Source organism: Esox lucius, chromosome 10 (genome assembly GCF_011004845.1).
Source record: "Esox lucius isolate fEsoLuc1 chromosome 10, fEsoLuc1.pri, whole genome shotgun sequence".
In the NCBI taxonomy this organism is placed as follows: domain Eukaryota; kingdom Metazoa; phylum Chordata; class Actinopteri; order Esociformes; family Esocidae; genus Esox; species Esox lucius.
In genome coordinates this window covers 28,442,159-28,586,337 of record NC_047578.1, presented here as the reverse complement: position 1 = coordinate 28,586,337, position 144,179 = coordinate 28,442,159, and the positions used below count along the sequence as shown (strand labels likewise).

Below are 144,179 nucleotides of genomic sequence, written 5' to 3'. Positions count from 1 at the left end.
TTATCAACTATCCAGTTCAAAAGAATACATTTCCTTGCACAGAATGTTAGGAACTTACAGAGTGACTTTTTATTTTCGTCTAAAACCATGTCGTCGTATATTCCAAGCAGCATGTGTTTTGGACTGTAGCCAATATTAATAGATAATATAGCATTAAGTTCTTGTTCAACCATGACCCAAAACTTCTGAATCTCCCTGCAAGACCAGAAACAGTGAATAAGATCTCCTTCTTCTGTTTTACATTTCGGGCACATTGGCGAGCAGTCTTCTTTAAACTTGTGCCTCCGCGAAGGAGAAATATGAGCTCTGTGCAAGATTTTCAACTGCATTGCTTTTACCCTGTTACATATGCTTAAAGTCCCTGCATTCTTCCATGCCTCCTCCCATTGGTCGTCTGTGATTTGTACATCAAGTGTCCTTTCCCATGTCCTCCTCAATAAATCCGTATTTGAAGATCCACAGTCCTTGAGAACCTTATAAAAGGAACTTGTAGAACTGTTCATTTGTGAAAAAAGTTGCCTTGATTTGTGAGCAAAATAGTGTCCTTATTCACAAAGTCTCTCAACTGTAAATAACGAAAAAAATCCTGTCGTGGGATACTGTACTTGGTGGTTAATTGGTCAAATGACATTAAAGTGTCCCCCTCAAATAGATCCTGTAAAGTATTGAGACCTTTATGTGCCCAAACTTGAAAACGTTGGTCTACAGTCCCTGGCAAGAAGTCATAGTTATCACAAATAGGAGTTAAAGTTGAGGTAATTAAGGATCAACCCTCCAGAAGCTTGATAACTTTCCATGCCTTGACAGCATTAATTGTGATGGGGTTACTACAAGCAACTTTCAAGGACTTCAACTTTTTAAGAAAAAGCAAATTTACTAAAGGAAGTTTACTAAGTGAGCTTTCAATATCAAACCACACTGTACTAGACCCTCTATGTATCCAGTCAGAGATATAGCGCAAGTGAACACTTAGCTGATATCTCCGTATATCTGGAAGGTCAAGACCCCCTACCGAAGATGGAAGCATTAAAGTTGAAAGTTTTATACGTGCTTTTTTTTTTTGCCCATATAAAAGAACTAAACCAACCATTCAAATTCTTAACAATCTTATGGGCATAGTTTATTGGAATCATTTGGATGGGGTAAAGTAATCTTGGAAGAATATTCATCTTCAGGAGGGAGATCCGTCCCAACCAAGAAACAGGAAGGGCATTCCACCTTTCTAAATCTAACCGAATACGTTCAAAAAGTGGAGGAAAGTTTACTTTATACATCTGTTCAAAGGAGGGTATAACATTAATGCCCATCTAAACGGGAAGTATGATAATGTTTGGGGTATTAGTTTTAAGCTGCCTATAGGCATTGCCATTGACTTGTCATAGTTAATTTTATATCCTGAAAAAAGCAGAATTTGTCAATTGTATCTAAAAGAGCTGGAGTAGAGGTATCGGGATTCACCATGAATATCAAAATATCATCGGCATATAGGGCAATCTTGTGTTGATTATTTGCAATTGTTAAACCACGAATTTCATTATTTGTTCTTATTGCTTCTGCCAACGGTTCAATTATTAACGCAAATAAGAGAGGGGATAAGGGGCAGCCTTGTCTCGTTCCCCTTCCAACCCTGAATACAGAGGAGCGGCATCCATTAGTCAGCACCGCACTAAGAGGTTCATTATATAATAATTTGATCCACCTAATGAAGTGCTCACCGAGACCGAATTTACGCAATGTATGAAATAAGTAGGGCCATTCAATGCGATCGAAAGCCTTCTCCGCATCTAGCGAAATCACAAGACCATCTACTGACTGCTGCTTAGCAAACTGTATCACGTTCAACAGGCGGCGCATGTTATTGACAGAGTTGCGTCCAACAATAAAGCCTGTTTGGTCATCCTTTATTAGAGTGGGGAGAAGGCGTTCTAAACGGGTTGCTAATATTTTAGAAAGAATCTTTAGATCAACATTAAGTAATGAAATAGGTCGGTATGACGAACAGTCTTCCACTTGTTTACCTTTTTTCAAAATTAAAGATATATTCGCCTCTCTCATGGATCGTGGCAAATGGCCTTTCACAAACGATTCATTGAGCATGTTCAGTAAAGGGTCAACTAATAAATCTCTAAATTCTTTATAAAATTCAGTACTAAGCCCATCTGTGCCAGGTGCTTTACCAGGTTGCAAACTTTTTATGGCATCTAGAACTTCCTTTTTAGATATAGGAGTATTTAGGGAAGCGGCCTGATTTTCTGATAGACTGGGTAGATTGAGGGTGGAGAAGAAATGCTCTGTGGATTGTGTTAAATCCCCTTCTAATTCTGACCTATATAAATTCTCGAACCATTCTTTAAATGTATTATTAATAGATAAACTGTCAAAAAAACGTTTACCGCTACTATCCACAATGGACAGAATAGATTGAGAGTCAGATTTTTTCCTTGCTAAGAATGCTAAATATTTCCCCACCTTATCCCCATGCTCATATAGTTTCTGTTTGGCGAAGCGAATCTTCATTTCTGCTTGCTTTGTCAAAAGAGAATCTAAAGCAGATCTAAGTGCTGAAATTTCCTTCATTTTACCAGGGGTTGGTTTTTTAACATACAATCTCTCAGCAATCTTAAGCTTTGATTCTAGGATCTCTTTTTGTTGGACTTGTCTGCGTCTTTTACTTAGTGTATATGCTATTATAAGACCTCTAGAAAAAGCTTTGGCTGTTTCCCATAGCAAAGATGAATCTTCAGTTGAGGCAGAGTTAATGGTCATGAAAGAGTTAAACTCCTCTGTAAAATATGATATAAAATTATTATCAGATAAAATGAATGGTTGAAATCTCCAGATATTAGATGTAATATTTTGGTTCCCAAAGGAGTATTCAGCAAAAACTGCTGCATGGTCGGATATAGCTATATTACCTATATGGCAAGACATTATATGCTGTAGCATGTTTTTTGGAGAAAATAAATAATCTATCCTAGAATAACTGCTATGGACTTTAGAAAAGAAGGTATACTCCTGTTCTGCAGGGTGGCAGGCTCTCCAGATATCTACATAATCAAAATCTTCACAGAGAGCCCTAAAAGTTTTAGCCTGGGTTGATAATGATTTACCTGTTGGGAATTTATCTATAATGGGACATAAATGACAATTAAAATCTCCCCCAATAAACAGTGTTTTAACTCCCCACTCTGCTAATTTGGCAAACGCTGTAGTCAGAAAATCACTTGGATGGCCAGGGGGCCAATATATGTTCAAAAAAGCTATTTCTTCCCCATATAATACTCCCTTTACAATTAAATAGCGCCCTCTTGCGTCCTTGACAACATCCACTAATTGGAATGGCATACCTTTCTTAACTAAAATAACTACGCCTCTGCTCCTAGAAGTGAAAGATGAAAAAAAGACCTGGCCAAACCCCCTCTGTGATAGCTTAACATGTTCCTGATCATTTAAATGGGTTTCCTGCAATAAAGCGAATTGTACCCCCTCGTTTTTTAAAAAGGTTAAAACTTTCCTTCTCTTAATAGGCGTATGGATACCATTAACATTCCACGTACACACTTTAAGCTTCATCACTCCAATTGTATATCATACATAATGTAGACCAAATGTACAATTTGAATGGTGTAAGTGGCAGCCAAAAAAATTAAATAAAAAAAAATAATAATAAAAAAAAAAAAAAAAAATTACAAAGAAAACTTGAACAGGTAATATTGAACATTAACGAAATTACACACTTTACCTCCCGTTGCATAACGTGAGTCCCAGTGAAAGAGGTCTCCGAACGACAAAAGGAAACGAAAGATTGTCCACCACCAGAACGTCGAGCGGTAGTGCCTTGCACCATTAATGACCGTAGAACTTGATAAGCACTTCAATAAGCACACGTTTCAATGCCATAATCAAATGCTCAATGTCCAAACCCGCACCAGCGTATGATCACTTGAAGAGCGTACACAGCGCACACCAGGCAGTCAGGTATCACCGACAGGCTCCACTTCCAGCGAATCTAGGAACGCCTCCACTGCAGCCGGTTCTTGAAACACCTTCACCGAGCCACGGATGTTCACTTTGAGTAGAGCAGGGTAAATCTGCCTGTATTCCGCACCGAAGGATTTTAGCCGTTTCTTAACTTCGTCAAACATCCTGCGTTTGCGAAGGACAGATGCAGAAAAATCTTGAAAAAACATAATCGTGTTGTCTCCAAATTTCAAAGGGGAGCCTTTGATCCCCAGCTCCCGCGCGGCATTTAACACTCGCTGTTTGTCTTGGAAGTTGTGGAACCTCACCAAGATGGGTCGCGGTCTCTGCGTAGAAGAAGGTTTAGGAGCGAGTGATCGATGAGCTCTTTCTAGCTTTATACGACCCGCTTTCGAGGCAATACAGAGAGTCTTAGGGAGCCATGATTCAAAAAACTGTGTTGGGTTGTCACCCTCCACGCCCTCAGGTAATCCAACAATACGGATATTGTTCCTCCTTCCTCTGTTTTCAAGGTCGTCAGCCCGTTCGCCCATGTCATGTACGAGTTTCTCAAGGGACTGCAGTTTGGCCTTGATCGGAGTTACCTCGTCCTCCATTACAGAAATCCTCATCTCCGCTTCATTGATCCGCTTACTATGCTCGTCTAGTTCAGAACGATGCAGTTGTAACAGCTGTGATATCGGATAAATTTTTTCATCAATAAGCTTAGAGATATTAGCTGTAATCTCCGCAACCGCGTCAGAGAGCGGGGACCCGGACGAGCTCGCATTAGCAACGTCGGCTCGCTCGTCGGCCTCGTCAGAGCTGTTAACAATAGGCGTTTTCTTACGTGGCATGTTCTCTGTCTGCCTCAAAAAGTAGTTATTTATACTCATAATGGCAGGTACAAGACATGAGCGTGCTAAAATGACAATATTCGAGTTATAATGAAGGGAAACTTATCAAGGAGCACTACCGCTCAACTACACACAACCTCCCTTCAAGCCGCCATCTTGAAAACCCTCGGGTATTTTCCTGTTGAGCTTCCTCCTTCATCCCCTGCAGTCTCAGCCCCCATCTTCGTCGATAACTATTCGCCTCAAGCAGTTGAAGTTTGAGTTGTTTGTTTTCCTCTCTCAGGTCTAGGGTCTTCTTTTCCAGCGCAACAATTCTCCCGTTGTGTTTAGCAGTATCTTTAAGTAGTTTTTCAACAGTTTATTTCATGAAGGCCATGGCCTGATCAGTCTTTCTCACAGTTTCCTCCATAGAGGTAAACTTATTAAAGTCAGAGTCAGGAGATGTAATCTTTCCTTTTTTTGCAGCTGGGCTTTTAGCTGGAGTGCAGGATAGAGGAGTTGCTAAGGATTTCTCTAATTTGACGGACTCAGTAGAAACATTAGATAAATCTGTCAGCATCGCATCATTGGGACATGAAGCGAAGAGTTGGGATGGAGCAATATTTCCATTTTTCTCCATGCTCGTCTGAAAGTGATGTTTCGCTTTGCGTTTGCCCATATGACCGAATTTCAAGCAAAGTTAATGTTAATCCCTAATGTCATTAGTAAAATGAGAAGAGAAAAGTCGTTTTCCTCACTTATTGCATTTAAATCACGATGATGTCTGAGGATTAAGAGCGCAGCGTGTCTGCTTGGAATGGCGCCATCATGGCCTCACTCAGAAATATGCCTTTCCAGCTAGCAATGTGTCATATGACGTAGGCAGAGGCAAACAATAGGTTGTGCTCCCGCTCCGTTTCTCACTCTACAGTGGTGAGAGTGAGCGAGATATAGGGAGAGTTTTTGTCATAATGGTAAATGATTGTGTTTGTGCGTGTTGCACAAATTCCAGCCTGTCTGGAAATAGTGTACATCATTTTCCTTCTAGGAAAAGCAAGGTATTTCGTTTTTGGGTGCGTTTTGTGCAAGTGAAGAGAGCAGACTTCACTGCCGCATCGGTCACCACACACTCGGTCGTTTGTGGCGCCCATTTCAGATTTGTTGGAGTCTCGTATGGGATTTCGGAGTAAGGACCATGTGAGACTGATTACCGATGCTGTTCCCTCGGTGCACTCAATGGAATCAAGTCCACCACCATCAAAGCTTTCACCTGAACCTGGCGCGGGCAGGACTGGAGGACCAAGTGCTAGCACTTGCAGAAATTCCATGCACCGAAAAAGAGCTCTTAGCAGAGTAAGTCTTACTTTTAATTCTTTTAACTCTTAATTTGGCTGTTTTCGGAATGTTTTAGTCTAATCATTTCAGAATAAAGAAGTGTTTTGTGTGTGTATGTATTGGGCAATCCACCATCTAACTAGTAACATAGCTACATGTTAGCTTGGCTATTGCATTAGCAAACATTTGGTAGCTGTTGATTTGATGACAGGAGAAGCTAAAATTGTGTCTGAAACCATTCCCTCATCTGGATTAAAAATGCGCTGACTGCAAGTTCCTAAATGCGCTGACTGCCTTGACATCAATGTAGTTTGCACAAAGTTATAGCTATGAGCTGTTGGCAGGCAGCTAACCCAACACCCCCATTTACCCCGCATTTTATTAACCTAGCTATGATCTGTTGGCAGGCAGCTAGCCCAAGCACCCCGTTTCCCCTGCATGCTGTTGGCAGCTAGCTAGCTCAATACTCCAGTTTCCCCCGCATTTCAATTCAGACCATTCTCCCGCCCGATTTGGTACCTGTCAGGATTCCACCATCCGCCATGCCTCAATCACCCTCATCGGCAACACCACCCACTCGTTCCCCATCACCAGAATTCTAATCATCCCCACCTGGATCCCATCACCAGCTCACCCTTGATAAACCCCCCTCACCTTTCAGTCATCGTCTGGTCTCGTCTCTACATAGACTCTCATTCTCACCTCTTACCTTCCGAACGCTTACAGAGATTTCCCGTCCTGATATAGCCTGTTTCCGGATCTTCTTCCACCTAGTTACCGTGTGCTTCTGTTCACCATCCGCTTCCCTGGCAGGAGAGGCTTTGATCACCGACAAGCTAAGTCATTTACAACTGTCATCGTTCTGTCTGCTCACCATTATCTCTGGTTCCCGATCCATTCTGCAAATAAAAACATTTAACCTCATTTACCTGGCTGATTCCCGTTTTAAACGTGACAGTATCCCAGTAGGCTACTCTCTGGTAATTTAAAAAGTCAAAATTGATATATTAATCAATATACTGAAATCTCCTAGATTTGGCCACTAGAGGTTTTGACATGTCAGAGCTGCTTTGGTTTTATTTCAATTTTTTAAAATTATTATTACTGATTCAATTGGTAACAAAGCTTGTATCCTATTTTTGTGAGTGATTTTGAATCTCTGTTTTTCAGATTTTGGCAGAGAGTGCAACCAGTAATTAAGGGATAGATGCACCTAGCACTGTAGATTTTGAAGAGACAGAGGGCTTGTCTCTACAGGATCCTGGACCATTAGTGCTTCATCGTGGGTCACAGTGCAACATCAAATGTCTGCAACGCTCATCAGGTAGTGTAACTTGTATCTATCGTTAGCTGTATATGACACCTAAACATTTACAAATTACTTCTAATGGTAGGAAGAACACATTTCATACTGGACTGTATTAGGTTGTGCATGCGTTGTGACCACTGACTGTGATGTTGTGCAACTCTCAACATGAATCTATTTTCATCTTAGCACTTCAGGTAAAGGCTGAAATGGTTAGTGTGGGGACTCAACAAATATCAACTCCACTGCCCAGTTCTGTCCAATGTGAGGATGAATCATCCTCTGATGTCATGGACCATTCTGATCTGTCATGTATCCCAGATGAGGAGATGAGTAGTGAGTCATCTGATGAGAATTCAGAAGAGCCAATACAGGAATCTCTCAATGACTCCAAGTAAAACAATTAATACCTATATTTATTTTTATTGTGTCCACAAATTGTCAGCATTAATTAGCATTTTTCTTTTCTTTTTCCAGTGTGGCTGAAAATAATAATAATAATAATTATAAAATGCACTGTTTTTATACAGGATCAACCGCTGCGATAAAGTTGGAAAGTGTTGCTTCCAGAAAGGCCCTGCTGAAGGATATTCAACAGCTCTCACCGGAACGCCAAAAATTTTCCTTGGAGGCATTCCATTCTTTAATCCTGAATTCCATTCTTTTTAAACTTTGCGCCAAAGCACACCGACTTCTTTTTTCTTGGAATGTACAGCAGGTAAATGTTGATGAAGGTTAATGGATAAATATGGCTACAGCTAATGCAGTCTTACACAGCAGCCAAAACCTAATTGAAAAGGGGAAACATTTTTCATTACAACAGCATCACATAGCCTACTGTCCGTAGAAAAAATCCTGAAATCGAATCATCGCCTCTTGAAACATTTTTAACCTTACTAACCTTATGCTGGAATGTATTGTATTGCTGGTGTATCACACCACATTGGTTTAGTTGTCGTACCTAATACTCAAGTGTACCTTTTCCCTACAGACTTCTCTTAGCGGCCCTCCACTTCAATAACAATGGAGACAGAGATGTAGCCCGAACAAACAGTGGTGAGGCACGCTATGCAGTCTGTTACCCCCGGTTTCGTAAGGGTGGCTGGATCGTTCGACCCATAAAGGAGAAACCATCATATGGTGAGCAGTTTCATTCAGTTTCTAAAGATAATTTTGCAGGTGACTCAAAGAAGACAGCACCATCCTGTCCTCAGCTGCACCTGCCCCTCTTTCCACGCATCACAAGATCGCCAAGAATGAGGCAGTCGGCCACCATCTTGAACGTCATTCACGTTTTAAGTCCTAGACTGCCGGGGGACTTCCTTCCTGACCTGTGTTGGGTGTTACACGTAGTAACACCCAACAGTTGCTTCAATGCATTTAGGGGTGTGGTCCTGGTCAAGACAATCTCCTGAACTCCAAATTGAATGTCAGAATGGGAAAGAAAGGTGATTTAAGCAATGTTGAGCGTGGCATGGTTGTTGGTGCCTGACAGGCCGGTCTGAGTATTTCACAATCTGCTCAGTTACTGGGATTTTCATGCACAACCATTTCTAGGGTTTACAAAGAATGGTGTGAAAAGGAAAAAACATCCAGTATGCGGTAGTCCTGTGGGCGAAAATGCCTTGTTGATGCTAGAGGTCAGAGGAGAATGGGCCAACTGATTCAAGCTGATAGAAGAACAACTTTGACTGAAATAACCACTCATTACAACCGAGGTATGCAGCAAAGCATTTGTGAAGCCACAACACGCACAACCTTGAGGCGGATGGGCTACAACAGCAGAAGACCCCACCGGGTACCTCTCATCTCCACTACAAATAGGAAAAAAGAGGCTACAATTTGCACGAGCTCACCAAAATTGGACAGTTGAAGACTGGAAGAATGTTGCCTGTTCTGATGAGTCTCGATTTCTGTTGAGACATTCAAATGGTAGAGTCAGAATTTGGCGTAAACAGAATGAGAACATGGATCCACTGTGCAGGCTGGTGGTGGTGGTGTAATGGTGTGGGGGATGTTTTCTTGGCACACTTTAGGCCGCTTAGTGCCAATTGGGCATCGTTTAAATGCCACGGCCTACCTGAGCATTGTTTCTGACCATGTCCATCCCTTTATGACCACCATGTACCCATCCTCTGATGGCTACTTCCAGCAGGATAATGCACCATGTCACAAAGCTCGAATCATTTCAAATTGGTTTCTTGAACATGACAATGAGTTCACTGTACTGAAATGGCCCCCCACAGTCACCAGATCTCAACCCAATAGAGCATCTTTGGGATGTGGTGGAACGGGAGCTTCGTGCCCTGGATGTGCATCCCACAAATCTCCATCAACTGCAAGATGCTATCCTATCAATATGGGCCAACATTTCTAAAGAATGCTTTCAGCACCTTGTTGAGTCAATGCCATGTAGAATTAAGGCAGTTCTGAAGGCGAAAGGGGGTCAAACACAGTATTAGTATGGTGTTCCTAATAATCCTTTAGGTGAGTGTATTGTATTGTAAGTGGTAGAATGAAGAATCCACATGGTCTTTAACGTTAAGGAGACGCTGTGTCCCATGAGGGACAATTGAATCCAATATAGTTATAGCCTATGAAAGAGGAAAATACAGCTAAAGCAAGTTTACTCCCCACAACAAAATTTTATTATATTGTTGTTATATTGTTATATTTTAAATGCTGAATTGAGTTTGGTTAAATAATATAGTTTCTCTTGTTTGTATTTACCAACAATAACTGGGATAATAGTTTTAAAACCAACGCCTGATACTCGTTAATGGAGTTAAAATGGTAAATGGTAAATGAACAAATACGGTACTGATATAAGTGTTTAAGGCCTACATTGAGTGGCCTTTGGATTACTTATTGTACCTTGATTTTAGTGACATCATACATCTGTTTTCTGTCTACATCGCCATTCTTAAGATTTCCACCCTAATGTTGAGTTGCTGTGTAGATAAAGATAAGCACATTTTTACAAACCCCAACAGTATTAGATGGTTTGGACACTAAATCAAAATCTTCAGTTAACGAAAGATATCGGCTAAGCTGAGAAATCTAACATATCTGCTATAGGAAAATGTCAGATTTGTAATGTATGGGAATTTAAATTTCATATACTTTAAACAAAACATTTGGCCTTTTTAATGGCTCACCATATGTGGGTGAAGCTTTGGGGTTCAGTAAGGGGGCAGACCCACTGGGATGGCCTCTACCAACCTTTCCCATTAAATCAGAGTAGCCTATTACTAAGGGTTAAATTCTAATGTGTTCTCACCTGTCTCACCTCTGGTAATTTCCCCAACAAGCATATTCAGTTTTGGGATAATCAAACATTAAGTGAAAGCTAAATATATTTTTCTCTATATAGCTTAAATGTTGTAATGTATGGTTTTGAATCCAACTGAATGAGGGTAGAGACCTAAAGTCATCCCCCATTTTTGCTGATTGAACAATGATACAACAATGATAGAAAAACGTTGTGGTTTAGGGTTTGGCTGACCACCACTATTTGGAATAAAAAATCTATCTAAGTTTGTGAATTCCCTAAAATGTAGGAGGTTAATCAAGACACTTTTTGTATGCCATGAGGTAGTTTGGCCATAGGCCTGCTAAATTTGTGTGCTGTAGCTATGCTAATACAATCGCCCTGGTGGTTGCAACAGGTAAACCACTGCACATGGGCTGGAGTTTTTCACTCCTATAATATAGTTGCGCAGCGTATCCCCTAGGGGCCAAAACTTTTTTTGCAGGCATGTGCCATGAAACTACAGGATATTATAAATGCATGATAGCCAATTTCGCAGACCTGTGTGGAGGTACGGAGGTAAAGTCAAATTTGAGAGCTATTGTTAGAGAAATGTTAGAGAAATGTGTTAATAGGTTATATGCTTTATAATTTCTTAGCACAAGCAATGTTGCACATTGATGTCTTTTTTAATGTTTGTTTTTAACATTTCCACTTTGTTTTGATGAATATACAGTAGCCACCTCCTTCTTGAATGGATTCTATGTCTGCCCTACTACCAATTCTTTATTTTTCATGTTTGTACTGTAATGATGGCCAGTGCGGGTTCAGGATGGCGCCTCCTGTGGCCTTATTTGTCATTGTTCTGCTTTCACTCATGGTGTCCCTTTCCTTTGGCTTAATGAAGTGAAAGCAGGGGGGGATGTATGAAATGATAACTGATTATGATTGGACATTATGATTGGATTGAGTTGAGCTTAGAGCTCAAGGAAAATCAAATCGTACTTATGAGGAGTTAGATGAAATAACTCATTTCTTCTGTTTGCATAGTTATAACGGAGCACTGGCATCTGTTATGTCTTCCATTTACAGAATTTGTTTTTAATTGTTCAGTTTGGTAATTGTTTTGTTTGATGTAAGGTCTAAAATGTTAATGGCTGAATAGAATAGATCAAACCATTTGTGATTTGGCTAAGCAAAGTCAAATCTTATTCCACTGCTAGTTGCTATTGGGCATAAAAATAGCACAAGGAATCAAACATCAACCAAGTCAGTTCTAGATGGAAAAGGAAATTTGACATAGACTGTTATGGAAACTTGCCTTGATAGGGTGTAAGCTTCATTCTAATGATGGAACTTCTGAGATCCTCAAGTTTTCAGGACTGATTTATTGTCTTCATTGTTAGGAGTTGAACAATGTTAGGAGTCTTTATTGTTTGAAGTTATTCATTGTTAGGAGTTGAACCCAGTGGATGAAAGTCTGATGGACTGTTGAACCACACTAATACTTCCAACAGATTGGGACATCACAACCCCTTTTCTGATGATACATCACATTACTGACTGGACACAGACAACGGAGTGTGTGAGTACCAGCAACATGTTCAAGAAGGATTTCTACAATAACACTGGTCAAATCTGTTTAAAATCTTCCTGACCACTCATATGGCAGAACGATGCCATGTTCAGATCACTTGGCTTCACACTCCATTTCTAGATGAATCATCGACAGCAAGATGAGAGGAGAATCCACCTGAAGGACTCCGCATTACAGGTTAGAGTACCACGGGCCAGTTGACTAGAAAAGGGCACATTGTCCCAACACAGTGGAAGACACTGTTGTGGTGTTAATTTTGAATTAGTGAAGTTTTGAAACTCACTATTCCACTATATACCTACACTGACTTGTTAGGACAACCAGGCAATTTGCTGGTTCCACATCACACTGACAGCAATAACTGATATTGGAACTACATCACTGATACAAGACAAAGAAAACTGAAGACAATAACTACAGGACACTAGATTGGAAACTTACTTCATTCCTTACAATCTAAGATTTTCCAAAATGAACTGATATGGTGATTTCATATGTATGAAGGTTTGTTTCTCGCAAGACAGGTGGGATTGACAATCCCGATATTGGATTTTGACTAGTCTTATGTAAGATACTGTAGCATGGATCATGGTACGGACAAGGGGGGTTTTGATCGTTCAATGGACTTTGGAGGAAATGTTTAAGATGTTTCTGCTGAACACCGTTAACACAGATAGTAGCTTGTTGATGTCAATATGTTTCTCATGTGGAAGATGGAAAAATGTTCACAATTTATTATGAAAAGAGACTCAACAGTCTTTTGTGTAACAGTTGATCGTTTGTTGGGACAAACTTGTCTTACAAAGGGTCTTCCAATTAGCCTCTTTTGTACGTGGTATGTCAGTGCAGGTGTGGGTGTATATCAGGTCTGTGTGGATACTACAGATGGTGTTTCATTTGAGATTTAATAACATTGTATTGTATGGGCTGTCTTTAAAAAAGTTTTGCTATAGAGAAGTAGAACATATAACAATTTTAACAAAGGGAGAATCATTTTAATCTGTATCCTTTCTAATTAGTTTAAACCTATTTTCATAAACCAGAATGTAATCGTAGAAGCATTTTTATAAAGCAGATCAACAAATCAATGGAGAGAGGGATCTAGTATACTGCCACCACCTCCCCAACATGTAAAACAAATACACCTTAAATATTTTATTATTCTTTTAACATATTTGGGAAACACTTAAAATAACAGAAATTGGCCCAGTAAATGTATTTACGAAAATGTCATTAATACATCTAGAACTACTGATGAACAAGTGTTGTTTGTATATTTACTGTGTGAGGACAAGTTGGCTGCGTTTGTTTAGAACTTTTGAAAATGTTCCTATTGTTGACGGTAATTTTAGATTTCAGCAAAAAAAACTATTCCTGGGTTACACCTAAGGAACTCCACAGTCCTTGCCAGGAATAATCCACTAAAACCTGAGGCCTCTAAGGATATAACCTGAAATGAAGGGTATAATATGAAATAACTTAATTTGAATAAAGTTAAATGTATGTATAAATTTTTAAAGCGTGTGGAATATAAGGTGAAATACATAAAAGGTGCATTATTTACATCCAAAGCAAGCAGCAATAACTACTTCGCTAAGATAGAGTAGGTATAATGAAACAACAAAACTTTGCAGTGTGAAAGGACCAAAACAAACAAAGCTAGTGGATAACGGTGCGCATCACAAGCGTACGTAAATTAAGTGAAAGGGCAGCTTTTGTGACCGGACAATAAACATTCTATGGTTTGTTTTTGACCCTGTTTCACACTGGTTATTTTGTCACCATTTTTTTTAAGGGCTAGCCCTTAAAAGTCGGTGCTAACACTGCTTGAGAGCATGGCCAGCAAGCTTTCTCACTTTAAAATATGCAAGTGTGAACACTTGCTTAGCCCCGGTCTTAGGAGGCCCTTAGCCCAGGGCTTAGGATGCTCGTAGCCCTAGGCTAAGGTGTAAACACATCTGGTGTGGTTGGATGTATTGCACAATATCCATTGCAAATAAAAAACCATAACATCAATATAGGACTTTATATTAAATCACGTTCTCTACATTAGCTTATATATGCTCTAACAATTTCTTCTGTGATCCACCTTATAATATTCTTTAACCTATGTAAAGTTTTATTGAAATTGTAATTTTGTTTCATTTATAATTTCCCCCACATAGTTTTTCCTTTGAAAATGTAGCCTACACAACACAAATTACAGACACCACAGACCTTCATTTTGAAGGCAACATATGAAAATCAGAAGTCTTATTGTTGCTGACTAATCTCTAATGTAGACTGTTCCTGTTGCTACCGACATTAAATAAATAATAGGCCTGCAAGTATAGAGCGGTATAGTTGGTTTTAATGGTTTATTGCAATTCATTTAATGCCAACTCCTTTACATGAACGGTACACAATCGGTTGCATGGATATCTTGGAGGTAGTAACCCAGTGGACATTCGCTGGCGGGCCACCGGCATCTTGCTGCTGGCGGTCCGCCGTTGGCTATAATGTTGTACAGCCAGCTGGCCACCAGCTTTTGCCGCCTTTCTCCTGATCTCAATTTGCATAAGCTACTTTGCATCTCAGGCGGCTTTCTACCAGCAGCCCCACTGCGTTATGCTGGCGGCTATCCGCCGAAGAGGGGGCGTGCACTGTGGTCTGCTATATCTACTTGTGTCGCCAATTTCTTCCAGCAGAGACGCTATTGTACCCATTTTATTCTTGTACTGATTATTTGATTTATTTTAATATTGTTAAATCTTAGTGTACATAATTCTGGTCAACATTGGTAGTTTATAAATAAAATAGACTTTGACTATTGCACTATTGCTTGTGTAAAGGACCTTTGTTTTATTTTCCCGAACTAATGGCCATTTTCCACTGCATGGTACCGGCTCAACTACTCGTCTATAGCCTCGACTTCAATGCTTCATGGGGGACAGTTCTTTACTGTGTTTAAACACTGCCATGTCCGTAAATGGCGCTATTGCTAATTGCACATGTGTAAGGCAAGACAATCGCCATTTGGATCCCACGCTGTAGTACCGTGAAAACTAGAAGGAACATTAATTTTAGTGTTGTTAAGTTACTGAGTAAGAACGTAATGACTGTTTTGTATTAAACAATGACTGTTTGGAATATTCTATTAACATTCAAATTCTTTAGTCAAGTCACTGGTAGATGAACGCAAGTTCTAAACCATTGGTGGGAAAACAAGTTATAGAAACTAAGCTTTTTTGTTTCTTCGTTTATCCGCTAGTTTGGATGTTTTGTGCTTCTTCGCATATCAATGGTTGAACAGGTATTGTAACATCGTTAGCTAACTTGTCTAAATCTTGTTTCTTAGGGTATCAAGCAGTTAGAATGTTATAATATGTGCTTACTCCTTGTAATTCCTTGTATCAACTGATACGTAACGTTAGCTAAATCGTGTTTCTTTGTGTAACGTTATCCACATCATTTGGATAACGTTACTCTTGGCAGTAAATTTAGATAGACTAGCTAAACCTGGACTTGTTACAATTCTGTTACTGAGGTGTCTTTGTGTATCCATATTGTTCTTAGCTAGCCTGTGTGTGGGTCTTATGCTGCCGGTTTTTTAAACATATTTTCTAAATTGCTTTCGGGGGATGATGTTTTCTGTGGTTTTGTTCCCGGAGGAGGATGACTATGTGGTAGTAGTTCCATGAATGTGGCTCCAAACAGCATCACCAGCAGGAAGTCCTTCAGCTCCTACCACCCCAAGGACGCAAATCTACACCACCATCAAATCTACACCACCCGTATCCGCATGTCAGTGTAATTTGTAAGCCCATATAGCGTAATTGAATTCAAAAAGAAATCATCCCCTCTTGAAAGTCATAAGCCGCTGCACAACTTTTGTACATGGCAGCTGGGTGGTTCTCTGAATTGGGTGCCCTTTAAGTCCCCCAGACTTAGTTCTAAGATTTTCATTAAAGGAAACCACAAAATGCATTTTAAAGTCATCAATTAATAAAACCAGGTGTCTTTGCTTTATAATGTAAAATAAAATACTTTTTATTCTATTTTTAAAAAATGGGTTGTCTAATTAGTAGAAACATACACATTGGCGTGTCCTCAGATACTATCATTACACTTTCATTGAATATTAAACAAATAAAAATTGCTATTAATACCAATTTTTTGCTGCTAATATAATCATATGTTTTTCTACTTTAACTACAAATGTTGTTTTTTTTAAATACATGAATTATCTATGAAATTCCAATACTGATGCTAGTCCCCCAGTTTGTTTCAACCCCGTCACGCCCTTCCACTTAGCCCCATATACAAATAATGGATCAGTCCATGTGACTTCAACTTCGATGAAGTGACATTACACAAGTCTTTTGAAAAACATGCTGCAAAGAAAGGCAAGTGTCAGTATCTTTTCTTACCTCCCAGAGAGGAGGGAAAATATCTCAGGAGTGAGCGTGAGAGGTGGAAAAGGGACACTGAGGCAGGGAAAAAGAAAAACATCAGGGATCTGAGTGATAGAGCAAAACGTAATAAGCGCAAGAGTTGGAGAAATGCTAAAAAAAGACAGAAGTTAAGGGAAGCTTTGATGAATATCAACACCCCTCCACAAAGTCTTGACAATCAATATGCAGAACAACCCAGATCTGGCTCCTCAAGGTCGCTTGATAGAAGTTACTTCAGATATATTTGAAAGTATAACAAGCCATTTTATTAGGATGTGATTAAGTGTACATACAGTATACTGTATATGTATGTGTATAGGTGTTTGTCCATGTGAGATTCTTATAAATTGTTTGCAGTTTTGGTTGTTATTTATTGCCTGGTTTTGTTTTAGGCAACATTTGGAGGGCAAGAAATAATCCCAAAGAGCAAGACACAAACTGTACAAAGAAATAACACAACTCAAACATGAACTCAAAAAGGAGAGAAAACTTCCACACAATCCTCAGCAAGTTCAAGAAGCATTTCTTTAATATTAGGCAGCAGTATGCCCACTACCGTGAGCTGAGGAAGAGCATGGCCACTGATGAGTGCTTAATTTACATAGATTGTTCAAAAAACTTTACCTGCAAGTACAGTTCTGAGATCTAAGCAGTGCACTTTGGATCTTGTCATTAGCAGGCAACACTACATACAGGGGTTGTTTATGTAAGTGGTAGCCAATAACCGACCTGCTTCAGCACAATGGCCCTCATTTATCATTATTGCGTAGAAACGGGCGTATATGTTGGCGTAAGATTTTGCTTACACTCCTCTCATCGCCTGATTTATGAAACTGCGTACCTTTAAAATCCAGGTGTACGCAATACCTTCCCTTGATAAATGCCTCGGCTGAAAACGATCGTCACTATATATTCAAGTCTCCGCTTCCCCCACTCCCTCATTTTACGCCATGGACATACGGAAGACGGCAAAAAAGAGAAACTTCTCTGACGTGGAGATTGAGACGATCACCAGGGAGGTAGGAAGAAATAAAATTGTTTCATTTGGCAGTTTAAATAGCGGAATAAAAGATGATGATGTGATGTGGAGTACCATTCATTCACATGAATAACTGCATGACAATTTGTAATATTCGTCTTATTATTTTATGATATTTATCAATGACGTTTATTGTTATTTAGAAGAAGAATGTCGTTATTATTATTTATATTATTGTCTAAAAGAAGAAGAATGTCATTTTTATTATTTTGTCAGTCTGAATTATATTTTGGTAATTCAAAGCCTTTTATTACTGAACCCAGTCCATGCGCAACTGCCGGGCCTAATCCTGAAACGTCATGTAAAGCGCACAGGCTCGCATCTGAAGGAATACATATAAGTCAAATCCTTTGGTAAAGTCACACAAATGAAACCTTGAAGTCCATGTTGCACAAAAATAAACACTGAAGTTTGTGATTATGTTGTTGTTTTTTTTTACAGTAGGTCATAATATATCACATCTTTTAGTTTGTCAGTGCGTTAGGATTTTCTTTTCTGCGCTATTAAGGTTTCATTTCTATCCGCCATGTCCATGTGCAATATGTTGTTGTCATCCATCCACCAAAGATCACTCCAAATATAACTATTAATACTGTTTTATTTTCAGTTTACATCTCAATGCACTGGCATAACATCAGTGCACGAGGGAACAGCAGCAGGGGCTGAGTATACGGCTACACATTTTTTACTTGAGACAGGTCAAAATAAAAGTCCCGTCTCTTCACACATGCGCACAATTAACTCTTGCACAATTTTGGGTATACAACAGTCAGTATCATAATTAAACAACATAATATAACATAAATGATGAGAACATATAACTCAACATGCGCATTTCCGCACTAACTCAAAACGTGCGTACACCACCTACTGAGCTGGCGTAGGATTTGAGAGTGCTGTACGCCAACGTCCATATTGATAAATCTCAAAGTCGCCGTGGTTTTGGGTGTACGCCAGGTGTACGCTGGAAATTTGGTGTACGTACTTTTGATAAATGAGGGCCAATATGTCCATCAAAGCATAAAAGCCCAGCAGCTACAGTGGGGAGAATAAGTATTTGATACACTGCCGATTTTGCAGGTTTTCCCTCTTACAAGGCATGTAGAAGTCTGTAATTTTTATCATAGGTATTCTTCAACTGTGAGTTACAGAACAAAAATCCAGATAATCACATTGTATGATTTTTAAGTAATTAATTTGTATTTTATTGCTGTCATGTTTTTTGAGTTCAATGTTATGTAGCCTGCTGAATACTAGTTTTAATTCAAATGAGATTCCAGAAAGTTAGTTTTCTTCAAAGTAGCCTGTGGTCTACATTTTATAAGGTATTTTTTAACTGCCGACCATATGGACAGATCCATTCCATTGATATTTGTGATTAATTTATGCTTGATGTTTTTAATTTAATGTTAAGTAAGTTTTGATTGTTTCATGTTTTTTCATATGACAGTTGAAAAATCTGATTGTTGCCCTCTGTCAACTGTTAACAAAATTCTATTAACATTTTATTGCATGTTATATCATTAATTTCACAGGTAAATAAATCATACCATATTGAAAAATGTATTGTCAATGCAACCCTGTTATAATTTTTGACCCTGTCATGCTGAGTTCAACCCTGTTATTTGATCTGTTTTTATAAATATTTTAAAGATAAGAAGAAATATGAGGTTAATGTATGTTGAAGTGTGTGTACAATTTACAGGATGATCAGAAAAAAATATGAAAGCCTAATCAAATCCTTATGTTAATGAAGGCCGATGTCAGATAAAGTTCTCATGACCTGCTTTGGCCGTCAAATGGTGAGTAATTTAAAATAAAAATCATACTTAGAATAAGTGATTTTAAACAAGGGACATTCTTATTATTAAGGATCTACAAGAATTTTCTTCAATATTTGTTCAAATCATATTCACTCAGGGTACAAGTTGTCTGTGATGGGGGTTGAACTCAAAGCGACTTTCAGTGAGAAAGAAATGCCTATTAATGGCTTTCATGACTAAGGTGGGAAAATATATTTTCTCAAAGGTTTAACTAGTCCACTATCAGATGTAATGATCAGAAATACAATTATTTGAGGTATATAAAAAAAAAAGTATGACCCAAAAGGCCCGTCTCAGAGAATCACCCAGCTACATTTATCTACTAACATGCTGGTTAAAATAAACTATTAGCTAGTTACAGTCCTAACTTGCATATGAGTCAAGTACAATTCAGTAACCAAAACAAACGTCTTGAACAGGCATTTGATTTCCAAAGTGGGGCACTTTATCCTTACCACTAGTAACACTAGTACAGAAACTAGTACAGAAACATGAATACATGGCAAATTAAACCATCAAGGATGTACAATGACATTACAAGTACCAAAGAAATAAGAACGTACTCACAATAACAATGTTCTTTCAACGCTGTAAGCCAGGTGTACTTTTCGTAGTTGATCGATTGAAAGTGCCACACAAATCCTTTCCCTGAGACAGTTCATTCCTCGCAATTTCCATGTGTTCTCGAAAAAGGCTTGGTCAGTAAATCCGCCAACAAATCAATTTCTTCTCCTCCACTGTGCCTCAAAAAGACAACTGGGCTCAGGACAAATCTAAACAAAAAATCGAACGCAAAGCACTACATTTAACAATCTAAACCTCATTAAAGAAAGTTAAAATAAATCTTAGATGTTCCTACATGCTAACTACTTTTATATCAGTTAGGTAGCTGGCTCTCTGATTCCACCACCTATAAAATGCGCAGGCTATGGCGAACTCCAAGTCGGTTTGGTTAAAGAATATGACAATCAACAACCTCCTCCCCTTTTCCTTCAACAGAAGATGGGATTCACACGAAATTCTATAGGCCTCAGGATAGATTTTCACCCGGAGACAGCACATATGGAAAATCTAATTGGATAAAAGCTCTGATTTATCTGATCTGCACTGGAAACAGCACAACCGAGTGAGAGAAAAGCAATGAAACTACGTAAGTAAACTGATGGGAACGAACTTTGTAAAATACATATATTAATATATAAAATTATAAAAATTGAATTTTCTGATTCTGATATCATTAGACCAGGAAAAAAGGAGTCTGGTCAGCAGCAGTTTAGAAAAATATGTTATTGTATACGAAATAGTAACTTTTTTCAGGTTGTCAATGTTTTGTAATTATAGCCACATAAAATGTTAACTAGCGTGTCAATAATGACCATTTCTGATATTTCCGACATAATTGGGAATGAGGTTGTATTTTTATTTAACTATCATCTACTTTACTATATTGTTCAATTGCATTATATTTCGTTTTTATTGATGTTGCAAATGACAGACTAGGGCGTTTTACCTACGTTGCTTGCGGTCTGGTAAAGAAAAAATACTTATTGTTGAAGTCTAACACTTCCCCGAGTTGGTTTATTGGAAAGGAGAATAACACACCAGGAGTCAGGTCAATTACCTTACAGCATATTCCGTTTATTACAAAAGCTTTTGAATATGCTTTTGAATATGCAAGCATGTGGGCCATTGGTCCAATTTATGTTCTATACCTTATATGTGTAAATGCAGCACAAGCGTCATCTTTACACTTTGTGGTTTCTGTCTTGTCTATTCTTAATTCAGCCCTGTCCAGAATGTGTGTGCGTTATTAATCTGTTTCCTGTTCTTCTGACACCCAAGCTAAATTGTCTCTCTCTCTCCCCAGCAACAGCCTAAATAAGATTTCCTGTTCTTCTACTTGCAACTTTCAGTTTCAGCATATGCTACAGACATTTAATATGTTGCCTCAATGCTCAAAACAGTTTAACAACTTATACAATCAGTATATCCACATTATCAACTTAACATTACATGACGACTGGTCTGCTGCACATATGGTATTTCACGATTTAGAAACTTGTCGGCTAAAGATTGATAATCAAACAAAATCAGATACAGGCGACAAAATGAGTGACACAGAGACAGAAAGTTAATCAAGATTTGAACTTCCACAGAGACATTTGGTCCCAAAATTCAGTGGAATGAAAACAAAAACATCTGTGTACATAAACAGTAATTAGCCAAACAAGCTCAACATAACCATCATAGAGGTGTTTTTCACTAATTGTATTTGTCCATTACTAAATATGCAAGAATCGGAATTCATTATTTTTCACCATCTTTAGTGAAATCGTGAATAATCATGTACAGGTGCTGGTAATAAAATTAAAATATAATCAAAAAGTTGATTTATTTCAGTAATTCCATTCAAAAAGTGAAACTTGTATAATGTATACATTCATTCCACACAGACTGATATATTTCAAGTGTTTTTTGTTTTACATTTTTATGATTATAACTGACAACTAATGAAAACCCCAAATTCAGTATCTCAGAAAATTTGAATATTGTGAAAAGGTTCAATATCGAAGACAACTGGTGCCACATTCTAATCAGCTAATTAACCCAAAACACCTGCAAAGGCCTTTAAATGGTCTCTCAGTCTAGTTCTGTAGGCAACACAATCATGGGGAAGACTGCTGACTTGACAGCTGTCCAAAAGACGACCATTGACACCTTGCACAAGGACAAGACACAAAAGGTCATTGCTAAAGAGGCTGGCTGTTCACAGAGCTCTGTGTCCAAGCACATTAATACAGAGGCGAAGGGAAGGAAAAGATGTGGTAGAAAAAAGTGTACAAGCAATAGGGATAACTGCACCCTGGAGAGGATTGTGAAACAAAACCCATTCAAAAATGTGGAGGAGATTCACAAAGAGTGGTCTGCAGCTGGAGTCAGTGCTTCAAGAACCACCACGCACAGACGTATGCAAGACATGGGTTTCAGCTGTCGCATTCCTTGTGTCAAGCCACTCTTGAACAAGACAGCGTCAGAAGCGTCTCGCCTGGGCTAAAGACAAAAAGGACTGGACTGCTGCCGAGTTATGTTCTCTGATGAAAGTAAATTTTGCATTTCCTTTGGAAATCAAGGTCCCAGAGTCTGGAGGAAGAGAGGAGAGAGGCACAGAATCCACGTTGCTTGAAGTCCAGTGTAAAGTTTCCACAGTCAGTGATGGTTTGGGGTGCCATGTCATCTGCTGGTTTTGGTCCACTGTGTTTTCTGAGGTCCAAAGTCAATCTAGCCATCTACCAGGAAGTTTTAGAGCATTTCATGCTTCCTGCTGCTTACCAACTTTATGGAGATGCAGATTTCATTTTCCAACAGGACTTGGCACCTGCACACAGTGCCAAAGCTACCAGTACCTGGTTTAAGGACCATGGTATCCCTGTTCTTAATTGGCCAGCAAACTCGCCTGACCTTAACCCTATAGAAAATCTATGGGGTATTGTGAAGAGGAAGATGCGATACGCCACACCCAACAATACAGAAGAGCTGAAGGCCACTATCAGAGCAACCTGGGCTCTCATAACACCTGAGCAGTGCCACAGACTGATCGACTCCATGCCACACCGCAATGCTGCAGTAATTTAGGCAAAAGGAGCCCCAACTAAGTATTGAGTGCTGTACATGCTCATACTTTTCATGTTCATACTTTTCAGTTGGCCAACATTTCTAAAAATAATTTTTTTTGTGTTGGTCTTAAGTAATATTCAAATTTTCGGAGATACTGAATTTGGGATATTCATTCGTTTTTAGTTATAATCATCACACTGCAAAATCAGAATACTGCTCCATATCTAATAAGCAACATGGTGTTTATGGGCTGCTGTGGTGGCAACTTTTGTTGTCTTTTTTTCCGTATGGTCCTTGTCAACATACATACCATGTAGAATTATTATACCATTAAACTGCTGAAACCCTAATAATAATGAACAAGAACAAACACAATAGGGTTCCACCAATGAACTGCTGAAACCCTAATAATAACTAGACAAGTACATTTCATGAGGAAAATGTGGTGTGCTTGCTAGCTGTTTAAAACGTATTTATGGTTTGAAATAGTGTTTACCTATCGAAAGGTTTGGAGTCCGTATTTTTTAAGACTCAAGAGATATTGTGAGGGTAATTAGCATAAATTAGCATATATGACATAGTTAAAGCTAATAAAAGTGTTACCAATGACAGATCTCGTGTCTGTAGCTTGAATGGTTCAAAGTAGTTAATAAAAACAAATTACACTAATTAGCATATGTAAAATCGATTACCGTAATTGGTAATTTATGTTAACTATGCAAATAAGCATATGTTAAATCAATAAACATTTCCTAATTTGAAGTAGGAAAGGTCTAAACTGCTGTTAAAAAGTGAGTTTTGTGTCTGTAGCTCGAACGGTTCAAAAAACTAAATTAACGGTAATTACGCAAATTACCATATGTAAAATCAATGATCATTTCATAATTTGCAGTGGGGAAAGCAAATTGTGAAACAAAGTTGGCTTCATGTCTGTAGTTTAAAGGGTAAAAAAAATACAGTCTAATTGCTAATTCATGCTAATTATGCTAAATAGCATATGTAAAAATCGATAACCATTTCTTATTATGCAGTGGGGAATGCCAAAACTGGTATAAAAAAGTTGATTTCATGACTGGTGCTGAAACGTTTAAAAGATACAACCTAGTTGTTAATTTACACTCATTATGCAAATTTGCATATGTACAACTAAGTACCATTTCATAAATTGCAGTGGGTATAGCCTAAATGTGTGAAACAAAGTTGGTTTCATGTCTGTAGCACCAACGGTTCAAAAGATAGAGCCTAATAATTAATAATTCAGTTTATTTACCGTTTTATCGTTTTTCGAAAACGGAGTATAAGTACAGAGACCCACAGAGTAGTGTCATAACAATTCTTCTGAATATACGTTATTGCTTTCACCTATTTCTACTCCTCCTTGTCAGCCCCCCAAAACAAGTTGTCATACTAACCGGAAAACAAGATAGAACCCTTTATTGTCATTGCAACCTTAGTTCTAAGTCAGAGTTAACAGACCTCCTGATCTGAGCTACCCCTGGTCTCTGTTCTGCCCAAACGAGAAGATACAGAGGAGACACAGGCAACTTCACGTTGGAACCATCTGTACAGGGCCATGGATAAGATAGGTTTGAGGCCTGGTGCCTTGGTTGTGGCCATAATCACTTCTAAGAACAGAACATGCTGACCTAGGTATTCTTCGATCCATGCCAACAATGAACAGTCTAAAGCAAATTCAGGCCTAGTCTAAAACAGTCCTATTTATTACAGTTAATTTGCAGAATAATGGATAAATAATGATATGGTAATAAATGAATCCTTTACACTCAACCCTTATAATCTGAGGTAGGGGAGGGATTGATGACTGTCATACATTGAGTTACGTGTCAGAGTGGGGCGTGTCAATTGTCTTGTTTACATTCATTTTCATTTGAGGAAAAATAAGACCTCATTGGTCAGATACTCCTTTCTGTTATTTTGTCTTAGTCATTTGTAATACTAAGTGTATGGGGCTTTTCTTTTAATTAGGAATTGAATTGTACTTTTAATGTTTTATCAAACGTAATGATTTTGCTAAAATGTTTGATAGGGGGGAGTGTTTAAGTGTATGAATGTATGCTTGTGTATGTTTAGATGAGACATAGTCCCTTCCAGCGTGTCCTAGGTCTTCCCCAGGGTCTCCTCCCGGTGGGACGGGAGGAGACCCCTCCCGAAACAGATGCCCAAGCCACCTCAGCTGACCCCTCTCGATGTGGAGGAGCAGCGGCTCTACTCTGAGCTCCTCCCGGGTGACCGAGCTTCTCACCCTATCTCTAAGGGATCGCCCAGCCACCCTGCGGAGAAAGCTAATTTCAGCAGCCTGTATCCGGAATCTTGTCCTTTCGGTCATGACCCAAAGCTCATGACCATACGTGAGAGTAGGAACGTAGATTGACCTGTAAATCGAGAGCTTCGCCTTGCGGCTCAGATCTTTCTTCATCACAACAGACCGATACATTTCGGTCTGTCGTGACAACCGTAAGTCTCATTGAGATTTAGTGAGTTGGACAACCGTAAGTCTCTTTGAGATTTAGTGAGTTGAGCTTGAGTATGTAAGACTGAGTATCTAGTCTGTAACATCATGAACAATAGACTATCAAATGCTGCAATTAATAATTGAATTACCCTCTCCCTCGATGACCGTGTACACAATCATTATTTCAACCACTATACTAAACAGCTGATTTCTAACAAACAAAAGGGTTTACGAGCACTGCAGTGGAAATACATATTAACACTCCAATTTAATCTGTCCAAAGTGTTTGGATGCCGATAGAGAAAGAAGCAGGCTCCTACTGGCAATTGAATACACAGTAATATAAACAATAGGCTATTTAAGCTACTCTCGTCTTCATTGAAATTTCATTTGGATAATTACGCAGCCCATGTCCAATGTCATTGAACACTATTAAACATACAGAAATACATTAACTTTGCTGAGGTAGGGGGCGGGGGGGGATTGAATAGCCTTTACTACAATACACAAGATGCATGGTCGATAGAGGCTGGAATATAGACTACCTGAAGAGAAAGAACCCGCCAGGCATTGTGCGTCTAATTAAAGACAATCGAACAGACAATTCTTACATGACCTGACAAGATAGCAAACATAATGGCAGTTACATTTCATGTGCTCTTGTAGCCTTCATAAGACGTATTACAGCGACACATGATAAAAACATGATACGAATACAGCCATGCACTACATGAAAACCGCAGTGCTACGCCTGTTTTGCGTAGGTCTGTAAAGGAACTGTGTTATACTTTACAATGTTGTATTTGAATAAAGATTTTAATAATACTTTTCCGTTAAAATGTATTATCTATAACTTCTTACAATGCATTCAGCATGGTCCGCTGTTCCAAATGTTTGAAAAAAACTGAAAAGGAACTAGGCAAGCCTACTGTAGCTCAGCCAGCCCGCATTTAAAATAGATAATTGTTGTTACCCTCACTGGATTTGAAGCCAAGTCTCCCACATGTAAGGTTCTGTCTTTAACTACTACACCAGGATCCTATTCATTTGCGTGACTAGACACCATTAAGCATTTTGTTAAACTGACTAACGTTTCTTATTAAGTTTACCTTCACCATGAATAACATCTATGAACTATGTGGCTTTTGCCACTGGCTGTTTTAACAGCTCATTAGCCAGTAATAGGCTAAATAGTCGTAAGAATTTAGTAATTGCTAGCGAGACTGAAGATGTTAGGTCTGGGCACCCAGGGCTATAGCCCCGGATCTTTTATGAATAGCCCCGGATCTCAAACGGACCCAAAAAAATTAAAGTAAAAAAATAGCTACTGATCTATTAATCTATAATTCCGATCGTGCATTATGACAATATAGACTTGTAGGCCACTAGCGTGTACATGGACATTTTCCGCATGTACATTCAAAACCCTGTACTTTCTGTCCTGGGCAGAGTGGGGGGGGGGGGGGGGGGGGGGGGGCTAAGCCCCGAATGTATTGTGTTCCTAGCGACGCCTCTGGCGCTGACAAAACTATTTCATTTTATGGCACAAATCATTTGTTTTTCTATCATTCGTGAATGACATTGATACAATAACTATCAATACAGGTGACGATAACGTAGCTACTGAAGGTTGTAGCCAGCAAAGTTTTTGTCTATCCGGAACACATCCTAATGCATAATTTGTATTGACTGTGACAATATTCAAGCACGGAAACTACTCTTTAACAGTTCCGCTTCTCTAACTACTAAACTATTTAACAAGGGGTAGTCAGTCAGTCAGTCAGTCACTCATTAAGAGACATTCACTCTTCTTGGCCGCTTCCGCTTACACGGTCCCGCAAAAATGTAATAAGGCTATAAGCTACATTTAGTTTTTTTTAGGTTTATCAAGTTATAACAATTTACTATTTTTAAATAATTAGTTAATCTCAGAGATGCAGCACCAAAACATGTATTTTTCACCTTACGGTTTAGGGTGTTAAAGGATGTAAGGATGTTAAAAACAAAAAACAATTAAATGCTTTCGGGAGCTATTGCAAGGTAGTAAATTCGAGAATATTGAGAGATATACTAAGCTAAAGAAATAAGGACATACCATGGGAATTTCATGGAAAATTAAGAATGGAGGAACGTACTGTATAACCTTCCATGAATCTGACAGTTGCTAAACTAAACCTCAGAAAATCCCATGAATAGAATTTAGTTTCCCATCTCCCCATTTTGCTAACGTTAGCCAGCTCTGCTAGTTAGCTAGAGTATTTCATTCTGACATTGTTAGCTTGCAAACTATGCACAGCACAGCCATCATTTTATTCTTACCTGTGTTTGTAGGATTTCAGGTTTCTTACAATGTTAGACATTGTGGCTATTGCATCAGTAACTTAAGTTTGTGCATAATGCTGTCCTTTTCGTCCCAACGATATAGTCCTGGATTCCAAATGTAACGATTTTCAGTGCCAATCAAGATTCCATGATCCCTTGTTCTCAATTGTGTCTTGACAACCTAAAGTTGGCAGCTATACACTAGGACTACAGTTTGAGTGACATTGAGAAGTTTAAATTTAAGTTGAGTGTTGTTGCATTGTCCTCCCCATCCCCAACCATTGGATGCATGTTGGGAACATTGAACACTACGTAGGTTTGTGAGCGGCCCAAGCAGACTGAGGTGAGAGAGGTTGCTTGAGAAATCTAGGGAAATCTAAACCAGCATCAACTCATACAGCTCAAGTCCAAGTTAAGTCATAAGTCAAAGATGCTTAAGTCAAAGTCAAGTTGCAAGGGTTTTCCCTTTTTACCAAGACAAGTCTCAGGTAGCAAAATGTATGACTTGAATTGTGTTCGGGTCCAAATAATGTGTCTCAAGTCATCATCTCTGGTAGCATGCATAGCTTTCATGACTAAACCCTCTGAAGATAGAATCCCAGTCATTTGTTTGAGTGTAAATTAATATTTGTTGTCATAGACATTAGCAACACCTCCACGTTTGTGGGATGCACAGGTGATATGATAACTAGTGTAGCCAGGAGGACAGCCCTCGGCAGGCTTTTCACAAGATTTCACACAGGACAATAATTTCCAGTTTATTATCAGTGTTTAATTCATTCATTGCAATTGCTTTTGAAAACAGGAATTTAACATTTAATCCCATTTTGACAGCTTTAACCCTGCAGTCTGACCTGCACCTTATGTCATGATGAGGCCATGTTCCTAGATAAAAGAAGAGCACCACTCCAAAAGAAGGTTCCCCCATGATTACCGGTCGCATTCATTTTGTTCATGGTTCAAAAGTGGACAGAATCTAACACTGGTCTGCAACAATGTTTAGGCAGGTAGCACATGTCAAATTGATGTCTACATGAATTCCCAGACGCAGGGTTTACCAACAGAACATTGCCCAGAGCGTCACACTCCCTTCACCGACTTCTCATCTTCCCACCAGGTGCAGTCCCTTTGCAACCAGGTGCAGTCCCTTCCCCAGGTGTTGTGACACATTCCTTCCGTAATCATCATTAACATTTTCTGTGACATGTGCCACAATTGATAGTTTTCGGTTGATGTCATGGCATATGGGAATGCCCATATGCCGTGTACTAGTTATACTTCTCCTACTAAATGCCGGGGAGCTGCAGTTCCATTGGTTGCGCTAACTGCATATACATTGATCAGCCATAATATTATAACCACCTCCCTAATATTGTGTAGGTCCCCCCTTTGCCGCCAAAATAGCCCTGATCCATCAAGGCTGGACTCCATTAGACCTCTGAAGGTGTGCTGTGGTATCTGGCACCAATATGTTAGCAGCAGATCCTTTAAGTCCTGTAAGTTGCAAGGTGGGGCCACCATGGATCATACCTGTTTGTCCAGCACATCCCACAGATGCTCGATTGGATTGAGATCTGTGATATATGGAGGCCAAGTCAACACCTGGAACTCGTTGTTATGTTCCTCAAACGATTCCTGAACAATTTTTGCTTTGTGGCAGGGTGCATTATCCTGCTGAAAGAGGCCAATGTCATCAGGGAATACCATTGCCATGAAAGGGTGCACATGGTCTGCAATAATGCTCAGGTAGGTGGTACGTGTCAAAGTAACATCCACATGAATGGCAGGATCCAAGGTTTCCCAGCAGAACATTGCCCAAAGCATCACACTGCTTCTGCCGGCTTGCCTCCTTCCTAAAGTGCATTCTGGTGCCATGTGTTCTGGCCATCCATGTGATGTAAAAGAAAATGTGATTCATCAGACCAGGCCACCTTCTTCCATTGCTCCGTGTTCCAGTTCTGATGCTCACGTGCCCATTGTAGGTGCTTTCACCAGTGGACACGGGTCAGCATGGGCACCCTGACTCGTCTGCGGCTACACAGCCCCATATGCAACAAACTGCGATGCACTGTGTGCTCTGACACCTTTCTATCAGTAACAGCATTAACTTTTTCAGCAATTTGAGCTACAGTACTCGTCTGTTGGATCAGACCACATGGGCTAGCCTTTGCTCCCCACGTGCACAAGTGAGCCTTGATCACCAATGATCCTGTCACCAGTTCACCGCTTTTCCTTCCTTGGACCACTTTTTATTGGTACTGACCACTGCAGACCGGGAACACCCCACAAGGGTTGCAGTTTTGGAGATGCTCTGAACCAGTCGTCTAGCCATCCTTATGCTTGCCAATTTCTCCTGCTTCTAACACATCAACTTTAAGGATGGAATGTTCACTTGATGCCTAATATATACCACCCACTGACAAGTGCCATGATAGCTAGATTATCAGTGTTATTCACTTTACCTGTCAGTGGTCATAATGTTACGGCTGATCGGTGTATAATGTATTTGTTGTCATATCTACATGTATTCATTGTAAATGTGAATGACATGGTCTGTTTTCATCTGCACCGAGGCAACAAACTCCAATGGCCTAGCTAACGTTAGTGAGGCTAGCTAAACCTCTCTTGTTAAACATTAGCTAAATTAATAACTAAGTTAATACATGAGAAAATTGCACCAATCTAACCTCCACAGCAACCCAGGCTGTCAATGGTGGGTCACAGTAGGAATGGTTAACCTGACATTGGGAAAACGTGTTTATTATCACTGAGTTATTTGTCACAAGGTTCTGTGTTATACTGGCTGCACTACGCTACACTGACCACCCATAGGACCAATGGTAATTTATGTAAAGTAGCACTCAACTTTACTTTGACAATGAACAATTTCTCCTTCACCTCTCAAACAATTGCATTATTGACACACCCTGATTGAATGTACAGACAACTATTTGTACTTTTGTATGCTTTCATTTTGGCAGCAGTGTAAGGGGATGGATTCTCCACAAGGTATATTTACCCATCCCCAAAGTTCAGCTCCGGCAGGGATGTCACTGTTTTTAACGATGTAAATAAAGCAGTGGGTGCTGTATATGGGTCACAAGTGCCAAAAACTTGCAGTTTGTTTGTATACCTTTGTTTTTCATGTTTTGTGAGTTTACTGTAAACATTCATGGGCTGTAAAAGAAGAAAATTTGACCAGCTCGTGCACTAGCTCCATAGAATTACCTGTGTTAGCCCACTATGCTTTAACAATGTTTTGCCCGACTGGCTCCCAGAGCAATCACGTGAAATAACTTATGGGGGCTTATAATTAGAAGGTAGCTTATTCGAATTCTAACTGGGCCAATTATCGTTGTGTCCCTGGGCAAGGCACTGTACCAAACAATATGTTGCTCCAGGGAATATGTCCCTGTACTTACTCTAAGTCACTTAAAGGTGTCTGCTAAATGACTAAAATGTACAAAAAAATTAAACTGTCAGAATGATTAGTTTGATTGCCAGGCATAAGTAGCGCAGAGAGAAGAGTTTGGATTCTAAGGCCTCAGTGTACAAGTACGGTTGTATGTATGTGTGTGTGTCTGTGTTTGGATAGGGGGTGGGGGTGTCTAGGTCAGCTCCAGGTTGTGTCTCCCACTGGAGTTAGTCAGGGGAACAATGACTCCCGAAGACAAATCAGTAAAGGGAGCAGAATTTAGGCGGCTGCGGGTTTCCAGGTTGCGCTGTTCCAGAAAGAGGGCATCTTGCTTCTGGGACAGATCCTCCCCCATATGGGCCTGGTGTAACTGAAGGGCTTGGAGGGAGTACCTGGGGGAAGAGGTAGAAGGAGGGTAATGACCTTCAATAGGGAGAGTAGATATATACTGTAGGCAGAAATAAGTAGATATATACTTTTTACCAGAAATAAGTGAGACATTGATTCATAATTACAGACCGAGCTTGTGCAAGTTTCTGTTTCAGTGCCAGAATGGTGGCCTCTAACTGTTTGGCTTCTTCCACAAGGCCAAACTGAACCTGGTTAGAAAGCACAAGTTTCAAGGTTTATTTGTCAAATGCATCGAACAACACAGCGTCATCCTGCACAATGAAATTCTTGTGACATGGCACCCGACAACTACGTTGTGAGAGTTAAGAATAATATATAAGCAAAAATATAGCCAGACAAAAAATTTAATAAAGCAACTATATACATAACATTGTATACTAGCAGAAATTTAAAAAAAGAGTACTGTACATTAGCAGCAATCTGGGTAGTATTATTGAACATTATAGATATGGCAGTAATATAAGAAACAGTGTAAACTACCAGCAATGGTAGAATTATTTAATATTGTAGATACATATGAGTGTAATAAGCTTATGAATGGTGGCATGGCACCCTACAACTATGTAGTGTGAATTAAGAAGAAAATATATATGTACGCAGCAAAAATATGCTCATGGTCAGTGCAGGAGGTGAGGTTGCCCATTCTAACCACCTGGGGTCTGCCCGTCATGAAGTCAAGGAACTAATTGCAAAGGGAAGTGTCAAGTCCCGGGGTCCTGAGCTTAGGAACTATTGGTGTGCTCAATAGTGTTGAATGCAGAGCTGTAGGCTACGAACAACATCCTCATGTATGTGTTGCCTTTTTCCAGGTGGGAGAGGGCAGTGTGTGTCGTCAGGGCGCTGGCATCTTTCAGAGATCTTTTGGGGTGGTATGCAATTGAAAGGGGTCCAAGGTAACAGGAAGAGTGGAGCAGATGTGAGTTCAAACCAGCCACTCAAAGCTTTTCATGATGATGGATGTCAGTGCTACAGGGTCGTAGTTGTTCCGTACAGAGATGATGGTGGTCTGTTTGAAGCAGGATGGGAATACAGACAGAGACAGGGAGAGGTTGAATATGGAGATGAAAACTCCCACTAGTTGGTCAGTGCACCCTCTGAGATCACGGCCTGGAATGCCATTTGGCCCTGGTAACTTTCAAGGGTTCACTTTTTTAAAAACTTTCCTCACGTCAGCCGTGGTTAGGGACAGAGTGTAGTCGTCCTGGTCCTAAGCATGCCTAACTAAAGGAATTGTGTTGGTCACCTCAAACCAAGCATAGAAGGTGTTGAGCACGTCAGGGAGCAAGGCGGCGGGATAAACATTATTGCTATTTCTCCCATTGTATTCTGCGATATGTTGCAGTCCTCCCCACATGCATCTGGGTTCAAAACTGTAGTAGTTAGACTCCCAACTTATCCCTGTATTCTCTTTTCCCATCCCTGATAGCCTTACGCAGGTCATATCTGGATCTCCTCAAAGCCTCCAGGCTGTTATGTTAACTCTGAAATTCAATCCATCTCTGCATGGAAAAAAGGACTGAAGTACTGTACATCATGAATTTGCATAAGAACCTGGCACAGGCATTACCACAGCAAGGTGTTTTGATCAAGGGTTGCTGATGGCATGTAGTTCGCTGTAATACTCACTCTACAAAACTCCATATTTTCAGGAATAACAAACATTTCTGACATTATTATGTTTGAGGGAGTATCACCCACCACTTTATAGTCTCTTGTGCCCAAGTATGCCAATGCTGATTCAAACCGTAATATAGAACACAAAACCGATTGAGGAGATTATAGACAAACAACAAGTAAAATCTCAAAAGGGACCAGTACAGATACCTCATCCCTGCAGAGGTCCACTCCAGGCCTCTTGATCCTATTCTCCAGTCGGGTGTGGACAAGCTTTAGGGGAGCCATCTTAGCTTGCAAGTCATCCTCCAGACTCCGTATGTCATTCTCCATATTTAAGATTTCATCCTGAGTCTGAAAGACACAAGTAAGCAGCCAATCAAAAATAAATTACAATCTTTGGGGGCAATACACCATAACACTGTAACCTACTAGTTGTTTCAATGTCCTTCAAGACCCCAACCACTGAGCCAGTGCTGGAGCAGTCAACTGCGTCTAGCCTGATTGAATTCCGACCTGTCACTCTCACCCTCACGATCATGAAGTGCTTTGAAAACTAGTTCTGGCCTACCTTAAGTCCTGCCTCCCCCCCGGATCTCTACCGGTCTGCCTACTGGACGATCAGGTCTACAGAGACCATTTCTACAGTTTTACACTCTGCTCTGACCCACCTGGACAAAACCAACAGCTATGTGAGAATGCTTTTCATAGACTTTAGCTCAGCATTCAACATGGTCATCCCCTTTAGGCTGACAACAAATTCCATGACCTGGGGATCAGCCACTCTCTTTGCAACTGGACATTGGACTTCCTAATCAACAGAACCCAGTCTGTCAGGTTAGACAACTTCACATCCTCCACCCTGATCCTGAACACACAAGGCTGTGTTCTGAGCCCCCTACTGTACTACCTCTTCACCCACGACTGCGTTCCTGTAAACAGTTTACCATTGTCAAGTTTGCAGATGACACCATGGTGGTAGGCCTGATCAGTGACAATGACGAGTCAGCCTACAGAGAGGAGGTCAAGTGCCTGGGGACATGGTGCGCTGACAACAACCTGGCCCTCAACACAAAGAAGACCAAGGAGCTGATTTTGGATTATAAGAAGTCTAAAGGCTGCAATCACACCCCAGTTCTCACTAATGGCACTGAGGAGCAGCGTGTGTCCAGTGTCAAAGTCCTGGGTGTTCACATCTCTGAGGACCTCTCCTGGACCCTCAACACCTCAACCCTTGTCAAAAAGACAGCACTGCCTCTACTTTTTGAAGGCCCACCTGTTTTCCAAGATCCTCGTGAACTTCTACTGCTGCACATTTGAGAGCATTTTGACGAACTGTCCCACAGTGTGGTGCGGACCAGAAGTCCCTACAACGGGTGGTGAAAACCACCCAGCACATCACTGGTGCCCAGCTCCCAGCCATTGTAGACCTTTAGCACAAGCGGTGTCATCATTGATCCTTCGCATCCAGGATTCCAAACACCCAGGACTTCAAACCTATAAATTATTTTCCCTCCTACCATCAGGTAAGCGGTACCAGTCTCTTCATTCCCACACCAGCAGGCTTAGGAACTGCTTCTTCCCATCTACTGTAACCCTGCTGTGACCCATCACTAACTATACCCACTCACCCACCGCTTAATACTGCCTCTCAGGGACCTTGTTGCACTACTCCCTTGTACTACTTGTCTACCTCGGGAACTTCATTACTGCTATCCCTGCATTTCAGTTGCACATGCCACTTGCACCTTCAGAATTGCCATTTAGAATTGCCATTGTACTTGCTTTTTTTTCTCTCTTGGTTGTTACATGCACATGTCTACCTCGGGAACTCATTGCTGCTATCCCTGCATTTGAGTTACACAGACTACCTTTTACCTCCATCTTGCTACAGTCAGATTTGCCATTTGTACTTGCATTTGCCTCATCGCACAACTATTCATTCCCAGTTGCACATACATATATTCATTGGCTTTTTCTGCCATCCCCTATTTGCCTTCATTGCTCATTTAGAATTGCAATTTGCATAGTATTTGCCTTCACTGCACATTTATACATTCTACTTGTAACATACACTTTACTTAATACTTGTACATTTCCTGCACTCTTCTATTTGCACTTCTGGTTAGATGCTAACTGCATTTCATTGTACTGTACTCATACTGTTCAATGACAATATAGTTGAATCTAATTTAATCTAATCTAAATCTACTTCCTTCACAGAACAGTGCAAACTGGCTCTAACCATAATAAAAGGATGAGTGGGAGGCCCTGGCGCACAACTGTGCAACAGAACAAATACATTAGAGTGTCTAGTTTGAGAAACAGACGGCTCACTGGTTCTCAACTGGCAGCTTCATTAAATAGTACCAGCAAAACACTAATCACAACGTCAACGCTGAAGAGGCGACTCTAGGATGCTGGCCTTCTAGGTAGAGTTGCAAAGATAAAGCCATATCTCAGACTGGCCAATAAAAATAAAAGATTAAAATGGGCAAAAGAAAACAGACATTGGACAGAGGAAGACTGGAATAAAGTGTTATGGACAAATCTTATGGACAAATTCAAGTTTGAGGTGTTCACAAAGAACAGAGTGATTGATGCCATCTGTCAAGTATGGTGGAGGCAATGTGATGGTTGGGGGGTGCTTTGGTGGTGGTAAAGTGGGAGATTTGTACAAGACAAAAGGGATCTTGAAGATGGAAGGCTATCACTCCATTTTGCAACACCATACCTTACCCTCTGGACTGGACCTACAACAGGACAATGACCCAAAGCAAAGCTCCAAACTATGCAAGAACTATTTAGGGACAAAGCAGTCAGCTGGTACTCTGTCTGTAATGATGTAGCCAGCATAGTCACCGGATCTCAACCCTATTGAGCTGTTGTGGGAGTAGCTTGACCGTATGGTACATAAGACATGCCCATCAAGCCAATACAACTTGTGGGATGTGCTGCAGGAAGCATAGGGTGAAATCTCTTCAGATTACTTTAACAAACTGACAACTAGAATCCAGAGGTCTGCAAGGCTGTAATTGCTACAAAAATAGGATTCTTTGATGAAAGCAAATTCAGAAGGACACAGTGACTAAAGAGTACAATTCTGAAACAACTCACCCAAGAAAGTACAAGATTGGGTCAGACAAGTCCAAAACAACTGACTGCATTCTCACCGCAGAAGAGAAATTCAGAGTGCAGATATTGCTAGTAATGAAAGACAAGTTGACCGTTGCTGCAGAGATATGAGGCCTATATGGAGAAAGATATTGCTCTAAGATACTATTTGACTTTAACTGCCAAAAATGCAAGTGGTAAAAGGTTTTATTATAAGTTTAAAGCTTATTATATTTCTTATGCTTTACATAGACTTCACAAGAATCTGACATTTTAGATATACAGTACGGTTTTGCGTGGGTGAGATGTTCTCCAGCAATGAGTTGGTTGAATTCTTGTCTTACAATGAACTTAACAATGGCATTCACTGTCTTACCACGGACCTGACTTTAGTGTGTGCAGACATTTTTATAATAACAAAAAAAACATTTACTGGATCAAACACAATGCTGAAAGGCGTGATTTGATTGTATGTTTTCCAGTTGTGTAGGAGCCCATATGTCATACCTGAAAGGGAAGGCCGTGACAAAAAAGTCTAAACCAAAGCAATTTAGTCAGTATCAGTTGAACGGAACATTTATTAGTAATTTGCTTAACTGCATCAAGAATCTACTTTCAGGTTAGGCATACTATTGTTTACACAGAAGAAGAGGAGGAAGGTTGCTTAGACTCACGCTTTTCAGCTGCCAATTCATCTCATTGCATGCCTGCTCCAGTTGGTGAGTGCGTTTACGGATGGCAAACTCTGTGGCGATACGCTGAGCCTCCAGCTCATTCTGCAACTGAGTGATGTCAACACATAGACAGTTATGACATGCATCCTCAACTCATATACACAGTTATACACTCACCTATTAACAATATTTTTCACAGAACCATAATACAATGCATAATATAGAGCCCTGTGAAATCAGATCCCATTGTCCTCTGGTGTAAAATATTGCACCAGATAGCTTATAGAGTGATATATGGGACGCAACCAATGTGACGCTACAGTCCTCTCTCCCTCTCCCAGGTCTTCTGTCACACCTGTGCCCTGGTGACCCTCATGTCCTCCCTTAGTTGAAGTGATGCCTGAATGTCCTCCTGAGCTCGGGCCACATTGTTTTGGCTGAACTGCTCCCACTGCTGAGGGGTAGTGGAGCTGCAAATGCAAAGTTACAAATACAGTGGTTAAAGAACGTGATGAAAGAATGTGGTGCTCTTGATATTTTAAATAGTTCTATTCAAATTACTGCCTATTAAAATGTAGAATCGAACTGCTGTGATAGACAATCAAAACTATAGAGAAGATAACCAAATCTTGACAGATTTCACAAATTCAAAATGGACTGCTTGATAGTTCGGAGATAGTTTCCAATCATGAGCTGTAGTTTTGGAATAATAAATGCGTTGTTGTGTGTCATGTCTATTATAGCCTTGGTTTGTGAACTGCTGGGCCTATAGTATGCTGTTTAGAATATGCTACAAACACCACTGAAGGCATGTGCCAGATTAGAAAAGGCAAGAAATAAGGAAAATGTACTGATCAACTTACTTTAATGTTGAACAAATTCCTTGACTGCATGTGTGACGTTCTGTTTTGTTCTGTTTGATTTGTGCCTTATGTTTCTCAACGTAGCCTGTCCTGTTTTGTTCCAATAGCTTTCTCCTGTTTGTAATTTCCCTTGTTAGCTCCCTATTTAGTCTGCCCATTAGTGTTCAGCCCTTGTCGAGTTATTGTGTGTCTTGCCTGCTGTCATGGCTGGCCTGTGTTCCTGTCATTTTGTTGTTTTTTGCCTGTCCAGGTTTTGTTATTTAATCCATCATTGTCCTATAGCTCTGCGCGTGGCATCCCGTCCCAAAACCATTAAAGCATGCCTCAACTCCCATTATTAAGAGAATAATACCCTGTTGAAATGGGGTAAACATTAAACTGTGATGACGATTAAAAAATTGCAACGCACCTGTTTTGTTAGTACAAGTTCAGGTAGCCAAAACACTAATATTGCTTTTTGTAACACAACAAATACCTTCCACCATTGATTTCATAAAATAATTATGCAACAGCTACATAATAAACTCACCTCTTAGGATTTGCATCTACCTCAATGTACAATCCCTGTTTCCCAAAAACGTTTGACACTGTGTAAAATGCAAATTGGAACAGAATGTGGAGATCATTTAATCCCTATATTTAACTGAAAATAGTACAAAGACAATATATCAAATGTTGACTCTGAGAAATGTTATTGTTTTTGGAAAATATATGCCTATTTTGAATTTGATGCCAGCAATACATTTAAAAAAAGGGGCAGGGGCAGGGGCAGGTTTAACACTGTGCTGCATCACGTCTTCTTTTAACAATACTTTGTTAGTGTTTGGGAAATGAGGAGACCAGTTGCTGTAGCTCTGAAAGTGAAATGTTTCCCAGGTGACACTTTATTTTGAGAGTTTCAAAAGTGTGCCTTTAGATGCTCTACAGATTGTTTACTGAATGTCTGTAACATTTTAACTATGTACTAACCCTAACCCCTTACCTGTATCCTAACCCTAACCTTTATTCCATCACTAACCTAAACCCTTGCCCTAAACCTTATTTTAAACCTAACCTTAACCTCAGCAAGCAGTTGTTTATCAACTGATAGTTGATTGTCTGGATGGCAGCATATGTTGCTCCAAAATGTTTCTATATTGTGAAACATTAATGGTGCCGTCACAGACGCGCAAGTCACCCATGCCATGTGCACTAATGCACCCCCATACCATCACTGATGCTGGCTTTTGAACTGCGCGCTGATAACAAGCAAGATGGTTCTCTCCTCTTTAGCCCAGAGGACAAGGCGTCCATTATTCCCAAAATGAATTTCACATTTTGATTAGTCAGAACACAGGACAATTTTCCACTTTGCCTTAAATGAGTTTGGGCCCAGAGAAGGCGGCAGTGGTTCTGGATCTTGTTTATATATGGTTTCTTCTTTGCATGGCAGAGTTCTAACTTGCATTTGTGGATGCAGCGACAAACTGTGTTCACAGACTGTAGTTTTGTAGGTGTTTCTGAGCCCATGCAATGACTTCCACCATAGAATAATGTCTGATTTTAATGCAGTGGCGCCTGAGGGCCCAAAGATCAAGGCCATCCAGTATTGGTTTTTGGCCTTGTCCCTTGCATACAGAGATCCCCCCCCCCCCCAGATTCTCTGAATATTTTAATGATATAATGTACCAAAGATGATGAGATCCCCAAACTCTTTGCAAGTGATGTTGAAAAACGATTCTGAAAATGTTGCACTATTTGCCCGCGCAGTCTGTCACAGAGTGGTGAACACCTCCCCATCTTTACTTCCAAAAAACGAATCCTCTCTGGGATGCACTTTTTATACCTAATCTGTTACTGACCTGGTGCCAATTAACCTAATTAGTTGTGGGATGTTCCACCAGCTTTTTCTATTAGCATTACACAACTTTTACAGTCTTTTTTGCCACCTGTCACAGCTTTTGTTTAAATGTGTTGCTGGCATCAAATTCAAAATGGGCATATATTTTTAAAGAATCAATACAATTTCTCAGTTTCAACATTTGATGTTGTCTCTGTACTATTTTCTATTGAAAATAAGGTTTAAATGATTTGCACATCATTACATTCTGTTTTTATTTAAATTTTACACAGCGTCCCAACTTTTTGGAAATGGGGTTGTATGAAAAAGGAGACCTTATAAACATTATCAAATTATTTTAAGAAAGAACAACAATCCTGCAATTATTACTGTCATTCGATTTATTATGTACTAATATGTGACATCAATTTGTAGTTTAGGCTAGTAATTGTATTATTTATAACCTGGCACAGAATATTACCTCAGAAAAAAAATATGCGGAGGGCGAAGCCTTGTTGCCAAACCTAGATGCAGATGTCCTGCTCTGAATTACATGCAGTACAGTATTCATTTAGATTGATTTTCTAACCCTTAAACCAGCTCACCCTATAGGTATGCACAGGGGGTTGGGCTTCAAGGAGATGTCAGGTGATGTCACATTGAGTGACAAGCAGGACAGGTCAATGTCCTGGGCCTCAATCTTGTTCTGAAGATCTTGGGTCAGCTGTTGCCGTGCTTCCTGAAGAAGACTGTAAAGAATGGTCAATGATAAGTACTGAGAACAGCCAATGATATGCACTGCTACTCTTTTGTTCAAAGTGTGTCACCCTATTCTCTCTAAAGTTCACTAGGACCCCAATGGACTCTGGTTGTTAAACTTATGGGTCAGGACCCAAAGTGGTGGCAATTTATGAGAAAACATCTAAATGTATTAGATTATTTCTTATTATTTATGTTTCATTTGGGTCATTGGAGAACTAAATTTAAGTCAGGGAGACAACAGAGACTCTGTGTGTGTGTCTGGAATGCACTGATTGAGACATTTAGGTTTGCCATTAATAGTCTGGATGAAAAGGAGGCTTTCAGGAGTGGGGACAGAGACAGGTTCAGAGAGGCTAAATACAGCTTTGGTAAGGCTGTGAAGGAAGCCAAGTGCCTGTATGGAGAGAAATTAAAACAACAGTTTTCAGCCAACAACCCTGCTTCTGTTTGGAGAGGCCTCCAACAGATTACCAACTACAAGCCTAAATCCCCCCACTCCATCAAAGACCTCCAAGTGCGTTTTCCAAGTGCATTGATGATGTTGTCCTGAGGGTAAATGTTTCCCCAACCAAAAGCCCTGGGTTAATGGTAATGTCCGTACTATGCTAAGAGCAAGGCCCTTTGCCTACAGTTCCGGGGACCTGGAAGCTTGGAGGAGGTCCAGATGTGACCTACGGAAGACCATCAGAGATGCCAAAAGAGATTACAGGGATTAATTGCAGTCTAACTACCACAGCTCTGATCCGAGATGCATGTGGTGTGGACTGAAACACATTACAGACTATAAAGGGAGAAACAGCAATGCCTACTATGCACTGTTTGAGGCAACCAACAACATTCCTTCTGGAAGGCTTGCTGAGGTCCAGGATGCCTGCACTCTGTCCCTAGCCATGGCTGATGTGAGGATAGCTTTTAAAAGAGGGAACCCTCGGAAGTCACCAGGGCCAGATGGCATTCCAGGCCGTGTTCTCTGGGGTGCGCCAACCAGCTGACTCTGTCTGCAGTCACCACATGCTTCAAACAGACTATCATTGTCCCTGTACCGTAAAAACCTTCCATCACCTGCCTGAATGACTACCGCCCTGTAGCACTGACATCCATCATCATGAAGTGCTTCGAGCGGCTGGTCAGAACCCACATCTGTCCCACCCTTCCTGACACCTTGGACCCCTTTCAATTCGCATACCACCCCAATAAATCTACAGACAATGCCATTGCACTGATGACACTCTGATGCCCTCTCCCACCTGGAAAAAGGCAACACATAAGTAAGGATGCTGTTCGTGGACTACAGCTCAGCATTCAACACTACCGTGCCACAAAGCTTGTTCCTAAGCTTAGGACCCTGGGACTTAAGACCTCTCTTTGCAATTGGATTCTGGACTTCCTGACAAGCAGACCCCAGGTGGTGAGAATGGGCAACCTCACCTCCTCTGCACTGACACTGAGCACCAAAGCCCACCAGGGCTGCGTATTCAGTCGCCTTCTGTACTCCCTGTTCACGCATTACTGCGTGGCCACACACAGCTCCAACGTCATCCTTATGTTTACGCACAACACAACCATCCTGGGTCGCATCTCCAACAATGATGAGACCACTTACAGAGGGGAGGCAGAAAACCTGGCTACCTGGGGCCAAGACAACAACCTCTCTCTCAATGTCTGTAAAACTAAAGAGATGATTGTGGACTTCAGCAAACGGCAGATTGATGATGTTGAAGTGTAGAGAGTCCCTGACTTCAAGTTCCTCTGTGTGTTCAACAAAGATGACCTCACTGGATCCAGGCAAGCAGACTCTGCAGGGAAAACTGCCCAAAAGTAACTATAGTTCCTGAGGAGACTCAAGAAGTTTGGCATGCCTGCAAAAAAACTCACCAAATTCTACAGGTGCACCACTGAGAGCATCCTCTCAGGGTGCATTACTACCTGCTAAAGCAGCTGCTCTGCTGCTGATTGCAATGCCCTCCAGACGGTGGTAAAGTCTGCGGCGCGCATCATTGGCTGCCATCTCCCCTCTGTGCAAGGCATCTACCACCCATGATGCCTGAGGAAAGCGTTGAACATCAAAGAAAACAGCCACCCAGGCTATGGTTTGTTCACAATGCTGTCTTCTGGTAGACGCTACCGGAGCATCAGGGCACGCACTTCCAGACAATATTTTTTTTTTCTCAGGACATAAGGCTTCTCAACCAGCAACGCTGACCTAGGATCATATTGATCACATGAACACTCCAAATGCTCTGATGCTTTTCTATGTACATTCAATGTACATTACAATATTCTTATGTACCATTCATAGGCATATTACAACTATATTATATTTATAATATTCAATACTCCTAACCATATTGTTCATATTCTCCATTCCACACCCTTTAGAATTGCGGCTATTTTACATTGTTATGTGTATTTTTTCTATATTTTTGCGTGAACAGTTTCTTTCCTATAGCAGTAGGACTTATGAATATGCCCCCTGGAACCAAACGGACTATAGACCACTCCCAACATACACACACAACCCTCAACTGGACAAATCTATAACCCCTACCCACATATACACCCAAGCCTCAGCTGGACAAATCTTGCACCTTAATGCTTTCTCACCATAGCTGCTCGAAGGCCTTGTCGATGCGTTGCTGTAGCATCTGCTGCAATCCATCGATCAGTTTCACTTCCTTTTTTAGCTGAGCCTCTACTGGGTCGTTGACAAGCTCGTTGCCACAGCGACCTTCTCTCAGGGTCAGGCATTCCACTGCAACCTCGAGGGAAACCATGGTGGCTGCTAGGGCCCGTTCTGTCTCTTCTTTTCCCTTAGATACAGTTAAAAAAAAGAATATCACATGGGGTCTGTCTATTTGTTTTTTGTCAAAGGTAGTGTACTATGTAGGCCATAGGTTGTAATTTGGAAATCAGACCAGCTCGTTACAAAGCCAGAGCCTTTAGAATGCAGCATAATAGTGGTTTCCTCACTTTAATTATTTCAAAAGTGTACTGCTGCAGAGTAATACTAATGATCTGAAATGTAATTGCAAATTCACCCGAGTTAATGCATCCTTCTCTTTGTCCACCTCTTTTGCGCAGGATTCTAAAGTCTCTCTCCAGCGTGATATGTCCCAGATTCGGTCACTGAGCCTTCGAGAGCTGTTAATCTCATCCCAGCTGGTCTGAGATTGTGATGGAGAAAGAACAATTAGAGACTTAAGGCGACATGAAGACAGGGTCGCGACAGGAAGAAATACAGTAAAATAGATATTACATGTGTTCTGGACAAAAGTCCATCCAGTTTATGATATTAACCAAACACTAGGCTCTGTGCAGGTCCAGGATACAAAAATTAGTTAATTACATGGTCACATTTTTACCTTGCAGGTTGTCTCAATGCATAAACCCCTCCCATCTTGGCGTGTCTCATGTGAGATGTGTCGCCATTGTTCAGCTGTATCAGACATCTGCTTGTTTCTGGTGTCCCAGTCGGACACACTATACCTGAGCCCAGGTTTGCCACTGAGCGTGGCCATGGTCCTTGCTGTGTCTTACAGGACTGATGAAAATAGGTGAAAAACACACAGGTTTAATGAGACCAGAAATAAATTAAAGTGCACTATTTAGTTAAAACAAAAAAAACATTTTACAATAACCAACTCATTTTATAATTACAATACTAACATTTTTTTAACTTTTCTACCAGGCTTTGAAAATGTTCATACTGCTGCTGCCTGGTAGCGCTATCGGAGCATCAGGGCATGCAGTTCCAGACTCACAAACAGTTTTGCCGGCTCTTCAACCAGCAACACTGATCTATGATCATACTGATCACTCATGAACATTCCAGATGCTCTGATGTATTTTCAGGTACATTCAATGTACATTAGAATATTCCTTTGCATGTAATATTTTTCTATTGTTTAGATAAAAAGCAATTGCAAAGGTCTGACTTACTATTTAAAAAGTTAACAAAGAAGCAAAACTAAGAATGACAATTGAACAATAGATTTATATAGATTGAAATGACATCTGTTTAAAAGGTAACACATTGGAACTACATATTTAACACATTGGACAGCACATATTTATACCCGAACTGCAGAATCCAACATCATATGCCTATTTGTAACTGGTTGAGGCTCTGGGACCAATCTAAGAACATATCCTTGCCGATACCAGACCATATCATCTCTCATTGGCCAGAAAAAAACTGTTTTTGCCAACACAACTCATGGTTTTAACCAAAGCACAACTCTCAGAGCCAACATCTTGTATGATACCCGGGTAAGGATCCCCATCATATACAGTGAGGAGAACAAGTATTCGATACACTGCCGATTTTGCAGGTTTTCCTACTTACAAAGCATGTAGAGGTCTGTAATTTTTATCATAGGTACACTTCAACTGTGAGAGGCGGAATCTAACATGGTTAGTCTACATGTCTCACCTGCTGCTCTGCGAACTTCAGCTTACCAAGATAAGATGTCTACAGCCCTTGAAGAGTTTAGTCAAAGCTATAGCTATCTGTCTGTTGTAGGTAAATGCTGTACGTGAGCAGAGCCGAAACATACAATGGCCTTACTAAATTACTGGATTATACTTAGAATAACCAAATGATTTCATTGTACTATAGAATAACAACTTTCTAAATTTCTAGCACATTCCCTCCTTTTGAGACTAAGTCTCAACAAAAATGTATATTAAACAGTAAGACCAATGAAAAACAAAAGCAATAGAAAGTACATCATACATTCCAGCAATGGTACAGATTATTCTCAGAAAATGCAGTGGGGAGAACAAGTATTTGATACACTGCCGATTTTGCAGGTTTTCCTACTTACAAAGCATGTAGAGGTCTGTAACTGTACACTTCAACTGTGAGAGACGGAATAGAAAATCCAGAAAATCACATTGTATGATTTTTAAATAATTAATTAGCATTTTATGGATGACATAAGTATTTGATCACCTACCAACCAGTAAGAATTCCGGCTCTCACAGACCTGTTAGTTTTTCTTTATGAATCCCTCCTGTTCTCCACTCATTACCTGTATTAACTGCACCTGTTTGAACTTGTTACCTGTATAAAAGACAGCTGTCCACACACTCAATCAAACAAACTCCAACCTCTCCACAATGGCCACAACCAGAGAGCTGTGTAAGGACATCAGGGATAAAATTGTAGACCTGCACAAGGCTAGGATGGGATACAGGACAATAAGCAAGCAGCTTATGAGAAGGCAACAACTGTTGGTGCAATTATTAGAAAATGGAAGAAGTTCAAGATGAAGGTCAATCTCCCTCGGTCTGGGGCTCCATGCAAGATCTCACCTGGTGGAGCCTCAATGATCATGAGGAAGGTGAGGGATCAGTCCAGAACTACACAGCAGGACCTGGTCAATGCCCTGAAGAGAGCTGGGATCACAGTCTCAAAGAAAAACAACACACTACGCCGTCATGGATTGGAAACATCATTCTTTGGGGATGCTTTTCTGTAAAGGGGACAGGACGACTGCACCCTATTGAGGGGAGGATGGATGGGGCCATGTATCGCGAGATCTTGGCCAACAACCTCCTTCCCTCAGTGAGAGCACTGAAGATGGGTCGTGGCTGGGTCTTCCAGCATGACAACGACACAAAACACACAGCCAGGGCAACTAAGGAGTGGCTCCGTGAGAAGGATCTCAAGGTCCTGGAGTGGCCTAGCCAGTCTCCAGACCTGAACCCAATAGAAAATCTTTGGAGGGAGCTGAAAGTCTGTATTGCTCAGCGACAGCCCCGAAACCTGAAGGATCTGGAGAAGGTCTGTATGGAGGAGTGGGCCAAAATCCCTGCTGCAGTGTGTGCAAACCTGGTCAAGAACTACAGGAAATGTATGATCTCTGTAATTGCAAACAAAGGTTTCTGTACCAAATATTAAGTTCTGCTTTTCTGATGTATGAAATACTTATGTCATGCAAAAAAATATCTAATTAATTACTTGAAAATCATACAATATGATTTTCTGGATTTTTGTTTTAGATTCCGTCACTCACAGTTGAAGAGTACCTATGATAAAAATTACAGACTTCTACATGCTTTTTAAGTGGGAAAACCTGCAAAATCAACAGTGTATCATATACTTGTTCTCCCCACTATAATATCCTTGATTATTCAGATTTTATTAGTCAATTATTAGTCAATTAGCAGATGACACTAAGCTTTTCCTAAAAGACTCATCTCAGGTTTTAATAATAATAGATTTTATTTGGGGGACGCCTTTCAAGACACTCAAGGACATCTTACATGTGGAACGGGCCTAGAAACAGTGAAGTACCAGACAAAAACATAAGATTTAGTGCATTAAAACATTTAAAACTGATATCCGAGAACCATGTTAAAAGGAGAGAGAATATGGGAAGGGTGGGAAGAGGATGTGAAACCTGTGTCAAAAGGTATAGAAAAAGGAGATAGAAAAAGGATATATTAATGATTGTGTCAGGACTGAGGAAGAGTTAAGAGCTAGAGGTTATTTGCAACCTGAAAGAGGTGGGTTTTGAGAAGTTTTTTGAATGTGTTGACTGTGTCTGCATAGTGTATGTGTGGGGGGAGTGAGTTCCAGAGCCTGGGGGCCGAGCAGCTGAAGGCCCGGGCACCCATTGAGTAGAGACGGAATTCGGGGGTTACCAGGAGACCGGCAGAGGAGGAGCGGAGGGAGCGGGAGGGGACAGATTAGGAGAAGGTCCATGAGGTAGGAGGGAGCCAGGTTGTGGAGGGCTTTGTATGTCAGGAGGAGTGTTTTGAAGTTAATGCAGTGTTGGACAGGTAGCCAGTGTAGTTTAATGAGAATTGGTATGTACTCTATTGAGTTGGTGCCAGAAAGAATTCTGGCTGCTGAGTTCTGGACATACTTGGCTAATTCTGTAACCAAGAGTCAGAAAACTACATAATCTTTGAATTTCATTCTTATTATAGGGAAAACTTAGAAAAAGCTTCAGGGGCAGAACCTTGTTATCCAAAGCAGAGGGTATTTATAGACTTACTTATGCTGCCATTTCCCTACATGTAGACCAACGGATGACTTAATTTCCTAGATTTCAGCACCTTAAACAACACTTTTAAGGTAAATTGGATCAAGCACTATCTAAAAAACCCTGCCTCTATTTGGAACTGAATTGCCCAGCATGTCTTTCTTGAGTTCTTACTTTTATGCAACTATAGAATAGATACAATTCCTGCTGCCTTATCTTTCATAAACAGGTACTTCTTGCTTGGGCCTGTATATACAAGCATAATTTTTTGCCACATAAACATTTTATTTGGAATAATAAGGACATTTTCTATGAAAATACTAAAATACTATTTTCTTTGATAACTGGTCGCCCGGTATGGCGCAGCCGGGACCCCACCCTGGAGCCAGGCCCGGGGTTCGGGCTCGTATGCGAGCGCCTGGTGGCCAGGCCTTTCCCCATGGGGCCCGGCCGGGCTCAGCCCGAACGGCGACGTAGGGCCGCCTTCCCGTGGGCTCACCACCCACAGGAGGGACCATAAGGGGCCGGTGCGAAGAGGATCGGGCGGCAGTCGAAGGCAGGGGCCTAGACAACCCGATCTCTGGACACAGAAACTAGCTCTAGGGACGTGGAACGTCACCTCGCTGGCGGGGAAGGAGCCTGAGATCGTGCGTTAGGTTAAGTGGTTCCGATTAGAGGTAGTCGGGATCACCTCTACACATGGCTTGGGCTCTGGAACCACACTCCTTGAGAGAAGATGGACTCTTCACCACTCTGGAGTTGCCCATGGTAAGAGGTAGCGGGCTGGTGTGGGTTTGCTTATAGCTCCCCAGCTCTGCCGCCATGTGTTGGAGTTTACCCCGGTGAACGAGAGGGTTGTTTCCCTGCGCCTACGGGTCGGGGATAGGTCTCTCACTGTTGTTTGTGCCTACGGGCCGAACGGCAGTGCAGAGTACCCGACCTTCTTGGAGTCTCTGGGAGGGGTGCTGGAAAGTGCTCCGACTGGGGACTCTATCGTTCTACTGGGGGACTTCAACGCCCACGTGGGCAACGACAGTGACACCTGGAGGGGAAGTGATTGGGAGGAACGGCCCCCCTGATCTGAACCCGAGTGGTGTTCAGTTATTGGACTTCTGTGCTAGTCACAGTTTGTCCATAACGTACACCATGTTCAAGCATAAGGGTGTCCATCAGTGCACGCGGCACAAGGACACCCTAGGCCGCAGGTCGATGATCGACTTTGGTGTCGTCTCATCTGACCTGCGGCCGTATGTCTTGGACACTCGGGTGAAGAGAGGGGCGGAGCTGTCAACTGATCACCACCTGGTGGTGAGTTGGATCCGATGGCGGGGGAGGAAGCTGGACAGACTCGGCTGGCCCAAGCGTACTGTAAGGGTCTGCTGAGAATGTCTGGCCGAGTCTCCTGTCAGAGAGATCTTTAACTCCCACCTCCAGCAGAGCTTCAACTGGATCCCGAGGGAGGCTGGAGATATTGAGTCCGAGTGGACCATGTTCTCCACCGTCATTGTCGAAGCGGCCGCTCGGAGCTGTGGCCGTAAGTTCTCCGGTGACTGTCTAGGCGGCAATCCCCGAACCCGGTGGTGGACACCGGAAGTAAGGGATTCCGTCAAGCTGAAGAAGGAGTCCTATCAGGCCTGGTTGGCTTGTGGGACTCCTGAAGCAGCTAACGGGTACCAACAGGCCAAGCGGGCTGCAGCCCGGGTGGTTGTGGAGGCAAAAACTCGGGCCTGGGAGGAGTTCGGTGAGTCCATGGAGAAGGACTATCGGCTGGCCTCGAAGAGATTCTGGCAAACCGTCCGGTGCCTCAGGAGAGGGAAACAGTGCCCTACCAACGCTGTTTACAGTAGAGGTGGGCAGCTGTTGACCTCAACTGGGGATGTCGTCGGGTGGTGGAAGGAGTACTTCGAGGATCTCCTCAATCCCGCTGACATGTCTTCCATTGAGGAAGCAGAGGATGAGGGCTCAGAGGTGGACTCGTCCATCACCCGGGCTGAAGTCACAGAGGTGGTCAAGAAACTCCTCGGTGGCAAGGCACCGGGGGTGGATGAGATCCGCCCTGAGTACCTCAAGTCTTTGGATGTTGTGGGGCTGTCTTGGTTGACACACCTGTGCAACATCGCGTGGCGGTCGGGGACAGTGCCTCTGGGATGGCAGACCGGAGTGGTGGTGCCTCTTTTTGAGAAGGGGGACTGGAGGGTGTGTTCCAACTATAGGGGGATCACACTTCTCAGCCTCCCCGGGAAAGTCTATGCCAGGGTTCTGGAGAGGAGAATACGGCCAATAGTAGAACCTCGGATTCAGGAGGAACAGTGTGGTTTTCGTCCGGGCCGTGGAACACTGGACCAGCTCTATACCCTCTACGGGGTTTTGGAGGGTTCATGGGAGTTTGCCCAACCAATCCACATGTGTTTTGTGGATTTGGAGAAGGCATTCGACTGTGTCCCTCGCGGCATCCTGTGGAGAGTGCTTCGGGAATATGGGGTCCTGGGTCCTTTGCTAAGGGCTGTCAGGTCCCTGTACGACCGAAGCAGGAGCTTGGTCCGCATTGCCGGCAGTAAGTCAGACTTGTTCCCAGTGCATGTTGGACTCCGGCAGGGCTGCCCTTTGTCGCCGGTTCTGTTCATAATTTTTATGGACAGAATTTCTAGGCGCAGCCAGGGGCCGGAGGGTGTCAGGTTTTGGGACCACACAATTTCGTCTCTGCTCTTTGCGGATGATGTTGTCGTGTTGGCCCCTTCTAACCAGGACCTTCAGCATGCACTGGGACGGTTTGCAGCCGAGTGTGAAGCGGTGGGGATGAAAATCAGTACCTCCAAATCCGAGGCCATGGTCCTCAGTCGGAAAAGGGTGGCTTGCCCACTTCAGGTTGGTGGAGAGTGCCTGCCTCAAGTGGAGGAGTTTAAGTATCTAGGGGTCTTGTTCACGAGTGAGGGAAGGATGGAACGGGAGATTGACAGACGGATCGGTGCAGCTTCTGCAGTAATGCAGTCGATGTATCGGTCTGTCGTGGTGAAGAAAGAGCTGAGTCGCAAGGCAAAGCTCTCGATTTACCGGTCAATCTACGTTCCTACTCTCACCTATGGTCATGAGCTTTGGGTCATGACCGAAAGGACAAGATCCCGGATACAGGCGGCCGAAATGAGCTTTCTCCGCAGGGTGGCTGGGCGATCCCTTAGAGATAGGGTGAGAAGCTCGGTCACCCGGGAGGAGCTCAGAGTAGAGCCGCTGCTCCTCCACATCGAGAGGGGTCAGCTGAGGTGGCTTGGGCATCTGTTTCGGATGCCTCCGGAACGCCTTCCTGGGAACGCCTCGGTGTCCCACCGGCTGGCCTGGGAACGCCTCGGTGTCCCCCCGGAAGAGCTAGAGGAAGTGTCTGGGGAGAGGGAAGTCTGGGCATCCCTGCTTAGACTGCTGCGCCCGTGACCCGGCCCCGGATAAGCGGAAGATTATGGATGGATGGATGGAACTGGTCATAAGAATTTAGCAATTGCTAGCGAGTCTGCCAAAGCTATTTCATTTAATGGCATAAGAACGTATTTTTTTATTTCATGGCAAAACAACATACACTCACCTAAAGGATTATTAGGAACACCATACTAATACTGTGTTTGACCCCCTTTCGCTTTCAGAACTGCCTTAATTCTACATGGCATTGACTCAACAAGGTGCTGAAAGCATTCTTTAGAAATGTTGGCCCATATTGATAGGATAGCATCTTGCAGTTGATGGAGATTTGTGGGATGCACATCCAGGGCACGAAGCTCCCGTTCCACCATATCCCAACGATGCTCTATTAGGTTGAGATCTGGTGACTGTGGGGGCCATTTCAGTACAGTGAACTCATTGTCATGTTCAAGAAACCAATTTGAAATGATTCGAGCTTTGTGACATGGTGCATTATCCTGCTGGAAGTAGCCATCAGAGGATGGGTACATGGTGGTCATAAAGGGATGGACATGGTCAGAAACAATGCTCAGGTAGGCCGTGGCATTTAAACAATGCCCAATTGGCACTAAGGGGCCTAAAGTGTGCCAAGAAAACATCCCCCACACCATTACACCACCACCACCAGCCTGCACAGTGGTAACAAGGCATGATGGATCCATGTTCTCATTCTGTTTACGTCAAATTCTGACTCTACCATCTGAATGTCTCAACAGAAATCAAGACTCATCAGACCAGGCAACATTCTTCCAGTCTTCAACTGTCCAATTTTGGTGAGCTCGTGCAAATTGTAGCCTCTTTTTCCTATTTGTAGTGGAGATGAGTGGTACCCGGTGGGGTCTTCTGCTGTTGTAGCCCATCCGCCTCAAGGTTGTGGGTGTTGTGGCTTCACAAATGCTTTCCTGCATACCTCGGTTGTAACGAGTGGTTATTTCAGTCAAAGTTGCTGAATCAGTCGGCCCATTCTCCTCTGACCTCTAGCATCAACAAGGCATTTTCGCCCACAGGACTGCTGCATACTGGATGTTTTTCCCTTTTCACACCATTCTTTGTAAACCCTAGAAATGATTGTGCGGGAAAATACCAGTAACTGAGCAGATTGTGAAATACTCAGACCGGCCCGTCTGGCACCAACAACCATGCCACGCTCCAAATTGCTTAAATCACCTTTCTTTCCCATTCTGACATTCAGTTTGGAGTTCAGGAGATTGTCTTGACCAGGACCACACCCCTAAATGCATTGAGGCAACTGCCATGTGATTGGTTGATTAGATAATTGCATTAATGAGAAATTGAACAGGTGTTCCTAATAATCCTTTAGGTGAGTGTATTTTGGTAATGTATCTATAAAATGTGTTTCAACACCTAAATGTGATATAATCAATACGTCGAATGTATGTTTTATAATACATTACAATTGTAAAGAGAGCATTGTTGACGGTGAAATGCATTTGGACAAAACTGAAATATAATTTTAATTAAGTTAAATGTATTCGACATATATTCCTCATACATTCTACATACATTTTGCATTGCAAACATTTTTTTTTTCCATATGGATTCCGTCTGCCAAAGCGTGTGATTCAGTAATGTCATCTCACACGTGTCGTCTGGCCGCTTTGTAAAAAGCGCCGTAATTGTCTAGTTGTTCAGTTCATTACGTAATGCTGTACAGCGTCTTAAGCCGAGGATTGTGACCGCTTTGACAGTCCATATTCCAGAGTTTGTCTTCCCATGGGGAGAAGCGCGTGAGGCTGTCAAGAGCTCCTCTATAAAAAAAACCAACGGGTCAATATCATTATTAGCGATCGCAGAGAATTCCGCTACATTTTCATTTAGCATTTATATTATGTCATGAGCATCTGACCAATAATTCAAATTGCTTTCAATACGATCTGCAAAATCCAACATTAATGGCAGTTGTCCTGTTGACATTGTACCGCATTGTACTCATCTACACATCTATTATTGTAGCCTACTATTTTCGGTTGGCACGTTAAAGAGTGTCCCGCCTTCAGAGAATGACTGATAGTGCGGTAGAAAACGAAAATGCAGATGCAATCGCATTTTCATTTAGTTAGGAAAACTGCGTTAGAGCGTAGAAAATCAATAGCAAAGGATGACGCTGTTTCTCACTTTTCACATTTGAATTAACATTAGAATTTTGTTAACCACAAAGCGGGGCATGACTTAGAAAATGAAATGCCAAATGGCTTTTCATTAACATTTTATTATTGACAGCGAATGTGCATACCAATCCATGAAATTTCAAAAGTTAACTATATGCTTCCATAGTTTTTTTTTTATTATTATAATTTTGATGACTGAAACGGAAAATAAATAATACAAACATACTAGTAATAAAAGAATAAAAGAAAACAAAGACAAAAATATGTATATTAAATAAAATTGCCAGGGAAGCAAAATAGAGACACAGTAAGAAAGTACAGAATAAGACAAAGGAAAGCAAGGGGGCTTATACTTCCAGAAATATTTTGTATAAGGTGCACAATTTGAACATTTTAAGAGCTTTTTTGTTTTGGGATGAGGATATCAACTTAATATATGACTCAATTTCACTTTTAAGACCAGTTAAATTTGGTTGGGTGTTAGTGAATTTACATTTGTGGATATAAAAATTATTATGAGATTAATCAAGAAATATTTCTCTTCAAAATTAAATCCAAAAATCACATTCCTATACAAAACCAGAATAAACATTGTCTATTACAAACCTACTGAGATCTTTCCACAGTTTATTGGCACTGTAAGTGAAGCATAATGAATTATTCCATATAGACGAAAACTTTGCTGGCCAAAACCGTTAATATCTACATTATAGTAAGACTTGGTCAGAAACGTTAGTCAATTTAACACAATCCTCAATGGAGTCTAGCGACTGCTGAAAGGAGTAATGCAGTGGTGTAGTGGTTACAGACTTAAGTTCATATCTATTGAGAGCAACAACCCTAACCCATTTATAATTTTTTTCTGGTAGATTCCACGATCTAACGAAAGTTAGTTATCATCGCCTTTATTGATAGTTATTGTATAAATGTAATTCACAAATGAAAGAAAAAAGTACACTCACCTAAAGGATTATAAGGAACACCTGTTCAATTTCTCATTAATGCAATTATCTAATCAACCAATCACATGGCAGTTGCCTCAATGCATTTAGGAGTGTGGTCCTGGTCAAGACAATCTCCTGAACTCCAAACTGAATGTCAGAATGGGAAAGAAAGGTGATTTAAGCAATTTGGAGCGTGGCATGGTTGTTGGTGCCAGACGGGCCGGTCTGAGTATTTCACAATCTGCTCAGTTACTGGTATTTTCCCGCACAATCATTTCTAGGGTTTACAAAGAATGGTGTGAAAAGGGAAAAACATCCAGTATGTGGCAGTCCTGTGGGCGAAAATGCCTTGTTGATGCTAGAGGTCAGAGGAGAATGGGCCGACTGCTTCAAGCTGATAGAAGAGCAACCGAGGTATGCAGCAAAGCATTTGTGAAGCCACAACACCCACAACCTTGAGGCGGATGGGCTACAACAGCAGAAGACCCCACCGGGTACCACTCATCTCCACTACAAATAGGAAAAAGAGGCTACAATTTGCACGAGCTCACCAAAATTGGACAGTTGAAGACTGGAAGAATGTTGCCTGGTCTGATGAGTCTCGATTTCTGTTGAGACATTCAGATGGTAGAGTCAGAATTTGGGGTAAAAAGAATGAGAACATGGATCCATCATGCCTTGTTACCACTGTGCAGGCTGGTGGTGGTGGTGTAATGGTGTGGGGGATGTTTTCTTGGCACACTTTAGGCCCCTTAGTGCCAATTGGGCATTGTTTAAATGCCACGGCCTACCTGAGCATTGTTTCTGACCATGTCCATCCCTTTATGACCACCATGTACCCATCCTCTGATGGCTACTTCCAGCAGGATAATGCACCATGTCACAAAGCTCGAATCATTTCAAATTGGTTTCTTGAACATGACAATGAGTTCACTGTACTGAAATGGCCCCCACAGTCACCAGATCTCAACCTAATAGAGCATCGTTGGGATATGGTGGAACAGGAGCTTCGTGCCCTGGATGTGCATCCCACAAATCTCCATCAACTGCAAGATGCTATCCTGTCAATATGGGCCAACATTTCTAAAGAATGCTTTCAGCACCTTGTTGAATCAATGCCACGTAGAATTAAGGCAGTTCTGAAGGCGAAAGGGGGTCAAACACAGTATTAGTATGGTGTTCCTAATAATCCTTTAGGTGAGTGTACATTTAATCTTAGTCACAAATATAGTCTAACATACTGAGGTAAACATGGTATTACCACTACTTCCTCTGTTGTCTATCTAATCCTCTTTGGAGTAGTGGTTAGCACTCCTTCCTGTGAAATATGAGGTTGCTGGTTTGAAACACCACCTGGCCGGATGTCCCATATGTTTAGACATACATTAAATACGTTTTTTACAAATATATTTAAGCGTCAATTTAAAAAATTGACATATATTTACCGAATATATTCAGGGAATATATTTTCCAAATGTGTTCGGAAATATATTTTCCAAATTTATTCAAAAATATATTTAGAATACATTTATTTTTCAGAATGGGATGTCAGGTGGCGTTATCGAAGCACACGTGTAAATTGACCATGGTATTTATTAATATTCTCAGTGTTTCCCTACAAATTAGCTTGTTCATTTGAATCACAGACAACAGTGTATTTAATTTTGAGCTACTGACTGATGGTATACTATTACAGATTGTTATTGTATTAAATTGAAAAATATATTGTATGATTATTTGTTCTACAGAACTCAAAATGACTTAAATGATCTGATTAACCATAGATTTTTTTATCCATAATTACAGGTTCTATAGGGTTGAAACAATTATTCCATGTGGCAACACGGTTAAAGTATGAGCAAGCCAATTAATTCAGACTACCAATAACATAATGCTAGATGTACACTGCTGAAACGAGTGTCAACCGGAAACAGCAGACACTTAGACAGTCCGTCATATATGTTGTGCTCTTAACACTGATTAAATGTATCACCGTGATGGTACACGCACAATGTACATGCACAAAAAACTGCTATTAAATCATTATACATCAATATTTATTTCTCCTTTTTTTCATAAATCAGTTAAACACCTTCAAACTTACTCAAAACTATCAAACATTCAATCATTTTCAGGATTTTAACCATAAATCCCAGATTAATTATTTGAATTATTTCATTATTTATTACAAAAGAACCCCCCCCCCCCCCAAAAAATATTATTTTCCATTTAATACATAGTAGGGGGATAGGGCTGTGGTGGTGATTAGAGTCTTGGATATGTCAAAGATTAGCAACAAAATTGATTTGATTGCATTACTATTTTTTCACTCTGGACACCTACATATACTCACCTCCCTGGCCAAAAATGCCTCATTGACTTCCATTAAAATCTATGCCATTACAGTACAAAACCATGCATTCTGTTATGTCAGCATTTAATTTTGAAGAAAAGTACAACCTGCCTAATTTAGCCTAGTTTATACAATTCTTAAACTTCTCTCCACAGATTGCGTTGGAAAAGCTGTTCATGGAAAGGCTATGATATATGTAAACATTTTTGAAATTGGCTGCTTAAATATATTTGTAAAAAATGTATTTAATGCATGTCTAAACAAATCAAACAACCAGCCAGGTGGTGTTTTGAACCTGCAACCATATGTTTCACAGCCAGGCACACTAAGCATTACTCCAAACAGGTTTAGGTTACTAAGTGAGGCAAGTAGTGGTATTACAAAGTATGTTAGAGTATATTTGTATTTATATTTGATGAAATGTATTTTTGGACTGTAATGTACACATCTATAAAATGTTTTTCAACACCTAAATGTCATATAATCAATACGTCGGTAGTTACATTTCATCTTTTTACTTTCACAGGACCTGAAAAATTTGAATATGGGCTTCAAAATACATTTTGTAATGTATTTTCTATAATACATTGCAATTGTAATGAGAGCATTGTTGACGGTAAAATACATTTGGACAAAACTGAAATGTATTTATACATTTTCAAATACACTTCGGAATTAAAGCTGAAATTTATTTTGAATAAAGTTAAATGTATTTATACATTTTTAAATACATTTCAGAATAAAAGGTGAAATACATTTTGATACCTGAAATGTATTTTGTATAAAGATAAATGTATGTATACATTTTTAAATACATTTCAGAAAAGGTGAAATACATTTTGATACCAGAAATGTATTTTGAATTAAGTTAAATGTATTTGACATATATTCATCATACATTCTACATACATTTTGCATTGCAAAAATATATTTATTTTCCATATAGGCTTGCATGGTCTTTTGTTTAATTTTCTAGTAAATACATTTGATGTTGAACCTAGCTCTAATGATTATTATTATAAAATAACTACATTATTGCCCAAATTAGCCAATGTAAAAATAGATGTATACGTACCTAAATTTCTAGAATGTTGTGATATTCCTGAGTGAATGTGCACCCGGTTCTGAACTTATTTTTGTTGCATTAACTCTTGTAGACCGTTTCTAGGTAACAGACATTGCCAGTCAAACACTGGGACTAAATAATTAAAACACCATAGCAACGTTCAACACGCCATTTGTGCATTAGTGATGCACAATCTATTTGTTTAATATATTATTCTTGAGAATATAATTCATATTATAGGAAACCTTACAATTAATTCAACAACCAAAATTCACCATAAATAAACTGCATCAAATACGACATACACCGACCAGCCATAACATTATGACCACCTGCCTAATATTGTGTAGGTCCCCCTTTAGCTGCCAAAACAGTCCTGACCCATCTAGGCATGGACTCCACTAGACCTCTGAAGGTGTGCTGTGGGATCTGGCACTAAGACATTAGCAGCAGATAATTTAAGTCCTGAAGCACTGTGTGTTCTGACACCTTTCTATCAGTACCAACATCAACTTTTTCAGCAGTTGGAGCTACTGTAGTTAGTTTGTTGGATTGGACCAGACGAGCCAGCCTTCGCTCCCCACGTGCATCTATGAGCCTTGGTCGTCCATGACCCTTACGCCGATTCACTGCTTTTCCTTCCTTGGACCACTTTTGATAGGGACTGACCACTGCAGACCGGGAACACCCAGTTGTTTAGCCATCACAATTTGGCCCTTGTCAAAGTCGCTCAGATCCTTACTCTTGCCCATTTTTCCAGCTTCAAACATCAACTTTGAGGACAGAATGTTCACTTGCTGCCATAATATATCCCACCCACTGACAGGTTCCATGATAACAAGATTATCAGTGTTATTCACTTCACAAATAGTGTAATATATATTAAATGTGGTTTTCTTGAAGTCATGGAAAGAAATCGCAGATTATGTCATTAAAAAGATGGATAACTCAGTTTTCTTAACACACTAAGAAAAAAGATTTCTAATAACTTTGTTGATAGCAAGGAAGAAATTCAAAACCCAGATGCTAAGTAGAGTCCATAGAGATTATACAAATGCTTTGTTGACAAGACATGTGTTTTGACAATATTGTATGGTTTCAACATATAACTAAGGTTAGTTATATTATAATTAACTGAAGGTTAAGGTAGTTTCCAGCTCCTTTAGTTGAGGTGAAAACATGAAATACAGCTTCTTGTCCTTTCCTATTGACTGATGTCCTTTTTCGGTGCCTGAATAGTAGGAACAGTTTGAATGTCCAGTCACATTCTTATATTATGACACAACCATTCCTGAATTACCCTGAACTAGCCACCACAGAGAATAACTCTGAAGTCCCAAATGTTTGAAGCCATGTATAGCTAAGATATTGTATATGGGGTTAACTTTTCTGCACTCTTACAAAAAAGAATCAGTTCAGTATAACAATCGTGATGATCTTTTGTATGCTCTAACAGCAGAAACATTGGAGTGTACTCACTATATTAATGTTTTGATCTGCAAATGTTGCAAAACACTGCCATCGTTTTGGTAACGTTTCATTCTTCTTGCATTATTATATCTTAAAAAGAGAGGCACACATGGACATTTCAGTAGTTTAAAATAGCAGCTCCTAGATCCTACGCCACTGAACTAGGACATTAACATACATCCGTTCCCAATTTTACTAGACTGGAATGGTGTTGAGTGGCTCTAAACCAAGCCAATATTTTCCTCACACTACGGTAACACACTTTGATCGCTCATTTATTCAATTGTTGACTTTATATTAAACACTGCTCATTCATTCTCTCAATGAGTACACAAACACACATTTCATACATAGAGTATTTAATTAAAACAACAATTAAATATGAGAATGAAATATAAGGATTCAACTTAGGACTGGGATCAGATAAGTGTTAAGACAAAAGGTATTTTCTGTACATACAATTATACTTCTAAAAGTGTCACAACAATTTCATTATCAGGGAAAAAAAACAGAAAACTGTGCATTATACTTGTACCAAAGCAATTGATCATTTGTACCTTATTAAGTCTGATATACAGCAAACCACATTAGAGGCGCAGGGTTTGGAGGAACTGTCTGAGGAATCTTTTCCCAGGCAAGTGGGCACTCATGTGGCACAACTGGATAACTGCATTTTGTTTTAACTTCCAGATGCAACACGCTGAGGTATTTCCATAAAGATCTTGAGGAGAAACATATACATTCTGTATACGCCAGAGCAGTATTTTCTGAAAAAATAGGACACACATATGCATAGGCCTACAACAGTAGTTCTGTACCAAGTGACACCATAATACCAACAATTTGCACTATTTTTGAACAGAGCCCCACGAGCACTGTTCAAAGAGAGTGCGTCATATAGGGAATACAGTGCCATTTGAGACATATAATTAATTTGAGAACAATTAGCATCCAAAAGGTGGCAAATAGAATGCAAGGCGCTCACATGGGATGGTAATTAAAACGTGTACTTTGAAAGTTAATTCCCAAATAACACCCTATGTTATTCATAGTGCACCACTAGTCAAAAGTAGTGCCGTATAGGCAATAGTTTAATTTGGGAAATTACTCTGATGTAACCCAACATTCAGTTGCTCAGAGGATAAAAATCACTTTGTTTATTGCTGGCACATTGGGGAGAACACCCCTATTGCTTGACATCAATTAAAGGATATAACAAATGAAATCAAAGGCAAAAATCTCATACATTACACTTAACTGGTTTCCAACATAAGATGGTGGCAGTTTGAAATTTCCATTTCAGTGCCCAGTTAGTAAAAATACACATTTTGGTTGTTGAGCCATGTGACTGCATGACCACTTTACCATTTCCACAAGCCTTTTTGGTCCTGACACTTCAAAATGGATCACTTCTGCATTTTGATGTATTTCTTGGCATATCAGAGGTACAGACAAACATACACCCAAGGCACACACATACACACAAACGAGCATGTTTTACAGTATTGTCGACTGTCAACACACACTTCCATATTGAAATGGGCATATTGCCATCAATGTTTTGAAAGTAAGATATCTTCTTTGATTTATTCGTTTTCAGCACCATCATGAAAGGCACAGTCTAGAGACAATTCTGTCCATGGATGAACCTTCAACCCCACCCCACAACATTAAAAAACAATGATACGCACACACATTTTTTAAATCTCTATCCTTGTGGGGACATAAAAAATTATTCCCATTAAAAATTCTGTTCTCTGCTCAACATCTCGTAAACCCAAAAACTTAGCCATAGTACTAAACATAACCCAAATGTAAATGCTACCCAAATCCATTATAGGAACAGGCATAATGTTTTCTCAAGGTAAAATGTTCCTTGTTTCCTTGTTTGTTATCCCTGCGAGTATTTTTGGTCCCCACCAGGATAGTAAAATGTGCACAAACACAAACATACACACCAACTGTCTTGGATGAAGTTAACACTCAAAATTGAGGTCACATTCACTACATGTTCTACAAGACCAGTTTCTGTGAGTTTAATGGATGCTACTGAAAGGAAGCTAGGCCACTCTCCAAAGCATGTTAGTTTAATGAACAGAGAACAGGGTGACAGGGAATAGAGGGAGGTTTATCTAATCAGTTACTACACAACAACACAACATCTGCCAACGAAAAAAACAGCACTTCCCCACACAAAGGTAAATTCAATGCAACAGATCTCAGTAGCTTTTCTTTCACACAACATATAAACAATAGCATTATTACATGTATATTATTATTAGTATTACTATTGTATTCTTTATTTTACTATTAATAATTGTTTTACTGATTCATATAATTTAATGTTTCTTAGAATTTGTTAGCAAAAATAAGTGGTCTTTAATATTATTACATATACAAATATCTATGTTTCATAATTAGAAATGCTTTAAAATAACATTAAAGAAGGCATCTGATGTCCAGCTTTTATAGAGTTGAGGGCATCACTTAGAGGAACCTGGTTAAGTAACATATGGCACCCTATTCTCTACTTAGAGCACTACTTTTGTTAGTTCTGCACTATAAAGGGAAAGGGTACCATTTGCAACTCAGACACTGCATTAGGACCCCCACCAATCAGCTCCCAATACAGCTCCTGCTAGATCCAACCCCAGTCACTAGGCTCTGAAGGTTTATTCTGTTGCGACGCAAGTGTAGAGAGAATTCCTATTTGTACTACGACTGTAAGGACTTCAAATGTTGCTCAAAATAGTGAGGTGGCTACACATTAGCCCACAGTTGCAGTTGACTGGATCCTACCCACCTATATTTGCTCTTCAAGTAAAATCAAATGGCTGTGCCTGATGCCTTGAAGAAAAGTACAAACATTTGTTGGGAGTTAATTCATACCACCTCCAGGGTCTAGCTCTATAGATTTCCACCACTTTCTTAGTAGAACTATGGGTATGTCTCCTCGTATCATAGCACGGGGGATTCCTCTATGTTACACCAAATTAAGATTAAAATATTTGAATACAGCGCACGCACACATGCACACACACACTGCCGCTCAGCACCAGGCCACCTGTCTCACCTGAAACACAAGCATCTGTAAGTGCAGTAAATTGTTGTATACTTATAGTCTCTTTTTGCACATTGTATGAATATATATGAATGAAAACACGTGTTATAGCAGCTAGTTTGGTTCTGGTAACACGTGGCTATAGGACAAGCGTGGTATAGCACCGGCCACGCTGCAACCACTTCTTTTGCAATTGCAGTGTGAGCCAGGATCAGCTGTAGCTGGACGTGGCCAAACTGTGCATGCCCCGAACACTCCTCCTCACACAACGAGGCACGATGATTTGGTCAGAGTGGAACTAGACAAAAGTCGAAAACCGTCCCTGACACCCCGAGGATGCTGCACAGCAAGGCTATGGGATAGAAAATGCCCTTTGATACAATGTGACAAATCACCTTTTCATATCCCCAAATACGAAGGTTTAATTTTAACAGTGCAAAAATGAGTCCTATCTCCAGAGCATTAAAATGAATGAGACAGATTCAATAGCTAAACCTGTCCCCAACCTTCAATTGGTCAATATACGTTATTCGATGATGTAATAATTCACATTGAAAACTTAATCATGAAACTGAATTCATGCTGCCACACACACACACACACAGCTCTCAAATGCCAGACCATTTTGGTCAATATATCATGCTTACAGTAATGCCTGGATTACACTATTTCACTGTACTGTAACCTAACTAATGGACCTCAGAGGAGCTCCAACTAAAATAAATACATCCGTTGGCTTTCAAGTTCTTCTATTTCCCACCCAAAACAGGCACTTATTCATTCATTCATTATTCACCCCATTTAATAAACTCCTTTTTTGTAATAATATCAATTGCTCGAATTAACTCACAATGTAAGTTATTGCTGTGGAATCAATCCACTCCAGTTCACCAACATTCTGTATCTTTTGTCCCCTGTTCTATTCTGATCACAACTGCCCCAAATTGTTATATTAACCATAGAACCCATCTTTTGCTTTAGACACTTATTGCACTAAAAGATTCCATGACACTGTCAGTTCCTTACTTAAAAAAAGACAAAACAAACAAACAGTGATAACTGAAAACAGATTTTAAATAAGGCCGATCTCATAAAAAGCAACGTGTAGTAAAACTGAAAGCAAAAGGGAAATGCTACAGTGAACTCTGAAAGGTTCCAAGTAGGTTCATGAAGTAGCCAGTGTTGATATTCTAACAGCACTTCTCAGATAATCTTTAAAACAATGGCTGTTTGTGGCTGTATGTAAAAAAATTTTTTATCAATGCTGAGATTGATATATAGAGTGCAATGTTAAACTCTGGCGCAATGAATGCAAATAAGTCACCATTGGCTAAAGAAGAGAGCATATTAACTAGATGACCAACTTGTCGTAGGAAAACAGGTCACATCTGTGATAGACAAGCATTCTCAAATGATGGGCATCGCCATGGCGATCAGACGTCTACAGAACATGCAAAGACTCACAAGATAACGGCTACAGGTTGACTGAGACATGCAACGAGATCATCAGATCATCAATAGGTTGAAAAAACTAAAACGGTCCCCTCTGGACCAACAACGGCACTGTCAAACCACCCACCTGCCCACTAAAGCTTTCCTCAATCGATTCCTCGCTTCCATTTCCACGTGTTGCCACGTTGCAAGTAACACAAAGTGAAAGTTGAGATGCTGTCCAAAATAAACCTGTTCGACAAGGACGTGACCAGTGCAGCTTGTCAACCACGTTTCAGATCATTAACAACGAATAAAAAAAAAGAAACACTGCAGAGGAGAACGGGGCTGGAGACCATTGGCTGGTTTTGTATTGCATAACCTTGCTGTGCTGCCCTCTGGCTGTTTTTGTTGTTGTTTTTGAACTTAGCAGCTTGGCGTCCTCTTGGTGGGACCAGAGCTGTACCGGCCCAGGGTCAGATGTGAGACAGACCAGGCTGAACCCCACTAGGGGGTGATACGATGTTGGTGGTTGGTTGAGAGGGGTGTTCAAGCTGTTAGGCAAAGTACATGGTCCTCATTGTGTCATGGTGAATCTGAACAGCCTTGGCAAGGGCTGTGGGATCTCTGCCGTTGCTCTGCCCCGAGATGTGGCTACCCTCCGCACTGCGTGTGTTCAAGTAAAGGAAGTGAGGAAAGGGGATAGAAAAACAAGTGTGCCTTTAAATTCAGTGAACTTTAACATTCTTTCTGATCAATTATACATTATCTATGCGACCTGCTGTTTCTTAGTTGATAAAACAGCAAACAACATTGATTTCAGCCCTACAGAAAGTATATACCGAAATGGCTCCTTTTCACACCCTTACCTGTCATGTTCTTTGTCCACCAGATGGTAGCGGGCGCGAAAAGCCACCAAGTGGGCATAGTAGGCTGGTGCAGGGATGGAGACGGAGCGGGTGCAGCGGACGTAGGTGTGGCACAGCTGGTAGGTGAGAAGCTGGAACTCGTCGGCAGTGAAGCAGTTGTCGTCCCAAAGGACATGGTAGTGAGAAGGCCGGCTTGTACCCTGGAGAAAGAACCAGGTCAGTGACCCTAAAGGGAGAGTGCAGACCCCATGGAGAGAATGCCAGCATTGATGCAACACATAAAAAAAGTCCAACACAGTAAAAGCTCTATTTTGGTATGCAGAAAATACTACCTAAACCTTGCCAATGACACTGATTTTTTCCCACACAATTCTATGCATGTTTAACAAAACCTCAGTGAAAGCTTCAAGAAACCTGTATTCCCGCGTGGCTGCAGAGGTAAAAGTCAAACTCGTAGGGGTGGGTGATGTCTGTGTCCACGGTGGTGCCTGCAGGGATGTTACCACTACGTCCCACCTGCCGGAGGCACAACAGTAGCTCATTCAAAAACAGTTAGCTAACACTAGAACATAAAACCTAGCCCATGAAGAAGAGAGCCATAATAATGATACCTTTTTGTCACAAAGAGAACTAAAATATATTTCCATGATACTTACACGTTCGTTGCGGTCTGCACAGAAAAGGCGTGTGTGGTGCCTCTTCTGCACCACAATATAGGTGATGCCTGGCTGATACTCCTTCTCCAGCATGATACAGGCTTCCCTAATGGCTAACAGTTCATAGTACAGCACCTGTCGCACAGAGTCAACACTTAAACAAAGAGTGTTGAAAAGTTGGTTAATTGGGATAATTCAGGATATTGACAATGAAGCCCTTGATCTACTTTTCCATAATCTGTGAAAAATGGTGGACCACAATTCTCGGTAATGCTTCAAATTACAACCCATTACTTCCACGGTATTACCCATGTAACTACAAAGTAACAAAAATTTAAGTATGTGGTAAGAACGCAGGAACAGTTATGTACTTACTACGAATGAAGAACGCAACTACTACATAACTACTTAGGTATTACCCACGTACATGCACAGTTTGGCCGTAACGTGGGAACAGCGTGTAAGAATGTAGAATCAATTTAGTTATATGAATGAGGAAAGTTACTACTATATACCTAATTAGTAAATGGACAGGTGATTAAAAGATAAACACTGTCTCCATTTGAAAGAACATCCTTTTCATTCTTATTTGTACTTTCGAATTTATCATTTTAAAGTGACTTGTCATACATCGCCCACCACTTCTCCCCCAAAACACTCATATGCAGGTTTTTTCCCAATATGCGGCAATGTGCATATCCAAAGGTACTACGTTGCAAGTCTGCCTGGCTCCCATTTGGATAGTACCCGAACATACAACTCCATCAAAATATGTTGTCTCCTAATGTAGTTATAAATAAGATCCATTATCATTTGACGTAAATACACATTAAACCTAGGCTATTTCATAAAACCTGATAAACAGGAATCAAATATGTGGCAAATGATCCTTTTTACCAGTTAATAATCCATTACATTACTGTCAATTCATCCTCATGCTGTAGCATATTCTTTCCCAAACCTTGTGTACTTTTACATATACTTACCATGTACGTTCCTAGTAAGTCCATCATCTTAAACCTGTTCTTAAATGGAACCAACTCAACACTTACGGTGTAAGTACTAATAAAGATGGCTGCAGTTTGAAGTGGTGTCTGTACCCACGTAGTTACACTGAAGTTACACAGGAACAACTGTCCATTTTAGTCCATTTCAACCAGTTGTTACACGGAACCACCTCAACACTTATGGGGTAACTACAAGGAAAGTGGGCTGTATTGTGAACATTAGAGGTGCATACCGCCACCTACAGCATGTGTGCGGCACAACTTAGTGCAAAACTTCAAGTGTCTACTAAAGACCCTACTAAAGATCCCTACCGCATGGTCTATGATTCAGTGTAGTCTGGCCCAGGGGCATGAAGGTGACCAGAAGGTTTTGATACTGTCCACCCTTGCTGTCTTGCCAGGTGGGCTCTCATCGCCACTGGGATACCCTCCCCTCCAATGACAACCGGGGGCGGATTATGCAATTGGGCTGTACTCTGCTGGCAATACTCTGCCCTTATTCAGGGTGGCTGAGGTTGGTGGGTGTCCCTTTGGTTGATGCTTGGCAATGTGGTTGGATTGATTTCCTGCCTGTTGGGCCCTGTCTGGGGCCTCCCCCGGAGAGGGCCACAGTGTCACTGGACCCCCCGACTCAGCCCCAAGGTCTTACGCTGCTATATTATTGTCCCGGTCTTTGCCCATCTGGTCATGCTTCCGACCTGGACTAGGTTTAAATAGACTCTGGACACTGCCTACATGCATTTATTAATTATTAAAATGTTTACTCTAAATATGTTCACCCGGCACAGCCAGAAAATAATTGGTCACCCCTCTGAGCCTGGTTCCTCTTTAGGTTTCTTCCTAAATTTCAGCCTTTTTAGGGAGTTTTTCCTAGCCACTGAAATTCAACACTACTGTTGTTTGCTCCTTGGGGTTTAAGGCTGGGTGTTTTGTAAAAGCACTTTGTGACAACTGCTGATGTAAAAAGTGCTTTATAAATACATTTGCTGCAATAGAAAGAAAAGAAGAACTACATTGCATACTACACGCCAAACGGGGGTGCAAAGGTAGGTAGCACATTTTTTATACTGTAACTATAAACCCAAACTAAAACAAGCAATTCACGTTAAACCAAGCTTTCCAATTTGTTCATTCATCTTCATCAGCTAGCCACCCTTCTGTTTCAGCCGCTTGTACTCGCGATGACCCAGACTTCATGACCATAGGTGAGGGTAGGAACGAAAATTGACTGGTATATCGAGAGCTTTGCCTTCCGGCTCAGCTCTCTTTTTGTCACAACGGTGAGGCAAAGTGAATGCAATACCGCCCCTGCTGCTCCGATTCTTCGGCCATTGTCCCCTCACTCGCGAACAAGACCCCAAAATACTTGAACTCCTTTACTTGGGGTAATGCCTCATTCCCTACCCGTAGGAGGCACTCCATCGGTTTCCTGCTGACAACGATGGCCTCAGATTTAGAGGTGCAACTGCTTTGCACTTGGCTGCGAACAGGTCCAGTGAGTGCTGAAGGTCACAGACCGATGCTGCCATTATGACCACATCATCCGCAAAAAGCAGTGATGAGACCCACCGAACTGCAACCCCTCCCCACTCCGACTATGCTTCGATATCCTGTCCATGAACGTTACAAACAGGATTGGTGACAAATCGCAACCCTGGCGGAGGCCAACCCCCACCTAGAACCCAAACACAGCTCTCACTTTGGACGTACAGGGATTGTACAGCCCTCAGAAGGGACCTCCACAAAACACATGTAGACTCGATGGACATATTCCCAGGCCCCCTCCAGGATCCTTGCAAGAGTAAAGAGCTAGTCGGTTGTTCCGACCAGGACGGAATCCGAATTGTTCCTCTACAACCTCCTTTCCAGTACCTTTGAGTAGACTTTCCCAGGGAGGTAATTGTGGGAGGTGTAATTGGCACACACCCCCTAGTCTCCCGTTTTGAACAGGGGAACCACAACCCCGGTCCGCCACTTTGGCACTGTCCCTGACTCCCACGCAAAGTTGAAGAGGCGTGTCATCCAAGACATCCCCTCCACATCCAAAGCTTTCAACATTTCTGGACAGATCTCGTCAATCCCCGGAGCTTTGCCACTGGGGAGTTGTTTGACTACCTCAATTGACGATGCTTCCCCATCAGCCTCCAGCTCTACCTCCACTATAGAAGGCGTGTTAGTGGGATTTAGGAGTTCCTCAAAGTGTTCCTTCTATCGCCCAATTACCTCCTCAGCTGAGGTCAACAGTGTCCCATCTTTACTGTACACAGCTTGGATGGTTCCCCGTTTTCCCCTCCTGAGGTGGCGGACGGTTTTCCAGAAGCACCTTGGTGCCGACCGAAAGTCCTTCTCCATGGCTTACCCGAAGTCCTCCCACACCCGCTGTTTTGCCTCTTTCACAGCAGAGGTCGCAGCCCTTCGCGTTCGTCGGTACACTGCAACCGTCTCCGGAGTCCTCCGGGATAACATATCCCAGAAGGCCTCCTTCTTCAGTCGGACGGCTTCCCTGACCACCAGTGTCCACCAGGGTGTTCGAGGGTTACCGCCCCTTGATGCACCTAAGACCGTTAGACCACTGCTCCCCGCCGCAGCTTCGGCAATGGAGGCTTTGAACATTGACCACTCAGGTTCAATGCCCCCAATCTCCACAGGGATGCCAGAAAAGCTCAGCCGGAGGTGTGAGTTGAATATCTTTCAGACAGGGGCCTCCTCCAGACGTTCCCAGTTCACCCGCACTACCCGTTTGGGCTTTCCCGGTCTGTCCAGTCTCTTCCCCGACCCCCTGACCCAACTCACCACCAGATGGTGATCGGTTGACAGCTTTCCAATTTGTATTTGTTAGCAAGCTAATTAAGCTAGAAAGGACGCTAGTTAGAAGTTGAATTGCATTGCTGTGCAATCAATACAAGTTAATCAGCTTGCAACTTAAAGAGTGTAAGATAATTATGACTACAGAAATCAAAATTAAGAATAGGTATGTGCTTGACTCAGCAAAATGCACACGTTTTATGTTTGGTTAATTTGTTACAATCTGTTTTTTACTGTCTTATTACTGCTTTCTTACCACGTCGTAGTTATGTGGGTAATACTGTGTAAGAAACAAGCTGTAATTTGAAGTGTTACCCAATTTTTTTTGTGAAAAGTTCATCCAACAGAAATATTTATGAGGTTTGTTGGCAAAATCCTGAAGTATCCATTCACAGCTAAAGAGTCTGAGAAGAAAAAATGCCTTTCTACATATAGAGACTTGTTGTTTGTTTGTCAAATTTAAAATTAAAATACGTATAAGTATTTAAACTAAACCTGTCTGAACTGTCCCTCTGACACGCCATCCCTGTAGAAGATGATTCTGGTAGGTTTGTAACGGGTGGACTTGTAGAACTGGATGAGCAGCTCTCGCACCATGGAGGCCAGGTCCTGGATCACTTCCTGTCTGGGCCTCTGGACCCTTACAGTAGCACAGTACCTGCTGGGGTGGGCATCCATACTGCCCACCACCTAGAGAGAACCAGAGAGATGGGCAGGATTGTAAAGGGTGTAGGCTAACAAACATACCAAATGTATAAACAATGAATGTTGTGGAGGAAAGCAGCATTGGGAACTAGAATTACTGCAAGAGGCTTACCGCCGCAATGGATGGCTTCTTTCCATCACCGGCTGGAGGGTGAGTGACGTCAGCCCCCAGGAAGATAACAGGCTGTTGGAATACTGAGGGACTTTGAGGAGACACAGAAAAACAATCCTCAGACACTTAACCTGAAGTCCAAATTGGTTTGTTTGTCATATAATACAAACAGTATAGATGCTTTCCTACATAAGGTATACTGGTTCTTCTGTTACATACAGTATGGGCTTCTCTATAAAGGTGTCTTCTAGACAGGGTTTTGTGCCTGGAGCCATACACATCTGAAATATTTAATTTTTAGGTCCACAAATGGAAAGTAAATTTTTAAGAATTTTCCAAATATATCAAAGGCCACAAAGCCAATGGTACCAGTCACTAGTAGCACACAGGCACAAACACACACAATCTCCTATACCGTTGGTGTGGCACCAGGATATTGTTGATGCCCCCCAGCTTGACATTGATCTTGAGGCAGAGGTTGGAGAGGGTCTGGGGGGACGTCTTCACCACGTTCTTCACCTGGACACACTGAGTGGCCATGCCCAGGAGGGTGTCTCCTACCCGCTTTACCTCAGCTGTGTGGAAGACAGAGAAAAGTAGTTAAGACCTAGTGCCGTATTGTAGGTCACCGGTTGGGCTCAAAATAAAAATGATATAAATAGATAACCTTGGTCTTCTGAACATTAAGAAGTCAAGGGGCCCACATAAAGCTAAGAAGGCTATACACTGAGTAAAAATACTTGCAATAGCTTCCTATTGAGATTAATCCCATGAAAGTCATGTACAGTGGGGAGAACAAGCATTTGATACACTGCCGATTTAGCAGGTTTTCCCACTTACAAAGCATGTAGAACTCTGTATTTTTATCATAGGTACTCTTCAACTGTGAGTGACGGAATCAAAAAAAATGATCCAGAAAATCACATTGTATGATTTTTAAGTAATTAATTTGCATTTTATTGCATGACATAAGTATTTGATACATAAGAAAAGCAGAACTCAATATTTGGTACAGAAACTTTGTTTGCAATTACAGAGATCATACGTTTCCTATAGTTCTTGAACAGGTTTGCACACATTGCAGCAGGGATTTTGGCCCACTCCTCCATACAGACCTTCTTCAGATCCTTCAGGTTTTGGGGCTTTCGCTGGGCAATACGGACTTTCAGCTCCATCCAAAGATTTTCTATTGGGTTCAGGTCTGGAGACTGGCTAGGCCACTCCAGGACCTTGAGATGCTTCCTACGGAGCCACTCCTTAGTTGCTGTGTGTATCGTGTCGTTGTCATGCTAGAAGACCCAGCCACAACCCATCTTCAATGCTCTTACTGAGGGAAGGAGGTTGTTGGCCAAGATCTCGCGATACATGGCCCCATCCATCTTCCCCTCAATAGGGTGCAGTCGTCCTATCCCCTTTGCAGAAAAGCATCCCCAAAGAATGATGTTTCCACCTCCATGCTTCACGGTTGGGATGGTGTTCTTGGGGTTGTACTGATCCTTCTTCTTCCTCCAAACACGGCAAGTGGAGTTTAGACCAAAAAGCTCTATTTTTGTCTCATCAGACCACATGAACTTCTCCCATTCCTCCTCTGGATCATCCAGATGGTCATTGGCAAACTTTAGACGAGCCTAGACATGCGCTGGCTTGAGCAGGGGGACCTTGTGTGCGCTGCAGGATTTTAATCCACGTTGCCTTCTCACCAAGCTTCTTGCCTATTGTCCTGTAGCCCATCCCAGCCTTGTGCAGGTCTATAATTTTATCCCTGATGTCCTTACACAGCTCTCTGGTCGAGGCCATTGTGGAGAGGTTGGAGTCTGTTTGATTGAGTGTGTGGACAGGTGTCTTTTATACAGGTAACGAGTTGAAACAGGTGCAGTTAATACAGGTAATGAGTGGAGAACAGGAGGGATTCTTAAAGAAAAACTAACAGGTCTGTGAGAGACGGAATTCTTACTGGTTGGTAGGTGATCAAATACTTATGTCATGCAATAAAATGCAAACTAATTATTCAAAAATCATACAATGTGATTTTCTGGATTTTTGTTTTAGATTCCATCTCTCACAGTTGAAGTGTACCATTGATAAAAATACAGAGTTCTACATGCTTTGTAAGTAGGAAAACCTGCAAAATCGGCAGTGTATCAAATAATTGTTCTACCCACTACATACAGTTTCTTTAAAGCAAATGCTACAAAACTGAGAAGATTGCTATAAATACACTTCCAATTTTTTTATTTGTTTGAAAACCTCAAAAGACTTAAACCAAATAAAAAGTATGAAGAAAATATAATGGACCTATGTATATTTAGTGACAATACAGAATAGCATGGGTAAAGTAAGTAAAAGTAATCTGGATGACAATTGGAATAATTTGGCATAGAAACTATAGAAACTATGGTCTCACTTGTCTCTGGCATTCAGAAACTGGAATATAACAATTCTCGCATTTTATATTTACATGTTTCAATGCAAACATATTCAGAAGAATATGACTTTCCCTGGACTCAGATAACCATTTCACACCAAAATCTAGAGTGTGGTATAACATGACCACAAAAATAAGATAATAATAATAAATATATAAATTATAATTAATATATAAATAAAAAAAAACTATATTTATATACTGTATATGTATTGAATAGTTTGTCATTAATACAGGTTTTAATAAATAATGTAATCAAAGTTGAGTCTGTGAGCTTACCGTAGACAGGCGTCTTTCCAGGCAGGATGACGATGATGAGCTGCAGTCCAGCATAGGTGTTCTTCAAGTGCCTGAACATGGGCTCCACACTGTCCGCTCCCTGGGCGTACTTACAGAAACATGGCTGGCCCTGGATGGGCATCCCAGCATCCTTAGAGATCTTCCGCAGCTGGTCGGTGAAACCCCTGGAGAGGGAAATTGAGAGAGAGGAGTAAATGGAGTTCGAGCATGAGAAAACTATTATATATAGACAATCATTATTTTACGATGATGTTTACACTGGAAGGCAAAAGTTTGTCAAAATCCAACTTAAAGATAAAGGCAATGTGACATGTGTGTTCTGTGTGGGAAGACCAATTGAGAGAGGTTGAAGGAGAATGGCCGGACGAGTTCAAGGGGACAGAAAGACAATAAATGCTTAGACAAACATCTTTACAGCAGTGGTGGAGAAAGGCATCTCTTTATTTTTATTTAACCTTTATTTATCCAGGAAAGACTCACTGAGATTACAAATCTTTTTCAGGACTGTCCAGGCCAAGATGGGCATCACAAACAAAAACGAATGTAAAACATAAAACACAAACATAGGGAAATAAAAATACACCAACCATACCATACAGGGCCAAATACAAGTAAATACACCAACAATTTAAAAAGATGCACAATTTTAAAAGCACTTACAAGTGATTAGATAGCCCTTAAGATAGCCCTTATTCCATTGTTCTCAATTTGTCTTTTAAAACACCCTGTGCTACAAGGTCCTGCATTTGTAGTTCAGATTGAAGACCATTCCAGGCTGTAGGAGCAGCAACCCTAAAAGCTTTTCTGCCCATGTCTGTGCGGACAGTGGGAAGTGACGGAAGATGGAGATCCTGTGATGATAAGCAATAGCTATTAGAACTTTTTCTGCTGATATGTTCGCAAAGGTATGATGGTGTCATACCCAGAATAGCCTTATAAATTAAAAAGTACCAATGAGAGAGCCTATGTGTCAACAATGATGGCCAGCCTACTCTACTGTATAGAACACAGTGGTGAGTAAGCACTCTACAATTTGTAATGAACTTTAAAGCACCATGGTAAAAACAGTGTCCAAAGCATGACTGACAAGAAGCATGCATGTAGATGACATCCCCGTAATCTAAAATGTATACAAGTATATAAAAGTAGCAAGTACAAGTTGGTTTCTAGTTTCAAAAGAAAAACTTATTTTGAAAATAACAAGCCAAGTTTAACCTCTATGTAAAATATGTGTATTTGATATACATATTTTGCATGATGTGATATTTGTATACATACACAGGATAAATAATATTACCATACAGAGTAGTAAATAATGGACGCTTTTGACACAAAACATGTCAAGCCTGGCTGCAGCAGCAAAAGGCCACTCTTGTCGGCTAGGAAGCGAAAGATGAGGCTAATGTGGGCATGTGAAAAATTGAGAAAAACAAATTGGAAAAAAATTGTCTGGTCTCACCAATTTAGATTTTTCTGTGACATGATGGTAGAGTCAGAATTTGGTGTAAACTGCATTACTCGATCTTGCCCTGTGTCCATAGTACTGGCTGGTGGTGGTATTATGGTATGGGGAATATTTCTTAGCACACATTATGCCCTTTATCATCTCAAGTTGGTACCACAATCATGACAGTGACTTAAATTTACTCCAATGAACTGGGCAGTTCAATGGGGCACATTTGGAATTAGTTGGTATTGGAAGTCATGGATCAAAAACCCTAAGGAATGTTTCCAGTCCCTCGTTAAATCCATGCCACAAAGAATTTAGGCTGTCCTGGAAGGAAAAGCGGGTTCTACCTGATACTATATAGGTGTACCTAATAAAATGGCCACTGAGTATATCAATTATTTTCTGTTTTCTAATTGTTGTTTAATTTAGATAAAAATATTTTTCACATTGACATTATACATTTTTGCGTTGCATAGGTGCAAATTTCATGTTGTAACACAGAATGTGGAAAGGTCCATGGGGGGTGAATACGTTCAAGGCACTGTATATGCGCAATGTGCTGACTGTCTAACATTGGTGTGCATTAATTAATACATGGGACAGAGAGCACTCACTTGAGGATCTCCTCACGACACTGCCTCTGAGTGGCGAAGCAGGCGATGGCCCACATTTTAATCTCAACACCGGTGTGGAACTGTTTGCCCCTCATGTCCCACACTCCATGGCTGGGAGTGGCCACAGTGCGGTTCTGCAAAGACACTGCAGGGTTCATCTGCTGTGGCTGACATACAGAGAGACAGACAAAAGAGACTGATTACTTTGAAAAAAATTGCTTTGTATTTTCTTTAACATGGTCATTCTTCTATTTCCTTGACAGTGAAGCTAACATTTTTTAATTAGGCTCTTAATGGCATTATTAAGGATTTAAGACCAAATGTTTCTTATGTTGAGGCAGTATAAAAAAATATTTTTGTTTATACATATCTGTTTCTAAAAATCTAATGGTGGGAACTGATACATTAAGTGCTTTCATTTCTAAACAGTAAAACAGATATTTATGAAAAAACACAGAAAAAACAAAAGTTGAAATTCTGTACTCTCATCTGATATCAAAGGAAATAAGTGATCTCAAATCCAAGATAATTATTTAATGTAGAGTCAAATTTACAAATGTTAGATAAACCATCCAGATAAATCAAGAGGGAAGTTTATTGTCAAGTGGACAAGACTGGCAGTAAATCCATTATAGTCTTCTGTGAAATACTCAGCACAGGCTACACCTTCCCATCTGTGTACAAGCAAAGTAATAATGATTATTTTTCCTAAAAGAGAGGAGGGTGAAATAGAGAGAATGAAAGTAGAGGTTGACAGTTAGTCAAAAGTGTGGCAAGCAAGGGGCGAGAAAGTGACAGAAAAGCACAGAACACCCAAATAAATGGTTTACCATGAAGTGTTCAGAACTCGCTCTGCCGCCGTACTGAAGCAATGGGGCTGGCAGCACACGACCCGTCACCTGGGCCATCTCGTCACGCACCCGGAACTGGAACTCCTGCACAAATGGGTCTGCCTCATAGTTTGCACTCCGCACCTAGGTAGAGGAACAGCAGAAAGGGGTGTAAAGGAAGAACAGGTGATAACATGATTATTCTTCAACATTTTAGGCTTGTGGGCGGAGGGTAGCCTATTGCGTTTATAGTGTGGCCGGTAATAGGAAGGCTGCTAGATTGAATCCCAGAGCCAGCAAGGTGAATAATCTGTTGTTCAGTCCCTGAGTTACAGTACAACCTAATTCCATCCAGGTTGTTGCTGTACATGATAATTTGTTCTCAGTCATACTTACCTGGTACATGTGATAAATAAAATGTGATATTTATAATACTTTCCAGCCATAGGAGGACTGTACTCACCAGCCTGCTAATCTCCTCCTGTCTGTCTGGGGCAGAGCGGGCCGTGGCTTTGATCATGGTCGACGTCTGGTTATCAGTGAGTTTTTTAATACAGCGTTGGCCAGGAACTATGTTGCAAACCTGCAAGGGGGCACAAAAAGGAATGTGAATTCAGGTCATTAAATACAGTACAAAAACCAACATTGGTACAGTTTTATTTTTAGGGACCAAAGTTTGTCCTGACCTCACAACCTGAACAGGAAAGACAATTTCCACTACCAAAAACTCCCTAGTGTACTTATCACTCATGAGCAACTCAAACAAGCATATAGAAAAACATGTTTATTTCAGAGGCATAATCAACTCATTGCAGCCATTGTTGTGGAAATGTTAAAACTAAGGAACATTTGAGAAATGTCTGTCTTTCTATTACATGGTATGTAACTATTTTCTTTGATTGTGACACACGTCTGTATAATATCAGATCATTATTAGGTACTCTGACTATGTTTATCTGCTTAAACCAAGAAGGGTATCAGTCCTTTTTTCCTTAGGAATGTGGCCTTTGGGGGGGAAGTAGGGGCAGTTGGCCTCTTTAGGTAAACATTACAGTAAACATTATGGCAAGGAAGCATAAGTTGGGGGGACAGCCCTCCCTTTGGGTAAAACATATGTGACATAAGACAGATGGGCAGCACTATAAGTACTGATGATTGTCATGTATTAATTTAGAGACTCCTCCGATGATTATCCTGTACGCTTTTCTCTATTAGAAAAATAAACTATTAAATTGTGCCAAGAGAATTTGGTCTCTGTACTTACTCCTTTAAATGTTCTGATTGATGAAATTTCCATCACACCATACCAGACAAATGTAGAAAGAAAATTTTAACTCTAGAAAGCAATGAATCTCCTGGTCGACAATCTATTAAAGATCATGCATGGTTAAACCGGACTAACATAAACCGTCAAATGTATCTCTCCAATGTTGCTACAAAAAGGCTGACTGTGGCACCCCACAGTATTCAAAACATTTGGGAAAATCTTTTTGATATTCCAATCCCATGGCACCAAGTGTATGGACTAATATATAAAACAACTATTCATGTGTCTCTGAGAGCCTTCCAGTTTAAATTGTTGTACAGAATTCTGGCCACCAAAAAAATGCTTAGATTATGGGGAATTGAGCAGTCGCCCGTATGCAGACTATGTCAGGACAAAACAGAAACAACAGCTAATCTATTTTAGTACTGTCCTATAGTGGCAACATTCTGGATTCAAGTTCAAGATTGGTTATTGTGTCACAGAGTCGCCCTGGAAGTTAGTTTGCAGAGAGTCGTATTGGGTGACCTGGGAAACAATGCTCAATTGAAAACATGATTCTCCTCCTTGGTAATACATTTATTTACAAGAATGCATCAGTGGATGCTTTGAGCCTCGACAGATTCAAATATGTTCTAAAGAATCACAGTAAGACCGAGAAATATATTGCTGCTGGTAATTTATTTATTTTTGTCTGCTGGGAAAGATGGTTGCCTCTTTGGAATCTAGAGAGATGGAACTAATTAAATTACCAGAACAATTTGAGTGTTGTGTATAAATTAGTGTATTTGTGTACATGTATGTATGTGTATTTTTGTGAATAAAAATAATGGCTTAATCCCACTGAGATTCCACTGGTAATCTAAGGAGGAAGATACATCTTTTCATTATACAAGTGTTTCTGAAAAGGCAACATATTTTTTTGTTGCACACCAAATTTTTGTAGTCCAGTGGCAGTTTTGGCTCATGCTCTTGGGGACTTCAGATGCTGTGGCATGTGGGTGGTGCACCATTTTTTTATTGTAACATGATAAAACTACTGTGTGCTACGGGCTGCTCAAGAATTACTCTTGCGACATACATTGCTGGAATAAATTAAGAGACCACTGCACCTTTTTCTTTCCTTTCCAAAAAAGTTGAAAAGGAAAGGTTGAGTGAGGACCAAAAGTGTTGAATTTGGAGTGGTCTCTGAATTTTGACACTTCTGTTCCACACTCAAAACCTTCCTTTTTGACTATTTTGGAAGGGAAAGAAAAATGTGCAGTGGTCTCTTAATTTATTCCAGTGCTGTATTGCATCCGCCAATCCTCCCCGAGGACCTGAAGTGTGGCCAGTGATGAGGGCTGGTTAGCCAATGACGGGTAAGATCCCAACTGTGATATTGGGACAACCTAAGACAGGCGCAGTTGTGCATCTGGTCACAATCCACAATAAAAAGTCTACACACCCCTGTTAAAATGCCAGGTTTTTGTGGTGTAAAAGAATGAGGGTTTGCTTATAGCTCCCCAGCTCTGCCGCCATGTGTTGGAGTTTACCCCGGTGAACGAGAGGGTCGTTTCCCTGCGCCTACGGGTCGGGGATAGGTCTCTCACTGTTGTTTGTGCCTACGGGCCGAACGGCAGTGCAGAGTACCCGACCTTCTTGGAGTCTCTGGGAGGGGTGCTGGAAAGTGCTCCGACTGGGGACTCTATTGTTCTACTGGGGGACTTCAACGCCCACGTGGGCAACGACAGTGACACCTGGAGGGGCGTGATTGGGAGGAACGGCCCCCCTGATCTGAACCCGAGTGGTGTTCAGTTATTGGACTTCTGTGCTAGTCACAGTTTGTCCATAACGAACACCATGTTCAAGCATAAGGGTGTCCATCAGTGCACGTGGCACCAGGACACCCTAGGCCGCAGGTCGATGATCGACTTTGTTGTCGTCTCATCTGACCTGCGGCCGTATGTCTTGGACACTCGGGTGAAGAGAGGGGCGGAGCTGTCAACTGATCACCACCTGGTGGTGAGTTGGATCCGATGGCGGGGGAGAAAGCTGGACAGACTCGGCAGGCCCAAGCGAACTGTAAGGGTCTGCTGGGAACGTCTGGCCGAGTCTCCTGTCAGAGAGATCTTTAACTCCCACCTCCGGCAGAGCTTCGACTGGATCCCGAGGGAGGTTGGAGATATTGAGTCCGAGTGGACCATGTTCTCCACCGCCATTGTCGAAGCGGCCGCTCGGAGCTGTGGCCGTAAGGTCTCCGGTGCCTGTCGAGGCGGCAATCCCCGAACCCGGTGGTGGACACCGGAAGTAAGGGATGCCGTCAAGCTGAAGAAGGAGTCCTATCAGGCCTGGTTGGCTTGTGGGACTCCTGACGCAGCTGACGGGTACCGACAGGCCAAGCGGGCTGCAGCCCGGGTGGTTGTGGAGGCAAAAACTCGGGCCTGGGATGAGTTCGGTGAGGCCATGGAGAAGGACTATCGGCTGGCCTCGAAGAGATTCTGGCAAACCATCCGGCGCCTCAGGAGAGGGAAACAGTGCCCTACCAACGCTGTTTACAGTAGAGGTGGGCAGCTGTTGACCTCAACTGAGGATGTCGTCGGGCGGTGGAAGGAATACTTCGAGGATCTCCTCAATCCCGCTGTCACTTCTTCCATTGAGGAAGCAGAGGATGAGGGCTCAGAGGTGGACTCGTCCATCACCCGGGCTGAAGTCACTGAGGTGGTCAAGAAACTCCTCGGTGGCAAGGCACCGGGGGTGGATGAGATCCGCCCTGAGTACCTCAAGTCTCTGGATGTTGTGGGGCTGTCTTGGTTGACACGCCTGTGCAACATCGCGTGGCGGTCGGGGACAGTGCCTCTGGGATGGCAGACCGGTGTGGTGGTCCCTCTTTTTAAGAAGGGGGACCGGAGGGTGTGTTCCAACTATAGGGGGATCACACTTCTCAGCCTCCCCGAGAAAGTCTATGCCAGGGTACTGGAGAGGAAAATACGGCCGATAGTAGAACCTCGGATTCAGGAGGAACAGTGTGGTTTTCGTCCGGGCCGTGGAACACTGGACCAGCTCTATACCCTCTACGGGGTGTTGGAGGGTTCATGGGAGTTTGCCCAACCAATCCACATGTGTTTTGTGGATTTGGAAAAGGCATTCGACTGTGTACCTCGCGGCATCTTGTGGAGGGTGCTTGGGGAATATGGGGTCCTGGGTCCTTTGCTAAGGGCTGTCAGATCCCTGTACAACCGAAGCAGGAGCTTGGTCCGCATTGCCGGCAGTAAGTCAGACTTGTTCCCAGTGCATGTTGGACTCCGGCAGGGCTGCCCTTTGTCACCGGTTCTGTTCGTAATTTTTATGGACAGAATTTCAAGGCGCAGCCAGGGGCCGGAGGGTGTCAGGTTTGGGGACCACACAATTTCGTCTCTGCTTTTTGCAGATGATGTTGTCGTGTTGGCCCCTTCTAACCAGGACCTTCAGCATGCGCTGGGACGGTTTGCAGCCGAGTGTGAAGCGGTGGGGATGAGAATCAGTACCTCCAAATCAGAGGCCATGGTCCTCAGTCGGAAAAGGGTGGCTTGCCCGCTTCAGGTTGGTGGAGAGTGCCTGCCTCAAGTGGAGGAGTTTAAGTATCTAGGGGTCTTGTTCACGAGTGAGGGAAGGATGGAACGGGAGATTGACAGACGGATCGGTGCAGCTTCTGCAGTAATGCAGTCGATGTATCGGTCTGTCGTGGTGAAGAAAGTTTACCAGTGAAGAAAGTTTACCAGTCAATCTACGTTCCTACTCTCACCTATGGTCATGAGCTTTGGGTCATTACCGAAAGGACAAGATCCCGGATACAGGCGGCCGAAATGAGCTTTCTCCGCAGGGTGGCCGGGCGATCCCTTAGAGATAGGGTGAGAAGCTCGGTCACCCGGGAGGAGCTCAGAGTAGAGCCGCTGCTCCTCCACATCGAGAGGGGTCAGCTGAGGTGGCTTGGGCATCTTTTTCGGATGCCTCCGGAACGCCTTCCTGGGAAGGTGTTCCGGTCCCGTCCCACCGGGAGGAGACCCCGGGGAAGACCTAGGACTCGCTGGAGGGACTATGTCTCCCGGCTGGCCTGGGAACGCCTCGGTGTCCCCCCGGAAGAGCTAGAGGAAGTGTCTGGGGAGAGGGAAGTCTGGGCATCCCTGCTTAGACTGCTGCCCCCGCGACCCGGCCCCGGATAAGCGGAAGAAGATGACATGACATGACATGACAAATATAAACCATATCAGAACGTTTTCCACTTTTAATGTGACCTATAATGTGAACAATTCAATTGAAATCTTCGAGGGGGAAAAGTGAAAAATCTAAAGTTTACAATAACCTGGTTGCATAAGTGTCTTATAACTGGGGATGTGGCTGTGTTCAAAATTAACCAATCACATTCAAACTCATGTTAAATAGAAGTTATTACACACCTGCCATCATTTAAAGTGACTCTAATTAATCACAAATAAAGTTCAGCGGTTCAATTAGGATTTTCCTGACATTTTCTTAGTTGCATCTCTGAGCAAAAGCCATGGTCCGCAGAGAGCTTCCAAAGCAGAGGGATCTCAATGTTGAAACATATCAGTCAGGAGAAAGGTACAAAATAATTTCCAAAGCATTAGATATACCATGGAACACAGTGAAGACAGTCAACATCAAGTGGAGAAAATATGGCACAACAGAGACATTACCAAGAACTGGACATTTTTAATGAAAAGACGAGACGAAAACTGGTCAGGGAGGCTTCCAAGAGGCATACAGCAACAATTAAGGAACTGCAGGAATTTCGGGCAAGTACTGGCTGTGGGCTACATGTGACAACAATCTCCTGTATTCTTCATATGAATGGGCTATGGGGTAGGGTGCCAAGACTGAAGACTCTTCTTACAAAAAAAGTTTGCAAAAACAAATAAAGTCTCCCAAAAGCACATGGGAAAATGTGTTATGGTCTGATGAAACGGTGTGTTTGGCGCAAAAACAACACTGCATATCACCCAAAGAACACCATACCCACAGTGAAGCATGGTGGTGGCAGCATCATTCTTTGGGGCTATCTTTCTTTAGCTTGAACCGGGGCCTTAGTCAGGGTGGAAGGAATTATGAACAGTTGCAAATACAGGGCAATTCTGGCACAAAACCTTCAAGCATCCGTTAGAAAGCTGAAGTTGAAGAGTAAGTTCACCTTTCAGCATGACAATGACCCAAAGCACACATCCAAATCCACAAAAGCATGGCTTCACCAGAAGAAGATTAAAATTTTGGAATGGCCCAGCCAGATCCCAGACCTGAATCCAATTGAACATCTGTGGGGTGATCTGAAGAGGGCTGTGCACAGTAGATGTCCTGAGATTTGGAGCGCTTTTGCAATGAAGAGTGAGCTAAAATTGCCATGTCAAGATGTGCCATGCTAATAGACTACTACCCAAAAAGACTGAGTGCTGTAATAAAATCAAAAGGGGCTTCAACAAAGTATTAGTTTAAGGGTGTGCACACTTACGCAACCAGGTTATTGTGAGTTTTTTATTTTTCCCCCTCAAAGAAAGTTTGTTTTTCAATTGAATTTTTCACATTATAGGTCACATTAAAGGTGGAAAAAGTTCTGACATGACTTATCTTTGTCTCATTCTTTTACATCACAAGAACCTGGCACATTAACAGGGGTGTGTAGACATTTTATATCCACTGTACATGTGTACGCAACTCAGAAACAGGATCTGTGCTGAACAAATAGCACAATGACTAGACAAAGAACTGGCAAACTGGTCTAAGGCCTTGCATTGCAGTGTAGTTGCATTAATGTAACCCAGATTAATTCCCTGATCACATTATGCCAGACGGACCGGGAGACCCACAAAGAGCGATGCTAAAATTGGCCTAGTTGCATCTGGGCTGGATGACAGGTGGTTGTCCAGGGTTACAAGTCAGGCACCAGTCAGTCAACTGTGGTTGTTAGCTGGAGGAGCAGGGAGTATAAAAGAGCCAGAGGCAGTTATATTATTGTTACTCACTTCCAGTGGCAGGTAGGTGTGTTTCTGCTCCTGGCCCACCTGTAGACAGGGGAGGTGAGGGTACTTCAGCTGTAGGCTGTATTTCTCTCTGAAGTACTGGGCCACTGTGCGCTCCACTGTCTGACCATTCTCCAGCTGAAGAGGAAACCTGTGGGTATGAGAAAAAACAGAGAGGTGGCATATTTTGTTACATATCTCATAATGACAAAAAAAAGAATTCATAGTAAAATCTTTGAGGCTGAAACAGATCAGTCCAAGATAAGAAGGTATTTTGAATGAACATTCTCCACTGAGCAACTAGGAAGCAGTCCCATTGTCCAGTAAAGAGCCAATTGAAGGCTTTGGTCAAGGCAGTGAAGGCGCTCACGTCTGGTGGCTGGCAGGGCGGCGGGTCACGTTACACACTCTGTACTTTCTCCGCATTGTACCACAGTGGGTCACTTCCACCTTCAGACCTAGTAAACAGAAAGAAAGAGGAGCATATGTTTGAGAAGAATTCTCTGTCACAATACCCTGACATCCAAAACACATGTATCTAGTGGAAGCTAAAGTGCAAACTAAATATGAAGGCCAAATGATGACAATGTACCAAGTGACGAATCATTAATAAAGTAAAATATATTCCATGTGATGTACATTATAGCTTACGACCGTTGTTGTTTAGTTGATATAACTTTTACCAGAATATTCTGGGATCAGACCTAAATACAAGGAGCAGACCAGATTTTAAAAAAATACGTTCCAAAATATGCATTGTATATTTGCAGGTCTGAGAGAAAATATATATTTTCTAGAATATCTGCATTTAGTCTATTTTACTTACAGGATGAACACATTATAATTGGTTTTAATAGCCTACCATACAAATGACAAGATATTCTGATACTAACATGAACAAAAAGAGCAATTTTTATAGCATTGGCAAATTAATGTGGAGATAAATTGTACAATGCAAAGAGAAGATTACAGTCCCAAAATGTCCAGTAGCAATTCCTAACAATTGTATGTATTTTCAAAAATTGCAAAAGGGTGCTGGCTGCAGTTCATTGACCACAGCCACAACCAGCTGTTTGATATTTACTGTGCATGCCACCCAATTGCAGCCTTCCCAGGCAGGACTCTTACATGCCTCATGATCTGATTACAAACCCTCCACCACAGCATAAAAAAGCTGCTCTGTTGCCAAATTAATGGTCTCTAATTTTAGGGCGCAATAATCCACCAGACTGGTCTCAAATATAATCCACCAGACTTCTCTAAAATATGACTGGCTTCTGAAAACTTATTCACTTGCATTTTGTAAATTTATTTTTCTCTGTGTTATACTCCTTGATTCGTCTCTCCTCACTATCTTCACAAAACATATTTGAGGAAATGGTCAGAGAAGAGGAATACCTGGCTTTCTCATCCAATGGGTTTTAAGAAGGGGGAGAAGAGAGGTCACAAGGTGTTTTTCGTTGCCCTTAGTTTTATTTGTATACAGTGGATATAAAAAGTGAATGTGACCTATAATGTGAACAATTCAATTGAAAAACAAACTGAAATCTTTGAGGGGGAAACATTTAAAATAAAAACCTTACAATAACCTAGTTGCATAAGTGTGCACACCCTCTTATAACTGGGGATGTGGCTGTGTTCAGAATTAACCAATCACATTCAAACACATGTTAAATAGAAGTCATTACACACCTGCCATCATTTAAAGTGACTCTGATTAATCATAAAGTTCAGCAGTTCTAGTAGGATTTTCCTGACATTTTCTTAGTTGCAGCTCAGAGCAAAAGCCATGGTCCGCAGAGAGCTTCCAAAGCATCAGAGGGATCTCATTGTTGAAACATATCAGTCAGGAGAAGGGTACAAAAGAATTTCCAAAGCATTAGATATACCATGGAACACAGTGAAGACAGTCATCATCAAGCGGAGAAAATATGGCACAACAGAGACAATACCAAGAACTAACCGTCCCTCCAAAATTTATGAAAAGAAGAGACGAAAACTGGTCAGGGAGGCTTTCAAGAGGCCTAAAGGACATGCAGGAATTTCGGGCAAGTACTGGCTGTGTGGTACATGTGAAAACAATCTCCCATATTCTTCATATGAATGGACTATGGAGTAGGGTGGCAAGACGGAAGTTTTTTCTTACAAAGAAAAACATCCAAGCACGGCTGAAGTTTGCAAACATCAAGTCCCCCAAAAGCACATGGTAAAATGTGTTATGGTCTGATGAAACCAAGGTTTAACTTATCGGCCGTAAAGGTATGTCTGTGGCAAAAACAACACTGCACATCACCCAAAGAAAACCATACCCACAGTGGGGCATTGTGGTGGCAGAATCATGCTTTGGGGCTGTTTTTCTTCAGCTGGAACCAGGGCCTTAGTCAAGGTGGAGGGAATTATGAACAGGTCAGTAGTAAATGTACGGTATAATATGTCAGAATGGTGATTTATGGAGTGCGGGACATCCATATTGATGTGACAGGTGGGTGGGACATCCGGTTTGTAGGGTGGGACTTCCGTTGTGATGTGTGTTCGGCGGGACTTCAGGAGTGACGTATGCATGTCCGGTGACTTTGTAATTTATGATTACATTGATGTGTCCGTGTTTGATGTTTTACAACGCCTAATGAGCAAACCAGACTAGTGTTATAACAGGTGGGTTATGTTTGATGATTATCAAATGGGACTTAGGGTTCCGCAATGTTAAATTCCAAGGCAATAAATAAGTGTTGTGTCAGTGGTAAGATGTTTGGTGTTCAGCAAAAGAGTTCCAGGGGTCCAGCAACTCTAAGTGGTACAACAGATGTAAACTTCTATGTTTTACAATGTGTGTGTAACATGGTGTTTTTCCACAAGTACAGAGTTACACGTGGGAGACATGCTTTTTTTGTAAGACATAAAGAAGGGGTTAGGGACTTACGATTTGGAGAGTTTCAGCCCATTTTTCAATTTAACAAGCGATGGGCCTTAAGATCAGATCTGCCCTGTAGCAATGGTCCCTTAATAAGCACTATTACAAACTGTAGTATATGCAGGTTGAAAATTATCCTGTGTTTCACGGTTTGTAGTCCAACACAGCACTACAGAAAACAAACATTGCATGAGGAATGCTATTATTTTGAAGGAACAGTCATGGCCTGGGCCAACCACACATTACGCATAGGTGGATTGTGGTACATGTGTATGTATGAGCAATGGTGAGTTTTGTAATAAAAATTGTTGTCAGCATTAACTTTGAAGTTGCATTATATGGCAAAACATTACAAAGTTACCCGCAAGGTAGCGTATAAACTTGCATGAACAACGGCGAATCGTTGACAGGCCAGGATATGTTATTTCAGGTAATTAAAACATTCGTAAAGGGGTCTTTTGAAATTGTTCAATGGAGATCAACACAAGTTTGTTTTACACTCACTGGTAGAAATACTGTAGTATTTGCGATTACCGGTTTGTGTAGTATGGGCGTACGCTGTCACTTCCGGGTAAGATGTGCTGCATTCTCTTAATGACCAAATCGTGAAATCATATTTTTGATTGCTGTATTATGGTCTTGTGTTTATTAAATGTTGAACAGATTAATGGCGATATGGTGACAATAGCCAGTGTTTATATGTAAGCAGATAAGTTTATCGTTAATACATAAAATGATATGATGTGATGTCACGGCTGAGCCGCGAAAACTAACGAGAACGGTGTTTCTACCAGACTGGAAGTATCAATATATTTGGTTGTCAAACGTCAACAATCATCACAGCCTTGTGGAACATCAGTGTTCAGGATCAGGATGGAGGAGAAGTTGTCTAACCTGACAGACTGGGATCTATTAGTTAGGAAGTCCAGTTGCAGAGAGAGGGGCTGATCCCCAGGTCATGGAGTTTGTTGACCAGCCTAGAAGGGTTGACCATTTTGAATGCTGCGCTAAAGTCTATGAACTGCATTCTCACATAGGTGTTGGTTTTGTCTCGGTGGGTCAGGGCAGAATGTAAAGCTGTGGAGATGGCATCCTCTGTAGACCTGTTCGACCAGTAGGCAAAATGGTGGGGATCCAGTGTTGGGGGGAGGCAGAACTTAAGGTGCGCCAGGACTAGTCTTTCGAAGCACTTCATGATTGTGGGGGTAAATGCAACAGGTCGTCATTCAGGATAAATGCAATCCACAGCTTCGGCACTGGCACAATGGTTGCAGTCTTGAAGCAAGTTGGGACAACCCCTTGGGTCAGTGAGGGGTTGAAAATGTCAGTAAAGACCTCGGCCAGCTGCCCAGCACATGCTCTGAGCACAGGCCCGGGGACACCATCAGGACCAGCAGCCTTGCGTGCATTCACCCTGCTCAGTGCAGGCCACAGATCTGCTGTGGATAGTCTGAGGGGAGTTGTCCCTGTCGAAGCTCATCGGTGAAGGAGACGTCGCTGGCTGTGGGGGTAGGGTTCTATGGCCAGTAGTCTGTGATGGCTTGGATGCCCTGCCACATGAGTCAGGGTTAGGAGTTGTTGAAGTGCTCGCAATCCGCAGTTTGTATACATTTTTAGCCATCTTGATGCCCCTGTTCAGGTTGTCCCTGGGTGAGTGACCTCTCTGTTTAACCACAGCTTCTGTTTGGGGAATATCTTTATTAGTTTATGGCAATGTCCGTATGGGAGTCAAGGGAGGCTTGAGTGGCAAACAATCTCTTGTGTGTTTGTTGAAACTGCTGCTGTAGTAGAAACCCCTCTGGCCACACTTTGACTGTCCTCACTGACGGTTTCACACGTTTAAAGAGGGATAAATACTTTGGAAGTAGGAACAGCGAAAGATGGTCAGACGGTCCCAGGTGTGGGAGGGGAATGGCTTTGTAAGCCTCCAGGAATGTTTGTGTACACATAGTCTTGTTTCATCTGGTATGGAAGGAGCCATTTTGGTGGAATTTGTGAAAAACTGCTTTCAGATTTGAATGGTTGAAGTCCCCTGCAATCACAAAAACCCCATACGGGTGTTCCATTTGCTGTTTGCTAATGGCAGCCGGCAGTTCTTTCATTGCTGTTTTGAATTAGCATCCGAGGGTATGAAGAATGCCATAACAATAGATGTAAACTCCCGTGGCAAGTAAAAAGGCCTGCTTCTAATCATCAGGTACTCCAGACTGGTTGAGCATTGACTCCTGGTTGAATTAGTGTTTGTACACCATTTTTTATTTACATAAATGTACACCCTACCTCCCCTGGTCTTACCGGAGTCCTCTTCGGTCCAATCTGCTCTGAAGACATCACGCCCTTCAAGCTCAATTATGTTTTTGGGTATATTTAAAGTAGGCTTTGAGTGCAAAATCATATTTTACCATGTGGAGACAGAGGCTGTGTGAGATTTTGGTAAGGTGGTCGCCTTTGGGTTTTTTATGCAAGAAAATCCCGGCATTCTGTCCCTGAAGGACCATAGTATGTCCTCAACTGGCAACCCGAGAATTCACACACTTTCACTAACTTGATAAGAAAGCAAAGTGGGACCTAGTGGGACAACTGCCTTCAGGTTGATGCATTCAGGTTCTAGGGTTAGGAACTCCATATGTTTCTCAATGCTGCATGTCAACCAGTCTGTCACCAGGGTGTCATCTCCATGAGGTCAACAAACTTGTGTTCCCTCTTTAATATATAGCCAGAGTTGGGGAGTAACGAATTACATAAAAATAGTAACTGTAATCCATTACGTTAACAGCTGTAATCTGTTATGTTATCACAACATTTCAGGAGAAATTGTGAGTTGGGAAGCACTCAGAAAAGTGCGATCATTGGCTATCAATGGCTGCTGACGACATTGACTTAAGATTGCAGGTGTATACAGTTTATTTAATTTATTTGAGTTTTGAAAATCCATTGGCTAGTAGCCCTAATAATCAAAGTTTATGTTTGTGATAGTATAATTTATTTGGGTGCGGATGTTCATGATTGTGAACGTACATTCGGGTGCCTGGGGATTCTGCAACGTTTTGACAATATTGGTGGTTGTGGAGCAAAACATCAGACTACTGCAGATTTTGTGTACGTGCAAAAAGCTACAAATATCTACATTTTTATATACAATAATCTCAATACTCTTTTAAAGAAATGGCCATAAAATAATGTTTTGAAGCAAAAAAAACATGAATAAAACACAAACAGAATAGGTTAACACTGATCCCACAAAAGGTGTTAAATTAGTTATATTATTATTAGTTTTTTAATGCCTCTTATTATGAAAGTCATCTTTTAGATTAGATTTAACTTCATTGTCATCGAACAGTACAAGTACAGTATAACGAAATGCAGTTAATCTAAAAGTAATCCATGTTATCAGATTACACAACTGAGTTTGACTAATCAAAAAGTTACATTATGATTACAAATGTGGACAGGTAATTAGTAACTTATGTATTACATTTTTAAAAAAAATTACCCAACCCTGTATACAATGTCAATGGCAACTTTATTTATAAAGCACATTTAGAACAACTATCGTTGACCAAAGTACGGTACAGGACAAACTATTAAAGTATACAAAATATATGTATATTCTGGGCATTTCGAATATGCAGTGGTAGGCTATTCCAGAGGAACCGCGAAAGCTCGATCCCCTCTAGTTTTCAGCCTGGCTTTTGGGACAACTAGAAGTAACTGGTTAGCTGACTTCAGTGCTTGGGCTTTGACGATGTCAAATTTCAGACAGATATAAAGGGGCCAATCCATTTAAAACCTTAAAGACAAGCATTAAAATCTTAAAATCAATCCTGAAACCAACAGGAAGCCAATGGAGGGAGACCAAAATTGGTGTTATGTGTTCCCGTTTTCTTATACCGGTTAAAAGTCGAGTGGCGGCATTTTGTAATAACTGGAGCCGATTTAGGGTTTTTGACAAGGAATTACAGTAATCCAGCCGAGATGTAATAAATACATGGACAACTTTCTCAAAATCCCTCAGAGGAAGATAGACCTTAACCATTGCCAAAAGTCTAAGCTGAAAGAAGCTAGATTTCACTACTAGACTAATTTGCTTATAGAGTTTGAAGGAGCTATCAAAAATAAAACCGAGATTCTTAACAAACGGTCTACTATAAGAGGCTAGAGGGACTAGGGTACCCAGAGTATCACCCAGCAAGTTACCTCATCCACACAAGAATCTGTCTTACTTTCATTTAAAAGTAGATTTTGTTGTCCTTTAAGCAATCTAAGATAGGTTCTACGAAGTCTTTAGATGTTTTTATCGCCATGTGCACATCGTCAGCAAAGCAATGAAAGGAGATATTGTGTTTCTTAAAAATGGACCACAAGGTATACAGCTACTTTGATACCTGTGGCCTTGGAATGTGTACAGCTCAGGTATCAATTCATATGAGATGATGACAGGAACAATAATACATCTTCTCGTTGACCCAGATTTGAAACCAGATAACTTAAGACATCTGATGTTTGCAAACATGCTCAGATTCAAGACAGGCTCAAGGTCACGTAGGCATCCGCTTCTCAGAAGCAAAAGATGTCGGAGAAAACTAAGCTCTGTTAAATCTCAAGGTTGAAACCAAGTTCAAAAAGGGGGATGGTAAGTGTCCATTAAAGAGAATTATTTTGGCCCAAGATGAGATGGACTGTACAAGGTCAAGGCTGTTTGTAACAGTTGCCTTGCTGTCAAGACCAGGCCAAAACTGTGGTTGCCCAACACAATATAAATGAAATGAGGAGGGCAAATGTAATGACAAATTACTATATTAGAGATAATTATTACATTATTTTCTCTCCACACTAATTTTGTCTAAAGAAACTGATGTGACACTCAGAACCTACAGGTGGAATGACAAAAACATAAAGCCCAGCAACAATGAAAATAGTCTTTGTTGCACTGCTGTGATATCAACCGGAGGTGGTAGTGACATCACCCTGCATACCTTTGATCTCTTTGGTGAACTTGACCCTGTGAGAGTCGGTGAGGGGGCGGGGCTGTTCGTCTATGTTGTGGATATCCAGGACCTCACACATGAACTGGATCACGGGCTGGGCCTTGTAGAATGCCGTGGCCGATACTAGAGAAGTGGTCAAATTAAACAATGAAATACTGTAATGCAGCTAACAATATAGAGTAGTTTAGTTGGTTTTCCCAAAGATCTCCTCTGACCACCTTAAATTTTTCACCTTTTTGTTTTAACAAGCGGACTCTGTTTAATTTGTCAAATGCTTAATGTTTTGTTGACTGATTAAATCTGTTTCACCAGTTTGTCTGGGGATGGAGAGGTTTGGGAAACCCTGGATTGAGTCCATTTAAAAGCTGAGAGAGTGTAGCTAAGGACCCACATTCTGATAGCTTACAACCAAATACAGACTCAAAATTCAGAGAGAGCATTTGACAGATAGGCTGCTTTTTTACCAATTAGATCCATCCAAGACACAACTGAGTGAAGACAACATTAAATTCTATACCACCAGTGAATACTACTGTGCTGTCCATTTTATTTTTGTGCACAGGGAAAACATTTCCTCACCATCAATGTTGAGCATCATCTTCCACATGGCTGGCCGCACTGACTGGTGGAAGCCGAACCAGACCTCCCTTCCCCCACCCAGAGGGTGGTCATAACCCTCTGGGGATGAGAAGAAAGAGCGCCCCACTGGTGTGTACCTCGGGAGAAGAAAGGGGGGGATTAATATATTCAGACAGAGAAACTCACTGAATTGGTGTGCTGCCACAATGACATGTTGGTGCACACTGTAAGATGCACACTGTATAGATCAGGGTCTCTTGATCACCGTGCCTGGACCAGTACTGTGCCGTGGAGTGTTTGATATCTGGTGACGTAATATATTTTCCCTTGTATTGAAGGTGGGTAATCAATTGCCAATAACTCTGACCAGCCAAGTCTGTGAGCCTTTTACACATCTCAGTGTAGAGTCTTAGTAGAAAACACCTTTAGCTGCAACATGCTTATTTGATGGATTGCTCACCCATCGTGTCTGAAATCATAGTCACAAATCATTTAAATACTGATTTGTATCTACTTTTAGAGTGTGTTGTAGTTACAATAGGAAGCTTACATTTAGTATTTCTAAGAATCCTCCCTTCCACATTGACAAAATGAATATGCAACATTAACAACCATTTTAGTGCATTTACTATTTACACTATGCTGCTATGGTCTATAAAAACAACAAAAAAATAATGCACTTCTTTGGATTGGGACACTCCTAGGACCTGTGACCAGAGACAAACTGACACATTTAATGATAGTGATGCAGCAGCAGAGACTCACTTCATGGAGGGCAGGTGTCGCAGCACCACATCCACAGCATGTACAGGGTTGGTGCTGATAGGTTTGTCCAGCTCCAAGGGCTCAGGCATGGCATGTCCAGTCAGGACTTCGTGCAGCATGTGCCAGCTGACTAGCGACACAAACTTGATGGACACTTTGAAGGGACGATCTTTACCCCCCTCCCCTGGTAGGGTGACATCTAAATCCACCTGAGGAGGAATATAGATGGGAGCTCAAGTTACTGCAATAAATCACCAGAACAGCCTTCTGACTTTCATTATCATTATGTGCAAATTAAGGACTCTGACAGCATGAAAATGATTCCCTGAAAAGAAAGCGCTGTCTGGTGAAAACGATGTTCCACTCATCACCTGGTGTATACCATCCCTAAAGTAAAAGGATGGAGGTGGGAGTATCTTGCTATGGGGATGCTTCTCAGCGGCAGCAACTGGGAGAATTGTAAGAATTTAGGAATGAATGAACCGAGCAAAGAACAGATTGGTTCTTCAACAAAACCAGAACCAGAGCACACAGGAACTCATTTGGCAAAAACTCATATTTCAGGACTATAATCACACAGCCGAGACAACTCTAGAGTGGCTTAATGACAAATCTGTGAATGTAACAGCCAATGCTTTAACATCTTTGAACATGTCTGGGAAGACCTGAAGATCCCAGTTCATTGATGATCACCATCCAATCTGACAAAGCTGGAGAGGACCTAAGAAGACACGAAACTTTGAAGTTTTTCTCTAAAAAGGGTCTGAATACTTACATACGTTATATTTTCATTCAATTTTTATGGTACTGTGTGTACATTGAAGGCAAAAATAAATCAATTATGAATTCAGTGTAAATAATAAAAAATTGTGTCTAAATAATATCCCATGGAAACAGTTTTAGCTCTGTCCTCAAGCACATTATATTTGAAATTAAACAATGATTAAGAGGTAAAAGACAGCTTTAATTGTATTTAGGATATTTAGATACATAAACTGTGAACCATGTAGGAATTACAGTAATTTTTCTATAACAGTACCCCCCTATTAGGAGACAAGTAGTGGTAATGTTCTGCAAGGCTTATACACTGAGATATGAGACATTTGGTTGTATCGTATGTTTCAGAATTCAGCCTATTGCTGCTGTCTGCAGATACATCTTCAAAGAAGAACAGTGTTCCAATTCCAGTGGTAGCAATACATGCCCAAAACATAACATAACACATTCATTCACAAATAACCCGGTATGCCAGTTCCTTTTTATCCTGATTATTTGGACAGTTCTTTTGATTAGCATTGTTTGGTCATCCATATCAGAGATCTTGTTAAAAGTGGTTCTACTTAAAATAATTAACTATAATAAACACTACACACACATTTCTATAAATCACCATTATCACCATTTATCACACTCAAATCATCTCAATTCTAATACTTTCAACATACTAAATAGAAAAGGTCCACAAGTAAGCTTATTTGTGTTTTGGTAGACCACATATGAGTAGGCATTAGAGAAGATAGACAATGGAGAGGAAGAAAAACAATGATCTCTAATGGGATTTGTGACGAAGATCTTGACCATGTTCGTATACATGGTATGAAAATGAGGGAAGCTAGGCTGAGAGTAGAGCCAAACTGTTTCACTGTGGCATTAATTGTCCAGACTCTAAGAACGTGAAAATTGGTAAAATACTGTCAATACATTTGATTAATGTGCTGACCACCCTGGTTCCTGTACTCGGAATGCATTCAACACACATAGGACAGTATAGGGAAACTCCATAATTAATATTCTATAAACTAAACTTTTTCTTCTTGATGTTAAATTAAGAGATAACAGTTGATGATGGTAAATCATGATTTCTCATCATGAGGCACATGAACAAGTTTGTGTGGGTATGGTTTCCAAAACAATTTAATACATTTAGAGGAATTTAGTGATTAAGAATTCAAGAAACATGTTCAAGGTATGAAGACAAACAGAAAATATAACCAGAGATGTAGGTGAAAATCTCAGGTCCAGGATAATCAGAAATCAGAATCAGAAAGTGTTTTACAACAAATAAGGAATTTGTTCTGGCCCATGAGTGCACGATATACACATAAGAAATAAAAACAATAAAACAGTGTACTGAGCATAAATAAATTACTAAAATATATGCAAGGGGCAAGATTTGTCCAGTTGAGGGTTGTGAGTGTATGTGGGGGAGGGGTTATAGATTTGTCCAGGTGAGGGTTGTGTGTGTATGTAGGGAGGGGTTAAAGATTTATCCTGTTGAGGGGTGTGTATGTGTGTGTGTGTGTGTGTGTGTGTGTGTATGTGTGTGCGGAGTTGGCTATAGTCAGTTTGGTTCCCGGGCGTGTTCATGAGGCCTACTGCTGTAGGAAAGAAACTGTTCTTGTGGCAAGAGCTTTTGGCCTTGATAGGCCTCAACCTTCTGCCAGAGGGGAGAGTTCTGAACAGCCCATTTCCAGGGTGAGAGGGATCGGCCCCAATCTTTTCCACTCGCCACATGTCCTAGAGGTGTGTAGGTCGTGTAGAGACAGCAGATTACAGCCAATCACCCACTCTGCAAAGCGGATGATGCGCTGCAGCCTGCCCTTGTCTTTGACAGTGAATGCAGCATACCAGACGGTGATGGGGGTCAGGATGGACTCTATGATGGCAGTGTAGAAGGGCACCATCACAGCCTTTGGCAGGTTGAACTTTTTCAGCTGCCACAAGAAGGACATCCTCTGCTGTGCTTTCTTTGTAAAGAGAGGTGATGTTCAGTTCACACTTGATGTCCTGGGCAATGGTGGTACCCAGAAAGTGAAAGGACTCCACAGAGTCGACTGGGGAGCCACCCAGGGCGATGGGGGGAGGTCAACTGGGTTTCACTATAATCTCCACTGTCTTTAGGGCGTTGAGCTCCAAGTTGTTCTGACAGCACCAGGACATCAGATGGTCAATCACCCACCTGTGATTGACCATTAAAATGTTGATGTCACTGCAATATGTATGCCCTGCAGTGAAAATATTTTGTGCAAGTGAGAAAGCACTTCCAGTATTAAGCATTTGCATCAACACGGTGTGAATTTGAAGGAATGCACAATGTTCGATGTGTTGCGGTCTCCCAGTTCCAGCCATAATAACATCCCAGATGCAGCAAACAGTAGCAACGTCTCACGCTCAGGTACACAAAACCCAATAGGGCTGTCAATCTTCCTCCATAATACTATTGAAATGTCATTCCTCATCATTTTTTATTTTTGAGTTAATCGAATAATAATCCTCAATTTTAGCAGATCAACTTATTGTCACTTAGACATCAATAGCAACCACAGCGAGCTTTTAAATAGTTTTGGTTTGTAAATGTTTTTGATCATTCCTTATAAGAAATAATATTTATTTTTTATAAACAAAGGAAAAAGGAAGCCTCCCAGAATCCTGCACCGTTGACAGTTGACTGATTATAGCCTAAATGTGTAAAGAATAAAAGTTAGGCAAATTTACCTTCTTGAAATATTTTCCTTCTCTCCCAAAAATATCGGTATCGAAACCAGGATTCGATAAGAACCAAATTTGACAAGCGTAATTGGAATTGTGGAAATTAAAATGATACCCAACCCTATTGACTGTGTCATCCACAGACAAGTTGGCTCTGTAGGCAAACTGCAGTGGGTCTAGTAGTGGGTCGGTGATGGTCTTGAGGTGGGACAGCACAAGGTGCTCAAATGAATACATAACCACAGAGGTCAGGTCAACAGGTCTGTAGCAATTAAGTCTTGTGATTCTCTACTTCTTGGGGACTGGATTTAAAGTAGGCTGAAATGCAGCATGTATCCATGGAGGTGTTAAAAATGTCAATTACCCTGCTGCTTTGCGGGGGTTCGGTCTCTTGAATAGACTGTTAACATCCCCCTCCAGGATTGAAAGTGCCATTGTAGTAGCAGAGTTGGATGATTGAGATGGCAGAAGATAAGGAGAGATCTCTGTTTTTCCTGAACAGCAAGTGAAGATCGTCCAGTTTATTGCCAAGTGATTGCACATTGGCAAGGAATATTCCTGGTAGGAGAGTCCGTAGTCCACGGCGCCTTGAGGGGCTCAAGCGCCCCAGCTCATTTACCTCGCTGTCAGCGTTTCACTGCTTGACAAAGTGCAGATGCAGCTTTAACCAGAATGTCCAGTAAGGATGTTATAAGAAAATCTGTGAATAAATGCACAGGAGTTGTTTCCCTGATGTTTCTGATCTCCTATCTTGAGAAAATAACCAGAGAATTGCTGCAGAACACTGATTTAACACACAAAATAAGATAAACAATTGTGCACCAACCAACCGAGGCAGCCATCTCGAGTAAATACAAGGTGAGGCAGAATAATCATTACAATTTATGACTCTAAACATATGGACCAAACCTGCCAACATTTTAAATAATTAAATACATAAAAAAATATATTTGTATACAGCTATATATACAAAAATTAAGAGACTTTCCAAAAAAGTCGAAAAAGGAAGATTTTGAGTGAGGAACAGAATGGTTAAATTTCCTCACTCACAACTTTTCTTTTCAACTTTTTTGGAAAGGTAAGAAAAGGTGCAGTGGTCTCTTAATGCTGTATAAAAATATAATAATAAATGTATTAATCAATATTATTTCGCAATTTATTTAATTCCTTGATCATTCATTTCTGCAATTCCTTGATCATTCATTAAATTAATTTCCATAATCTTATATTTCTGTATATATTTTTGTATTTATTACCATAATCTTTTAGTTCTGTATTCTTTTTTTTTTCTATATTTATTTATTTCTGTATTTCGGCCATACAACTAGCCAGGTTAGCCATTGTCAGCAACACTAGTTGATAAAAAACAAAAAGTGGTATTTCATGCATATTAACACCATAGAAACATGTCAACAGACAGCAGTTGGATTGTACTGTGTATGACAATTTTAATGTGACACAAATATACATAATTGCTCAAATAAACAGTAAAACTATAGCTTTTATTTACTGTTGATGCAAGGTGCTGCCACCTTGGATTACTAACTCGGGGTTCAGCTAGTGGGGTTCTTCCGACTTTCCAAGTTGGAATTCCAACTTGAGAGAGCGTTCCAGTTGAAATTTCCGACTTGGAACTCGGAAAAGTCCGACCTCGGAGTACAAATGGAACGCACCATATAATACCACACAGACTGTCTCAAGAGAACTGTACACAAGGCAGCGTTTACCGGTAGTAGGGAGAAAGCACCAGTGAACAATAACTTTTGTTTTTACATTGCAAAAATTGTTAGAAAGTTTTGGTAAGGCTGCTGCTGTTGTCATAAAAAAATAGCCAGCCAAACTGCAAACAAACTAAAGGATAAATCACTGAGCCGTGAGACAGGCATGAAGTTAGGGCAAACCCTGAATATCTAGATCCATATTTTTTGGAACATCCAAATCATACCATTAAATCATGGAACACTTTGAGGTCTCCCCTTTAGAAAAAGACCCTTCCCAAGGATGTGTGATGGATGGTTGACAATTGAGAGTGGATACTACTTTGACCAGTGTCAAATGTATGACAGTAAGCCTATAGAAAAACCAAGAGGAGTTTTTGGAAAACTTTTTCAATGCCATGATTCCTGGGAAAGACACGTGAAGACATGCCGTTCTCGTAGCCTATATTTTGCTGTGTTTTTCGATACCATATTCATGTCACCTATGAACAAACGATGCATGTGCTTAAACTAGGAAGAGTGACTGGCAACATGGGGACGTGCCAAGAATCTAAAACAGCACTCACCATTTTCACAGTCTGATTCTATCTGCCGCTCTGGGCTTCAATGCTACATCTGACTGTTAAAGTCTCACACCCTCATTAGCTTAAGGACAAGGAAATACAGAAATAAATAAATACAGAAATAAAAGAATATGTAAATAAATAAATACAGGAATAAAAGATTACCTAAAAATATACAAAAATAAATATATACAAAATATAAGATTATGGAAATTAATGTAAAAGTAAATACAGAAATTAATTATCAAGGAATTAAATAGGGAAATAATATTGATTAATATATTTATTATTATATTTGTATGTATAAATATATTTATTGATACATTTATTTATTTATAATTTGGGCAGGTTTGGTCCTTCATATAAACCTGTGTAGAAACACCTTTTCCCGTCATCTTGGGCTACATTTTAAGTGTTGGAGAATTACACTGCAAAACCTCCCACAAAAATGAACAGTAACAGTGGGGCAAAAAAGTATTTAGTCAGCCGCCAATTGTGCAAGTTCTCCCACTTAAAAAGAGGAGAGAGTCCTGCAATTTTGATCATAGGTACACTTCAACTATGAGAGACATAACGAGAAAAAAAAAAATCCATAAAATCACAGGATTTCTTATTAATTTATTGGTAAATTATGGTGGAAAATAAGTATTTGGTCAATAACAAAAGTTAATCTCAATAATTTGTTATATACCCTTTGTTAATGTTTTCTGTAAGTCTTCACAAGGTTTTCACAAACTGTTGCTGGTATTTTGTCCCATTCCTTCATGCAGATCACCTCTAGAGCAGTGATGTTTTGGGGCTGTCGCTGGGCAACAAAGACTTTCAACTCCCTCCAAAGATTTTCTATGGGGTTGAGATCTGGTGAATGGCTAGGCCACTCCAGGACCTTGAAATACTTCTTACGAAGACACTCCTTCGTTGCCCGGGCGGTGTGTTTGGGATCATTGTCATGCTGAAAGACCCAGCCACGTTTCATCTTCAATGCCCTTGCTGATGGAAGGAGGTTTTCACTCAAAATCTCACGATACAAGGCCCCATTCATTCTTTCCTTTACACGGATCAGTTGTCCTGGTCCCTTTGCAGAAAAACAGCCCCAAAGCATGATCTTACCACCCCCATGCTTCACAGTAGGTATGGTGTTCTTTGGATGCAACTCAGCATTCTTTCTCCTCCAAACACGACGAGTTGAGTTTTTACCCAAACATTTTTTTTGGGTTTCATCTGACTTTCTCCCAAAGTTCTTCTGGACCATCCAAATGCTCTCTGGACACGTACTGGCTTAAGCAGGGGGACACGTCTGGCACTGCAGGATTTGAGTCCCTGGCGGCGTAGTGTGTTACTGATGGTAGCCTTTGTTACTTTGATCCCAGCTCTTTGCAGGTCATTCACTAGATCCCCCCGTGTGGTTCTGGGATTTTTGCTCACCGTTCTTGTGATAATTTTGACCCCACGGGGTGAGATCTTACGTGGAGCCCCGGATCAAGGGAGATTATCATTGTGTCTTCCATTTTCTTATAATTGCTCCCACAGTTGATTTCTTCACACCAAGCTGCTTACCTATTGCAGATTCAGTCTTCCCAGCCTGGTGCAGCTCTACAATTTTGTTTCTGGTGTCCTTTGACAGCTCTTTGGTCTTGGCCATAGTGGAGTTTGGAGTGTGACTGTTTGAGGTTGTGGACAGGTGTCTTTTATACTGATAACGAGTTCAAACAGGTGCCATTAATAGAAAAATAAGTTGTTACAGGTCTGAGAGAGCCAGAAATCTTGCTTGTTTGTAGGAGACCAAATACTTATTTTAATGAGGAATTTACCAATAAATTCATAAAAAATCCTACAATGTGATTTTCTGGATATTTTTTCCTCATTTTGTCTCTCATAGTTGAAGTCTACCTATGATGAAAATTACAGGCCTCTCTCATATTTTTAAGTGGGAGAAATTGCACAATTGGTGGCTGACTAAATACGCAAAGCGTAAAATTCAAAGGGGACATTTTGAAACACCTTTATAGTTATTGATTCATAATGCTGTTTTAAACTCCTCTCAGCATTATCAACTGCATTATAGATTATATGCCACATAATATTGGTTTATAATGTTTCATTTTGTGTGAGTATTCTGGGTTTTTATCAATATGTTGTGAGTTTTAAGGAGAGTGTTCATAAGTTTTAGAAAATGTATTACACACTCAGGAAGTGTGTTAGCAGATGTACCAAACAGTTTATTTGGGTATGCCTAATGTTTTTGATATTTCTCTGAACTTTATTCTGATTCATGTGCTTCATAACAACATCACTTGCATTGAGACTTCTTTGGACCTCATGTTGCCAGACACCAGCACACGATTCCAAATGATAATGCAAAGCCTAGAACCAAGACTAGACATTTGTGCATGCACAATTGAGCTGTCAATTATTATTTAAAAAATGGTATGGACTACATTGTGCACCTCACCCCTGCTGTGGCTACTGGTAGTGGGTTAGCTGTGTAGAGGCTTCTTTTCCCATCGTAGACTGGCCTTCGGTCCCCAAATATGGTTACTTTGAAGTGCTTCACCATGGAGTCAACCACCTCCCTGAAAGACAATTTAATCAACAATGCAACATGTTTGGTCTTTGTGGTAGGTAAGAGAGATACTGAGGACAATTCATATGAACAATTCATATGAATTGTATACAATTCATATCGGTTTTGTTAACGCAAATTTAGCGACCCTTTCTATATGAGATGCTTAACAATTCCAACAGAATGGGTGTAATGTATATGTGATGTTTGCTATACCCTTTTTTTCTTTCCTTTTTGAAATAATTTTTAAGGATTTTGATGTAATAATTTTATACAAAATTAAATTATAATAGTATTTGTTTGTCTTTGAGTTAAACAGTTACGTTAACAAACTTACTGCTAGTCATCTTCTTTGGAACCCTCCTGCCATATGCTGCCTTTTGGTCTGTTGCCCTGCTACCATCTGGATTACATCCTCAGCAATTTATCCATTCAGCACTTGGATTATGTGACTTTTCCCCAGCCCAGTGAAACTCCTAACTCCTTTCTCCTACTCGTTAGCCTCCTTTTCCCTTTGCCGGAGAGTGAGGGGAAGTGGAGGGGCCAATCTCACCCTCTTTTACCATAGGATGGGCCTTTGGTGTCTCTGCTGGCTTGTGTGGGTCTGCCCTGTGTAGATTTATATCTGACAAAAAATTCATCAAATGTGTTGATGTTAACAAATTCCTCTTAAATCTCCAGAATAAACGTTTGACATTAATGTGTAATCTTCAAAAAAGGCCCACCTCTTTAAAAGATGCAGTCTGGGAGTTCTGTGATTAACAAAATGTATGTATAATATTTTGTTTATATGCAATAAAGTTAATAGGATCATTATACAGTATCTCAATTACCAAGTTTCAAAGGGAGTGGATTGATGACTTGCGGCAACATGATATACATTACAAGTCAAACCTTTGGACACATACCCAAAACTTTTGACTGGTAGTGTACATGACATAAGAGATATCCGAGTCTATCTACATTACATTTTTAGTAGATCACACAATATTCACTCAAGTGCTGTTAGCACCTATGCCTAGAATAGCTTCCACATTGATTGTGTGTTTGATTTGTAAACTACTCCTGGGTAGTGGCATCTTCTATATACAGTACCATTAAAAAGTTTGGGGTCACTCAGAAATGTCCTTGTTTTTGAAAGAAAGGCTAATGTTCCTTCCATTAAAACAACATCTCATTGATAAAAAATACTGTGTAGACATGCTTAATTAGCGTAGCCAGTTCAGCTAGGAAACCCGAGTGGTAATTGGTCAGCAATGCGCCAGCTGATCCAGGATCGCTCCTATCACCATGCCTATTTAATCGTCAGGTTACTCACTCAGTTGGAAGTTAATGTTTGTACTAGCATGCGGGTACATCGCCAGAGTAATTTTCGCTGTCATCTAGTGATGGGCAGAACGACTCTGAAACACCGAGACAATCGAAACATTTGTGTCGAAGCTTTTTCGAAACGATGTCAACAGTGACATCTGCTGGTTAGAAATAAAATTCAGATGTTCAGTGTTCATAGAGACGTATTTTCCCATACTGTTAGAAAATATGTGGGGTTCGTATCCCGCTTTTCTCTTGCCTTGCCAGCTTGCTTTTCATTTAAACATTCCTCCATTATAATGTAATGGATGATTAAGGTGTGTGGGAGAAATAGGGTTTCATTTCTATTCTTATTCCTTTTACAGTAAATGAGACATTATTTGAACAACAACAAATAATGTTTTATTAATGAAAAATACCTGAAGACCATCCAGATTTGAACTGGGGTCGCCTTGCTCACTAGTCTGCGACACTAGGCACTACCCCACTAGTGAAGTAATTCAAAATGAAACGTTTCTACAGTTGCTAAAATTGGTAATAAGGTGTTAAGTAAAGGCAACCGTGTGTACTGAAAGAGTTATTGCCATAGATGACAGAACATTTCTATGGTTACTACCAAATAGGCTAACTTGCAAAAAAATTGACACCACTAAGTTGTTTGTATTGAACCTGGTTTTCAAAACCTGAGACAGTTAATTGTTTGTGATGTAACTTCACAGGTTTCGTCCAATAACACGTGATCTTTTAACACCTGGCGTCATGTGACCATTAGTGTTTTGGAACACATCTCAGAATATTGTTCCAATGCAGCGAGTGTCGAACAGATCAGAACAGTATCATGCGTGAGTGGCGACCAGTGTTGGTGATCTTTACGGTGCCTAGTGGTAGCACTACTATTGGCATCTGTCACAAAGGGTTCTTTCGATTTCCTGCTGAAGGCCATGTGTCGGGTTCGGTGTTCATGCAGTGACTTCACCCACCTTCGCTGGAAGTTTTTGGGGCTTCCATCCTCCTGAGACGGGGTGGGCCACGCTAAAGACCCGGGAGGAAGTGCTGTATCCATGGGTTCTCAGGGTTGACACTGTGCTGCAGTTTCAGGGGGATAATACGTCGGGGACTGGTCTGCTGCTTCAGCCTGCTGCTGCTTGCCCCGGTGACTTGGGGCCGGCATCGGCCCTGATCTTGGTGGTAAAACAGAGCATACTGCTGGACTTCTTTCCAGAGTTGTCTCGTGTGTATTCCTTCCACAGATGCGGTTTTTATGATGTGGTTCAGTGTTGATTCTGCGGGGACATGATTTTTCGCCTTGATGGGTACAGTGAGGGAAAAAAGTATTTGATCCCCTGCTGATTTTGTACATTTGCCCACTGACAGAGAAATGATCAGCCTACAATTTTAATGGTAGGTTTATTTGAACAGTGAGAGACAGAATAACAACAGAAAATCCAGAAAAACTGGATTATAAAAAAAAAATGTTATAAATCTTCCCACTCAGCTAACGTCAAGAGTTGTCTCAAAGTTCATACTCCACATTTAAATCACATTGCTGTTGGTTGCTGCCTGATTCCTGCGTCGCTGCAGCCCATCTCTGTCCTTGTCCACCTGGCGCTGTGGACGAGCTAGAGTCCTGCTAAAAGATTCTGGACATGGCTGTTTTCATGGATTGACCTGCTGGTCATCTGTCCATGCTGACTGTTGTTGTGGCCAAAGACCATGTCCTCTTACTCTTCACCCGGTACAGCTAGAGGAGGTCTGGCCACCCCTGGCTCCTCTCTAGGCTTCTTCCTAGGTTTTGGCCTTGCAAGGGAGTTTTCCTGGCCACTGTGCATCATATTTGTTTTTGCTTGCTGTTGTTGCATGATGGCAATGAGTTTACCCTAGAGGAGCAGTGCATAATTTCTCCAATGAATGGTTAAACTAATGTGTTTTTGTCTGAAATTTGTGTAGCCAGTTCAACCAGGAAACCTGAGTTGCAATTGGTCAGCAACGCATCAGCTGATGCAGGATCGGATGGAAATGGCTGATTTACAATGAAATATCTACATAGGCGTACAGAGGCCCATTATCAGCAACCATCATTCCTGTGTTCTAATGGCACGTTTTGAGCCTGTAATCAAACCCATAAACGCTAATGCTGAAGATACTGTTATTGCTTTCATCAGCACAACTATTTTCAGTGGGGCTTACAATTGCAAAATTGCTAATGATCGATTAGCCTTATAAAATACTCAACTTGGATTGGCAAACACAATCGTACCACTGGAACAATGCGGCATTTTCAATTGGAAAATGCGGGCAGCTAGCTGAAACACCTGAACTCAATATTAAGTTGGGGTGTCCACATACTTTTGGTCATAGAGTGAATGTAAATATGTTTGTTAAAAACAGTATTGTATTTTCTTTGACCACGTGATGCTGTCCTCAAAGTTGATGTGTTAGAAGCAGGAAAGATGGACAAGCGTAAGGATCTGAGCAACTTTGAAAAGGGCCAAATTGAGATGGCTTGATGACTGGGTCAGAACATCTCCATAACTGCAGCCCTTGTGGGTTGTTCCCAGTCTGCAGTGGTCAGTACCTATCAAAAGTGGTCCAAGGAAGGAAAAGCAGTGAACCGGCGACAGGGTCATGGGCGGCCAAGGCTCACTGATGCACATGGGGAGCGAAGGCTGGCCCGTGTGGTCCGATCCAACCGACGAGTTACTGTAGCTCAGATTGCTGAAAAAGTTAATGCTGGTACTGATAGAAAGGTGTCAGAACACCGTGCTTCGCAGTCTGTTGCGTATAGCCGCAGACCACTCAGGGTGCCCATTCTGACCCCTGTCCACTGCCAAAAGTGCCTACAATGGGGACGTAAGTATCAGAACTTGACCATGGAGCAATGGAAGAAGGTGGCCTGGTCTGATGAATCATGTTTCCTTTTACATCACGTGGATGGCCGGGTGCGTGTGCGTCGCTTACCTGGAGAACACATGACACCAGAATGCACTATGGGAAGGAGGCAAGCCGGCAGAGGCTGTGTGATGCTTTGGGCAAACCTTGGGAAACCTTGGGTCCTGCCCTTCATGTGGATGTTACTTTGACACGTACCACCTACCTAAGCATTGTTGCAGACCATGTGCACCCTTTCATGGCAACAGTATTCCCTGATGGCATTGGCCTCTTTCAGCAGGAATGGTCTGAGGAACACAACAAGGTGTTCAAGGTTTTGACTTAACCTCCAAATTTCCCAGATCTCAATACAATCAAGCATCTGTAGGTTGTGCAGGACAAACAAGTCCGATCCATGGCGGCCCCACCTCACAACTTACAGAACTTAAAGGATCTGCTGCTAACGTCTTGGTGCCAGATACCACAGCACACATGCAGAGGTCTAGAGGAGTCCATGCCTCGACAGGTCAGGGCTGTTTTGGCAGCAAAAGGGGGACCTACACAATATTAGGCAGGGCGTCATAATGTTATGGCTGATTGGTGTATATTATTACTATACTATTATTTTTATTTATTTTTTATTATGAAAGATCTGCAGCCATTGGTAGGATGATTTGTAAGCTAACACAGGAGATATGTGGGCGGGTTTGATCTTGTGTTTCTGCCAGCTATATACCTGTTGACCCGACGTGGGCACTTCTCTGGCTTGATGTCTACCTCATAGAGGTATACGTCCATCTTGGGTATATCCACCTGGAAGCAGTTTGCCAGAAGCTTGATAGGCTTCCCCATGGTGCCAAAACCAGGCCGCCGTGGCACTGTGAACAGGGCTTGGGCCCCAACATCTCCTAGAAAGACAAGAGAGAAACAAAGAGACTGTAAAAAAGTGTACTTCTCAAAAAGAGGCTGTGGGGGGAAGAGAGGCAAGAAAACAGATGGAGAGAAAGAGAGCAAGCAAGCGTTTCTATCGGAGAGTAAATGAAAGGACAATATCAAACAGAAGATAGGAAGTGGTAGTTCTTCTGATGAAAAGCAGGGTTGATTAACATGGTTATAACAATGCTGAAAAGTCTAATATCACACAAAGTGGTGATGGAACAGAAAAATAAAAAAAATCTCCCCAGTACCATGGACACTTATGGTGTTTTGTGGTGACATTCCCAATAGTAATAAATAGGGCTGTAATGTCATAGTTACTGGCAAATCAAATGATTGCAGTTAGCATGACTATTTGAATAGCAGCTTTTAAAATGTATCAAATTAACAGGCACCAAATTGAAAGATGCTGTGCCATAGAGAATGGTGTATTAGCACCACCAACAGCATCAGTTGTGGAATTACATCCAGAATTAGTTGCTGTGTGAACTAGTTATCTAGCATGTATCTGCACTAGTTGAGCACTAGCATTATTAACTAGTAGTCACACAAGCAAAAATTGTTAACCTAACCCCTTAGACCTAAGATAGACTAGAATGTGTAGCACAGATACCCACAAAACAAAGCTCATGATTCAGGTGACAAAAATACAACAACACACACTATCTGCCATTCATACAGACACTCTTTGAGCTTTGCTTTGAAGGTCACAGACTTGTTGGCTTCTGTATCCATTGAATGCAGCTGGATGCCTCGCACTGCATCAGCTACTGAACACATTCCATGTTTCAGCCTGAGATCAATTCTATTTCCAAATGTTATGGTTTATAAAAGGATTCCATGTCACAGCAGAACAGACTCCACAGCATGAATGCCAGGCAATCCCAGATTACAAATGGTATTTAAAATTTCCATAACCATCAGTAATACACTTAGAGTAATCCTCCAAATTGATGAACACTACTACAATGCTCAACTAAAGCTCTTTCATTTCACCTTTGTCAGAAACATCTCCGGTAACCATGACGTCACAAAAGTATACACATTCCCCACAATTATGACTCAGATTGTGCCTGATTGTGCAAGCCTACACTGGCGCCCACACCAAAGATATGACACCCACTGTGGAAAAGAGACGTAAGCCATCTGTTAGAAAACATCAAATCTAGATGTGTTTAGATTAAGAAGTTAGTATTATGTCTATGAGATAAATACCATTAATAATTCACATTACAGATTACTGCCATAAGACAGCACTCAACTGTAATGCCACATTTCCACTGGTGCCTTGCCCTGGTAACCAGGACACTTCTGATTTATGCTAATGTTGGCTCTAGACTTTCCTGCTTCAACTATAGGTTTGGTACCAAGGACTTAAGGAGGGGCTCAGGTGGGGAGGGAAAGTAAACTATCAACGCAATTCGGCTTTCTGGTTACGGAAAGTCTCAGGGCATCTTACCACCAACTTCTTCTGTTGTGTGTCTTTGCTGAGGCCAAGACCCCTTGGCCTCAGCATATCTTCGTGGTGTAGAATTTAATTAATAAAAAATATGAAGTCAAAAAATGATAAAAAAAAGGGACTTGCCATGGGCCTCACAATATAATTTTATTACGATACTTAGCCTAGTTACCAATATAATAAGTATTGCGATTCTCATTATTCCATATGTATTGTGATTCGATGTTCCAAAATCCTTGCTCAACTCTGCTGCAGAAGGACAGACAATATAAGGAAGAGTGAGAACAAGCAGTGAGGGAAAACTCAGTTTTGGTGCAGAAACGCAAACATGCAATACAACGATACAATATCAAAACGCAACTGGGATTGTACTGTCTGTGATCCTTTGTCCCCTGGTGATCCCTCCCATGTGTGTCATTGCCATAGTGACATCACCCATGCGACTGCCACTTCTCCATGGCAACGCAGACCATGCGGTCAAGAGGAAAAACAGGTGTGACCAGACTGATCTGACTCAACTTTCACACGCTCACACAAACATCTGCTCATGAACACACAAACACACACACACTCTTGGTTTTACTTATCCTGTGGGAACCAAAACTAGTAGTCCCATTGAAAATACTATTTTCTTAACATGACCCTTACTCCTCAACCTTAACCTGAAATCTAAACCTAAATTGTTGGTTAACTCTTAACCTAAATCTAAACCCGAAGCTGGAAATGACTTGAACTACTCCGGAAATTATACTTAAGAAAAAAACAACTGTATCTGAACAGGTGGGCAGCCAGTTAGATGTGGATGGCTAACCAACTTCCTATTTTCCTCCTCCTGCTTTCTTTAGATGGACTGCAAGCAAACCCACACAGACGTTTGCATCTTTGCCTGTCCTGACCTACATAAACAGTACCTACACAATAAGCACCATGTGAATATCGTAGGCTTATTCACCCTGAAGAACTTGCAGTCGAGAAATACAGATTAAGATTTGATGTCAAAATTGTGGCATAGGATGGCTCAAAAGTCTGTCTCACATGTACCGGTGAAGGATGGATTAGAATTTGGCCCACTACTCTAACTAAAAAGTCTTCCATCTTTCCCCATATTCCTGTCCAATAAAGGAGTGTTAACAAATATATATCTTTGAAGTAGTGTTGTCTGGTATACTGGTGTGCCATCCAATAATCATATTGGTATTAATATACAATTAATTAGAACTGTATTTTAGAATCTGTTTGCCTTGAAAATAATAATTCAAATTATAATTAATAAGGTAGGAGCCTGGCAAGCAAACCGCACAATCATGTCAGTCCAAACAAATCTACACCACAGCTACCACAGGTCTTCCCCAGTTTTGCTTGGCTATTTTAAGACAAATTAACATTAACAATCCAAATGCCCAGCCGTATGTCTCAAATCGGTCAATACGTTACTCTGAACATGCCTCTCACTCATCCCAGTTTATTAAAATTGAGTTTAAGTGAGTATTCATAAAATATCCCAATTACAGGATGGACCAATAACTAATGAAAGTAACAGCCACAACAACACTATAAAAAAAAAAAAAAGCACGCAAGTCAGGGAAACGCTATGTTATTTGTGCAGGCACTCTGAACAGCAAATTCTAATGAGCCTCGTTCACACCAGGGACCGCAAAAAGTACATTTCTTTCAATAGAAAGTAATCTGCACCGCCCCGGCTAATCTACCACACTTGGCCAGATTTGGGTGAGGTATGACAGGCGTGTCGCATGAGTTTAAAACCTCCCACAAAAATGAACAGTAACAGTGGGGCAAAAAAGTATTTAGTCAGCCACCAATTGTGCAAGTTCTCCCACTTAAAAAGATGAGAGATTCCTGTAATTTTGATCATAGGTACACTTCAACTATGAGAGACATAACGAGAAAAAAAAAAAAAAAATCACAGGATTTCTTATTAATTTATTGGTAAATTATGGTGGAAAATAAGTATTTGGTCAATAACAAAAGTTCATCTCAATACTTTGTTATATACCCTTTGTTGGCAATGACAGAGGTCAAATGTTTTCTGTAAGTCTTCACAAGGTTTTCACAAACTGTTGCTGGTATTTTGTCCCATTCCTTCATGCAGATCACCTCTAGAGCAGTGATGTTTTGGGGCTGTCGCTGGGCAACAAAGACTTTCAACTCCCTCCAAAGATTTTCTATGGGGTTGAGATCTGGTGAATGGCTAGGCCACTCCAGGACCTTGAAATACTTCTTACGAAGCCACTCCTTCGTTGCCCGGGCGGTGTGTTTGGGATCATTGTCATGCTGAAAGACCCAGCCATGTTTCATCTTCAATGCTCTTGCTGATGGAAGGAGGTTTTCTAAATCTCACGATACATGGCCCCATTCATTCTTTCCTTTACACAGATCAGCCGTCCTGGTCCCTTTGCAGAAAAACAGCCCCAAAGCATGATGTTTCCACCCCCATGCTTCACAGGAGGTTGGGTGTTCTTTGGATGCAACTCAGCATTCTTTCTCCTCCAAACACGACGAGTTGAGTTTTTACCAAAAATTATACACTAACATAAAGGATTATTAGGAACACCATACTAATACTGTGTTTGACCCCCTTTCGCCTTTAGAACTGCCTTAATTCTACGTGGCATTTATTCAACAAGGTGCTGAAAGCATTCCTTAGAAATGTTGGCCCATATTGATAGGATAGCATCTTGCAGTTGATGGAGATTTGTGGGATGCACATCCAGGGCACGAAGCTCCCGTTCCACCACATCCCAAACATGCTCTATTGGGTTGAGATCTGGTGACTGTGGGGGCCATTTCAGTACAGTGAACTCATTGTCATGTTCAAGAAACCAATTTGAAATGATTCGAGCTGTGTGACATGGTGCATTATCCTACTGGAAGTAGCCATCAGAGGATGGGTACATGGTGGTCATAAAGGGATGGACATGGTCAGAAACAATGCTCAGGTAGGCTGTGGCATTTAAACGATGCCCAATTGGCACTAAGGGGTCTAAAGTGTGCCAAGAAAACATCCCCCACACCATTGCACCACCACCAGCCTGCACAGTGGTAACAAGTCATGATGGATCCATGTTCTCATTCTGTTTATGCCAAATTCTGACTCTACCATCTGAATGTCTCAACAGAAATCGAGACTCATCAGACCAGGCAACATACTTCCAGTCTTCAACTGTCCAAATTTAGTGAGCTCATGCAAATTGTAGCCTCTTTTTCCTATTTGTAGCCTATTTGTAGTGGAGATGAGTGGTACCCGGTGGGGTCTTCTGCTGTTGTAGCCCATCCGCCTCAAGGTTGTGCGTGTTGTGGCTTAACAAATGCTTTGCTGCATACCTTGGTTGAAACGAGTGGTTATTTCAGTCAAATGTCTAGCAAAATAAATCACAATATGATTGTTTTGTCCATATTGTGCAGCCCTACCAGTGACTCACCATGACGCAAATAGTTACTGTATATCTTGCGCACTGACAGCTGTATGGAAAGGTGCTCTACTCTCGCTTAACTCACTCAGAATCTGGTACTACTGGTCTGAAGAAAGAGAAGACCGCTTTCATTGATGGTTGCGTTACAACAGATTATGTTGAAATGCCTTCAAATTTGTTAAGTACAATGTTGTTTTCATGAACTGAATGTTTATTACAATTGAACAACTGAGCAAGTCATACACTACTAAATCATTGCTAAGAAAAATGTTTTCAAGCTGGTTCTATAAAGGAACAAATGTATTGGTGTAATGCTCTTATAAGAGAAGGGCAGTGAACAGTTATAATGTAGGCTTCCAATGAACTGTGTACTATAATATAGCGGGCATAGCATAGACTTGTGCCAATAAAAGAAACTGTTTTTCTCAGACATTTGTTTTTTATTCCTTGCACATAGTATACAAAAACAAATCTAAAATGCAATATGCAGCAATTTCTAATATTTTATTGTGTTATAGCTCCTAGAAGGAAATCTGGCCATAGACAGATTAAATAGGTCCTCATTTATGGATGTCACATGATTAGTAATACAGAAGTGCCCGTATAAAAATGTCTGGAATGTTTTATTTCAGCTCATGAAACATTACTTTACATGTTGTTTATAGTTTTGTTCAATGTAAAAAGCTACACCACAGACTGCCAACCATGTTTCTTTCTTTTCGTTTATTAGAATAATCAGGCACGTTATGCATAGAATAGTCGATTATCAAAATAATAAATAATAGCAGTGCTAGTGTTAATGCATGTGATTAATTTTAAATCATTAATGCCATCAATTTATATTCTTGTCTTTACCGCATTTCTCTTTTTTCAGCCTCTGAACCATCCATAGTCAGTGCTTGACTTAAGCAGGAGCTGTCTGGAGAGGGCACTTTTTGCGTCAGCGAAAACTCCGCCTCTGACTCACAGGCTTGTGGAAGGTGGTCTCATTAATTCTTTCAACTGGATAGAACACATTTACTGAAAGTTCTTACCTAGGTTAATACGTAAAGAGGGAGGAAAATGTTATTCTGTTTCGAAATAACTGTGCTCTATTCATAACAGAGTCATTTCAGCCATTACAACTTCTCTGCTGAAATGTTGTTCTGAAAAAAAGAGATGTTTTGTCATGCCTTCCTACAGGCAATGGTAAAAGTTTAATTTCTCAGGCATGGCCGACAGTCTGCGATTTATTGAAACTGAAAATGGACAAGTCAATTATACTAGTGGTTTCTCCTCTGATTTCAATAATCGAGGATCAGGGTCGTGTTTTGAACGACAAAAAGGAATCGCAGCAGCATACGCAGGTCAAAACGAGATGGAGGACGAGAAAATACGTTAGGTGAATTTTCTTTGTACATCTAGGGGTTGAGACTGCCAGGCCACCTCTTTTCGTTTGGAATATAGAATTTGCTTTTACTCCTCACAAAACCGACAATTCTTTCTGCCGCATCCACACATCTTTTATATTTTAAATCCACTTATTTTTGAACAGATGACAACGACGTGTACAACGCAAGCCTCGGTGTCAACCCAGACTTTGCAAATTGGCAGTAGGTTACTTAATTGTTCTCAGTTTATTCACTCAGTACAGCATGACAAACACTATATAGCTGACAAGTGTAGATGTATTGATTGTATTAGTTAGTGAACTGTTATAAACTGTTGTAACCAATGAAGCAGAATATTAATTGTTTGTAATATGAGCTGAAACTGAAGGAGCAAGTAGGAGTATAGGAAACCCTGTTTAAGCGGTTGCCGGGGAGAGAAAGATTTAGTATGTCTGTTTTGTGAGAAACAGGACACAGGTTAGAGGCGCACACACAGTCGGACAGACAACACAGACACCACAAGGGGGGCAAGGGGGGTACTTGTAGTTATCCTATAAGGAATAGAACTGGGATTGGGCCAAGGACACACTTGCTTTGTAAGTTAACGCCTCTATCTTTTTGGGCGTAGTAGAAGTATAAAAATGATGTTTTGACTGTTGATCCTTAGACATTGTGCGGCGACACTTGTCTCCAGAAGCTTCTGTAATAAATGGATATACGATACGGTAATTGACCTGACCTACGCGAGATTCACAGGTTCCGAGCCGGCTCATGATAAAGGTAAGCAGAGCCTGTTATATCTAAATCTGCATATTGGCTATGAACTAAATTTTGAACCTGTGGAAAACGTATTGGTATACTGGTTTAAATTCAGGAGGTCAGAGGAACGGTCTGTGAGTTAGAGTCTCACTGTAAGTCGGGTTAGAGGCCCGTTACCGGTGTGTGAGTTAGAGTATCACTGTAAGTCGGGTTAGAGGCCCGTTACCGGTGTGTGAGTTAGAGTCTCACTGTAAGTCGGGTTAGAGGACCGTTAATCGTTCTAGGGTTGACTACCCTACGCCACTTCCCGACGGGGACGGTGTACGAAATACTTATTGTGTGTAAAGGTTCAGCTGGGTTAGAGGCCCGGGGAGTTTGGAACTCCCCATATTTTTTATAAGAAAACTGGATTCAAGTCCCAAAAGTGTTGGGTCAGGGACCCGTTCAGCTGGGTTAGAGGCCCAGGGAGTTTGGAACTCCCCGAATTTTTTAAAAGAGAACTGGGTTCAAGTCCCAAAAGTGTTGGGTCAGGGACACGTTCAGCTGGGTTAGAGGCCCAGGAAGTTTGGAACTCCCCGAATTTTTATAAGAGAACTGGGTTCAAGTCCCAAAAAGTGTTGGGTCAGGGACCCGTTAATCATTTGTTAATTATTCTGAGTCTGGGACTCACAGTAACATAAGTCAGGTTGAAATGGACGGGGAGTTTGAGAGAGAACTGTTGAGAGAAGTGTTGAATTGTTTGTTGTCAAGGAGAAGTGAGGAGTAGAGTAAATTGTGTTTTAAGAGAATTCCTGTCTGTTTGTAAGGAAGTGTGTGAAAGGAGACTCATTGGGAGTGATGCGCATAGTGGATAAATTGACAGTAGATGATAGTGATATTTGCTCGAGTTCTAGAAAAGGGACGTCTGGATAGATTGGAAGAAGGGTTAATGAAGAAAATAGCCAGATAAGACAAAGATTTGACAAATAGCCAGATAAGACAAAGTGCCACGAGAAAGTATTCAACAGTGGACAAAGGTTTTGGTCAAGTTTTGGGTAATTATTTGTGTAAACATAGTTTTCTTTAAAGTGGTTTCATTCAATTGTTTGAAAATATTGTGAAGGTGGTCTGTTGGTTAAGTTTGAATGAGTCCAGTTAAAGGATAGTGAGAGGAGTCAAATAGATAAGACGGCTTTTGGCTGCCGTCCCAGAAAGTAGGGAGTAACTCTAAGCATCCCAATCCAGAACACAGAGACACTCTAGGAGAGAGGTGCAAAAGATGACAGACACACCAAATGAAATTCAGGGAAGTAGATTCCCAATATTAAAATAGATTCAAATAGAGCTTCCAGGCTGATCAAATGGCAGAGGACGCTGGTAAGACCATAGGAGGTGGGCTGTGCATTTATGTAAACAAAGCATGGTGTGTACACACTAACATAACTGGGAGTCGCTCAATCAATCTGGAGTACATGATGACTAGGTTCTTTTTACTTGCCTCGGAAGTTTACATCTTTTGTTGTTACTGCAGCCTACATAACCCCAGATGCTAAACTAACAATAAGAGAACTGCAGGCTGCTATTAGCAAACCGCACATCCGGATGGTGCTTTTGTGGTTGGAGGGGATTTCAACCACTCAAATCTGAAAACAGTTTTTCCCAACAGTTTTTCCATCTAAATGTCTCCTGCCCCACCAGAGGATAAAATACACTACACCATGTGTATAGTTGTGCTCAAAAGTTTGCATACCCATGGAGGTAAAATATGTACTATTTGTAAAGAAAACATGAGTGTGCAGGCAAAACGTCTTTTATTTCTTATGGGATACACATTCAACTGTAGATCATAACAGAATGGCACAATCATAAAATAAAACTTGGCAACAAATAAAAAATAAACTGACCCCTGTTCAAAAGTCTGCATACCCTTAGTTCTTAAAACTGTGTATTACCCTCTTTACTGTCAATGACAGTGTGCACTCTTCTGTAATTCTGTCCCCGAATTCTTGCAGATGGTATAGCTGCCCATTTGTCTTGGCAAAATGGCTCTAGGTCATGCAAAGTCTTTGGTTGTCTTGCATGAACCGCACGTTTGAGATCTCCCCAGAGTGGCTAGATGATATTAAGGTCAGGAGACAATCTTTCTTGGTCTACCTGACTTGGCTAGGTATCAAGAGATCCTCAAATTTTCCACTTCTTAATAAGTGATTGAACAGTACTGACTGGCATTTGCAAGGCTTTTGATATATTTTGATATCCTTTTCCATCTTTATAAAGTTCCATTACCTTGTTGCGCAGGTCTTTTGACAGTTATTTTCTGCTCTCCATGGCTCAGTGTGTAGCCTGTTTAGTGCATCCATGTGAGAGCTAACAAACTCATTGACTATTTATACAAATACACTAATTGCAATTTAAAAAGCCACAGGTGTGGGAAATTCACCTTGAATTGCCATTTTCACCTGTGTGTGTCACCTTGTGTGTCTATAACAAGGCCAAACATTCAAGGGTATGTCAACTTTTGATCAGGGCCATGTGGGTGATTTCTGTAATCATTATGATTTACAAATGAGCCAAACAACTATGTGATAATAAATGGCTTCATATGATCACTATCCTTAAATAAAATACATTTTCTTTGCATGATCAGTCATATTTTCAGAAAAAATGCCAAAATGTCAATTTCTGCCAGGGTATGCCAACTTATGAGCACAACTGTATAAACATTCCGGAGGCTTACAAAGCTTTTCCCCTCCCCCATCTGGGACAGTCTGATCACCTTTCACTGTTCCGACTCCCCAAGTATTTGCCCCTGATTAATTAGGACCGCCAAATGCCTACAGGAATTGGCGTTTGAGTTTTTAATTAAAATAAAACTTCAATTTTGAAAGCTACACCCTCCTCCATCCATTACTTTTGCTAAAAATGCATATATTACAGTGCTCCATTGTCAGAATTCTAAATTTACAAACGGAAAACTATTTAGAGACAACTTGAATGGTGCACTGGTAAAATCACTGTTTTACAGTTCACTGCATCATCATGAGACCATGGTTTAAATCCTGCCCTCATGTTTACCCGGGTTCCCACAGAGGCAAGTGAAATGGGGAATGAAATATGGGTGCCTTGCCTCATTGGACTGTACTCTACCAACTCCTTCTGGTGGCTTGGGCGTTTGTGAGCTCAATCAAGGTAGAAGAGTGGAGAATGCATTCCCCCCAGTGTGTTAAGATTATGGTGCAGACTTCCAAGTTAAAGGGATTCTTGGTGATTTCCAGATTTTAGATATGTTCCTACATACCCAGAGTTAGACAAATTGATGGTACCAGTTGCTGTGTGAACTTTGAAGAAATTTGAAGTATACGTTAGGGCTGCACAATATTTCGTTTCAGCATCGACATTGCGACATTGCATAGGTACTCTTCAACTGTGAATGACTGAATCTAAAACAAAAATCCAGAAAATCACATTGTAAGATCTTCTATTTTATGGAGCCACTCCTTAGTTGCCCTGGCTATGTGTTTTGGTTCGTTGTCATGCTGGAAGACCTAGCCAGGACCCATCTTCAATGCTCTTACTGCCTAGAACATTTAAAAATATATTTTTTTAAACAGATAGGACCAGCATATGATTAGTATCGGCCTGTGATTGGAATTAAAACAAACCACTCCAGCGAATGCAGTCGGTATGCATGCAGTCACCCAAAGTCAGTATGCAGTCTACTGTAAGTCGCTCTGGATAAGAACGTTTGATAGGGCCGGACGATATGGCAAAAAACACGAACACAATATTTTTTCCTAAAATCATTAGATATTGATAAATATCCAAATATGCACTATGAATGGGATTTTTCTGTAATTTTAAGCTCAAACTCTAGAATATAAAAAAAAGATTACTGCAATGCGGTGTCTGAAACACTGTTGCCTGATCCACTTGTTGGCAGCATATCTTATGCAGGGTAATCTTTGTGATTGCTTTTAATTTCTCAGAAATGACTGATGCTTCCATAATCAGTTTGTTTTATACTTGTTGTTTCAAGCAATCTACATGATGTTTTATCTTCTTCCGCTTATCCGGGGCCAGCAGTCTAAGCAGAGATGCCCGGACTTCCCTCTCCCTAGACACTTCCTCTAACTCTTCCAGGGGGACACCGAGGCGTTCCCAGGCCAGCCGGGAGACATAGTCCCTCCAGTGTGTCCTAGGTCTGGAGGAGCAGCGGCTGTACTCTGAGCTCCTCCCGGGTGACCGAGCTTCTCACCCTCTCTCTAAGGGATCGCTCAGCCACCCTGCGGTGAAAGCTAATTTCGGCCGCCTGTATCCGGGATCTTGTCCTTTCGGTCATGACCCAAAGCTCATGACCATAGGTGAGAGTAAAAACGTAGATTGACCGGTAAATCGAGAGCTTCGCCTTGCGGCTCAGCTCTTTCTTCACCACGACAGACCGATACATCGACCACATTACTGCAGAAGCTGCACCGATCCGTCTGTCAATCTCCCGTTCCATTCTTCCCTCACTTATGAACAAGACCCCTAGATACTTAAACTCCTCCACTTGAGGCAAGAACTCTCCACCAACCTGAATTGGGCAAGCCACCCTTTTCCGACTGAGGACCATGGCCTCGGATTTGGAGGTACTGATTTTCATCCCAACCGCTTCACACTCGGCTGCAAACTGTCCCAGTGCATGCTGAAGGTCCTGGTTTGAAGGGGCCAACACGACAACATCATCCGCAAAGAGCAGAGACGAAATCGTGTGGTCCCCAAACCTGACACCCTCCGGCCCCTGGCTGCGCCTAGAAAATCTGTCCATAAAAATTACGACCAGAACCAGCGACAAAGGGCAGCCCTGCCGGAGTCCAACATGCACTGGGAACATGTCTGACTTACTGCCGGCAATGCGAACCAAGCTCCTGCTTCGGTCGTACAGGGACTTGACAGCCCTTAGCAAAGGACCCAGGACCCCATACTCCCGAAGCACCCTCCACAGGATGCCGCGAGGGACACAGTTGAAAACCAAGACAGCCCCACAACATCCAGAGACTTGAGGTACTCAGGGCGAATCTCATCCACCCCCGGTGCCTTGCCACCGAGGAGTTTCTTGACCACCTCAGTAACTTCAGCCCGGGTGATGGACGAGTCCACCTCTGAGCCCTCAGCCTCTGCTTCCTCAATGGAAGATGTGACGGCGGAATTGAGGAGATACTTGATGTACTCCTTCCACCGCCCGACGACATCCCCAGTTAAGGTCAACATCTGCCCACCTCCACCGTAATTAGCGTTGGTAGGGCACGGTTTCCCTCTCGGGCTGCTTTCCGCTTGGCCTGCCGGTACCCGTCAGCTGCCTCAGGAGTCCCACAAGCCAACCAGGCCTGATAGGACTCCTTCTTCAGCTTGACGGCATCCCTTCCTTCCGGTGTCCGCCACCGGGATTTCGGGCATTGCCGCCTCGACAGGCACCGGAGTCCTTACGGCCACAGCTCCAAGCGGCCGCTTCGACAATGGAGGTGGAGAACATGGTCCACTCGGACTCAATATCTCCAGCCTCCCTCGGAATCCAGTTGTAGCTCTGCCGGAGGTGTGAGTTAAAGATCTCTCTGACAGGAGACTCGGCCAGACGTTCCCAGCAGACCCTTACAGTACGCTTGGGTCTGCCGAGTCTGTCCAGCTTCCTCCCCCGCCATCGGATCCAACTCACCACCAGGTGGTGATCAGTTGACAGCTCCGCCCCTCTCTTTACCAGAGTGTCCAAGACATACGGCCACAGGTCAGATGAAACGACAACAAAGTTGATCATCGACCTACGGGCTAGGGTGTCCTGGTGCCACGTGCACTAATGGACACCCTTATGCTTGAACATGGTGTTCGTTATGGACTGTGACTAGCACAGAAGTCCAATAACTGAACACCGCTCGGGTTCAGATCAGGGGGGCCGTTCCTCCCAATCACAGCCCTCCAGGTGTCACTGTCGTTGCCCATGTGGGCGTTGAAGTCCCCCCGTAGAATGATAGAGTCCCCAGTCGGAGCACTTTCCAGCACCCCTCCCAGAGACTCCAAGAAAGCCAGGTACTCTGCACTGCCGTTCGGCCTGTAGGCACAAACAACAGTGAGAGACCTATCCCTGACCCGTAGGCGCAGGGAAACGACCCCCTCGTTCACCGGGGTAAACTCCAACACATGGCGGCAGAGCTGGGGGGCTATAAGCAAACCCACACCAGCCCGCCGCCTCTCACCATGGGCAACTCCAGAGTGGTGAAGAGTCCATCCTCTCTCAAGGAGTGTGGTTCCAGAGCCCAAGCCGTGAATAGAGGTGATCCAGACTCTCTAGTCGGAACCTCTCAACCTCACGCACAATCTCAGGCTCCTTCCCCACCAGAAAGGTGACGTTCCACGTCCCTAGAACTAGTTTCCGTGTCCAGGGATCGGGTTGTCGAGGCCCCCGCCTTCGACTGCCTCCCGATCCTCTACGCACCGACTCCTTATGGTCCCTCCTGCAGGTGGTGAGCCCACGGGAAGGCGGCCCCACGTCGCTCCTTCGGGCTGAGCCCGGCCGGACCCCGTGGTGTTTTTAGAACAAAAGCTCTGAAGAGCTCATGTGAAAGAACTTGAGTGATTGGTAAAAACACTAATTAGTGGAGAGAAAAATAGAAATGAGCAGTCTGCGTAAACAGCCTAAATCCAACTACACTGAAAAAAGTAACTTTGTGGTAAACTAAGATAAAAGTAAAAATGTCAGTATATTCACATTTTATTCATGTAAATATTTTTTGGGAAGAGTATGTTTTAATACAGATTTACTCATTCTATTTAAATGTTTTATAGTCGCTGCCCATACACCCCAAAATACTGAGTAAATGTTAATCTGAAAGCACTGCGTTTGAATCTGCGAATGCGCTTTTGGATAAGACAAGATCCTGGTGAATTGAGTAGAATTGGATCTAATACGGTTGGGTTTTTCACAGAGGTGCTGAAAGGCTGTGTTATCTCAGGTAAATTATTATTGCTTTTCTGTGTTTGATTTGTGATAGATGTCGGTGTTCATTTTGATAGTTTGATTTATGTTTGCTTGATGCAATATACATTACTTATGTCTATGGTATCAGACGGCAGCGCTAATGTCTGCTATCCCGTTGCTAGATAACTAACTTTAGCTAACGACGCTACGCTAGGCAGATCCAACCAGTATGGTAAACGTGCCTTTTATGGCATTATGGAAACAATTTACTTAAATGAAACATTCAATTAAGTATTAATACGTTTTGTACAAGATTAAAATGAATGTTTGTTTTAGCTAACCGTTTTAATATATCACATTGTGTCTGTTCATTTACAGGGGGATCCTTACTCGTAGGACAAGCCAAATACAGTGGACAGTTGAGGTCTAGGGATGAAGACAAATTGACAGGTTTCAACGTTGGTGTCATCAGCGACAAACAGTATGCCTCCTATGTTATGAGATGGTCATGCAAAAATTGCAACTTCAGGACATCAAAACGTTTAAAGCTCTTAAAGCATTATAGATTGAAACATCTACACACTGGTCAAGGGCATTCTCTACCCTGCTTGTACTCAGATTGTCCTTGTTCATTTAAAGGTTGGGGTGCACTTTGCACACATTTGTCTAGAGACCATACATAAACTGAACAGTTAGGGCAAATTGTTTCATTTTCATGTCTTTTATGTAATTCATGTACTTTTCACATACAAGAAATATTTTGAACACCTTGGCGCTCACCTGAAAAAGCACGAAACTGTTCATGTTTTTAAATATTGTGACTATAGTACTAATATATATTCAACTTTTGCTTCACATAAAATTTGAAAGCACTATCCTCAGTGCCTTTAAGATTTTGAACATACTGACATACCATATTTCAGATGTATTCAAGGCAGGCAACAAGATAGCAGTTGGTTGGTAGATGAAAGTTACTTCTGATGAAACACTTGTCCAGATTACTTTTAATTTGACTGCATCTTCAGTGTGCCTGTTAGATGTATAGTAGAGATTGTAGAGGAGCTCACATTTTTTACATGTTCAGCATCTGCACCCATAGTCTAAAACATTGTCCATAACACATTACAAACTCATAACGGCACTGTTGAAGAGCTGATTACAGATTTGGTAAATAGCATTTGTCTGTTAAATCCTATTAGTGCAGCCTTTAGTGAAGAAGGTCCTCTTGGCACAGCGTACAAAAGAAATGGGTACTTAAAAGAACCTCTATTGTTGAACCGTTAGAGTAACTTTCGATGCGAAAGAGGGAAAGACGTTCCAGTATGTACCAATTTTGCAATCCTTGTCACAAATTCTGAGAAATTGTGACATTCAGGAGAAGGTGTTGAAGAGTGCAAGTCATTTTGGTTCTTCATGTCAGTATATTCGTTTTCGTGATGGTTCCCACTTCAAGGAAAACCAATTTCTATTCTGGAGAGGAGTTAAGACTCACTTCTACTCTACTCTGATGATTTTGAAATATGTATTCCTTTAGGAACCTCTCTTAAGGAGCACAAAGTCTACTGGGTGTTATCTGATATTCCGTCAGTATAAGGTCTACATTATCATCAATTTACTTGGATGTTTTATGTAAGGCAGATGACACTAAGATTTGGCTATCCTCGAGTGTTAGAGCCTTTATTAACTGCTTTGAAGATGTTCTTTCTGTACCTTGTTTGGAAAAAATTAAAAAGGGCACTGTGTTTTCGGTGATTGCCGATAACTTTGGTGCCCATGCAGTGGGGGGATTTGTTGAATGTTTCAGTGCATCATACATTTGCAGATTTTGTGTCGGAGATCGGCCCCAGTTTCAGGAACTTGAAGTCAGAACAGGAGCGTTCCCTGTTAGAACAAAAAGCAACACCAGTTGGATGTTGAAGCAGCATTGGCTTGTGACACCCATTGCCACAGAGATAAAAGGCATTGTGCAATTACAGAAAGATTAAATCATTTTCATGTGACAACAGGTTACCCACCTGATGTACTGCATGATTTACTTGAGGGTATTGTACCTGTAGAATTGGCATTGTGTTTAGATATCTTTATAAAGAAAATATATTTCTCTCTTTGAAGAGCTTAATAGGATCATCAAGCATTTCCCATATAAGTCAAAGACAGGACAAATTGCCCCAGACATATACCATCAACCTTTGCCTCCAGTAAAACCATTGGTGGTAACGCACATGAAAATTCGTACTTACTGAGGCTGCTTCCACTTATGATTGGCCACAAAGTACAAGAAGAAGAACAGGCATGGCAGTTTTCATGACACGCAAAGATGTTGTTGAATTGGTTATGTCACCTACACACACAGATGAAAGCATTGGTCACCTGATTGCTGAGCATAGACAGATTTAGCAGTGTTTTTCCAGAAGGTAAATTGATTCAGAAACACAATTCTGTTGAGCATTACCCACAGCTCATTAAAGCATTCGGCCCATTACTGTCCTTATGGACAATGAGTTTTGAAGCTAAGCACAGCTTTATGAAAATAGTGAGACAGACTAGCTGCTTTCGTAACATTTTGAAGGCTATGGCAAAAAAAAAAAAAAAAATCCATGATTGCATCCATGGTTCAAATGTAAAAAACCCTGCTGTCTCTGTATCCAAGTTCGATTAGTAGTTGTAATTAAGAACATACAATAATTTCGATCACAGAAATGTCCTGAAGAGAAAGTTGATCATTTGACAAACAAGGCCAAATTTCAAGGCACCAGTTATGGTATTGGCACTCGAGTTCAGATCAGGGAGGCCATTCCTCCCCAGCAGTTATAGTATATGGCTCCACTGGTGGGTTGCCCGACTTTGCTGAGATATTACAAATCATCGTTGTTCGTGACAGCTTAGTGTTTGTAGTGAAAATGCAAAATACATGGTACTGTGAGTATTTTAGATGTCCACAAGCATAGTCAAAGTAATGATTATGGATCTAGTTGAGGAGTCAACTCACTGACACATACCCATTGGCTACATATGCAATGGGATGGGGTCGAATGGTTTCTCTGAAACACCACATCTGCTTGTCAAACTAGGTAAAGTCACTGTACTTTTTTTGAAACCAACTTATGCCTTATTGTTATGCAACACCTTGTAAGGACTTTGTGTATTCCAGATATAAATTTGTTAAAAAATATATATATTTATTGTATACTTTTTCTGATCTGTCTAGAGCATGCATTAATCATATGGTCTTGTCTTAACGAATCATGTCTTTGTACTTTGTTTTCTCTTGCATTTCTGCTTGCCCAAGGCTGTGATGTCTGCCCCAACTCAACTACATGTTATTATTGAAGAGACTAAAGTTCACAAGTTAACCCTGCCAGATGTGGAAAAACTGCCTGTGGACAAACTTTTGGCAGCTGCAATGGATCATTTTCAACTGCAGATATGGTTAAGGACAAAGACACAATCTAACAGGTTAAAACAGAACCTTCTGTTATCCTCACATTGACTCCCTTCAATGAGGCTACGGTTTCAGTGCTACAGGATCTGTCTTTCCAGGATGACAGTTCCTCAGTTAGTTCAATCGACTTTTCCATTTTACCAGAGCCCAAAGAGTATTGATCACAACCGTGGCCAACTAATTTTGTGATACCCACGTTTTCACATACTCTGGACATGCCCCTTCAAGCTAGAAACAAGGCTTATGAAAGTGATGGCTCACTCCTTCAGAATCCAAGCATGAACTCAGACATACATGAGAAATTTGCCGGTGCAATATCCCACTATACTGCCTATCCCACTGGTCTTCAAATACAGACAGTTGTAGAAGCTCTGACAACAAATCATGCATGCCTAAGGGAGCCTGGAACCTCCTTTTCAGGCATGTATGGGTGGCAGCAGTGTCTTAAATACAAAATGTCTAATTACCGTTCTAAAATGAGAAGGCGTGATGTTCCTTGTCCTGAGCTTGATATAAACTCTTTGAAAAGCAAAACCCTTGGTGAGAGAAATCCTGCAAAGAAATGCAAGAGACCAAGGAGAGCAGAGGTGAACTACTTTCCTCCACATCCAAGTGGAAAAACTAGTGCCAGTCTGGAGATTTATTGATGACACTCAAAGATGTTGTTGAGTAGGTTATGTCACCTACACACACACACAGATGAAAGCATTGGTCTCCTAGATCAGTGGTTCCCAACCAGGGGTACTAGGACCCCTGGGGGTACTTGGCCTCTCCACAGGGGGTACTTGAAAACACTCATGACACCATAGACTTACTAGTGAAATTAACATGAGGGGGTACTTCAGGGGTACTGAAAGCAGTGCAAAAACATTTTGGGGGTACAGTAACTGAAAAAGGTTGGGAGACACTGACCTAGACAGCCTGATTGCTGAGCATACACATATATTTAGCAGTGTTTTTCCAGAAGGTAAATTGATTCAGAAACACAATTTTGTTGAACATTACCCGCAGCTCATTAAAATCAACATGGTTAAAAACACCCTGTACAGAATTTACCATCCCTTCTCTAAGAATCCAGCCGTTACGTATAGTGGTTACTTTTGTTAAGCACATACCCGGGAAGAGACAAGGGAGAGAGTTCAGTGTTACAAACTTGTCCGCTACACACCAAAACGTATTGTCCTGATGAAGGCCAAAGGAGGTGTCGTGGGGACCAAGCTTAGGCTGTTCCTGGACAAACTGAGTCAGGTGTGCTTGTTCAAATTTTTGGCCGGGAGATGGACCTACTGTCTCTCACACACACGGCCCTATGCATACGCATATACAGCACAAATCCTCACACTCAGTAGATTCGATGCCCCTGATGTTCCATTTTTCACAAATGGTGCTCCATGCGCTCATATCACTGCTTTTGCACATGTATGCTCGTGTTCCCACTTATTCTATGAATAATAGTTCAGTATTGACACAAAATTAATTTGTTCATAGACCCAAAGCTTTGAGATGAGACGTGAAGCTGTTATCTGCAGCCTTATATTGTACCTTGGCGAGAAAGAAGAGGAACTTTTTGAAGATTGCCTGGAGAAGCATTTTCTTATGACATGGTTTAAAATGTTTGTGTTATAATTTAAAGTGCAAGTAAAAGTAAAAGAGGAAGGCAGGGGAAGGAATGGAGATATTACGCTCAACGATGGCCCAAATGGCACATTGAAAAAGAAAACAAAATCTTACAGTGAGGGAATATCTTTTTTTATCCCCTGCTGATTTTGTATGTTTGCCCACTGACAAAGGAATTATCAGACTATAATTTTAATGGTAGGTTTATTTGAACAGTGAGAGACAGAATAACAACAAAAATAATCCCGAAAAACATGTCAAAAATGGTATAAATTGATTTGCATTTTAATGAGTGAAAAGTATTCGACCCCACTGCAAAACATGACTTAGTACTTGGTGGCAAAATCCTTGTTGGCAATCACAGAAGTCAGATGTTTCTTGTAGTTGGCCACCAGGTTTGCACACATCTCAGGAGGGATTTTGTCCCACTCCTCTTTGCAGATCTTCTCCATGTCATTAAGGTTTTGAGGCTGATGTTAAGCAACTCGAACCTCCAGCTCCCTCCACAGATTTTTTATGGAATTAAGGTCTGGAGACTGGCTAGGCCACTCCAGGACCTTAATGTGCTTCTTCTTGAGCCACTCCTTAGTTGCCTTGGCCGTGTGTTTTGGGTCATTGTCATGCTGGAATACCCACCCATGTCCCATTTTCATTGCCCTGGCTGAGGGAAGGAGGTTCTCACCCAAGATTTGATGGTACATGGCCCCGTCCGTCGTCCCTTTGATACGGTGAAGTTGTCCTGTCCCCTTAGCAGAAAAACACCCCCAAAGCATAATGTTTCCACCTCCATTTTTGACGGTGGGGATGGTGTTCTTGGGGTCATAGGCAGCATTCCTCCTCCTCCAAATATGGCAAGTTGAGTTGATGCCAAAGAGCTTGATTTTGGTCTCATCTGACCACAACACTTTCACCCAGTTGTCTTCTGAATCATTCAGATGTTTATTGGCAAACTTCAAATAGGCCTGTACATGTGCATTCTTGAGCATGGGGACCTTGCAGGCGCTGCAGGATTTCAGTCCTTCATGCCGTAGTGAGTTACCAATTGTTTTCTTGGTGAATATGGTCCCAGCTGCCTTGAGATCATTGACAAGATCCTCCCGTGTAGTTCTGGGCTGATTCCTGACTGTTCTCATGATCATTGCAACTCCACGAGGTGAAATCTTTCATGGAGCCCCAGGCTGAGGAAGATTGACAGTAATTTTGTCTCATCTCATCATCTTCATCCGCTTATCCGGTATCGGGTCGTGGGGTCAGCAGCTCCAGCAGGGGACCCCAAACTTCCCTTTCCAGAGCCACATTTGCCATCTCTGACTGGGGGATCCCAAGGCGTTCCCAGGCCAGTGTCTAAATAATCTCTCCACCTAGTCCTGGGCCTACCCCGAGGTCTCCTCCCAGCTGGATGTGCCTGGAACACCTCCCTACGGAGACGTCCTGGGGGCATCCTTACCAGATGCCCGAACCACCTCAACTGGCTCCTTTCGATGCAAAGGAGCAGCGGCTCTACTTCAGAGTTCCTCACGGATGACTGAGCTTCTCTAAGGGAGAAGCCAGCCACCTTTCTGAGAAAACCCATTTCAGCAGCTTGCACTTGCGATCTAGTTCTATCAGTCATGACCCAGCCTTCATGATCATAGATGAGGGTAGGAACGAAAATTGACCGATATATCGAGAGCTTTGACTTCCGGCTCAGCTCTTTTCATCACAACAGTGCGGTAAAGCGAATGCAATACCGCCCCCGCTTCTCCAATTCTCCGGCCAATCTCCTGCTCCATTGCCCCCTCACTCATGAACAAGACCCTGAGATACTTGAACTCCTTCACTTGGGGTAACGCCTCATTCCCTACCCGGAGGAGGCACTCCATCGGTTTCCGGCTGAGAACCATGGCCAGCTCGGCCTAGGGTGCTCTGGTACCACGTAGACTTATGAGCATCCTTATGTTCGAACATGGTGTTCATTATAGATAATTCATGACTAGCACAGAACACTAGCAACAAACAACCACTCGAGTTCAGATCAGGGAGGCCATTCCTCCCTATCACGCCTCTCCAGGTGTCTCCATCATTGCCCACGTGTGCGTTGAAGTCCCCCAGCAGAATTATGGAGTCCCCTACTGGAGCCCCATACAGGACTCCATTCTGGGTCTCCAAGAAGGTCAAATACTCCGAACTACTGTTTGGGGCATATGCACAAACTACAGTCAGATTCCCCCCCCCACAACCCGTAGGCGACCCTCTCATCCACTGTGGTAAACTCCAACATAGCGGCACTCAGCCGGGGGTTATCCCAACCCCCGCGCGATGCCTAACTCCCTGGGTAACTCCAGAGAAGAATAAAGTCCATCCCCTATCCAGGAGTACGGTTCCAGAACTGAGACTGTGCGTGGATGTAAACCCCACCAGATCTAACTGATAGCGCTCCACCTCCCCCACAAGTTCTGGCTCCTTCCCCCACAGAGAGGTGACGTTCCACGTCCCCAGAGCCAGCCCCTGCCGCCCGGGTCTGGTCCGTCAAGGCCCCTGGACATCACTGCCATCCATATGGCAGCGCACCCGACCCCAGCGGTTCATCCCATGAATGGTGGGCCCATAGGATGGAGAGGGGGGTGCCACGTTGCTTTTCCGGGCCCGACCGGGCTCCGTGGCAAACCCGGCCACCAGGCGCTTGCCGGCGAGCCCTCCCTCTGAGCCTGGCTCCAGACGGGGGCCCTGGGCTTCCTCCGGGCAGTGTAATTCCTCCTCTTCCTCGTTTGTGCATATTTTTTTTTTAACCATTCTTAGTCTGGCTCCTCCCCTGAGACCACTTTGCCTACCAGGAGCAGTAAGGCCCAGACAACACAGCCCTCAGGTTCATAGGAACACACAAACCACCTTATCCACCACGATAAGTTGATGGCTCCCGGAGAGTTATTTTGTGTTTCTTCCATTTGCGAATAATCGCACCAACTGTTGTCACCTTCTCACCAAGCTGCTTGGCGATTGGCTTGTAGCCCATTCCAGCCTTGTGTAGGTCTACAATCTTGTCCCTGACATCCTATGACAGCTCTTTGGTCTTGGCCATGGTGGAGAATTTGGAACCGGATTGATTGATTGCTTCTGTGGAGAGGTCTTTTATACAGGTAACAAGCTGAGATTAGGAGCACTCCCTTTAAGAGTGTGCTCCTAATCTCAGCTCGTTACCTGTATAAAAGACACCTGTGAGCCAGACAGCTTTCTGATTGAGAGGGGATTAAATACTTATTTCACTCATTAAAATGCAAATCAATTTATAACATTTGACATGCTTTTTTCTGGATTTTGTTGTTGTTATTCTGTCTCTCACTGTTCAAATAAACCTACCATTAAAATTATAGACTAATGATTTCTTTGTCAGTGGGCAAATGTACAAAATCAACAGGGGATAAAATTATTTGTTCCCTCACTGTATATATTTTGGCTTTTCATCTGGAAGAACAAACTACATGTATATGTTTCTGTAATTCAAATTAAGTACAATCACAAAAAGGTAATGTGCTCTGGGCTTCCAAAGCCATAAGGTTTCCTTGCACTGTAAATGGACAGAGGCACACAATTTGTGTGAAAGCAAAATTCAAGCCACATTCATTCAGGGGCAACAATCTGTGGAGTACAGCCATGTTCTCCAAATTTTTGCCGGACCGTGTAAGCGGAGTCAGCCAAGAAGAGCAAATGTCTCTTACTGAGTGACTGACCGAGCTGCAACCAATAGGTCCCACGTTCGAATCTCGTTACAGTCAAAGCAAATTATGCATTAGGATTTGTTCTGGATAGATACAAACTTTGCCTGCTACAACCTTCAGTAGCTGCATTATAGTAAGCCTAAAATAAAACTGTTCATGGTTATATTGCGACTGTTTCTGGTGGATTTACATGAAAATACAGTAATAAAAAAAGTAACTGTAATCCGTTACGTTACCAACAAAGATACTGTAATCGGATTACAGATACTTTGAAAAAATTTATGATTACTTTTGGATTACTTCAATTGAAAAAGAATAGGTGCATGAAATAATTGACATGTTTAAGTTTATTATTTAATGTTATAAAAACATAGTTATTTGAACCAAAATATGAACTGCGCGCCTCAGTTGTGCATGTGACCATCATGCACGCAAAAGTGGACGCGTATAACCAGTTTTGTGATGGAGGAAGCGCTAGTTTAAATTTCAATGGATTTGTTTGGTCGGGTTGGCTGGTAAAAATAGAGTATATCTTCAATAATATTAGCCAAGTCATATTACATTTAATTTAGATATCTACTCAATGCATAAATCTCAGAACAATGATAGGCAACAGCCCTACCTGGTGTTATATCTTTTTGAAGTTTCAAGGTTTATACGTAAAATGCACCGAACAACACAGACAAAACGAGTTGCACCGAATAACTTTTACAGGAATTGTTTAATAGATTAGGCAACTATTTGTTAGATAGGTGTAACATGGCGCTGCCTTCAAGATAAAACATTGTATGGAATTTACCACGACATATGAGGAGAAAGGCGTGTTGGGAAGCACTCTGCCAAAGGATGATTATTTGCATTTCATGCAGCCACATCAACTCTGTCCATACAGGTAGGCCATGTGATTCTGTTTGCTTTGCATCTCTGAAAATTGTGTTTATTGGTTATAATTGGCTGCTGACTTTTAATTTAAGCTAAGAGTGCAGGTTTATAATCACAGTTTCTCAGGTTTATAATCACAGTTTGAAAATCCATCACTGGTGACCATAATAATTGCAGGTTCCAGAACTGAGACTGTGCGTGGATGTAAACCCCACCAGATCTAACTGATAGCGCTACACCTCCCCCACAAGTTCTGGCTCCTTCCCCCACAGAGAGGTGACGTTCCACGTCCCCAGAGCCAGCCCCTGCCGCCCGGGTCTGGTCCGTCAAGGCCCCTGGCCTTCACTGCCATCCATATGGCAGCGCACCCAACCCCAGCGGTTCATCCCATGAATGGTGGGCCCATAGGATGGAGAGGGGGGTGCCACGTTGCTTTTCCGGGCCCGACCGGGCTCCTTGGCAAACCCGGCCACCAGGCGCTCGCCTGGATTAACTGGATTAAGTGGAATGAATATTGAAGTAAAAAGCAATGGTTTAGAAACCCATTTCGAAAGGCACTGTACATAACCCGTAATGTAAAATGCGAAATCCGTTTCTGGACAGCTACGTAAACTCTAACATTGATTGATCCCACCAAAGGTGTTCAGTTGGTTACAGGTTATTCCTATTTGTTTTCTAATGCCTCTTAATACGAAAGTAATCTAAAAGTAATTCAAAGTAAGCAAATTACGTTACTGAGTTTGAGTAATCAAAAAGTTACGTTACTGATTACAAATGTGGACAGGTAACTTGTAACTGTAACTGATTACATTTAAAAAGTAACCTACCCAACCCTGATGTCTAATAATTGTGCACGTAGTGAAGTCTATTACTGGCTAATAAGTTGTTAAAACGGCCAGTGGCAAAACCCATGGTCATAGATGCTGTTTGTGGTGGAGGTAAACTTAATAAGAAATGTTTCAAACATTGCGTGATGTTAATGCGTATCAAAATATGGAGACCTGGGTTTGAATCCAGTGGGGGCATTAACATTTATGCCTATAATTGCAGGCGGGCTGAACTAGGGTTGCCTAGCTCCTTTTCTGGTTTACTAATGGCGGTTTCACTGTCAAACAGATGTAATTTGAGCTATGTTTAGTAACTGCACTTATTCATTCTGCCCTGTCACTTCTATTTTGATTTGTTTCTCAGTCAGAATCAGGGAGTTTTATTCTATAGAATTTTGTTCAATCAACAATTCAATAGACTTCTTTTAATTTTTCTTGTAAATTGTACGTAGGAAGACAGCCACGGTGATGCCACTCAACACGTCCTCAAGATCCTGGTTGTCCATGGTGGGGATGGAGAGGATCCAGTGGATGTATCCATTCTTCTTGAAGGAAAGCAGATGTTGCCAGGATGTGGCAGTACTGCTAAAGCTTGCACGCTGCTTATGGGGCTGGTTTATGCTCTCAACATTGCATACCCACCAACACTGGGCTACACTTGAGGTGTTTCAGAAACTTTTCTTAGAACTGGATGGGAGTAAGCTCTCCCCAAAAGTACATGCTTTAAAGTTGAAGATGGTGTTTTAAATGGTATCACAATGGCAGGTTCTGTACTTCAGCTCCCTTGGACCCTGCACTCAGATACAGTAAATACACTTGCAGCGGCCTTCTTCAGTTTTGACTCATTTACTGGTTATCCACATCTACTGTTGTTTTTGTCATGTGATATACCCTTCTATATGCCACTGGGAGGGATACACTTTGTATACACTAGAATCAAATAATTAGCAGTGATATTTTTATTGTATATTTTTGATCTGTTCAGTGAATGGGAATTGAATTGTTTAACAGAACAGCAGACACTTGAGTGAGCAATCAGTCATACTTGACTTTTTCAATAGAGATCATTGGGGGTACATGTGTTGTTGATTAATGCCAGTCATGCCACTGTTACGTTTATGGCTGTTGAGATTTCATTTGTTTAAAATAAGGGCTCTAGTATGTCGTTCCAAACCAGAGGAGGTTCTACTGAATGCACCAGAAAGTGCTTGTTTGCAGACTTTACCAGTTGATGCGAACATTAGTGATTTATTGGTATTTAATGTTGACAAAATAAACATTATTTTATTGTATTTTAGTTGTGTGATTTGTGATGAAAGTAAATTAAATGCATAAAGAATGATACTACTTATTTGGTAACATTTATCAAAAGCAAATTGGCAACATTACCATAATTATAGTGAGTAATATAACTTCATACAACTAATTAATTGAAAATGTGAAATAGAAATTGTAATAACATCTACTTATTTACTTCATAACAGTAAACAATACAGTATGATTTAATATTTTGATTAGTGATATCCTTGTCTACAAAAAAAATTTAATAGACTTTACTTGATTAGTTAAAATAAATATAACTTAACTAAAATTAAATTAACATTTACTTAATATCTTCATGTTGTAGGTACATTTTACTTGATATTGGCAAGTGAGTTGTACTTGATAGTGCAGCAGTGAAATTTACTTAAGTGCTAGTGCAAATTGTTACAAGGATTTTATCAAGTATATCTTACTTAATTTTTCATTTTTTCCAGTGGTGAGAACCATTTAATTACATTTTCTCCATGCAAAACTTGCTATGCAAAAGCCTGACAGATCTTTAATCACAATGCCTAGGTATTGTATCTATAAATTAACCACTTCGTTATCGCAATCTGTCACTCAATGACCATAGCCGATGACGTAGCACGCAATCATTGGTTGATGCATACAAGGTCTGAACATCGGAACGTCACCAAAAACCTCTGACACCAACTGGTGTGCCAGACAAGCAAGCCCCAGTCAACCATAAACACAGCCAGAAGATAATCAGACTCTCAAAGGCTCAAGATGAGGCATACCTGACGAGTTTGCCACCTGCGCATGACAGTAGTTCAACGAAGGTTCGCTAAACTAGTGACCGGGTCGCATTCAGTAGGCAACAACGCAAAGTTTTGGGACAGGCTAACCACCAACAACATAAGGAATACTTTATTTGCTTTTTGTTAGACTGAACATCCTTTAAACCATTGTCAGCTATCAACAACTTCAACTAACGTGAGTAATAGCAATATATAAATGGGGTTGACAGAAGAATACACAAATACCTGAAGTTCCAATTTCCATTCATGAGGTCTCTGTCCGGATACTCCCCGGCTCCCAATGGTAAAATCTCAGCACAACTGCCGTTCGTCCGACGATTTTATTCAGCGCGATAGCACCCGTTCGGGAGATTTTCCACCCAACTACTGTCACAAGCCGACACCCCGGCTTCTGTCGCTGATGTGGACACGGGCCGCTTGGGGGTCCCCTTAATCGGATATCCTCTCAAATTGCCCCCGTTGTCAAATGGCATTGGTTGAACGACGTAGCGCTGTGTCTCTTTTCGTTCGACAGAACATGAATAACTTACAATTGTATTTTATATAAATTTTCGAAGACTCAAGTCTGAAATATATTTCACAGAGCCTCGGCGACGACAGACAGCTCCTGTTCCGGAACGTTTTTAATGCTACCTAAATTGTTTGAGCTTCCGGCTCGGTCAGTTTCCATGTTAATAAGAACTTGACGTTTGATCAACCTTCTTCGGACGGTAAACGTGATATTTTTTCCGCTCTTTCGGCGTTGTTCTCCCGGCAAATCGGTGTTTCACTCCGTTGAGTTCTCCGTAGGCTACTGCAACCGGTCTTATTCTCTCTGGCCCTCTCTATCTCCGCCTATCCCCGAAAGGGATATCCTACAGGAAACACGTCGTCACTTCCTAGAATCGTTCATCATCACTGTAGCCATCGTTTGGATCAAACGGAAAACTATTAGATTTTTGTCCTACAGAACAAATATATGTTTTACTTTACAGCGACCAAATACATTGCAACGATATGAATGTCATCAATACCATGTTATAGTTTGTGAAGTGTAGGCCTGTCATGTCGCGTTTCTTATGCAAATTAATCTGAATACCAGTCTTCAGTTTCAGACAATAATTTTTTAATGTTATTTTATTATTCATTTTGTTCGTGAATATAAATAAAACGGCCAGGCTATGTTTTCTCAGACATTATGACTGTTTCGGTGATTACGCTCTTTTGTCTGTATTAGAGAAACATGCCAAATACGAAATAGAATACATTTTAAGATTGTAGGCTACTATATGAAAAATAAATCAGTGATCTTGTTTGGCCTGTATGGCAGTGGAACAAACTTGTTTTGGCTGGAACCCTCTTAATCATAAAACAGCAAAGAAAATATGTTTCACTTTACATCGTCGAACAAGCCTTGGCAGCAGTGCGTTAAGCACTTAAATGTCCTGCAATTGTAAACATGTCATAGGCACAGCTATTTTTGTTGTTGCACCTTTAATAGCCTGCAACTCTATACGTTACTATGGCCCTGCCCCAATATCCGCACTACGCTCTAAGGTCTTCCGCGAAGTGCACACTTGTTGAAAGCTCGAAGCTGTTAAGAGCAGAATTGGGACAGTTATGTACACGTCTCTTCCGTTGGGCTTAAGAGACCAAAACATGGCCCTGGCCGTAGTTGCGGTGTTCGCAGTATTCAGAACTCACCACCAATATATTACTAGAAGAACTAGGAACTGCAAAACGATCTTTTGAATGAATGATTTAATGTTTTTTACTTTTAGCTACCAACTTTACTGTTAATGTAATTCATATTGAAACAGTTTTTGACTTGGATAAATTGTGAAATAACGGAAACTAGTGATGTCAACTGTACTGGGTTATACTGATTGCTGTTCCTAATATTTTGTCAATTCAGTGAGTGTGGACAAAATATTAGGAACAGTTCTCTGTATAATCCAGTACAGTTCATCACCACCACAAATGAGTGTCAAAAATTACTATGAAAATAGATAATTTAAAACTCCTCCCTCTAATATATTCAATAATAATGAATAAATACATTTTCAATGAACAATTAATAAATACATTTTCATGGTGTGATCTGTTTTCTAAAGCTGTCATCCAAATTGTTTTTTGTATTTTTAAGGTTGGCAGACTGATCAGGTATGCCAGGCTGAATCGTACCATGACTGTCCTCCAGATGTATTTTGATGTTGAGAGAGACCTTTGACCCGACTACCGCCTTTCAAGAACATAATTGAACAGCTTGATGGATATTGGACCAAGGCTGGGGAACTTATTTGGAAGTCCTCATATTTGTGTATTGGAATGACTGCCCAGGCTTTCTCTGAGCCAAAATCCACAGTGTGCCGTGTGGTGCACAAAATAGCTGGGAAGATCATAGACATTGCAGGTAAAGTCATTTGCTATCCACATCATGTTGAACTTGAAGAAATTGGCTAAAGATTTGGACGCTTTGGTCGACATACAGCATTTGAAAAGGCTGTAGGTGCAATTGATGGATGCCACATACGTATCAAGCCCCCAAATCTTAACAAAGAGGACTATTTTAATTACAAGCAATTCTATTCCATCCAAATATAAGCCGATACCCGTATTCTAGTCGTTCAATTATTGAACAAGCATTTTTGTATGATGAAGGCACGCTGGAGGGCAAAACTCTTCAAAGCCTTAGAAGTAAAAGTTGGCATCTGCACAGAGGCGGTCACTGCCTGTGTATTCTTACACAATGTCTGCCTTACCCATGGTAATGTCCTGGAACCAGAGCTTGCTGACGATGCCCCACCACAACCACCAACAGCAGATTCTGGACAGGAGACAAGTGGCAACCAGCTGCGGGCGGGACTCGCTCCACATGTATCAGCACCATAGACTGTAAAAATAATGGACGACGCCCTTTCGCTCTTTTCCATTGGTGAAAAATGAAGCCACCAGTGTCCTGATACGGCGCTGACATCTTGGACTTGCGTCTGCGCAGTAGCGAGAAGGAAGTAAAGCCGTAAAGCCGCGAAATCAACGGCCCCACCCCTGTGCCCCGCCCTCACTCTCCCTCGCAGAATGCGCATACCGTAATCAATCGCAAGTCCAAGTACAGTACAACCTTTGCTTGTTAAACCTAGACGATATGTTATACCCTAACTTACATCATGTTTAACCTTAATTTAGAATAGGCCTAATACAAAAATAATTGGTAACTTCTAGCTAACGATCATCTGCTAGCTATTAACATGGCTATTAACGAGGCTTGTTGTCTTTTAGCTAACGTTAACTAGCCCATTACATTTATTTGCTAATTAAATAGCTTATAAATTTAACTTAACGAAAAAAATTCAAAGATCGATTGGAAATGCCAGATCGGTTAGCACAATGTACTGCAGAACAACCCATTATGTCCGTGTGAAATTATATCAATTATAGAAATTTAAAGTTGCCCATTAATGTTCAAGGGCAACTTTTGGAGCATGATTTAATAAAAAATGCCTCATACTTCAACACACTGTTTTCATGAGTGTATAAAGTTATTCCACAGGGACTTGGCATTGTACATAAACATGGACATACCTTGCATGTTTTGCTGTACATAGTTTACTGACAGTTGTGTATATATTTTGTAAACAGAAACATTTTGTCATTTACTGTACCTAGCATATGTTAAGACCAAATTTATTTGTAATGAAACTGTTTATAAACATATGGTTATAAGCCTTCACTTGAACATGTACCTGGCAGTATTGTTCTGCATTAGCAACTCATTTATTTTGCTATAAACTTGTCATAAAGCAGATGTTTCAGTAAAAAAGTGCTTTGTATAAATGATAAAAGTTTATTTTCATTTTTGACACATACCTGACTTGTACTGATGTAAAGAAATTGGTAGAAAATTATCTGAATGTACACTGATACATGATTAAATATACAAATAAAAATGTGTTAAACAAGCTTCCAAATATAGAAAATAAATCTTCTTAATGTAAACACACATTTATTTGCTTTCATTCATATTAACATTTAATTTTTGCTGGACCGTGTAAGTGGAGCCGGCCAAGACGAGCAAATGTCTCTTAACGACCGACCGACCAAGTCGAAGTACGCATTATGAATTATTCCGTATTGACGAAAACTTCACTGGCTAAAACCGTTAGTATCTACATTATAGTAAGCCTGAAATAAAACAATTAATAACAAATAATTAATTATTGTGACTGTTTCTGGTGGATCTTCGAAGTACACATCCGTGTATGCGTTTTGGGTCAGGATAGACAAACACATTTGCTGGCTTAGCATACAGTAGTTACATTATAGTAAGCCTTAACTGAAACTGTATACGGTTATATTGCGACTGTTTCTGGCATGGAACAGTTCATCTTCAGTTTTCGCTAGCAATTGCTCAATTCCTATGATTATTCCTAGGAAGTAAGTAGATACCAGTAAGCCTATTATTGGCTAATAAGCTTTTAAAATGGCCAGCGGCAAAAGCAATACAGTTCATAGACGCTGTTAGAAATCGGCCGTTTCGTATAGTGGTTGTAATAATTAGCATACCCATTTGTCAAGGGAGAGAGAAATTATATTATTTATTGCAGCATTAGAAAGTCTTGTACATGAGGTTACGGACCTGGTCTTCCTTACACAACCTCAATCTCATCTCAGTCAATCTCTTCTCACTGTAATGTTGGTTACCACCTAGCCTATACATTAAGGGTGTTTCTACATAGCTATGGTGGAGTTAAACTTAATAAGAAATGTTAATCAGTTTAACACAATCCTCAATGGAGTCTAGCGACGGCTGAAACATGTAATGCTGTGGCATAGTGGTTAAAGACAGTGCCTCTCATGTGGAAGGCCTAAGTTTGAATCTATTGATAGCAACAACATTTATTCATTATTTCTGGTAGATTCTACGATTCTCTCGTCTTTATTGATAGTTATTGTATAAATGTCATTCACGAATGAAAGAAAAAAGTATGTTGTTTTGCCATGAAATATTTCTTTTTTTTCTTATGCCATGAAATAAAATGGCTTTGGCAGACTCGCTAGCAATTTCTCAATTCTTATGCCAACTCCAGTAAGTTAGTAGATACCGGTAAAGCTTATTACTGGCTAATTCGCTGTTAAAACGGCCAGTGGCAAACACCATACATAGACGCTATTTGTGGTGGAGGTAAACTTAGTAAGAAATGTTAGTCAGTTTAACTGTATCAGTGTCATTCACGAATGGCCAATTAATTATTAAAACAGCCAGTGGCAAAAGAGGATTTGATCAGGATAGAGACGAGACGCTATACTGACACCCGGTGATGACACAAAGACAAAACAAATTTACTAGTAAATAAAAGTAAATAATACATTTCATATACACAGAATTACACTTTCCAAATGTCCAATCCAAGAAATACAACAAAGGTACTCTGAAACATAAAATATTATTTCCATCACTCAATGGTGTTAAAGTGAATATGATTCTTAAAAAGGACCTATACAGGACCAGCAAACAACAAAACAGAACAGAACTCCATGCAGGAAGTTATTACTTCTCTGTCAAGTGGTCAACTAGCGTTCCAAATAAATCTAACATCTATGGGGGCATTATTGTAGCAAAACTTTTTACAAATGTGTGTGGAGAGTTGTGTATCTGTATCTCAATCCGTGTGTGCGTAATCAGTACAGTAAGTCAACTACTACTGTAGCTAGCTAGCTAGCTTGTTCTGTAGTTTTTTCCCCCAGCCAGGCTGTGCTCAGTGCAAGAAGTGTTTCACTTGCTGGGAGAGAACACTACTGTATGACGACTTAAACATCTGCTTAGTTCGTTAAGCCAACATAATTTCTGGAGCACTGTGTCATCATTTCTGGACAAGGAATCTTAAGTAAACTTATTTAACTTCTTTACCAAGCAGGTAGCTATCAAAGGTTTCCCTTGCTGGGAGAGAAATGTATTTTAAAGTGTAAGTGAAAATTGTTTTTGATCAAAAATTGAAGTTCATATAATATGAATACAATATGAGAGATAAATGACATAATACATGACAGGTTTCACTTTGTTTTAATAGGGACCGACGTGCTCACATATAATTTCCGCCCTCATAACTATTACAATTTACAAAGGACTTAACATTTCCAAAAACTGGGTCGGGGACAGATGCAGGAGAGTCACCACTGCCTCATGGATTTTCTATGAAGCCATGCATGATGCCAATGGCCAGAAACCCTCAGTCAAGCCAGTCAGTCTGTTTTCATCTAGACCCATTGGTGTAGAGAGACCCCAGACACCTATCAGTGAGGTTGAGGTTGAAGCAAGCTCTACAGCAAGCTCCTCTACAGATACAGACAGCAGTTATCCAAGCAGGAAACTCCCCAGATACACAGAGGGGTCAGCCAGGTACCTCAACTGAAGTTAGACCAGGAAAGAGAAAGAGTGAAAACTGTGATGTAGAGTACCTTAAAGACTTCTGTGAGCAGCTTGAGAGAACACAGAAAAAGGAAAATTAAAGGGATAATGCTTGGCTCCAAAAGTATCAGCAGCAAATGCTGATGTTTATGGGGACATTATTGTAGCATTATTGTAAATGTGTGTGGAGAGTTGTGCGTCTGTATCTCAATGCGTGTGTGCGTAATCAGATACAATAATCTGTAAATGCGTAGAAAAATCAGAAAAATGCGTTTTCTGAATGTGTACATGAATCTGCAAAAAGATTCTATGTGTGCGTAATCAGAATTGTATGTGTGAAATATTTGTAAGTGTATTGAGATTTGTAAATGTGTGGACAAATCTGTAAATGCGTACATATATCTGTGAATGTGCAGACAAATCTGTAAATGCACAGACAAATCTGCAAACGCTTATAAAGTCATCAGATACAACTCTCAATTCCCTGTCTTTTTACATGTGACTTTTGCTACACTTCTAGCGCAGCAGAGATCTGCAAATGCGTTTTGCGATTTGTCTGTGTGTGGAGATTGGCAAATGCGTGTGGAGATTTGTATGTTTTGTGCGTTAGCGCGCACTGATTACAAACAATCCGTGGGTCATTACATTGTGTGTGTGTGTCTGTGTGTGCGTGTGTGTGCATGTGTGTGTGTCTGTGTGTGTGTCAGTGTGTCACTTTATTCAGGCTTTTATCTTGAGAGTCTGGCCCAAACCTCCTTCAGAACCTCTACATGGCGAGATGTCACATGTTGTGGAGCTGGAATCATCTCAATGACTTCATCAAATCGGTACCAGTGGATGTCATCACGAGAAGGCCAAAAAAATCTGTTTTGTCCTACACGATGCATACACTTGACTTGAACACTTGTTTCGTCTGTGTCAAGCACAATGCCTGGGTACAGGTCATCATCATATTTCAGTATGCACCACTGTCCAACATCTGGATGTACCAATTTCTCCACTTCCATGGGTTGTGGATTTTCCTGATTGTCTGCTGGCTGTGCAGGCATTGATATGTTCTGACCAAAACTGAAGTGCTGTGTGTTAAAGCATGTACAGTTTAGGTCTTTCTTTGTTGAACAAAAGCAGCTGACATCACGACATATCAGCTCACCTGGAGCAAGGGTGACGACCTGATGGATTCTCATGAAGAGAGCACTGCTTTAATAGGACTCTGCATCATTTCTACAGCACGGTCAACATCAGTGCTTTCCACAAAAAACTGTTCCACTGATGTATCCGTTTGTCTGAGGACTTCATAGAGTTGCTGTGCATCTTGGATGTCATGGCCCTTAGCCACCAACCTTTGTTTGAAAATCCTAGGGTATGTTCAGCAAATTTCTGCAATTTGTATTTTCTAACAATTTTCCCTATTGTCACTTTTGAAATTATTTGTTTGTCTTTTTCCTTTCTGGCATTACGATATTTGTTCTTGATGTCTGCAATAAGAGCTTCGTGGTACAACAAGGTCTTCCTAATTCGGGCATTTACAGGGCAATTCAATAATGTTTTTTTCACTTTTGACCGAGGAGATTCTAAGGACTTTTTCTGTCGCTGGACTCTCTTTTTATACTTCTCTGTTAACTGCTTTTGCCTGTCCAGGGCTTTCTGGAGCTGTTTAATTGCATTATATTTCATTATTATTATCTTTCTTTGTTTTCGTGATTGTCTTTTGCCTTCCTCCCTTTGCCTACAAAACAAGTAATCAAACAAATTAGTCAGTCCAACATTGCATGAAAATGCTGAGTATGTCACATTAAACACCTTTTTTGTTAGCTGAACCCCCTTGACCTCAAATATTGATATGAAGAGCCCCCCGATTCTCTGATGTTGGTTAATAGTCACATGGCATACAGATAAACAAATTAAATATTTAAATATTTTAATTGTACAATTTTATAAATTATTAGCTTTTCATCAACTAGAACCCCCTGCAGTTCCTTCACATACCCCTTGGGTTTAGAAGCCCTAGTTTGGGGAACCGTGCATTAGACAATTACACATGCTCTAAACTAATTTTCTACTCTCAACTTATGATTCTTCTGCCTGTTGCACTTCACCTTGACAGTGGCTGTCATGGCATCTCTGGCATATGTTCAGGACTTTGTGGTGGAGTGCTTATGTTACATAATGCTTCTCTTCTTTTCTTGCTTCTTGTGTATGCTGCTCTCCACTCTTTACGTCTCTGACGCTGTGCTGTCTCACTTAGGTCACACATTTTTTTTTCTTTCCTGCCTCAACATTCCTTTTCCATCTCTGCCTCTCTCTCTCAAGGTACTGTGCCCTTTTTCCTGGGTCAGCATCTCTGCGTGCACAAAACTGCCTTTGCCTCGCTGCTGATGTGGGTGCCATTTCTGACTAGGATGCCTGTTGAAGTTTAAGTGGACACATTACATCAAATATTTTATCTATAACAAAAATATGAGTTATGATTTTTGTAATAATATATTTACTGAAATTACATTTTTTAAATTGAAATCATTGATTAAATTAAGTGAATAACTCAACCCTGTCACAAAGTTTACAACCCCGAAACAATGACAAATGTGACAGGGTTGAGTGTGATGGGGTTGAGTTTTTTTTGCTCAAAATGGCCACTGCTCTTAATGTGGTGTATAAGAGTAGGCCAGTATGCCACATGGCAGCCAATGAAATAAGTATTTTTAGATTTTTATTGATTAAATACAATTAAGATGAAAAAATTATGACTTCTCAAAATTGTATGTGATGGGGTTGAGTTTATAAGCTTGACAGTACCCTCCATGACTATAATAGACCTAAAAAAAATTGATAAAAAGTGTAATATCACTCACCTTCTTCTGCACCATGCTGTTGAACAGAGCTGAATGATGCAACTTCCTGTAAATTATGTCACATATGGGTGGAGTCTAAATTATTATGGGCGGAGAATGGTTGGCGTGACGGGGTTGAGTTCAGACTGAGGGACTGAAGTTTTTTTTTAATCAAACATTTTGCTTTTTTTTTATTATCTTTTCAAAAGCAAAGAACACAAATAAATACTTGCATTATGGCCAAAAATTATAGACACTGTGCACATTTTATTAATTATTTTCCAAGTACAAATTCAGCGAAGAACCTCAGGGACAAGACAGAAATACGTTTTTTTTAATGATAAAAATTATTTATATGTAATAATCATTTGTATTCATTATAAAGGACATACCAAAGTATTGTGAAAATCTTTTAACATTTCATTTTGGTGAACCACCACTTTCAAAAATCTTGGGGACTGAAATATTACCGAATCCCAGGAATGACCCCTATATATCTTTATTTTTCCTGTCCATTCCATCAGTGACCATAGCTGTCTGTTTATTCAGAGCTTGGATGCTGCAGACTACCACAGGTACTGGGTCTAAAAGGAGTTCATATATCTGGGGTGGTGGAAACTACAGATGCATCTACCTGTGAAAGACCTCTGCTCATAACATCTAGTCATGAAGGGTAAGAGTTTTGGGCTTGTAACTGAGATGTCACTTTCAAATTTCCCCAGATGAATGTTCTTAGTTTACCCTTGAGCAAAGCCTAACATTTTTTGCTCCTATTGGTCTCTGTCTCAGAGTACCTGCTAACTGACCCAAATGTAAACATTTGTGTAGGGAGAGGTGATTGGAAGATGTGTGACAGCTAGCTGCTTGAGAAAAATACTGGTTTAAAGCCCTGAACTACCCAATTTACAATTCAAGGGCTAGACATTTTAAGTCTTCATTTGTGATTGTTGATTTTCTTTCTTTGGCAATTTTAATCTAATCACCAGGCAATGACATTGACCATGCATCTTAGAAAGGCTAATGTGTAGACAAGAATAGGTGTACACCACTATTATGGTGTTTTTGAACCATAATACATCGTTGTATTATAAATATGATATAAAAAATGTTTATTCTGTCAACATAGTATGGGGGTGTTCTTGAGTTTTTGGGAAGAAGTTGTTCATTTTTCTGAGTTAATATATTATATAAGTCCAAACGTAACTAGCGAGCTAGTGCTGCCATCTGGTGGCCGTTTGCGTCATTACACCCCAAAAGAAGTAATATAAAATCATTCTTTTTTATTCATTCATTCATTCGTCTTCTTCCGCTTCATCCGGGGCTGAGTCGCTGGGGCAGCAGTCTAAGCAGAGATGCACAGACTTCCCTCTCCCCAGACACTTCCTCCAGCTCTTCCGGGGGGACACCGAGGCGTTCCCAGGCCAGCTGGGAGACATAGTCCCTCCAGCGTGTCCTAGGTCTTCCCCGGGGTCTCCTCCCGGTGGGACGGGACCGGAACGCCTTCCCAGGAACGCCTTCCGAAAATGATGCCCAAGCCACTTCAGCTGACCCCTCTCGATGTGGAGGAGCAGCGGCTCTACTCCGAGCTCCTCCCGGGTGACCGAGCTTCTCACCCTATCTCTAAGGGATCGCCCAGCCACCCTGCGGAGAAAGCTCATTTCGGCCGCCTGTATCCGGGATCTTGTCCTTTCGGTCATGACCCAAAGCTCATGACCATAGGTGAGAGTAGGAACGTAGATTGACCGGTAAATCGAGAGCTTCGCCTTGCGGCTCAGCTCTTTCTTCACCACGACAGACCGATACATCGACCGCATTACTGGAGAAGCTGCACCGATCCGTCTGTCAATCTCCCGTTCCATCCTTCCCTCACTCGTGAACAAGACCCCTAGATACTTAAACTCCTCTACTTGAGGCAAGCACTCTCCACCAAACCAAGCCACCCTTTCCGACTGAGGACCATGGCCTCGGATTGGAGTACTGATTTTCATCCCAACCCGCTTCACACTCGGCTGCAAACTGTCCCAGTGCATGCTGAAGGTCCTGGTTTGAAGGGGCCAACACGACAACATCATCCGCAAAGAGCAAAGACGAAATCGTGTGGTCCCCAAACCTGAAACCCTCCGGCCCCTGGCTGCGCCTAGAAATTCTGTCCATAACCAGGCGACAAAGGGCAGCCCTGCCGGAGTCCAACATGCACTGGGAACAAGTCTGACTTACTGCCGGCAATGCGGACCAAGCTCCTGCTTCGGTCGATAGGGACCTGACAGCCCTTAGCAAAGGACCCAGGACCCCATATTCCCGAAGCACCCTCCACAGGAGCGCGAGGGACACAGTCGAATGCCTTCTCCAAATCCACAAAACACATGTGGATGGTTGGGCAAACTCCCATGAACCCTCCAACACCCCGTAGAGGGTATAGAGCTGGTCCAGTGTTCCACGGCCCGGACGAAAACCACACTGTTCCTCCTGAATCCGAGGTTCTACTATCGGCCGTATTCTCCTCTCCAGAACCCTGGCATAGACTTTCCCGGGGAGGCTGAGAAGTGTGATCCCCCTATAGTTGGAACACACCCTCCGGTCCCCCTTCTTAAAAAGAGGGACCACCACCCCGGTCTGCCATCCCAAGGCACTGTCCCCGACCGCCACGCGATGTTGCACAGGCGTGTCAACCAAGACAGCCCCACAACATCCAGAGACTTGAGGTACTCAGGGCGGATCTCATCCACCCCCGGTGCCTTGCCACCGAGGAGTTTCTTGACCACCTTGTGACTTCAGCCCGGGTGATGGACGAGTCCACCTCTGAGCCCTCATCCTCTGCTTCCTCAATGGAAGACGTGACGGCGGGATTGAGGAGATCCTCGAAGTACTCCTTCCACCGCCCGACGACACCCCAGTTGAGGTCAACAGCTGCCCACCTCTACTGTAAACAGCGTTGGTAGGGCACTGTTTCCCTCTCCTGAGGCGCCGGAGGTTTGCCAGAATCTCTTCGAGGCCAGCCGATAGTCCTTCTCCATGGCCTCACCGAACTCCTCCCAGGCCCGAGTTTTTGCCTCCACAACCACCCGGGCTGCAGTCCGCTTGGCCTGTCGGTACCCGTCAGCTGCCTCAGGAGTCCCACAAGCCAACCAGGCCTGATAGGACTCCTTCTTCAGCTTGACGGCATCCCTTACTTCCGGTGTCCACCACCGGGTTCGGGG

General features: G+C 41.5%; 2 protein-coding genes and 2 long non-coding RNA genes across 7 annotated transcripts; 2 read left to right on the top strand and 2 right to left on the bottom strand.

Moving 5' to 3' along the window:
- The first annotated feature begins 5,456 nt into the window (after nt 1-5,456).
- LOC109615435 lies at nt 5,457-12,237 on the top strand. Its single transcript, XR_002196425.2, has 6 exons — nt 5,457-6,149; nt 6,858-7,455; nt 7,627-7,831; nt 7,968-8,155; nt 8,429-8,577; nt 12,205-12,237. It is a non-coding gene; the product is annotated as an uncharacterized LOC109615435 (long non-coding RNA).
- An 18,056-nt stretch (nt 12,238-30,293) lies between these two features.
- On the bottom strand, nt 30,294-57,690 carry tekt2 (tektin 2 (testicular)). 2 transcript variants are annotated; one of them, XM_010866797.3, is made up of 10 exons: nt 57,602-57,690; nt 44,024-44,202; nt 43,700-43,825; nt 43,266-43,471; nt 40,505-40,648; nt 37,573-37,687; nt 37,218-37,325; nt 33,640-33,783; nt 31,888-32,003; nt 30,294-31,796 (listed from the first exon to the last, which is right to left on the bottom strand). In XM_010866797.3, the coding sequence occupies exons 2-10, from the start codon at nt 44,177-44,179 to the stop codon at nt 31,598-31,600; spliced, it is 1,314 nt and encodes a 437-aa protein (XP_010865099.2). In that variant the 5' UTR covers nt 44,180-44,202; nt 57,602-57,690; the 3' UTR covers nt 30,294-31,597. The 2 variants fall into 2 exon arrangements, with proteins under 2 accessions (XP_010865099.2, XP_010865100.2); XM_010866798.3 differs by having other exon boundaries at nt 31,924-32,003.
- A 1,759-nt stretch (nt 57,691-59,449) lies between these two features.
- Nucleotides 59,450-132,619, bottom strand: ago3b (argonaute RISC catalytic component 3b). Of its 3 annotated transcripts, XM_013132700.4 has the most exons (19): nt 131,992-132,619; nt 105,073-105,244; nt 100,047-100,167; nt 91,825-92,033; nt 91,060-91,196; nt 90,469-90,603; nt 82,952-83,039; nt 82,585-82,732; nt 75,791-75,910; nt 75,328-75,471; nt 74,498-74,664; nt 72,413-72,597; nt 70,124-70,283; nt 69,709-69,799; nt 69,387-69,581; nt 65,080-65,214; nt 64,838-64,939; nt 64,424-64,623; nt 59,450-64,220 (listed from the first exon to the last, which is right to left on the bottom strand). In XM_013132700.4, the coding sequence occupies exons 1-19, from the start codon at nt 132,008-132,010 to the stop codon at nt 64,112-64,114; spliced, it is 2,637 nt and encodes an 878-aa protein (XP_012988154.1). In that variant the 5' UTR covers nt 132,011-132,619; the 3' UTR covers nt 59,450-64,111. The 3 variants fall into 3 exon arrangements, with proteins under 3 accessions (XP_012988154.1, XP_028978511.2, XP_019900275.1); XM_029122678.2 differs by lacking the exons at nt 105,073-105,244; nt 131,992-132,619 and adding an exon at nt 102,449-102,751; XM_020044716.3 differs by lacking the exons at nt 105,073-105,244; nt 131,992-132,619 and adding an exon at nt 100,495-100,775.
- Nucleotides 111,027-130,947, top strand: LOC105009146. The gene is made up of 4 exons (XR_002196426.2): nt 111,027-111,543; nt 111,697-111,754; nt 119,598-119,700; nt 130,135-130,947. It is a non-coding gene; the product is annotated as an uncharacterized LOC105009146 (long non-coding RNA).
- Nucleotides 132,620-144,179: the final 11,560 nt, after the last annotated feature.

Bases quoted from the DNA above. Each gene is read 5' to 3' on its own strand.
- tekt2 (XM_010866797.3), bottom strand. From the start codon at position 44,179: ATGGCCACGCTCAGTGGCAAACCTGGGCTCAGGTATAGTGTGTCCGAC. The intron at 43,472-43,699 runs GTGAATTTGCAA...ACTGTATCTAAG, and splicing joins AGAAGGATGCATTAACTCGG to GGAAAAGAAGAGACAGAACG. The intron at 31,797-31,887 runs GTAAAAAGTATA...CTCTTCCCCCAG, and splicing joins CAATGTCTCACTTATTTCTG to GTACTCCCTCCAAGCCCTTC.
- ago3b (XM_013132700.4), bottom strand. The intron at 75,472-75,790 runs GTGAGTACAGTC...TCCTCTACCTAG, and splicing joins AGGAGGAGATTAGCAGGCTG to GTGCGGAGTGCAAACTATGA. The intron at 69,800-70,123 runs GTATAGGAGATT...GTCTCCTCAAAG, and splicing joins ATCCTGGTGCCACACCAACG to TCCCTCAGTATTCCAACAGC.